Raw genomic sequence first — 144,179 nt, 5'->3', positions numbered from 1 at the left:
GTCCACTTTGGATGTACAAGGCCTTGGGGGAGGTGGTGGAGCCCAGATCCATCCCGCTGCCTGCTGCTGCAGACAAAGTACTTGTCTCGACCGCCCCTGTGCACGGGACACTGCTGTCGCCCTTGGATTTTTTCACGCAAACGTTTTCAGTCCTACCTAGGAGTAAGGGTAATGTAACAGCGTCAATAATCCATTTGGCGTTGTGTCAGTAATTAATGATATAGATTAGGAGGGTGGACTCAGGCCAACTTCGTATGTACAAGTCATCACCAGTATGCAGCTCGGTGTATAATACGTTTTTCAGATGCAGATCCGTTCATATGAGAAAGCAAGAGTTTTTTTGCAGAATGTGTGCAAGTGTTTTATTTGTTCAGCCGAATAGGGCTTTAAAGGCTCGGCAATGTACTGGACACACATAATGTATCCTTGAGTGAGAGGGATGGATCCAGAATGACGTGGAGACAGAAACTGCACTCATTTCTGGACTTGTTACCAGTTAATTTCAATGTTATTCTTCTCTTAATGCAAGATATAGGAAACAAATACACATTATCTGAACCGCTTGTCCCATACGGGGTCGCGGGGAGCCAGAGCCTAACCCGGCAACTCAGGGCGTAAGGCTGGATGGAGGGAGGGGACACACCCAGGACGGGACACCAGTCCGCCGCAAGGCACCCCAAGCGGGACTCGAACCCCAGACCCACCGGAGAGCAGGACCCGGGGAAACAAATAGACATGGAGAATTATTTTAAAGTATACATCAAGAGCTTGTGATGCATTTAATTTCTACAGATTAAATGAAATTAATTGAAATGGTAAAATCTATTAAATTAAAATGCACAATTGAAACGTAATAAGCACTTTAAGGAAAAAAGCAACGATGGATCGGGCAAATAGCAGTAAACTAAAAATATATATTTTCTGTAATGCCATTTATGAATGTGACTATGCTCATTCATGGAGGCTGTGAGGAAATTTAAACTAATTTATAGAAAATGCAAGGAGGTCCACATTTCGAAGAAATTACAGGAGGTTAAAAATAAAGCATCAAGAAAATGCTCAGAAGAGTTTAAAAACTAAATTAAATTTATCTAAGACAGGCAGGAATTGTCAGGCAGATCAAATGTTAATGTCCTTGTAATGTTCAGATATGATGAATAACACAGGTTTGCTTATTCATGTACCATGTAACATGTACTGGAGCATGGTTTTTTTTACTATGAAGGAAGAGTTACAGTATTTCTGATAAAATTCTTATACAGAAATTCAGTTATGTCTCCTTCAGCTTCTGCTTTGAGGGTTGCAACGCATTAAACAATGTATTTTTAAATTTTGAGTAATTACATCTTGTAATCATATTTTGACACTATTAACATATTAACAATCCAGCCAAGAGTCGCTTCAAATTTCTACATATAAGGGAAGAGACATTGTTTCGTATTTTAACATACCTCTTGAAGGGTCTGCAAAAAGCACAGAAAAAAAAGGTTTATCTTCAACTGACAAAGTCAATATAAACTTTCGTGCTTTACAGAATATGTTTCTAACCAGGGGCACAAACTTAAAGGGAAAAAAGTCGCAGACAATTCGGCGGCGCACGAAAATTACACACTGGCTGCTCCTAATTCGTCGACAAGACAGCCCGTCCCTTCACCGAGCACTTTGTGCATTTACGGTGTGAAGAAGACGTCTCTGTGTCCTCTGAAGACACAGTTCGGCGAGCAGCAAGGCGAAAAAGGAACTCATCAAGGAGCCTTGCTTAACTAGAGGTGCACGCTGCAAATTAAGCCGAAGAGTGGCCTAACACTGAATTTTGGTGGGGACACGGATAAGGACTTTTTTTTTTAACCCCTTGGGAGAAACAGATGAATATTAGATGAAATTTAATGAAACTTGTGATGAAACTTGTTCTTGACAATGACAGGTAGGTGCTAATTAAGGCTTTCAAATCACATAACACCACGTTCATAACTGCTCTTATTCCCAAATGAATATTGTGCTTCTCAGAGCTGGTCATTTTGTGCTAGTGCTTGTGTTTCACTGATGTATGGATGAGTGACCCAGAGTAAGGAGATTGTCTAGCAGTGTAAGTCTTTGGGTGCTCTGGTTTCCTCCCACAGTCCAAAGACATACTGTTCAAGTTCCCCATAGTGTGTGAGTGACAGAGTGTGTGTGTTCCACTGATGTATGGATGAGTGACCCAGTGTAAGTAGTGTATCTAGCAGTGCAAGTCACCATGGTATATAAGGTGTGAGGGTTGATAACACTTCACAGAGTTCATTAGAAGTCACTTTGGAGAAAAGTGTCTGCTAAATAAGTGTAAATGTAAATGGAGGAAAATCTCTCATTGACAAAGTAGAGGTGTTCAAGAGGATGGTTTTCACATTTATTTCACCTGTTTGTGACAAGGATGAACATAATATTCAGATCATAATGTTCAAGATCTTCCTATGGATACATTTATATTGGGAATGTGGCAATAAATGTATCAAAGCGCTTGGAATGGCTTTTGCTTTAAAACTCATCTGAGGTGTCCCCGGAAATGTCCTGCAAAAGACACACTGGATTGCGGCAGAGTGTGTGTATGAGCTTCAAGTTTCGTTCCTGGATGCTGAGGAAGGTGCAGGCAGGGAAGACTTTAGCACAAATGACCATTCATCATCACCAGAAGACAACTCAAGGTCCTGTTCCCACATATCCCTCAATGCATCATAAGAACCAGTACCAATTCTTTACGTCATCTTGAAATAATGTATTGATTTCACCCAGACTCCAATCTGCTTTTTTTACTGTCAGGCGGCACGGTGGCACAGCACAGCTTCTATATCGATCGAAAGACACTCAATGGACGCTGGTCAAAGTGGACACAGCTAACATTCCATGAGGTTTGATGCTCCCAGATGAGCTGTGCTGCCTCGCTGGTCCTGGGAACTGAGTTTGGATGTGGGTTCAAATGCATCTCGGTCTAGGATAAGTGTGCATGTTCTCCTCGTGTTCATGTGGATTCCCTATAGGTGCTCTGGTTTCCTCCCACAGTCCAAAGACGTGTTTCAGCTGAACTGGTGACTCTAAGTTGCCTTTGGGTCTGGGTTTAAGGGAATGGGGTTACATCCACTGTGACACTGCATTGGAGAAGTCCTTCTTAATAATAAGTGGATGGATTCTTATTCTCCGCTTAGTATCTCAATGTTTGATTTATTTGGTAATTACAAAAAAACTGCTCAGGATCTATAGTAAATATACTAAAATTGTTCTACATATTCTGGCAGTTCCACAATCAGCTGAGCTCTTATCCTTTTTCCGTGGTTCTTTTACCTCTGATTTTCATAGGTAGTGCTTTTATTCTCATCATTATCGCAGAGCTTTGGCAGCCTTCTTCCTACAGCCCAGTAGAAGCCGTGACACGAAAACACGTCTCATAGAGACTCTGATCATGTTCAGGCGAAAGTGAAGGCAGATGATGTGTCCCAGCTAGATCACTTAACTCTGCCGAGTGTTTCCGGAAGGGGGTCCTTTGGAAGCTGCTGAAGCTGCCAGGTTCTTGAGATACGGTGTTTTGCTCTGATAAACAAGTCCTTTCAGAGCTCACCCGCTGGTTCGTCTTTACAACATGCTTCTATACTGATAGGCAGATGCTCAGCGGACGCAGGTCAGAGTGGACACGGCTAAGCCAGGAATTAGGTGGACTGACGTGAGACTGGTACAGTTAATTCAACACACCATGAGGTTTGATGCTCCCAAATGAGCAGGTGGGAGAGTTGGCGAGGGCCTCCATCCATCTTCCTCACAGCATGGGCCAGCAAGAGAAATTTCACATATATGCTCCCCGTCGCGGCTCCACTTTAAATCTGCCTCGTCGTCTGTGAAAGATTTTTAATGAGCAAGAGAACGCCACATTTTCCCATCACAGATTTATTTATTTATCTTCTTCCAAGTGGGTTTGACATTAAGCTGACACCTATTTCTCTTCATCACCACAAGGCTGGAGGGTGAGCTCAATAAATTCTGCTGTGGGGACTGCAAGACGGAGTATTACCTCATCAAAAGCACAGTGGCAGGTTGTCTGGGCACAAATCTCACAGTCCTATTTCAACAAATAACATGTTGTGATCTATAATCTCCAAGTCTTATTTAAGCAAATCAGTACTGTATGGGCTGCATGATCTGCTGCTGCTCTGAGTCAGTTGAAATGAAACTTTCTGGACTGCATGGCTCCCCAGCTTTGATTATGCCTCAAATAAACACAGTGTAAATATATGGATCTACTCTAAGGCCAGTGCTTTTCATTTGTTCTGACCGGTGCCTGTGCTTAATATACCCTTGTTCATCACTAATGAATGTGCATTGGGGCTTCATAAATACTGAATGGTTAATAATCAAGATGAAGGAAAAAAATAATGTTGGTCTTGGAAGAGATCAGGAGAAGCGCTCAGAAGACCTGGCCTTTTGGACACCTGTCCAGGAATGAGGGAGGTCTAATAAGGCAAAAAACTCCACCATGGTCGGTCCCAAGCCCAGCTGAGAAAGGAGGAGGGTTGGGTGTAGGGATAGCTACTCCACAGCGTAAAAACCTTGCCAGCTACAGAAACGCCAACAAGGAAACTTCATGACATCTCAGCTCTTAGGGATGCCTGGAGAATCCTTGTTGATGGCCTATGCCCCAGGAGGGGTGGAAGACATAAGAAGAAAAAGAAGGCAAAAGTCTTTATTGAACTTTAAGGTGAAGAATCACATTTAATATGTAATCAATATTTATTCATTGGTTCATTGAGTAATTGCCACTATTTTATCTCCATCTCTGTTTCGTTTGGGAATTAAATTTATTTTATTTAAAAATACAATATTTACAATATTCTCTTAAACAGTGAGTGCAACAACATAAATGCATGATGCACACGGGTAGAATCTGTCGTCCTTGCAATTAAATCTGAGACTAGAGCAGAATCCCACAATACTAATGTGCTCGGGCTTCGCTCCACCTGCCTTTGCGCAGCAGGTGTTTCAACAGCCCTGCGATGCTCGGGTTGACAGTAGTGGATATTTACATTTACATTTATTCATTTAGCAGACGCTTTCCTCCAAAGCGACGTACATCTCAGCAAAAATACAACGTGTGCATTTACATTAAGAGAAAGAGACACGGCTGCAGACATGTGACTCTTAAGCAAACTAGTTTGTTACCTTCCACTTTATGCGCCGATGTTCATCGCTCAAGTAGGTGCATAAAACACAGGATGGATGAATCCTGATAACCTCCTGTCATTTTTTTTTTAATAAGATACACTAACAATCACGTACAATGCCAGAATAGCGGCTGTATAAAGGCTTATCTGGGGATGCTCATGAAGCTACGGTGCATGAACATTTACACCGTACGTGAGCTGGAGAGATCTTGGGTGAAATGGGTCGGGAAATGGTGAGTTTTCAGACCCTTCTTGAATGTAGACAGAGTTTCCGCAGTTCTGAGTGAATATAGTGGATATAGCGTGTAAGTGACAGTGAGGGTGTGTTCCGCTGATGTATGGATGAGTGACCCAGTGTAAGTAGTATATCTAGCAGTGTAAGCCTTTGGGTGCTCTGGTTTCCTCTCACAGTCCAAAGACATGCTGTTCAGGTTCACCCATAGTGTGTGAGTGATACAGAGAGAGTGTATTTTACTGATGTATGGATGAGTGACCCAGTGTAAATAGTGTATCTAGCCGGGTAAGTCACCTCGGTGAATAAGGTGTGTGGGCTCATAACACTAGATAGAGTTCACCGGAAGTTGCTTTGGAGAAAAGCGTCTGCTAAATAAATACACGTAAATGTGAATGTACTTGCGCTGTAATCAGAATACACAAACAGTCAAGTGAGGAAATTAATAAGTGCATAAACTGATACTTCTAAATGGCATGAATGCACTTTATGAGGTAATGAGGTTGCAGGAGCTGGCGTATTAATCCTCTTGTTCCTTAGTGGAGGAAGGTGGCACAGCACAGATGGCAGATATATGCCATGCTTGAGTCATGGATGACTTAAGAGTAATTCAGACTGAAAGCTCCACTTGCCTGTATGCCTGTGATTCATTTGGTTTAGAGACCTTGATATATTAAGCTGTTAGCAAGGTGTCTTATATTGGTTTCTGCACGTGCCATGACATAGCAGAGCCTGCAATGCACTCAAACATCATATGTTCACACCAATATGTGAAAGACTCAGAGCGCGAAACTGTGAAATAAACACAATTTCATCAAAATACAAGAAATAAAAGGCAATCGACCGACATAAATAGGGAGATGAAATAGAAAACACAGGAGGTGACCGCCGCTGACAATATTTTGTGAACAGCGCTCGGCCCAGCGTAAGTAAGGGTCTGGCGCAAATGCCATCTGGGTGACTGTGCCTCTAAAGCTGTGTACTGCTTTTTTTTTTTTTTTTCCCCCTCTCCTAACAATGATGGAAGCAGGATATCTAAAAATAGCCCCCTGCCTCCTTAAAGAAACTGAATTTGTGTGGCTAGACGCTTGGACCAGGACACATCAGACAACAATCAATCTCGATGGATGTCAAAACTGTACTTTAATGCAAACACGGCAATATTCAATAAGCAGGAACGAAATATTGCAGCAATTACGCTCCAGTGTTTGGGTTTCCAACCCCGCTTCTCAACCAATGACTACCTCGGTAAGGATAGGGATATTTCTGGCTTTGACTTGAGCTATTTTATTGAATTACCTTATTCTAAATTCACTCTTGTTTTTTCTTTCTTAATAATTTAAATTCCATACAAGGTTATTCACACACACATTGGCTAAAGCCACTTGTTCCCTATGGGGTCGTGGTAAGCCGGAGCCTAACCCCGCAACACAAGGCGTAAGGCTGCAGGCAAAGGGGACACAGCCAGGATGGGACGCCAGTCCATCACAAGGCACCCCGAGCAAGACTTGAACCCCAGACCCACCAGAAAGCAGGCACAGGCCAAACCTGCTGCGCCACCGTGCCCCCCGCAAGGTTGTTCAGAATGTTGCAACTTTTAAATAGCTACGCGCGGTAGAGAGACCAGCAAAACAGCAGCTCCGCATGGGAGCGCAAAAGGCCGTATCCTAAGCTTATGAAAAAGGCAGCAATAACGATCACATTCCGGACAGGTTGAGCGGCTAATTGATATAGTGCAGACGGACGGATGTGCACACAGCGTGGATGTTGAAAATAAGAGTAACCTTTAAGGAGAGCGCGTTAATCAATACTTTCTCTGAAAGCCTCCTCGAGGTATGATAATAAGGCACGCTTCACTGAGATCCACCTGTAATTACCTGTAGACCAATGGCTATACCTGCGCACTGACAGGCACCGAGTGTCAACGGCACTGTTTGCTCAACGAACTTTTAATTAGACATCCACTGCAGTCATGCACCGAAAGCCACCAGTCCCTTAGCTGCACCGTCGGCTCAGCGAAATACATCTATTTTGCGATATTAATAATCGCAGACTGCATATTTTGTCTTTTGATCTTACCGAGCAGAACACCACCTCCACCTCACATGGAGTCCACAGTCACGCAGCAGGCATGGTGCAGGAGTGCGGTAAATACTGCCATTAGCTATGATGTCACCTAAAGATCGGTGCCAGAGGCCTGTGGACCCCTGATCAGTCATTACGATGCATTCCTTCGATCCTGGACAACGTGTCTAACTAAATAATTTGCTTAAGCATCATTAATGAAATCCTGATCCCCTGGAAACAGGAGGCCACTGTGGACTGGAACTGGAAGAGGAAATCAAGACAGTCTGCTAGGCGAGTCATTTACTCCCAACTCAGACTGATTTATTACATACTGTATGAGAGTGTATTACTACTTCCTGTAGCTCCAGAAAAACAAAGATTATACATGTCACACTATTAGGTTATCATTTTAGAACAAATCACTGCACTGCTACTTTTTGTGCCTGAGGGGAATTTAACGAGGGGGCGTGGTGGCGCAGCGGGTTCGGCCAGGTCGTGCTGTGTGGTGAAGCTGGGGTTCGAGCCCTGCTCGAGCTGCCTTGCGGCGGCTAGGCATCCTGTCTAGAGTGCGTCCCCTGTACCACTGGAATAGGCTCTGGGTCACCATGACCCTGCTCGGGACAAGCAGTTACAGACTGTGTGTGTGAGATGATGGCTTTGTGTGCATCTCTGCTTCCTCACAAACACCTTTTGCGATGCATCTAACAGGAGTTTGTACTGGCTGACAGTACGCACACTTACTCCAACTGAAATCATTAGTTCCGAACGCTGTACTGGTCACACGAGTTCCTCATTATCGAAAACGGACGTCTTGCACAAGCTGCGCAAATGAAGCAGCATACACAATAGAAAAGTTAAATAAATAAATAAATAAATGAAATGTGTATTTGCTTTTACTTACGAGGCATTTCTTTACGTTTAAGAGGGCAGAACTTGGATTTTGCACACCTCCTGACAGCTGAAAGGCGCCAGGCATTTATATTTCTTAATTATGCTCATGCTTTTCTCCAGTGAGTTACGCTGATTATTAACTAGCGCTCAGCCGACACCTTTATTCAAAGTGACCTACAGTGTTAGATAAACTGCACTAAACCCCCTGCAATTATTCACATCTCTCTACAGCAGAGCAACACACACACACACACACACACTAAGGGTCATTAAAGTCACCAGCCTTCTGGGAACAATTCCTTAGGATGTGGAAGGAAACCCACATGAACATGGGGGGACCGTGGAGGGATTTATTCACAGGGGGCATTAACATGTACAGTGGCTCCCTTTCTTACAAGCTCAGTTTGGACAGCAAGGATCCTGAAAGGTGTAACTGCATATTATCAGCTTTTAAACTGAGGTGGAATTTAAAGTGAGCCCATGTCAGCCATGAGATGGGAATTTTCCTGTAAACCAGGTCTGGTGTGACATTTACTCGTAATAGTAGTGTGTCAGTACTGCTAGTAAGAGTGTGTTAATATGTGTGGCATCATGCCATGTTTACACATCATTGAACCCGTGACCATCATGTGGTTCTCCAGAATGTGTCTGGAAGCAAAAAAGAAAGAAGAAAAGATTTTCTGAGGTATGCAGAGCTGAACATTGTGGACTTTGAGAGGATTGTGAGTGGATATTTTGCTTGCTCAAGTTCCAGAACATGAAGGGCCAGTAAAGGCATCAGGGAGGATGCAAGTTTCGGAAAGGAGAAAGTCAGTTTCCTGCCGCCGTGACAACGAAAATGCTCCGTATCGGACACGACGAATCAATGACACTTCGATTTTACATATTTCAACAACTTAAGTGTGCTTCTTGTAAAACAGTACTGACCATCGACGTATCATTGAGGGCAATGGAACCGCTAGAGAAACAGACAAATTTCATTGCTCTTGATCCGAATTTACGAAAGAGTAAAAGCCTCCCTGTAACAGGGCTCTTTATTAACCACTAACAATAATAGACACAAAAACTTCCAGAAGAAACTGAATTGGGAGTTGCGTTGCTGTGTCATTCAGAATGCAGTACTGTTGACTGAATACTGAATACTGAATACTAAATAGTGAATACTGAATACTGAATAGTGAACACCATACTTACAGTAAGAAGGTTCTTCTGTCGTTTGATGAAGGTCGGAGGGATAAGGCACTCTAAAGTCAAGCCAGTCTCGAAATGCAGGAGGGCCTTTTTCATTTATTCCTTCCGATCCGATAAAATAAGTTAATGCGACTGGGAAATGTAGAAAGCTTGAGGGAGAAACTCAATATCTTCGAGGCATATTGCTGCGAATGCGTCTCTGTTCCCTGGAAACGTGCTGTTGGAGTCCATCAACGGTGCTCTGGAAACTTCTCCCTGCTGCACTTCATGTCCTGTCTCTCAGAACACTTGTTAGCTCTGCAGCCCATCGAGCAGATAACACTGACCGAGTGAAACGAACGTGATGATGCGTGACAGCTAGTGTCTTTGTACTGTTCATTCCAAAGGCAATCGGAATGGCGCTTGGTGCTTCGTCATCACCCTCATATCTTGTGTCCAAAGGTCCGAAGCTCTTGCCCGCGGTCTCCGTGGATGCACATAGCATCAAGTTCACGCAAGAGTTCAGCCACCAGCTCCAGCAGATGGCCGCAGCAGACTGCTGAGCTGGAGAGGGCCGCGATGTTTCAAAGTTATGAAAAGCTCTTGGACCAACTATGCATTGATGGACCAAATGCGATGATGACATCCTTGGAGATTCAGTTCTAACAGCAAGGTAACATGATATGTTGACCCATATTACCCAAGTCACTGCTGTAAATATTTCATTACCGTAAACTAGTGATATATAATATCTTTATGCTGGGAAGAAATTTATCAGTATACAATAACAATATTTTTAAAGGTAGTACAAAAACCCATCCAAACTGCTTTTCTGTGCAGATGGACATGGTGTAACCTTAGTCCCACATCTTAGATAAAAAGTCAATGACTTTTAATGAAGCATTTCATAACATTTCCACTAAGTAACTTAATCAGGTTGCATATTGTCCTTGCTTTCTATTAACGGCAATGTGTGCAGAATTAATTCTTCCTTGAAAAATATTGTAAGTGATGCAGTACAATAATTAGGGAATTTAATTAAATTTTCTTTCATCATTAGCATGTGCCAGACACCAGGTACTATCACAGCTGAAGCTGCAGTAAGAAAAAAGATATAATTAATGCTTTGAGACTGATCTGCATTTAATTCTGCGCATGCAAAACTACCAGTGACCATTCTTGTTAAATGTCCCTTAATTTTTCTTCTTCATGTTTAACTGGGTTTAAGCCTTTTCAAAATGTTTTCATTTGTTTTCCAACATTTTGAAAGAGAAATGACAAACATTCTTAAGCTATTTGAAAATCAGCACATTACATGTGTTATAATGTTGGGTACAAATTAAATTCCAAAATCTGAATCTACCTACCAGCACTCCTAATTAAATAAAACAAAAAAGGAATTATTTCATTTTTCAATATTTTCAATATTAATCTTTAACCAGCAAATTCCTTAACAATAAAATTATAAAAGAAAACAAAATACAATAAAATAAAAATAATGGCTGAGGTGAATTAGAGTAAAGCAAAATCCTCTACTGAAATAGATTGTGGTTCAGCTGTGGAAACTGTATCCATAAATATGAACAAATCAGGGATGGAAGAAACATGTTCATTTTCCATTGCTACACCTGAACACGTAAAAATAACAATGTATATTGCAATGCCATTTAAATGTGCGCAGTTGCGTTTGTGATCACAGTGCAGCACATATTTCCTCTGACTCACATCCATTTTTCTCAGCTTCTGAAACAAAGAAAAGAAATGATGCACAAACTCCTCGCCTAGCAACTCACCAAGTAAAATATCAGTGAAAACAGAATGATAAAATCAGTTGCCACTTTAAGCCTTAGTAAAACTTTAAACATATTTTTCATCACAGCTACACCAGATTTCCCCCAAAATATCAACGGACTGAAGCAATGTTATTATAAGGAGTGGGCCAAAATTCCTCAGAAATGTGGTGAGAGACTGATAAAGTCAGAGAGAAAACAATTATTGCTGCGATTATAATTATTGCTGCTAAAGGTGGATCTCCAAGCATCTTGGATCACAGGGTGACCTTCACGCATTGCTTCTGCATGTTGGCTTATTTATCACTCTATAAATAATGACATAGTGGAAATTGCTGCATGTTGGTTAGAGTGACCTAATTTTAGGACCTGGTAAGAACCAGATCATATTTTTATTATGTCTTGATGTGTAAAACCATAAAACAGAAAGAGGGTGTACTTTCTTTTTCACACGACTGTATAACACACCACACTGGGGCCACCAGAAAAAAAAAAAAAAAAAAAAAAAAAACTGTGCTATACACATTTGCTTAAACTTTACCCTCCTATGCTACAAATGAATTCATTACATTTTATTTTGAATTGTTTTTGCACCATCTGAATGGTTGCTAAATTTTCAATAGAGAGAGGTGATGAATTCAACAGAAGCAGAATCCAGCTCATAGTGGCGATAACGGCAGTAATGCGAAAAAGTGGCTGTCCATTTTTCACACATTACTCTTTCATTAAATTACCCAGGTAATGTGTGTTCCAGCTGACCAGGTTAATACGGACACAAAGCGCGGCTGTATTGCTGTGTTGGTGTTCCCTCAGAAACACAATACATTTGTCTCACAGCTGAAACCAATTATTAAAAGCCATTGTTATAAATTTAAGGATTAAGTAATATCGAGAAAAAGCTGAAAGCTTCTTGTCATGTGTGAAATAATGAAAACCTCAATTACATTCTGTCTAATTTGTTTTCTCAGTGCGATACTGTTTTATGCATAAGCAAAGCTGTAACATTATTCTTCTGGCATTTCACAATTCTAAGTCTCAAAAAGGACATTATCCTTGACCGATGCAGCCTCTTTAAATTGGGGAGTGTGACAATGTGATTGAATAACAAGAGAAAAATTAACAATCCTGATACTCCCAGCTTTGCAACTTCAAGAATCCTTTTTCTGCCGGTTCGGTTTGCCATTTCTCATGTCCTTTGGGCAATTTAGATGAAATTTGCTTTAAAACCAGTGGGTGAAAAAAACATAATAATTTTGATCATCATTGGTATTGAGGCTCTGTTCCACTACGTTGAGGCAGTGTGATGTTCTGCTCTACTTGGCAATCAGGGGAACATTGCTGGCCTTGAAGTGGATCCAGCTTCTGATTGTGAATAACTGCTGAAGAACAATTTCACCAATCCCTAGAGGACCTGGTCTGATGAATTTAGGAAAGTCTTTGCTTTGACATTCTTCCTCCTTCTGATTCTAGTTTTCAGTGACTATAGGATACCATTCAAACAAGTGGCGATTTGAATTCCTCAGAAGTATTTATCAGTTAATTCTCAGCTTCATGTATGGAAAAGTAAGAAAAATCAAATCCAAACACACTGGAAAGCATGCTGGGTGTTCTTTCTTGGAGATAAATGGCTGTGAATAGCAGTGAGATTTTGAGATGTAGACACATAATATCCTGCCAAGAATCCTCTGGTCCCTCCTAGTTATGAAGTTCCAGTATCGACAGTTGTGGATTTCAAGCAAGAGGCAGGCCGTTAATTCGACAGGTGGTTTGGTGTACTGAAAAACTTGAGCATCAGAAGTAGCCAAGGTGAAGTTACCTCTCAGGAGTCTAGAGGAGTTTCAGGAGACAAGGGCGACACTGAAGCTCGAGTGATTCTACTGTCCCTGGAGCAGACATAGATGAAGACAAGTAGGAAACAGAGTGCCAGGGTTGCAGTTGGGCTGGCAGAGTCATGGCTCCAGCTAAGTATGATGGCGGACACAACGGCATCTGGAACGGCTGGTCTGGGCAGTGTTCCACCACGACGATACGACAATGTCCAGGGAGAGGAGACACACAAGCTGATTCAGGGCAAGGTGCATACAGCATTACAAGCATGGATGACTACGATGCTGGAGATGTGCCATCAGGGAGCAAGGATGAGATGAGAACAAGTGATGGAGTGCAAGGTATCTTGTGCAGCACTTAGAACAGCAGAGCATTAGTGTAGCAACTTCTTCGTCCAGGCAGTCTATGACAGCTTTTACCGAGGCTCCGGTGAAGCATCTGAATGGCTGTGGACCAGGACAGGCGAGCCATGGGTTCAACGTAGCACAACCTGTATGTAGGCTGGGGTTTGGTCAACCCTGGTTGGGTCACCTGGGTGAGGATGTCTGACGCCGAAAGACCCAAAACTCCCAGAGAACCTCAGGGTATGTCATTGATGATGTGTCCAGGTGCATTACGAGACGTATGGTACAAACAAAAAATGACATGTCACATTTTGCTGCAATTCAGAGAGAGCAAGAGCCTTTAATCTAAGTGAAATTGTACTGGAATTAACATACGTGACTATGAGAGAAGAGCCAGTGTAAGTAATCATAAACACATGAAAAGTGGGTCACATTTCCCTGTGAGCTGCACTTTAATGAAATTTTACGGACCCCCGATAACACTAGATCAATAGGATGAGGCAATTCTAAATAGGCTCAACATGCAGAAGTGGAAATACGCCCTGGCACCGAGACAATTTATGTGAATTATTTTGGATAACACTTTATCGAGCCACTTTCAAACATTTCCAAAGAACTAGGATTCAAAATGTAACATTTCCAAATATGGATACTGTAGCCCAAATGTCTCTCTTTGACAACAAAATATGAGACTTTTAACTTACTGTTAACTCACTGTGAATAACATTTAATCCAAATGTAACCACATTATTTCCAGTTTATTTAAAAAAAAAAAAAAAAAAAAAAGCAATAGTATGATGAACTGGTAAGAGAAAATTAAAAAACTAATTTCTTAACCCCAAAGGGAGGTTTTTTAAAACAATCAGCAAAAGGGAAGCTGTTGAAATTAATTATCTCTGAAAATAAATAAATGGGTTTCATTTACTTGCATTCAAAACAATTTATTCTAATTATGGCATAATAGAACCTTGTCGTTTTATAAATCGAGGCATGGCACAATCTCAGTACTTGCAGGTTAAACAGTGACAAAACCTGATTTTATTTCAGCTATTTTCAAGGGATTTCCTACATGTTTGTTAGCACTTTCATTTATTTGGCAACTGCACTGCCTCAGAGAAAAAAAACAAGAGCAACAAGAGCATCAACAACAAAAAGAGCAACACAAATGATACATAAATAAATAAAGAGTAAGAGACAGCCTCTGGCTAAGATGGGACTGGCAGGAGGAAAACACTTGTGATGAAAATCCGAGAGGTCACTCCAGCACACTCATCTGTAATTTCTAAGAGTGCGGCAGGAGACCAAATCACTAGAAAGTTCTTGTACTGCATTCCTAATCAGCCACCACATTAAAAAAAAAAAACAGAACAAAAAGTCACAAACTTACAAACCAATGATCCGAAAATTATATTTAAAGCAGTTTTTTTCATTCATATGCACGAGATGACATTTCTGACATCATACTGAGTATGTTAAAATGAACGCAACAATACCATAAATACACATGAATTTGCTGCTTGTGCAAGTAAAATAATGGATGCAGCCAGCTGGTGCTCTTTAAATCTTTACGATAAACAAATGCACAGTTAAGAGGTCTCAACTTGTTCCGAACAAGTTCACACAAAATACACAAAAACATAGAACCTGGTGTTTTCTCTGTACATATCAACAATATGCAATCATACCCTTTACTCTAAGCATAAATGGGATCATAACGATGGGTCAAAATCAATGCTGGAGAAAAATCCAACACATTACGACACTAATTTTGACTATGTAACTATATTTATGAACAGCAGAACCAGGATCCTTGTTGTGAAGACAAAAAAAAGGAACATTACAGCATCTTCAACTCATACAGAGGTATCATCTGAACAGGACGTTCTGCTCCTGAACGGAACAATGAGCTAGAAAGTAAAGACCGGGTTTGTATCCATAGCTGTTCACGACATATAACAAAACCTGATGCGAAATAACGTATGACCCTTGTTTTTCTACATCATTTTTAGAGCAGGTGATTCTTTTTCCAGCCAAGAACCTAAACCTAAACTAAGAGTTTACCCTTCAATTTTATGGGTGAAGAATAATAATAGGAACTTGCTGGAGCTTTGGACAATTAAATTAATTATGGATCCAGACTTAAAAGGAGGCAATGTAACTGCGTGGCACTCGCTCCTTGTTCGACCTCTGCTTCTCGCCAACTTCATGCGGTCGCAAATAACAGTAAACAAACATCTTAAAAGCACGGTGGGCTACAGAAACTATTACAGTACCCTTGCCCTGAAACGGAAGGTTATCTTCTGTGTGTGGGAGACAATACTAGAAGAATATTGCTGCGCAAACAGGAGTATGTAAAGCGATGCATGTTTCCGTTGGCCACCGCATGTTCATAACCTCGCCTTGATTAAAAATCCTGGTAACAGCAGTGAAAAGTATAGTGCTGTAATTACCTGACACAGTCAACGCACTAAAACGCAACCTCCTTGTACAATTAATTACTCTCTTTACATTAAATGTATTGAAAGTTCACAAGAAGTACATCCAATGTGTTGAGCCTGTGGGTGACAGTGGTTTGGCAAGGGGCCGGGCTGTCTTTACATGACACATATAAGCAGAGAAGATTATTTTTAAGGCCTGCTGTTGTGTCGTGGCGATTTCTCTCTCTCACGTTCAGACACACACACACACACACACACACACACACACACACACCATAGAAATGGCTGGTGTTGGAGGTACTAGAGCACAGTACTGACTGTGTCAAAGTCCTTGGTGATCTGTGAGGTACTGGGTAAGGACTTGAGGTACTCCAGGTGCCTCCTGGCATCCTCCTGGTTGTGCCTCACGTAGTAGATGACGTAAGCTATGACCATGGTGAACCAGCCAAACATGGTGATGAACATGGCCACGTCAGTGGTCTTGTGGTGGAAGTTGCAGAAGTTGATGCCAGAGTCCAGTACCTGGATGACTGGCCGACCGGCGTACTCCTCCCGCACAGCAGTGTGGCAGCTCACCTCGTTGATGGTCTCAGGGTCCAGCTGAAGCTCACGCAGCACCTCCTGAAGGGCGCACTCGCAGTGCCACGGGTTGTTGGACAGGCGGATCTTTGCCGTGAGCCGTGCAAACGCCTCCTTGGGAACGGCACGGATGTGGTTGTGGGAAAGGTCCAGCATCCGAAGGCCTTCGGAAATGCCCCGGAAGGCTCCGGCATCCACCACTTCTATGGCGTTGCGAGACAGGTCCAGCTCCTGCAGCCGGGGCAGCCCCTTGAAGGCCTGACTCGGAATCTTGGTGATACGGTTTGATGCTAGCAGTAGGGCCACGGTGTCTTCCGGCAGGTCCGACGGGATGCTTTCCAGGTCACGGGAGGCACACTGCACAACCGTGAGGCCATTCTTTTCGCTACAGTGGCAGCTCTTAGGGCAGCCTAATATGAGCGTGGTCATGAACGCCACCAAAAGATAAAAGACCCCGAGAAGAGAAGGGCTAGGTGTAACTAGGGGGCCTCTTTGCATGGGATGCATGAGTTTCCGCATATCCAGCTTCCGTCTCTCACTAGCCCTACAGCTTCAGAACAGTCATTGTCAAACAGGGTTGACGACGAGTCTTTCTGCATCAAAAACGCCCATTTCAGACTGCAAAACCCTTACATTTATAGTGCACACTCTTTTTTTTAGCTGATCACACTCCAGATATCTGTATGCATGTTCAAGCTGTATGTAGTGTAAGCAGAGACGAAACAAGGCATAATAAGAAAGCAAATGGAAAGACTTCATGCTATGTTTAGAAGCTTCATCTTCAGAAGGAGAAGACAATTTTGAAAGATTAAAGTTGTAGCGATGCTGAAACGGCCTCAGTGTTACATTCAGACGTCAGTCCAGTTGCAGTCTGAAAGAGAAAAAAAGCAGCGTGACCGAGTGTGACAGGCATGGAAATATTTACCACAAGCAGCAGCTGTGCTCTGCAACAGTGACAAAAGATCAACCTTATTCCTGGTATTTGCGTCCAGATGAATTTAAGAGGTTTTGATTTTGCATTGCAAATGCTTTCTACACACAGGCAATTTTCCTGAATGCAAATGAACCCTTTCCCATAAATTATGTATATTTCATTCAATAGGACCATTGTCTCCACCCCTATGTTTTGGATATCTAAATTAATCAATGTCAGGGATTCTCAGCATAAAACTGTAAAAAAAATGACCACTTTGATGTTTGCAAATTGAAATAAACCTCTATTTGGATAAATGCAAAAATAAAATAAAACAAGCTTTGCTCCAGCGGCTTTGCACCCATTTATTATAACTATATTTAAAATAAAAAAATAAATAAACATAAGGGGAGGAATACTTATGTGTCACATAATGAGAGCATTTTCTGCCTCGCTCACATCAAGGGAAAGATGCATGAGGACAATTACAATGGAAACAGCCGTGAGTCCCTCTCATGGACTTCACTGACCGTATCTCAATCCCACAAGTGAATCCTATCAGCCACCCGCCTGCCACCACCACATGTTATTGTGTCATTTCACGCCTGATTACGTTAAGAGCCAGCAATCGAAAGTTTGCCACTTTAATATTCCACAAACACAGCGTTTATTTTGCAGTTTATTATGAGCAGTGGGTGGTGGAGGCACATTTTAACATGAAAAGGAAAAAAAAAAAAAAAAATATCCATATGATGTGCAATACAGGTTTCATACTTTAAATGGTCATAGGGCACATTCACAGGTTTTACACTCTTCTTGCAATAATGTGGTCAGAATGAAATCTTACAGTTATTAAAGAAAGACAAACTGTTCTACAACATGTCATAATGGATTTAGACACAGCTTAGGTGAAACACAGTATTGCTGGTAAGTGAATTTCACTGTCAATCCAAGTGTCGCCTTATTTTAAGAGTTTTATTAGGCACAAAGTTTGCTTAATTTTAACTTTTTTTTTTTTTTTTTTTTTTTTTTTTACCTGAGAGGATGACCTTAATCCCTGCATTCACATTTTGCTGAGATCTTCACTGAATTGTGCCCGAGTGCTTACTGAGATGCCGGTGTGATGTGACAGCGAGACTCTCAGCATCATCGGAACACAAGCGCGATGCTTCAATTTTAAAGGACACAGCCGTCTGAGTGGAAGAGGAACAAGACAACGAGAGCATTTTTTTTGGAGAAAAACAGAAAGCCTATGCAATGCATAGGCTGCACACACAACTGAGTGTACACAGTTCAGCAGGTTCATCCATCCATCCATCCAGCCCCTCCTTGAGTGAGAAAACTGACACACACACACCTCTTTCATTATTTCTTCTTTTTTTCTCATTTATGCGATTAATTTAATGTGTCCTTTTGCTGTTGTGTCGCAGCAGTTTTGAACAAACGACTGTAGAGTGACTACGAGGAAACGCGGAGCGGGTAGGTCAGTGGAACCAGGTCCTCTGCTTCGAGCTCCTTTTTTTTTCCACTTAAAGTCAAAAGTGACTGAAAGTACCACTACTCTTCTTCTGCCCTGTCCGTGCGCACTGCTGCCAGTTTCATTTACAGCTTTACCGGCGGCAGCAAAAGACAAACTTTTCTCTTACCGTTTTTTTTTTTTAACGTGTCGAAACTAGTAAATGAAAAACAATAAAATTACGCAACACATTGATTCCATCACTTAAGACTCGTTGAAAAAAAGGAAAAACAGCGCATGTTTAAATGCATAAATTAATGCAACGTTAACTCCCCCACAAAGCGCCAACAGCAGGTCGAAAATACCTTTGGACAATATAGAGACGCTCTTACCTGGAGGAAGCACCTCGTCCGTTCGCGAACTGCACACGCGCACTCTCACCTGTTGCCGGTGCCGTGTGTGCGCTGTCTGTCTTAGCAGACCCGCCCACTCATTTCATGAGCCAATCCGCGCTGTCGGGGCTCGAGTTGCCTTCGCTGATTGGTCCGCTTCACCGTGAGCGGTCCGTGTAGGTCGAGCGTGGAGAGTGGGCGCATCTTGTGCGAAAGACCGTCCAGCGCAATAATAATAATAATAATAATAATAATAATCGAAGATAAACTGTCGGACTTACTAATTATAGTATATTTTTTGTTTAATCAGTTTAATGGTTTCTTCTCCAGCGTGTCACTGGAAATACATACTTCTCCGTACACTTCAGGCCATACAATGAACATGCCACGTCTTGTAGAAATGATAGAACTCAGTCTTTCACATCTTGGTGCGAATGAGGTTCTTAAATCTAACTTTCTTTGGTTACGGGGAGGATGTGAAATATGACGTTACCGCGGGTCCTCCACGCGCGATGTGAAACCTATTAGAGCGGGAAACAAAGCAAGGCGCCGCCCCGACAGGAGCGTTAACTACTTTTGCCCCCGCAGGCGGGCCGTTAATAGCGTACATGTGTTGGCAGTTGACCGATTCAATTAGCATACAGAATTTCACGCACACAGCCCCGCACCCCACGTGTTACAGCAGAGAGCAACAAATGATTCAGCTCTTCAGTAACATTCAAAAAATTGTAATAGGGTTTTGCTCAGTTCATGATTAGCAGTATTAATGTTGGTGGTTTTGGGTGCTGCCGTCCTTGGTGTGTGATGCTGATGGAGGTGTTGCTGGAATTCCCTGCTGGTGCTCCTCATGTGCTCACTGTTGGTCTTGTTCATGTTTAATGTTGCTGTTGGTGATGAGGTTTAATGTTAGTCTTGATAGCAGTGCCCAGGTTCAACCCCCCCCAGCTGCGGTGCTCTTGATCAAGGTACTTACCCTTAAGCAGTACAGTAAAAATGACTCAGTTGTATAGATGGGTACACACACACACACACACACACACACACACATTGACTGAAACTACTTGCCCTGAGCAGGGTCATGGTGAGCTGGAGCCTAACCCGGCAACACAGGGCGCAAGGCTGGAGGGGGAGGGGACACACCCAGGACAGGACACGACACCAGTCCCTCACAGGGCACCCCAAGCAGGACCTGAACCCCAGCCCCACTAGAGAGCAGGCGCAGGCCAAACCAGCTGCACCACCACAAGAAAGCTCTTATAGATGGGTAAATCATTGTAACTACCTTAATGCAACATGTAAGTCGCTTTATTGTCAGATACATGAATAAATGTAAATGTAAATTGCTTTGGAGAAAATCAACAAGAATAAATGTAAATGTAGTGGTAAATGTGTTGGTGGGTGTTCTTGTTTACTGTTCTTGTTGTTCTTGGTGGTGGTGTTGATGATGTTATACAATAACTGGGCTTCTGCATCCTATCCTTTAATTCTTTTTACTCTTTTTTTTTTTTTTTACCCTGTATGTTATCATTAATTATCATAGTAAAATGACGTACATACTGAATTCAGCACGAAAAAATGCAATTCAGACTTATTTTATGCAAGTCTAGATTTTACACAACAGTAGATAATACTGCTATATCATCGCCTTTTGCTGAAAGCAGCAACACTCTCATTACTGACTCATCCAAGTGTGTGTCATTTATTTAGATTTAGGTTCTCAGTCTGTTCATGTGACTGAAAGCCAAGCCATGCACTTACTGCTTGAATTGCCTGCATTTTGTAGGCTCCAAATATAACTGAAACAAACAAAAATAAATGCTGACGATCTTAAAGTACAGTAGATGTGTCTAATACAGTAGTAAAAATGCAAGAATGTGGGGAAATAATAACAACTCCATTCTCTGCTTATTATTCAGCTATGGAGAAATTAATACACTTTCAGGACAACTCCTTTTTTAAAATAATTGTTAAAATTATTATTTTTCCCGGGGGGCGCGGTGGCGCAGTGGGTTGGACTGCAGTCCTGCTCTCCGGTGGGTCTGGGGTTTGAGTCCTGCTTGGGGTGCCTTGCGATGGACTGGCGTCCCGTCCTGGGTGTGTCCCCTCCCTCTCCGGCCTTACGCCCTGTGTTGCCGGGTAGGCTCCGGTTCCCCGTGACCCTGTATGGGACAAGCGGTTCTGAAAATGTGTGTGTGTGTGTGTGTGTGTGTGTGTGTGTGTGTGTGTGTGTGTGTATTATTTTTCCCACCTGTTAAGTATTAAAGCAGCACAGCAAAAAGTTATTACTGGGCTAAAAAATATTCACAGTGTTCGTAAATCATTTTAAAATTTCGCAAAAGTGAAAAACTGTGCACTTCTGGGTGTAAATTCCAAATGTCCAGGTCTTTCTGAGAGTAAATAGCTATCATGGCATGTTTGAAAATGACTGGCAGCTAGCCATGCAAATAGTGTTCCAATTTAATAAATTGTTCAGGTGAAAGGCAGAATGAAATTTCATGCCTACTAAATGTTTTGGAATTTTGTATTTGCCATTACACTCAAAAAGCTCAAAATATTCGATATTACAGATAATGCTGTGCCTTCACGTTCCCATCAAATGCCATGGCTGAGAGCTTCGAAAGGTTTCTTGGAGAGCTCTGCGAAGGTGCTCAAAGAGCAGGCGTCCGATGATGAATTCCAACAGGCTTCCTTTAATCCCACATTGCAAGCGATAGATTCGCGGAGACGAAGAGATGAACGAATCAGAAGGAATCTTGCAGACACTCTGCTCGCCAGCATCAGATGACCTCTGAGGACTACTTGTGAAAACTGCTTGTGCCCCCAGCCGCTGAAGTCCTAGGGCCTGATGAGAAACCGTGGCAAATATGTCAATGAAGTGCTACACAATCCTGAAACGCGACTCTCTTCTCATCACCTAGAGCCTTACAAAGAGAGAGCGAAAACCTCAGGGTTTAAAGAAAATATTGATAACCATTTAGCAGTACAATCATGACACTTGATTGAGTCTTCATAGATTTGTTACTTATTCGAACTGAACTGAGTCCTGTCTTTCGTCTATTACCGTAATACTAAAGCTCTGACTTTGGGTACTGAGTTCAATGCCCATAGTTGGTTCAAAAAGTCAGTAATGTAGTCATCATGTAGAGTATGGTATTATTGTGACGTTTGTGGATAGAACTTTTTTGGGATGTACAGGGAAAGGGTTTAGGCCATTTAACGGAAAATAAATGCACCAAGGGAAATAAAGCATCAGTTCCTGTAGACCTGCTCCTCAGTTTTTAATTCAGAAAATACAAACGTTAGCCAAGTATTTGTTTTTGTAGAGAATGATATTTATCGAGAAATTTATTGCAATTCAGGAAAGGGGAAACGTTAAAGCCATACAGCTTCAATGTTCACAGATGAATGTAAAGGAAAAATTTCTGTCTCCTAAACAAATTTTTTCGCAGAACTGCCTTCTTCTCGCAGAATTCCAGGCTGATTAGATCCAGTCAGTCACTGGTGTGTCACTCCTGTCACGGTGCATTTTCGTACCTGGATCAGTACTCTCACCTGCTACAGTGGCTGTGAATTCCATCACTCTCTTGTGCTTTTTATGTAACAGGTGAGGATATGCAAAAACTCAGAGTATTTAACATTGTTACCGATAGACCATAAATTGCTGCCTAATCTTCATACAACGTAGAAGCATTAACAGTAAGCGAAGGACAACTTTAAATTGAATTGTTTTTGAAAAGTCTTGTGATGCACTGATGCTGTAGACAAAGACCCTTTCATTCATTCATTCATTCATTCATTCATTCATTCATTCATTCATTTATGTTGACTTTAGTTGTATGCAGTATGCATACAAAGCTCCTGTAAGTAAAAATTCATCCATTACTGTGTTTAATTTCAATATAAAGTAACTTATTTACTACTGTAGAGAAGTTGTAAGTTTCCTCTTACACAATAAGACAAGATGACATTCATAACTGAATATGCTCTGGAGGGACAGATGAATGCAACAATATAATTCATGTTCTACACAGCTCATGAGCCAGACGATATATTGCCTGGACTTCTGCAGCACTCTCCTAGCTGTGTGCCACAGTGGTCTGGAGCTGAGATCAGTTATGGACAATTGTCAAGGTGGTCTGGTCTTCAGAACAAAGGCATTCATTGATGTAATGCACTCATTGTTTTTTTGTTGTACTCTGAGATGTACGTTGCTTTGGAGAAAAGTGCCTGCTAAATGAATATATGTAAATGTAAATGTAATTCCCAAAAGTAAGGCTCAAAGGCAGTGAAGAGTTTTGGGAATGTGGCCATGTGTCCACTATTCAGCCCCCAACATCGGTTTTACTAGCACATGTAAAAATAGTCACACTTTTCCTCGAGGTCTTTCTTTCCTATAGAGGTATATAGAGGGAGATTCTAAGTAGAATTAAATAAGAGTGTAAAATGGAATCGGCGACGGCACCTTTAGGAAGAAAGATATCACGTAACTTTTTTGCCATCTAATGTGGGTGGTGCTGTAGGTTCCAGCAGTAACGGACTAGTTCATACACTCTCTACAAATGAGATAAAGACTGAGACAAAGTGGAGGATGAATAATAATAATAATAATAATAATAATAATAATAATAATAATAATACACACACTTGTTCCAAGTGGGGTCGCGGCAAACCGGAGCCTAACCTAGCAGCACAGGGGACAAGGCTGGAGGAGGAGGGGACACACCCGGGGCGGGATGCCAGTCCATTGCAAGGCACCCCAAGCAGGACTTGAACCCCAGACCCACCACAGAGCAGGCCGCAGCCAAACCCGCTGCGCCACCACACCCCCCATTATTATTATTATTATTATTATTATTATTATTATTATTATTATTATTATTATTATTATCGTCATAATCATCATTGTTGTTGTCTACTTTGTAATGAACTGGCATTGCATCCAGGGTGTACCCCATTCAACCTTGTGCCCAATGCTCCCTTCATGGGCTCCAGATCACTGTGACCCTGCTCAAGACAAAGTGGTTATTGACATTGGATTCATCATCATCATCATCATCATCATCATCATCATCCAATATACCTGTTCCATTGCAATGAAACGGTCTAGTCGGTCCCATTTTATTACCACGAGAAAGATTCAAAAACGAAAGCACGTAATAGTCGCAATTTATTTATATTATATTGAGTTTGGCACTTGTCTGACAAATCTCCGTCCATAATTGCCCAGGGGATGTTTTCTGCAAGCCACAAATTCAAAGCCCACGTCAACTCCCGCAGCCAGTGGTGCAGAACGATGCGGTTTGTTGAGCACAGACGCGCGAGACCAGGGACCAAAGGGTCCGCGCATATGGTCATTATCCAATAGCAAACTCTCCCTAACTGTTTATTAAGGGGCTTCATTATTGTTTCAGCACACCGGTACTTAATTAATTCCCCACGTTCCCAGTCCTTAATAGACAAATTACATGTGTCAACTGGCAGGGCTAAATTCTGCCTCTGTAGCCAATTTGCTCATTCCATGATAATCCATCTCTGTTGATGGCTGAGCTCCTGATTATGAAAGGCCTTTTGTCCACGCAGATTCATCTCCATTATCATAACTTTGAGTCTTGGCAGAGATAAAAAGGAGGGCGCTTAAGGGCTCTGGTCACCAGGTTCTGAACAGGGTGGGGGTCACACTCAGAGAGACCCCCCAGGGACAGAGCGAGGGACACCGACACTCACGTGGTCGCGTAACCCAGTATCTTTTGAGATCATTCATATTGAGTTCTGTGCTGTTGTCCCATGTCATTGGTGTGTTTGGGGGGCGGGGATTTGAAGGGTAGGTTGACTTAGTTTTGATTTATTGTTACAGTAAGATCTCTTGCAGTGAAAACAGAAGGCACCTAGGTGGAGGTTTGGCCCTGCAGGACGGTCCGCATCAATCAGAAGAAAACCATCGTCCCATCATAAATCAAATCTTTGTGTTTTACGTTTTAAAACAAGAAAGGGAGGTGAAATTCTGTTGTTATCAGACCTCATTGTGTGACTATTACTCCTGAAGGTGCTGGCGAGGCCCGAGCGAGGTTTACCAGGAAGCAGAAGAAACACCGCGGTCTCCATCCATTATTTTGGGCACCGTCACTGAGGCAGCTACAGAGAAATTGTTCTTGCAACTGGAGCGTGAGAAATTGGAATAGTGCTCTTTTCCACGTGGAAGATGTACAAGCGTATTACAGCTTCATCGTTCCGCTCGCACATGGAACCACTGGGGGGCTGATGTTTGCTTTTCTTCTTAGCGGTAATTCCAAACTCATCACTGTCAGCTCCTCCAAAATTCTTCATCGCAATCAGGGCTTCTGCTCCCCCCCCCCCCCCCCAATTTGAACGGAGGGGTTGAACTGACGTTGATCGTGAATCGGTTGAAATCTGAACTGGTGTGGAATTTCAGCCTCACACCCTGTATATAACGCTGACTAAGAATGTTAAACTGAAAAAGCGGTCGAGGGCACGTTATGACCTGATCTATCCCAGGTGGTCTTGGGGCAGGGATGACACACACTCAGACACATGGTGACCTTGAAGCACCACCACCGGCACCATCATTCAGCTCTAGGGCCTTAATAAAAACTGAGAGTGACTGGAGGTACCAGGTGTAGTATGATGTGACTCCTGATGCAAAACATTTGTCGATGGTTAAACCCACACACTGTGGTGTCAGACCATTGGGATGAGGTCTTCCGCTTCTGGATTTCTAAGGTAAAGTGGCAATGTGGATGTTGCAGTTTGGACATGGGTTCAAAATCCACTTCAGTCCATGTGGAGTTTCCATGTTCTCCCCTATGTTTGCGTGGATTTCCTCCAGGTGCTCTGGTTTCCTTCCACTGTCCAAAGATCTTAGGTGCATTGATGATTCTGAACTTGTCACACCCACACCTGAACTGCAAGCACCTGGCCGTAATCAACGCAGCTGGGTATAAAAGGCACCAATCCACTGCTCACTGGTTGCAGAATCTCATGGAGACAACCGTCTCCTTTGTGCTCCTAAACAATTAGCTCGCCTTACCTGACCAGCTCCTTGCGTCTCCCTTCGCCCGTATCCTCGTTCCTGCATCCTAATTCCCACAGCCACAACCATCGCTTGTCCCTTCAATCACATCTCTGGATCATCCTTGGAACAACATTCACCCCTAGAGTTTGAACCTTTGCCTGCCCCAACCATGAGATTTGCTTCGCCCCTTCAACATTCGAGTGCACGATCCCACATCTGGGTTCAATCTCCTGTACCTTGATGCACCGCTGTCACAAAACTCCTCTCCGTGTGTGTGAGTATGTGTGTTTCGTTGCCCTGTAATGGATTAGCAAACTGTCCAGAGTGTATCCTGCCTCACACCCTATGCCTAGACCCTGCAATGAACAAGTGGCAATTAACAGTAGATAGATGGATAAACAAGGTAATTATTAATGAAGATATTTTCAAAACAAACACTAAAATTAGACGGAATTATTTGAAATTATTTTAAATCTTAGAACTCTTTTTTTTTTTTAGAAAAATCTTGTGTTTAAATAAATTTTCTGATCTATTATTCTGATCTATTCTGAGTTATTCATTGGGTGAATATAAATTTTACCAGCCAGCATCCGCCGCTCCCCAAAATTTCAGCCGAGGCTGGCAAGCTGTCCGTGGGGATTAATGGCTCAGGTGTAACCTTAGCCTTGTCATTAAGTCAACTCACATCTAAGACAGCAGCTGGAGGACAGAGACACAGCCTGCTAATGGGTCTCTGCCTCCGGTTCTCCTGCGCTGAAACTCATCGCTTTGACTCATGTCCATTGCAAAGCAACTGATTTGCAGTAATGCCCTTGTAGGAGTTGCTTATTTGTCCCAAAGGCTGTGTGTTTTCCAAAAAAAGAAAAAAAAAAAGGATGCAAGTTTCATTTTTTCCAGGGTCTGGGGTGCAATTTTCCCTGGCAGGAACCTGGCATCAGGTTGGCGACTTTGTGGCTCAGTGCACCGTCTAGTGGTTGAAGCTGGGAAGGACACGGTAAAAAGTCCTCCAGGCCTGCTGTGGAATACAGTACATTATTACTGCTGTTATTCATTCATTGACACTTCAATCCAAAGGGTGCTATAACCTCTGAACCATGTTTTACTGGGACAGTACTGAGTCAGTACCCTGCTGAAGGGTACTACAGCAGGAGCGCAGTGTTGCACTTGCATTATAAGCCGTCTAAACTGGGTTACCTGCATATCCATGGGAAAACTATTAAAAGAAGGAAATAATGATGAAATGTAAAATCATGTCCTCAAAATGACTGCATGGATTAAGCTTAAGATACTGTCTTTTCCATCTTCAAGCAACATCATGTCTTTATAAAAATGCAGCTAAATTATTGACAAAGAATATAAATGTTAATATATGCAATATATAGATATATATAATATATACAGTACAATAGATATTATATTCTACATATTATATAATATATAGAATATAAAATCCAGCTGTTAGTGCTGTGGGTAGCGCTGCTGCATTTGAACGAGAAGTTCAATCGACTTTAATCGAAAGGTTGCAGGTTTGAGTCTCACCTCTAGCTGTAGTACCCTGGAGCAAGGTACTTACTGTAAATTGCTCCAATAAAAAAAATGCTTTGCTGTATAAATGGGTAAATATCAGCGAGTACCTTAACATTTTAAGTCACACTGCAGAAAAGCATCAGGTAAATATGTGCAAATATTTAAAACTGTATATATTTTGAATTAAAAACAAAACAGGAGCTTATCAAGGGAAAAAAAAAAACTATTTATTGTTTTTTTTTCCGTTTTACAAAACATTTCAAAGGTAACCTAATCTCAGTATTCAGTAAATCTAATATAGATCTGCAAGCAGCGACTTATTCAACTGAAAATACAAACCATACTTGGTTACACTGTAAAACAGCAGAATTTACATAAGCACAGACCAAAATAAGGCTCTGTTTTCTTTGCTGCTCTAGTACAGGAGAGAGTAAGAAACCAAAAATACAAGAAAATTAAAAAAAAGAAAGTGCATAAATTTGAGGGGGGTGGGGGGTGACTTTTGGATTTATCACCCACACATAATCATTAACTATTTTCTAATTTTGTCCGTTTTTACACAGTATTGAAACATGGTTTTCAGCAAACATTATTTTTTCCCTAAAAATATTTTTTTTTTCTCTATAAATGAACACAAATATGAAATGTAATACCATGCTTTCTTAAAATACTTTTGTACAGTGTTTCTTACATTACCCCAAATCCACAGTACTTTTCCAGCTGCTTCTGGCTTATTGCATTATCAAAGGCAGACAATGTCACAAACAAGCTAGTAATATGAAAATGAACGATGTACAGCACGTAACATATGTAATTGCATAATAATAACATCATTGTCATCATCAACAGCAACAACTACAAGAACACCAATAATAATAATAATACTAATAATAATAATAATAATATGTATTAAATGCAGTATTAACTAAGATTTAAAAGAACTTAATAACCATGGGGGAATTTTTTGCTATTAAGAATCCTTTAAAAAGTTTCAGTCACACCCACTTTTTGTCGTTGTGTCTACATGTATAGAGCACTCACTGGTGTTCCAATAACATCATTGTCCGAGAACACATGATTATAGCAATAAAACATTCCAGACAAGTTTAATCCAAATTAAACTTGTTACTTAATTACAATCTAAATTAATGTTCCAAAAGCAACAATAAAAACATGGAAACCTTTCAAAGTAGATTTTCAATTGCAAAGAAATGCAAAAAAGATGACCTTTAAGAATCATTGCAAACAAAAGGGAGTCGTATGATCGGAACAAAGTCCTACAATAAGAGTGTGAATGGTGTGGGTTATTTATGTTTCCATCCTCATTAGCTCATGTATAATATTGTGAAAAGCTGTATCGATCAGCTGTAGTCAAAAAATGCGAAGCATGCAGTGAAACGACGGCGAGAAGAAACCTCAAAGAATGAACGGTGCTGTACTTGGGACGACACCTGTACGACGAATGCAGATTTATCACGAGTACAAGCGACGCCGTGGTCATGCAGTGCCTTCATTTTGGATTCGGCCGGGAACGTTTTACGCGTGACGAAAATGCAGAGGGTCGTCGGCGTGTTTTAGCGCATCGCTGCGAAAGCGCTCGCCGGATTGCAAAGATTTCAAAAGTCATTTGAGGAGGTCTCCTGGAAATGTGCAGGTGTGTCGCAGCCTTTTGTGTTCACAGTGTTACATTCCACTTAGGCGTCAGTACCAACGGTATCAAGTTCGGGTGAGGCCAAGGGGTTCGGCTTGTAAGCGGGGGTCAGTGCGGGTTTGTCCAGCAGGAGCAGGGGCTGGGACGCCTGTCCTCCTTGAGGAAACGTCAAACTGATTCCACGCCGCAGTCCACAAGGCATAGCACAGGATAGTGCAAACCAAAAACGCAACCAGAAATAGGACAGATCGAAACCCACAAAATCTAGATACGGCCAACGCAAGGGGGTGGGAGTCGAACCGGAGGGTGAGATGGCAAGAAAAGCTAAGGATAAACTGGACTTCTGTGATCGCGAGCTATATTCCAGAGCTGTCGCAGAGTGACGTTTACTATTGCATGAGCGAGCTACACATTCCGAAATGTTGCAGTGATAACGCGGATTTTCGCAGGGGTGCAAATGAAACTTGGGGAAGTGGGGCGGGGGGGGCAGGGGGGTCGTTTGACAGAATCACTGACGGCGAGTCGGAAGTACATTCCCAGATTTTGTGTGCAAAACCCCGAGTCCTGTACGTCAACTCCAGCTTATCGACGGTACCCGGTGGCTGTCGGCAGTCAGCGATTAACGTGACGTGTTGCTCAACACGATAAAAACCGAAAGAGCCGAACATGTAACCTGGTGAAAATGCGCTCATTTCTAAAAGAACGCGTTTAGGGACGTGAGAGTGCGCCTGACCACGAGCGTCACGAGAACGGAAAGGAAGAAACAATCGTATTTGACGTGGTGGTAGATTGATGCCAAGCGTCCGCCCCCTGCTGCCCGCGATTCCAACCCTTTCGCGTTCCGTTGCCCTGCGAAAGGCCCGGATCGGCCGTGTCGCCGAATCCGTGCGATTAATTCCTGACGCGCTACGCCGTGTCTGAGGTGCCGTGAAGGGCTGCAGTACCGCTATTGCGGAAGTGGGGTGTTGACGGCCAAGCGTGTGCCATGAACGGGAAGCAATCAACTGAAATACATACACACATATGCGGACCTCAGTGACTTCAAGCCTTTGAGCAATACAACCAGTGAACCTCTACAAGGGGAATTTTAAAAACGGGGACTATTTTCAGTATTACATTGAAAGAAGTAGTTTTCCATGAAGCGTTCAAAGAGCAAACTGAGAGAACAGAAGAGCAAACTGGGGGAGACGCCATTGTGAGCATATTAGTGCTCACTGTCAAGGGAAAGCAGCATATTTAGAGTATTGGGGAAATCCCTTTAGGGTTCTCTGGAAAATTTAAAAGCACGTAATAATTGAGCAATTTCTTTGATTTCACTGAAAAGCCATTATGTCGGCAATGCAAGAATATTGAGTTCGCTTGCTGCAGGCAAGTCCTTAAATCATGGATAATTTTACAGTTATGTTCGTAAAACACTGAAGGAACACAAAGATGTGACAGTGTACGTTACTCTGTAATTCCCCATGCCAACCCTCTCACAATTCCAGAAACGGACTAAACAAAACAGTTGCTCTGACGAGGTATTTGAAACCCATCAGGTTTTTTTTTTTTTTTCTTTTGTTTTTTTTTTTTTTTTTTAAATTTTCTGAGTAGTCGTGTGTGAGGTGCACTGGCATAAGGTACCTGGGTGAATCAAGTATGGCCTGTGTTTTACAATACTTTTCAGCAACCATTAAAATATTCCCGAAAGGTCTGATTCACAATCATGCAATTCCATCTGCGTACACCTCTTAAAAGCAGGATCTTGAGTGCCTAAATGCACAACACAGAGAAATATTTAGAGATTAATAACAACAAGAAAGAAAAGTCACAGAGAAGTTTATGCTGCGTGCCATTTAGTGACATTTACGGTACTAGAGTGTCAAAAAGTACAGGGTCCTCTGAAACAACAGGGAGGCTGGTGTGGCGCAACAAGTCGGTAACAAAGGATAAATGAGGAATGAAAGGAAGGAATACGCAACTGGAATATTTAAATATGCTTACATTATAAAGTAGAAATAAATTATCATTTAAAATTCAGGACAGCCAAAAAACAGTAAGAGAAAAGAAACTAGGAGCAATGCCATTGGCTCAAGGGGGTCATGTGATGCAGTGAAGGATGGCGGGTAGAAATTACAGTGTGCCCATTCCAGTGACCTCAGACGTCAGCCTAGAACAGTTGGGGGAAGAGGGAAAGGGGAAAGGGGTAAAAAAGAGATAGAAGAAGTACAGAAAATAAAACAATCCTGAAAGCACGTGAAGCACATGTACACTGAACACTGAAAGCTCTACAGTCAGCTCTCCATGTCTGAGTGCTCGGGTTCAGCTATGCATCCAGGATTGTGCAGTTGGGCCTTCGAGCCAAAAATACACAAATTCCAAGATATATATATGTACAGTATATATATTTTAGCCCAAGAAACACAATTTATAAGCCGATTTCTCCAAAGATCCAAATCCCACTCCAGATCGCTAAGAGAAAACCACATGCGGTAGTTACGCAAAAAGCATTAACTATAATGAAAGTAGCTAATTGGAACCTTGGTTTATGTGTTAATTCCCGTAAGCAAAGAGTTTCTTCCTTCTTTTTCTCAGGATTAAAGTACTGCCTTCACTAGCATATGTATTCAGGTGCATCGCATCACATCACACCAGATCCCTAGCCAACAGCATTGCCGAGTAGCAATTAGATGCAGTTACATTTTTTACTTTTTTTTTTTTTAAAACATTTTTTCTTTGTTTTCCTGACATGGTACCTGAAATACGAGTTATTACAAGAAAACATAAGATAGAAGGAACACAGCTGAATCCTAATCATCTGGCATGCTGGAAAACTGTACCAAAACACTATAAGAACAAAAACAGGCTAAATAGTGTGTCCTTTTTTTTTTTAGGAATAGCCTCATACATGTCGAGGCACTGCTTGAGGTCGAGGGTCAGATAGCAACTGGGGCCTAGTTCTGTCTAAGGGATGCACATCAGGGTAACAGGGAGATGGCTGCTGTAAGCTTCAGATATTGGGGCTGTCTTAGAGCTTCAGGATGTAGACATGGATGAAGGGTCATTCCACATGGCTGCAACGTCTCTGAACCTGCCAGTGGAACCACGGGAAAGCGACATCCATTAGTTTTTCTCGAGGGGCTACTCCCAGGTTCCTGACTTGAAAAGAAAATGTTTTTAAAGGCTTCCTTAGAAGAACAGACAAAATTCTAGGCATGTTTATACTACCTGGATTAATTATTTCTTCCGCTTCCATAGCTATTGGGGTGCTGCCCCTAGTGGCTGATCTACTAATGCATCGACGTACACATGACTACTGCTGACACTGCAAGCAACAGCAGTGGAGAAATGGTAATTCGGCCTATGGCTAGAAGACGGCTCTCGTATCTTCGAGCGCTTTACTTAACCCTAACTCGTTGCTTTAGTAAATAATCTGATTTGTGTGTGGGAATAAAGACGTAGAGAGAAGACCTTGTCAATGGCCCTTAGAAAAACAGGGAAACAAGGTAAAGTGGAGCAGAAGATGTTTCTTTGGGGGTTGAGACATGACAATTTCACCACCAGTGCTGGACAAGAACCCATTATGTATGAGTACCGGGGGTTTTCAGAGGTCAATTGTCAATTTACACCTGATCATCTTAGTGCAGGTGGCTTTGACAAATCACAGTGGGGAGGAGTAAAGTGGATTTGCTGTCATTTGACTGTATGAGTAGTCGTGACACATATGTCAGAAGAAAGAAGACATAAAATTTAACAATTTCTTTCTGCCACTGTCTCTCGTGTATTCTTGAAAGTCCCGTCGGGAAAGATCAGCAGGCAAAGTGCAAAGCTTATCAGGAGTCTACAATGTTGATGATGTGGGGGCTGATGGGTTACCTTGCGTTGATCAGGTACTGGGCAAGGCTGATGTTGGCGGGGGTCCCTGTGATGGTGATCTGGCGCTCCGATGATCCTTCCATGGCATTAGCGATTTTGATCTGTGCTCCAGACATCTGCCTGATCTCGTTGATTTTGGTTCCCTGGCGCCCGATTATACAGCCTATTAGCTGAGAAGAAATTGCACAGGCTCTTAAAGGGAAACGCTTGCATCGAAAGCACAACTTTGTCTCACATGGGACGCCAATTCTCTGAGTGATGACTGTGACACGAGTCTCAGTTTTATGTGTATAAATAGATTTTTGCAAAGTGTTCATTATCATTTGGTTCAAAGCTGACCGCAGTAATTTAGGATGTCCCACTATGCTTTGGTCCTGTTCTTTAAACTGGTTATACTGTGCAAAAGAAAATACACCAGTGTTAAAAATTCCGGAAATGTGTTTAACTTTTATCATTTCCATCAATTAGCTCTTTATCAATTCAGTCTGTTTCTTGAACAATAGGCTAAATCCTAGTTAAAATTAGAAATGGTCATTGTTCGCACTGGAAGTCCATATAATATAGAACCAGTAAGAACTGACTGACAATTTTATTCAATATTTCAGGAAAATCACAACCGATTTATAATATAAGACTTAGTGAATACAGAGCATGAGAGCATAGGTGGGAAAATTTTATTCTCATATGAGTGTTTAATTTTCTCTGTTGATTTCGGTGGAATGTGCTGCTCAGTCATAATCATACTAAGCTAAAGAGATTAGGTGAGAAACAGCTGCATTTTTAGCTGTTAAATTCAGTTATTTCTAATTGAGGAATGCTGTAACTACAGAGAATCCAGAAAAAAGATTCATTTTTAATTTCACACTTAACAAAAATAACAAATTATTTAAAAATATGACCTTGCCTTTGTAGTAACTGAAAAAATTAAATACTAAATGTGAAGTAAATCAAAATTCGATGCTGATTATTTACAAATACAGCTGTCACAATATCTGTAAAATGAATTCATTGTGGTTGAATAAAAATAATGTATTCAGCTTAAAGAATGCTGTGCCTTCAGCTGTGACAATTTTCATTTTTGAAGACCTGATGGTAACTTCTTTTTTATTTATTAAACAATACACTGTGCTTTTGAAATAAATGTAAAAATAGAAAAAATATAGGCACAATCACAAAACCAGCAACACTCTGAAATAGTTTTTAACAAGTCTTAAAGTTACTTTTGATACATGTCATAGGATCATATGTCAAAAAAACGCCAAGGAATTCAAAGTGTTTCTTTGGTCTATAAATACATCCTTCATGGAGCACCCATAAAATAATGCATGTGCATAAGCATTGAAGGATGCTTCCAGGTGTGCATAAATATGTACTTTGTACTGTATGCTGCTTTGGAGCAGCACCTACTCCAAAACGGTACTGTTAAGACCTCAGCTTATTAAGTACAGGCATCCCTCCATTTGCAAACTCTCCGCATCCGAAATTTCGGTTTAACGACTCTTTGCTTTTGATAGCCGATTTTCGATTTACGGGACAAAAAATCGGTATAACTAAATTCATCCAAAGAGTGTTAAAAAATCCATAAAGGAAATTGAAATCTGTGCACTATGCAAGTGGAAGTGCACTAAAGTGCTGTCGCCGGCATACACGTCTGCACCCAGACCTTTCCATCTCTTAGTGTGATAGGAGTGTGAGTGTTGCTAAGAGAGTGTGGCATTACGGGAAGTGTATGAAATTGCATAGGGGTGTATGCTGGCAATACTGGCTGTGTCATTTAATTGACTGATTGTGGAGACAGCAGAGCAATTAGCAGGAAAAGCTGGTTTTTAGGTTATGCGTGAGCATTTTGGAAGCACTACACTGAAATTTTGATGTCCTCACCTTTCTCGGGGATGGAATATTTGCATAAATCGAAGGTTGACTGTTCTGTAGAGGCCTGACATTTTATAGATGGTAGGAAATATTCGTTTGCTTTTTGCTAGATGCTTTTTCTGACATTCTTAATGGAAGGTCATGACCTAGGATCTTTGTTTTAACTGACCCATACTCACATCATTGGGAATGGTGAGTTCATGAGTACTGGCCGGGGGACTGGCATCCAAACCTGGGTCACGGAGCAGGGAGGAGAGAGAGGACAGCATAAATAGCATAAATAGCATAAATAGCAAAGGTGCGGTCTGTGCGGGTGAGGCGAAGTGCCATCACGGCCCCTCAGCTTTGAGGAAACGTGTCCTCCTGTTCACGTGATGATGGGCCACAACCATCACTGGTCACAGGGCCTGGGCACTGCTGTGGAGAACAGGAAGTTAGTGTCCCTTCTGAAACCCCTGGAGAGAGAGGGAAGTCCGTTCTCACATATTTCCAATATGAAGTATACGATGAGCACGGGCCCGTTAGGTGCTTCGTGTAATTCCGTGCAATAATTATAAACAGGTACCTCGAGTTGACAAAAAATTTTTTTTAAATATTTAAAATTCGCTCGTGAAATACGAGGCTAATTGTTACAATTTAAGATATTAAGAACAGATATTCTATTTATGTATTTTAAGTTTGGGAATTGTGTAATAGGTTTGTCTTTATGCTTCTGTCTCTGCTATCTTTTGTATATTACTATCCCACATTTTTGTATAAACCAAAGACTCTTTTCTAAATAGTTTAAGGCTTGAAGTTGGTTTCATCAGTCATTCTGTCACAATAAAACGGCAACGTCCTTGCAATATTGCGGTAAAGCGCAAACAGAGCTAGTCATTTTTATTCATGAGACCTCGGTAGAGTATTTCGTGGACACCTTTTTAAATTTCATTGTGCAGTTGTACTAGACTGATGGGAGTTCAGCACTTGAATAAAACTGTTTGAATTAAGCTGGAATATAAGACAGCAATGCAAATTGGCCGCCTGCTTTGCGTTACTGTGGAGGAGCACTGGAGTGTGGCAGGTTTGGACCTGTACGATGTGGTCCCCTGCAAGAGAAAGCAAGACTTCATCTCAAAAGCATAGCTCACGTGTGACGCTGGCCTACTCTCGTCTCCACGACCGTAAAATTTCTCCCCCCCCCCCGATCATTCAGGGGGTGAAGGAAAAAAACGCAGAGCCCCATGAAGGAGCACAGCATGAATCGAAATATTTAAAAAGAAAAAAAAAAAAGAAAAACAAAGCGAAAGAGGAGAAACACTGTGTCAGCATGGAGAGCAACCACCAGGGCCATGTTGTGAAGCGTACCACAGAGTGGGAGAGTGATAGAGACAGAGAGAGAGTTTCTAGAGGTACAAAGAGAAGGAAATCTGAAAAGGGCTTGTGGGTACGTACCAGGGAAAGCAGGGGTGGTCTGTCCAAGGGGAGTAAAAGGGGTTTGCTGCATAGCCAACTGGTGGAGCTTGGTCAACTGCTGAAGGGGACGGGAGGGACAGTAGAACTAAGAGGTTATTGTTATCACACAGGTCACACCAAGAAATCAAGAACTGAACAAAGAGACATCAAGGAGTAGCCATGACACGTCATGGTGGAAGAGGAGAAAGAGAGAGAGAGGAGACTTGAGTAGGACTTGGCCTGATGTTGTCCATGAGTGCGGAGCGCCGTGCTCATTCCATCGCTCAAAGTGCCGTATATTCACCTAGACATTTTTTTTTGTTAAATGGTTGTTTATGGTCACAGGGATGTCACGAGTGTACTTTTGTGTTTTAGGCTTTCAGCAATCAGCTGATGACGAACTCATCCATATTTTAAAATCTACACGTATCTACAGATGCGAAGGTAAGAGCTGATCTGTGTTGTTCTGTTACCCAAAGGTGGCCCAGCTTGTGAAATGCAGCATACAAGTACATTTTATTCATTTATTAAGCAGGACATGAAGCATATTTTCTCAAACCCCTGAAAGTTCTCAGCTGAGGTGGGCTGTAAAGAGTTACTTACTGCATTACTTGAAATACTAAAGTACTGAAATAAACTTGTGCGGAAAATGTACTTTTTAGAGCACTGTTAGGTTGGACTCTTCTTACTTTTACACAAGTAAATAAAAGAATGAACCTTTACTCTGTAGCGGTTCTCTACCCTTATTTTCGTCACTTTTGAATTTTTGCTTGTAATGTATTCATCTTTCTCTGCTGAAGACTAAGCAATCGTCATCTGTGGATGACTTTGGCAGTCAGCCATCAGTCAATCAGTTCCACGGCGAACCAGGAACTACGCCTCCTTACTGCCAGCTGTCTGTTTTCGGGATTCTTTTTTACCTTTTTCCCCTGAAATGAAAATTTTAGAGAAGTTTCTGAGCAGCTCAATGTAGGATGAACATCCATGGTCACAAATTCATTCTGCGTTTATTAAAAAACAAATGCTTATATATTATGTATACTTTTTATAGCCTCTCTGTACAGATAGGGATTTAAACTGGAGCAGTTAAGGATAAATGCATTGCTCAAAGTGCATCATGCTACATTTACTTACACTTTGGAATATGGGAAATAAGCTCTGAGGGCTTCTGAGTTTAAATATCTTTAGTAATTAGCTTTCCAGTGTTGCGAGACTTATTTTTTAACAGTAATTGAGCAGTATATGTGACGAGTTACTGTATTAAGTAAATGGCCTGTGTCTACACCAACCAAAATGACATTCTAAATGTTCATAACGTGTAAAAAATAATTTAAATGTTTCAGATAACTATATAAACAATTATACAGCTTGGAACAATAGCTCGTTTTCCGTAAATGAACTCAAAGAATTTTTTCTCTTCAGTGCTTCAGTGTGCTTATAAGTGCTATTGAGTTATAGCTACATGACGCAGCAGGGAGTGCTGGTGTTATACAGCTCCTGGGCTTTGTGTTCTGTCATAGTTCTAATCTCACTGAGTCTATGCAGTTTCCACATTTTTCACACGGCTTATCTCCCACAGTTCAACATTTGGTACCAGTTGAACTGGTGACTCCAAATTGTTTATTTTATGTATATTTGTGACTGAATAAGTGTGTGTGACTGCCTAGTGGTGCAATGCCATTCTGCCAATTGTGTACCCTACCTACCTCACCATCTGCGCTTCAGGATGGGCTCTGGACCACAGCAACTCGGCATTGGACAAGTGAATACTGATGACGGACATATATAACCGCTCCAGGAGAGTTGAGAGTGAGCAAAATGAGTAGTACGATGGTGAAAGCCATTGCCTTGCATTCAAAGGATATGAGTTTGTATCCCATCCCTTCTCCAGCTGTAGTAATTTGATCAAGGTACTTACCCTGAAATGCCCCAGTAAAAACTATGAAGCTGCATACATGAGCAAATAATTGTAAACAGCTTATAGTATACAAACCTGACATTGTCAATTGCCTTTGACAAACAGATCGGCTAAAAATGGTTAGTAATAATACCATGGTGGTCTTAGATAAGTCTAATTGAAAAGATATATAGCTATATTTTTCTGTGATTTCAAAATGTGTTTTTTTTAAACTTCTCAGGTAGAGTTGTGGATGAGAGCTTTTATGTTCACTTGAGTATTTACTGACTTAAATACTCTACCCATCTCTGCCCTTCTGCAATTCTTTATAATTCCCATCAGTAATTTACTCTATGTACTCCTCCCTTGTTTACTGTATGTCCTGTGCTGTTCAAATTATTTATTATACAACCTCTTCACAGTTTATTTCTCAGCAAATCTTTACTGAGTACCTACTATTTGTTATCCTGAACCCATCACCTACTGTATATCCCTCAACGATCTTCACAGTGTACCCCTCACAAATTATTTAATGAAATTGTTATTCACTCTTTGTGATTGTTTACAGTGTAGCCTTCAGTAGTTCTTTCTTGTATACTTGTATACCTCACCAGGGGGTGAGGTGGTGCAGCGGGTTTGACCGGGCCCTGCTCTCTGGTGGGTCTGGGGTTCGCGATCCGCTTGGGGTGCCTTGTGAAGGACTGGCGTCCCGTCCTGGGTGTATCCCCTCCCCCTCCAGCCTTGTGCCCTGTGTTGCTCCGGCTTGCCATGACCCCGCTTGGAACAAGCGGTTTCAGACAATGTGTGTGTGATGACCTCAACCATTCTTTACTGGGGAGTCTTCATATGTTTCTACATTCTTTACTATACAAAATCATCATCTTTTTTTTACCCTTACCTCAATTTATATTCTTATGAAATCTTGGAAAATAAAGACAGGATGACCAGCTTGTAGAAAGAATACAATAACAAAGATTATTACACCCTTAGCAGTTGACGCTGTTCTCATATGAACAATTTTCACTTGTGGTGAGTTGACTGATTGTAACTGCTCTTTCCAAATGCCTTCCCCAGATGCAGGTGTGCACACTCCCTGGATTCTTTTCACCAAAGTGACTGCTGAGTTTAAATTATTGATGAAAACGGCTTTTTAAGACTCTTCCATGCCAAACAACGCAAAGATTTAATCTGGGCCACTATCGTTCGTTTTCGCACGACGTGAAATTGATGCAGTCACACAAGACTTTCATAGAGTGCTCCTCAAAACGGTACAAAGTTGGATTATGACAAAACTTCCATTGGCCAAGTCCTAAAAGGTTTTTGGAAGGCTAAGGTCAAGTGCAATTTCAGATTGTAATGTGCCACAGATTACACATCAGAAATGTGGTATTAATATTACTAGTTAATATTAATATGGGTCAGTGTTCAGAAAGAGGCATGCAGAAAGCTGAGCACAACAGGGGAGTGGGGGAGAGCGCTGTCTGAGAACTCACATCTGGGTGTGGAATGGCATATTGTCCCTGAATGGTGTAGGCCTGTGGGAGAGAAAGACAAAACCTTAATTGGAATTACGAATAGTGTCTATATCTAAATTCACCATTAAGAGCTAAAGAATTCCATTAACTTTAACTCAAACATTTTAAAATATTCTCAATGGTTACTGGACACTTCAGGCCAATCAGGAGAAAAGAAGAATTTCAAAAACTATCACACACATTGATATCATGCAAAATTGAATTTATTAACTATAATAAAGGCATGAAAAGAATAACATCCCTCCATGAATGCATCCAAATTACCCAGTCAAACAGTCGATGATGAACGGTATTTTGTACATTTTCTACAGCATATTAAAACTTGTTCCAGGATTTAAACAATGTCAGCGATCATTTCAGGGGCATTGAATTGTGAGAAGACAGCGGCTTTGCAGCTGACAGTCTTTTTTTGTTGCCAATCCCCGATTTTTATTCGATGCTTTGTGAAGTCACATAAGTGGAACAGAGGACCAGTTGAATGCTGGACTACTCAGAGATTTGGCTGGGAAAAGTGGATGCTTCCATTTCTCACCAAACTGAAGGGAGAAACGTTAACACGGTGAAATATTTCAACCACTCCAAATAACACAGGAATGACACACATGGAAAAACTTAATAAAACATCCTTTTAATATTCCGGTTAATATTTAACATGCTTATCATTTGTTCCAGGAGCATGTATCGAACGAAATGGGATTTATTCCAGGGCAAAAAGATGGTTGCATCGAAATGCATTTAGTGCAAAGTAATAACGTAACTACGTTATTTAGGTATGGCTGTTCAGAATACTAGCAAACTTATGAGAGCTGTCTGGTATATTAAAAGGATACGTGCTGTTTCTTAGGGAGAAGGGAGCGAGAGGACTGGTGAGAGCTTGCGCCACAGGACGACGATATAATGAAAAATTCATCGCACAAATTAGGCAGCGCTGTGCAAACGCCACGGACTGCAGATCTTACAAGCGCGACAATAGGAGGCACTATTCAGACAAGGCGGCTCCATAAATAGCTCGTGCCCACTGCTGAAATGAGGCATTTCCAACCGCATGTACAGTAATGTACAAGAGGGCACTGTCCCTTCTGTGTATAAGTGTCCTTTTTTTAGAAAGGTGCCTCTTCAGCTTGCAGAGGCGTCCGACTCAGCGCAAGATCCAGTGCCCCCTTCCCCCCTCAAACTGTCGCCCGGCTGTCCGGGGCAGTGGCATGCACACGAGGCGGTGAGAAAACCTGAAAGGACTAACAGGCAGTGGCTGGTGCTGCAGTAAAAGGCTGAGGTTGGCTGCGGACGCCGCCAGCGGGTCGGCTCTTACCTGGCCACCTGAAAAAATGACGGGGGTGGAGGCGGGCTTTGGGCGGTAGGGAATGGTGGCACCTTTCGGTGGGGACTAGGAAAGGGGAAGAGGGAGAGGCAAAGACAGAGTTAGAAGACAGAGAGAAAGAGAAAGACAGAAATAGAGAGAGAAAGAGAGAAAAAAGGGAATGAGTGAGACTGGAGATACAGAGCCCGAATCTGGCCCAGCGCTGAGATCTGTTATAGCGACGGAAAAGTATCACTGACATTCCACTTCAAAGCACGTGCGCCTAAGCTGTTCTTCAGGCTAAAACCCACAGCAAACCACCTTTCCACATTGTAACTCCAGAGAGAATGCAGACAGGCGGTATTCTTAGGTAATTCCCTAGTGTTCCTTTCATTTAATAACTGGCGACAGGGATGGTTCTTTGGGGAGCACATGTCGAGCATCAGAAGGTGTGTTCTTGTGGTAGCTCTGCCGTCACCATGTTCCATATGTGCATGAAATTTACTGAACGCCTCTTTCAATAAGAGAAGTCTACAATACGACGACAGGCCTGCAACAAGCATAGATATACAGTACAATATATAACATACATATATATAAATGTGTGTGTACAAGTAAACTCTTTTACTGAACTGTATATAAAATTATATCTCAGTTCCACTGATGAGGTCAATACTCTGATGTTTAAGACTCATGAAACATTCTCAGCTACAAATACAGTTCTGTTTTCTAAAACCATTGGAAACTGTGACCCAAACACAAATGCGTTCTTCAAAAGGGATTGTGTCTTATGTCCTACGTCAACACTTCTAGGCTTGGGTGTGTTCTCCCTGATCTCTGTGCCAAGTTTTACTGTGACTCCAGCAAGCCTCCTGCTGTAAAGTACCTCCAGCATGACTACACATATCTGTTTGACACATTGGATGATGGCTTCTGGGGTCCCCGAGATTGTCACGGCACGCTCTGTGGAGTTGGGCAACATGTCCCCGGCCACCTGCACCTGGGCCCCTGTGGACTGGAGACAAGCATGGTACAATGAGGTAATGTCATGCCAGTTGGTAGCCCATGTGTACAAATCGAAGGCACGTCATCGGCAGGGTGAAACAACTCTTGTTCGGTTTTGTTGGCAGCCGACGATTTAGGGTTTGCAACTGCCTTTTTCTGCACGTCTTTAGACTGTGCAATATACGAACACACGGAGAACATGCAAACTCCACAGAGGCAGCAACAGCTCCACACATTACACCACCATGCTTCTTAACCTTTAACACCAACACAAACGTGACAAAGTCACTACATTGTTTGGTTGATGTACTGCCCAGTTGCTCCTTACCTCTCTCATCTCCTTGATCTTGGAGCCTCCCTTCCCAATGAGGGAACCACACTGGCTGGCTGGCACCACCAGGCGCAGGGTCACAGGGGGTTTGCTGGTGGCTGGGCTGTTGCTCATGGAGTTGATTATATCCTGGAAGGTCATTGCACTTCATCACAGACTCCTCTTGACACACAGTGTGCAGACAAGTACAATCTCCCCAACCAAAGGCACTGGATACACAATTTTACCGGCACAAATCATGCTTATAAATAAGAAAAGAAACAACGGTTCAGCTGAGTCCCTTCTGCACAGTTAAGGTGAACAGTACCTCCTCGAACTTGTAGGCAATCATGGCAAAGGCCTTGAATATGGCATCTGTGGGGCCTGTGATGGTAACTATCCTCTCTGGACAGTTTCCCTCTGAGATGTTGATGCGAGCACCACTCTGCAGGCCATGTAAGCAAATCAGCACAGAGCACAGGCACAGACCTACACAATCACACTATCAGATATTAATAAACCACAAAGCAGACATACCTCTTCACGCATTTTCTTTACTGTTTCCCCTTTCTGGAAATGACATACGCAGACAAACTGAAAAGGCTACATTTCTTTTTTTAAGTGAAAATCTGGCGGTAGATGGATTAAGAGTATTATATGTGTAACCAGTAGGTGTGAGACTGATATACCTAGAGCATGCTGATGTTGAACCCTCGAGAATTAATTTAAGCAGTATTTAAGCTGGCATGTGTATAACTGTTACGGATAGATAACATGGTAAAAAATAAATAATAAAGTACAAACCTTGCCAATGATGCTCCCAACCTCCTGTAATTAAAAAAAAGTATTAATTGCCAGGTCTACCATATACAGTATATATAAATATGAACATTATATAGATATAAATAAATATTTGTATTTATTTTCTTCTATTGTTAACTTTGTATGACATTTACAAAGAAAATCAACTGCGGTAGAACCTGAGAAAGAAAAAAAAAAAAAACATACACAAGCAGTAGCCTGTTTGTTGCAGCACAGGCTGAATATGTAAGAAGATTACAAGCATGGGGTCGGCATGGCTGAAAGAACAAAGGCCCATTGTCCTTGAATCCTCCTGAACCAATGAGCACTTAGTCAGAAGGTTGCAGGCAGACAGGCCCTAAAAGGCATCTGAGTCACTGCAGCCAGCCTTTGGTTTCCTGTCCCCAATGTCCAACCCCCACCCAAACCCCCCCTCCTTCATCCCCACAGCTCTCTCTGCGCCTCCTCACTTTGCCGTGCATGAGGAGCCGGATGGTGAGGGTGACATTCAGGCCTCCTTCTGACTGGATCTTGGTGGGTTCCATGCTGGGAGTGGAGGTGAGACAGGACTGTGGTCACGTGAGAGGAGTCCCCCGAGGACAGGAAGAGTGTGATGGTACTGCAGCCAACCAGTCACCTGTGAGGAAGCACAGGTACTGCGGTCACAGAGTGTCATTATTAGTGCGTCAGCAGCATGGTGGAATTACACTGCTGAATTTGTTGTTTTAGGTGTCATATTTGATTGACGTTATTGGCTGTAATTCATTGAGATTGTCAAAATAATAAGACGTAGGAAATAGCTCTCCCATGTGGCCAGGTGTACATAGTTAATAATGCATTGCTGTGCACTTTTTTAGTGTTGAGTGTTTATTTCAAATTTACTTTGTTACTGTTGCGTTGAACGACTGCTCTGAACCGGTAACCAGGGACTTTGTTGTCAGGAATTAACTCTATGCATATGGTTGATCTGTCAGTTGTGTCTATGTCAAGACTGCATGGAGAGTTTGTATGGAAGTAAAATTATCACCCAATGGGCAAAAATGCTGTTGTACCGAATAAAAAAGCTGTTATGTGAAACAGTGGTGTATTGTCAAGCCGTTGTAGTGATTTTTCATTGTACGGGAACTCATTACAGTGAGTATATCAACATTTATTTATGCCTGGCTGCAACACAAGAGGGAGCACTTTTCTAAATGTTCAGTTAAGGTTCTGAGTAAAAATAATGAGCAAAAAACGGCGACTGACCCTCAGTGACACGCACACTGTGAACACTGCTAAAGTTCTGCAACCGTCTCCTTCCACTTTCTTTGTGCAGCGGGTTTTTTTCCGAGTGAGCTTGCACCATTTGTTTGGTATTTTTTGCAACGTCAAACACAGAAATCGCTTTCAAAGGGTTTTCTTGCTCAGAATATGAAAAAGCCCAGAAACCGGTACAAGAAAGTGAAGTAAAGCCACAATAAAGAAATGAGCTCAGCACCTCCAGGATGTCATAATCATATTTCACCCGATATTGCATCGCAGCTCTGATAGCTTTGCGACAGCAAATGCTTTGTAGCCACACTTGAGTTAATAATTCCGGTATCTTACAGAGGGACCACTACAGAGGAAATAACTCAGAGACATCAAAACCGGGACAACCCCAAGACTTCCACAGTGTTCCACTTATTCCAGATGATCATCCTTTATTTCTGTTTCAAGTAAAGGTGAAGTTTAAGAAAATGCACTTAGTTTATGTTATATTATCCCCATGGGATTTTGCACTGTATTAATTAGTCTTCTCTCATAGCATTTGAGTATAAATAAAGAATAACAAACAAAAGAGATTTGTTACTTTCGCCAGAGCTGGTATACAATGAATATTTACTCCAGCTGTGGATCATTCAACAATACAGTCAGGAGTCCCAGTATCAGAGACTGAAAGATTGAAATAGAAAGTTAAAAGGTGTTTGTATTGACAGGGGTTAAAGGGGATAATTGAACAACTGGGACATAGTGCAGGAGATGAAAAAGGGAGGGGGCGAAGATGGAAAGTGGTGAGCAGAGTACTGAGATGCAGAGAAAGACAGCTGGAGAGGAGGAAGAGGGAGAGAATTCAAGCACTGGGTTTTGGTGGGGGCTGGGGGCTGAAGGGATAAGATTTACAGCCAGCTGTCCTCTCCCAGCAGAGCCCTGATTGCATAAAAAACCCTAATCCTGTGTTAACCCCATCCAGAGGTTCTGATGGACAAAGCCCATGGACAGAAACAAAATCCCCAAACATCACACATATATACAGTACTGTACATGGGCACCACAAGCAGAGGTCCCCTGTTTTAAAGAACCTCTGATAAAATAAGCGATGTCCCTACAGCACACAAACATCACAGGTATGGCCGTCAAAATTTTCCGTGCGTGAATTTAAACTGGCGAATCATAATCTATATTGAACTGGGGCTGTGATTCACATAGCCTGTTTGGATTTTTCTGCTCAGTATTCCTTACAGCGTCATCTCAATTAATAAATACAATTAAAAAAAAAAAAACTCTTTACTTAATTTCTTTTTGTGACTATTTAGTGGAGATGAACCCTAACATAAATAAATAAATAATTAAATAAATAATAGCAACTCCTACATCTGTTGGTTGGTTTTCTGTGTCACCTGCAGAAACAGGCCAGCATCACAACTGAAAAAATATTACCCTAAAAGGCATGTCTGCATAAAATTTTTGCTTTTGTCAGAAGTCTGAAACAGCAGAGATTTAAGTGTTGCGACTCATGCAACTCACGAGCAATGTGAACATATTAATTTGCTAATGAATTCGCACATGAGCCACTCTCTACGTATTTGTATTGACATACATGTTAATTTTATGTTAATTTGGCTGAAAAATGCCCAGTTGTTATTAAGAGCGGTATTCCTCTTGACATCTGATGTAGAAAGTGGGTCAGGCCTTCCGCTAAAGAGCTTCTGGCCCCTTCCTCTATGGCAGCTATTGAATTAATCACGCTTTACGCTTGGCCGAGCCACATTCCCAAAATGGTCCCTTTTCCTCACTCACTTTCTATTTCCCTTTGCTTTGTGTTTTGTACAGAAATAGCTTGCATTTCATGTACAAAAACGTAGCATTCTTCTATACAGTCATTGTCTGACGGTTTTTTTTCCCCATCTCTTAATGCATCTTTTCTGAAAGTGCATTGGACGGTAAATCCAAGAAAGAAAAGGAAAGAATGAGATTGATATGTATCATTTTGAAAAGTTGGAATCTCAATTAGGCCTTTTGGAAGAAAAACTGTGTGAGTATAAAGTGATTAATTTTGGGAAAACGTGGCTTAAATGAATCTCACTATTGCTTCCCTTAAGACGTGCCTGTCAACATTAATCATCCTGGAAAAGTCAGCAATGTCAGTGACTTTATTGGATGCAACCATTATGGTTTTTAACTTAGCCCAGATATGATGCTTGAAGACAAGGGAAGGTCTGTCTGTTGTGAACCTCACTTTTTCAGCAATCTAAGCTGGGGTTTCATATCGATGTCAAAATTTCAGAGTAGTCAGTTGTCAACAGTTTCAAAAGATACCCTGATGTAGGGTCAAGTGTTCGTCAGTTTCTTCAGTTCGTCAGTTTCGGTAATACCTGGCTTGGTGTTGTTCATATGCCTCATTGCAGTTTTTCTCTCTGTTTTTCTCCAAACCATCAGCGTTTTTAAATAACTGCTTGACTTAGGGGGCTTGATACCTGATATGCAGTAACCATACTCTTTCTATTATCTTCTCATTAGACAGGGGGAGGGAGAGAGAGAGAGAGAGAGAGAGAGAGAGAGAGAGAGAGAGAATGGTGTGTGTATATATATCATTCTGAAGTTATAGGTTCAGAAAGCATTCAACGGTTTTCAGATCATGTTATACTTTTCTCCACATATGCACAATTATGAAGTCATTTTCCATTCCATTGCAATTTTACTAGCCTTACAGTCAAGCTACATGACCTTTAAAGCAATACATATTATTTGGAGGAATACAAAGAAATCATGAGCACAGGTCAGAAAGCTAAACCGATCATTTTTAGCTGGGTCAGCCTTAGCCCCAGCACCACAACAAGGTAATCTGGACCGCCTCTTCATAGTTTAGGGGTTAACTTTGCTGATGTTAATGCGTTTGTGTTGACACAGTTTTAGAACCATCTGGAACAAATGAGACGTAAGAATTAATATAGAAGGTTGTCATAGACTGTTACCGTCATTTACAGTATAATGTAGCATACTGGGGAGCACTCACTTTTGTTAGTCACTTAACCCGCTCAGGGTCTCAGTGGTCTAGACCCTATCCCTGACACACAAGGCTTAGGGGCCACGCCCCAGACAGAATGCCAAGGCATTGCAGAGTATTGCCACACAAATTCACAGACCATGTATCTGGATTACCTACGAGTGTAGACGGAAATCAAAGCACCCAGAGGAAACCCACCCAAAGTGGACAGCTGGTAGCATAGTGGTTAGTGTTACTGCCTTTGGGCCCAAAGGTTGCTTCTTTGATTTGCACTTCTGGCTGTTGTACCTTTCAGCAAAGTACTTACTGAGCTGTATACATGGGTAAATAATCTAACATTGTAATTGCTCTGGAGAAAAGTGTCAGATAAATGTAGACTTCCCATAGAGCTGCAATCAAATTACTGCAAGGTATAGCACTGACTGCTGTGTTCCTAGTAAGGAACAGCTAAACAAAACTGCTCAGCTATTTTTGAATGTTACGGGTCTTTGGATTAAATAAAACACTGCAAGTGTTGAGATTTATCACAGAAACTGATTTATCTTAACAATTAATTTGATCTGCACTGGAGACGGGACTGTGATGATCAATCTGGCTGTCCTCAAGTAGGCTTCTAGGCTCTCACATTTATTTATTTGTGTTTAGTCACCAAAGCCACTATATGCTTCAGTGTGTTGACATCATTCACATCCACCGTAAAAATATCAAATGTAAGCAAGGCACCATTCAGACATGATCCTTACTAATTGTCAGCTTGAAAGACCTGGGTAAAAAGAGAAGACGCCTTCAAAGTGAAGCTCTCCCCAGTTTGAGATGTAGGAGACGTGGCAGACGGACCAGTGTAGGACGAGTGCAATGATTTTATCGTATTAAGCAGATCAGTAGTCTTGTCATTGGATCAAGGGCGCGTGGATAACAAGGAGTGACAGTGTTTATTAGTGAAACGGTGGCTCGTACTAAATTTCGGGGCAAATTGGAGCCTGGAGGCATTGCCTTTGCCCTCCTCCTTCACCAACTTTGCACCATAACCCAACACAAAACTTGCAAAGCATTGTGATGCAAAATAACAATAGGAAGAAGGACGGTACTGCTGAATCAGGCCGTGTTTCGGCTAGCGGTGACAGGGTGTTGGCGGGTCTGTGCTGTCCTCGCTCCCGCTTCAGGGGAAAAGAGGCAGGCCAAGGTGCAGAATGCTAAACTGTTCACTTTCCTCTAAGAGGCCTTCACCTGGAGGTGACTTCCTGTCAGGTAAAATCCGAGGGAGTGAGCACTGCCGGCTGAGTGATCGTGTACAGTGCCGTCCCCACACCGCCCCGCGCTCCATGAACCAGCGCACCAATGACCCACTCTCATTTAATTACATAGGAAATGGGTTTCAAAAAGCATTGCGTACCAACAAATATCCAGGTTGTGTGAAGGCTTTTGAAGAATTAATTGTTCTCTTTAATTACTGGTTACTGACTATTCTAAATTGCTTAATCACATGAATTTGAAAAATTCCTATATTTATCCTAAAATAAAAGCAAGTAGCACCAACATCAAGCATGAGACATTTAAAAAAAAAGTGGAAGACTGAATGTCCAAGCAACCCAATGGAAAGAAGAGGTTTGATTGCAGACGAAATTAGAAATTTGGGAAAAGAGCAGAAGTTGGGTCATCCTACAGAGGTGTGCAAGCCCCTGGACAGCTGCAAACAGGGCTGCCCTGACCATTTGGCCTTCCCATAACCTGACCCTGCCTGTCTCCTCCATGACTTTCAAGACCTGCGTCCAGTCATGTATGAGGATGGTAGGAGGCCTCAGGGGAAAGACATTTCTCAATCCATCCCTGGTTATGCAATCAGTTTTGTGAGAAAGGCTGCTCCTCAGCGTTGAGCTCATGTGCATGGATATCTAGGGAACTCTTCCTGCTCCTTACATTCACGTATTCAGGGTACATTCTATTCATATTACACATTCAAATTATGCAGAAGTTCTTCCTTCCTAATCGCAGTGTGAATTACTTGAATTGTTGTGGAAACAACTGGGGGTGCGGTGGCGCAGTGGGTTGGACCGCAGTCCTGCTCTCCGGTGGGTCTGGGGTTTGAGTCCCGCTTGGGGTGCCTTGCGACGGACTGGCGTCCCGTCCTGGGTGTGTCCCCTCCCCCTCCGGCCTTACGCCCTGTGTTACCGGGTAGGCTCCGGTTCCCCGTGACCCTGTATGGGACAAGCGGTTCTGAAAATGTGTGTGTGTGTGTGTGTTGTGGAAACGTTCACTGACTGCAGACAGAGGATACCTTTAGTAGCTTTAGAAGTGACAGAGAGCCGTTCTCACATATTACGTTAGTTCTCCAAATATAAACAGAGAAATTTAATATCTTAGCAGATGATTGCTGTGGCAAACGTTAGAGTGATGGTGACACATCTTAATTTAGCTGAAGTTAAGTGACAAAATTAGCTAAGTACTAATCTGTGTTACTGTCCATAATGAAAGCCATCCAAAGGATATGAACATGACAGAGATTCAGAAAAGCAGCTGATCGTACCATTTAAGTACAATTTTAATCTCAGACGACTCATGATGTTACAGTTCTAGGCAAAACTACACCCGTTAATCAGTTACTAGTAAAGACAGGAACATGACAAGTAATCAGTGGATATTCTGCCTATAAACTGCCATATTTTGCCGTTTTGGGGAAAAAAAAAAAGAAAAAAACCTGGCACTCCAAATATAGAAATAGATGGGGAAAAAAACTCAGTATAATCTGACTCCATCCCCTGTCATCTGCTCTGTCCTAATCCTCCCAGACACAGGCATGTTATTCCTACATTTTAATATCAGCCGTCCATAAAGAGGCATCCACGTCGAACCACAGCAAGATGAAACAGCTCATGAGTCGGAATGCCTCAGAGAGCACGGTCTTGTTATCCAGTGACAGTACCATCTAAACAGCAGCTCTCGGCTCTTCGTATATAGCCCACGTGTTACCAGGCAAAAAAAGTAAAAAGTTAAACAAAACCGACCGAAATCCAGTTGCCTCTGAGATGCAAAGGGGGGGAGAGGAGTGGTACTGATTTATTTTGTGTTTCTCTGGAAGACATCAGCATTGGCAGTAACCCAGGGGAGAGATTTACGAAACCCACATCTATTAACTCACTGCCATTAGTTCTTCCTCCTTGAAAACAATGTATAAACCGCAGGGAAAGTAAAAACTTATATTTACACGGGCTTCACGGATCTGTTAAATGAGATTCCTTTATAGGTTATAATGAGCAGATGATAATGAGGCAAGGAAATAAATGGCATGGAAAGTAACCCTAGTGTTGAAGGCTGCTGTCATGGCAGCAGGTAATTATAGTCACACAGTTGAAAAGCAAGCAAATCAACAATAGATGGAAATGATCTGTATAGCAAAATGAGACATCAGTTCTCCAAAGTGCAATGTTAGTGCATGTGTGTTTTGTGGTATTGCAGAGGGTAGTATTCAACATTACGTAATCCAGTTCCATGTTCTTCCATGATCTTCTTATGATTGTAGAGTTAACATAAGAAGCATTTTCAAAAATATTCAAATAACTCTACATTACCAATATGTTTTGGATATTGGACAGAGGGGACAAATATATAAATGTGATAATGAGCAATGTATGTACTCCGTTTACAATATCATTGATTACGATAGAGACTCATGATTTTAACATGCACAGAACATCTTGGTTTGTAGAGATAGAAAGACTCCTGGTTTGTGTCAAATGCAGCTTTTTTTCCTATTGTAATATCTTCTGGGCATGTCAGAGAAAGAATATCATAGCTCTGTGTATCAACAACAAGCATCAGGAAACAGAACAAGAAGAGACAAGTCTGTATCTTCAAGCCACACTAAAAATTTCTTTTAGTTTCAATACGCTAACAATGAAGCATGCTTTGTGAGGGATTCTGGTATGCATGTCCAACACAACATAGGGTAAGCAGTGTGCTTTAGCCTGAAAGTGCAGCTTCGGTTCTTGTGATGTCAAGAGGCAATGTGGCAACAGGAGAGGCAATGTGGAGAGGAGAGCTGGCAAAAATCACTGCAAATCATCTTTTCCATCTCCAAGATTTTGAACTGCACTCATGGTACTGCTGCAGTACTGATTCTAAGTTTTATAAAAAATTTGTTTATTTTTTTTTAAAAAAAATACAGGACTGTAAGTGCTTCTAATTGTGTTCCGAACCGCTACGGGAATGCATTTTACACAGGTCCCTACTCCAGAGAAGCTAAGACTAAACTGGAGCATGAACATGAGATATTAAGAGCTGTATCGGATAAGGCTTTCTGGTTGCACTGATGAGCTTTAAAATGACCCTTTAAACATCCAGTGCATGTTGTCATTGGTTTTAAAATTTCATAATTCTCGTGATTCTTTAACCACCTAGCTACAGTCTATTAAAGCACTCAGCCATGCCAAATTTGGGGAGAGAAATGTAACTGCAATGACAGACTTTCATGACAGCAAAGCTTTCAATGTTCTCCGCCTTTTTTTGCCAACAGTTCGTCAGCGAAAAAGCTCTGTGAATTTAGTGCTGATCCTCCTTGGTAATAATCGATTTGGATGCTGAATCATAGCTAGCAAGGCACAAGTACCAGCTTGAAGTTGCAGATTTGCAGGCCCGGTGATGAATGGACCGCTCCTCACATTCCATCGTCACTGCGTCCGTGACTCTTCAGCCATGCTCTAGTTTATTGCTACAGCCGTGACAAGATTAAGGATTGTGTTAGTGAGGCGTTACCTGACCTCTCTCAGTGAGCCAAAGAGAAGTGTCACAGGCAGGTAAGCCCAGGCCTTCAGCAAGGGAGGGGGAAGGTGTCTTTTGAAGACCTACATGGAAAGCATATGATATGAAATAAAAGCGAAGAGCAAGATACATATGTTCCAATGACTTCCATCAAATTTAGGGATTTACAATGTTTCTATGCACATTTTCTTGGAGGGTATTCCGCATGGCCTTGCAGGACAATTTGGAAGCCACTGGGAAGCTTTGGCTGTGGGACGTGAGGGGCACGGGGAGCACGGGGGCCACGCGGGCGTCCCCCAGAGCTGTGCAGACGCTCGCATGTGAACAGCTCCCGAGGACCCTTTGGTTGCGGTGCGCATGTCTGTGGAGCAGCCAGCCTACACGGCCTGACAGCAGGCTCTAAAACTGTCAGCCCCAATCAGTCGCCCGGGCTGGGATCTCAGCCCACATTACAGTCAAGAGCGGGCCGCAGAATGCACTGCGCATCCGCCTGGCGGAGCAGGGTTACCGATCGGCCGCGTGGGCACTACCACCGTTCCCGCCACACATCTTGCCCTCATCCATACTGCGTGATTGGAGCGATGTCCCTGTAAACAAGCGCGGAGGAAGAGGTTGCCGATGGCATGATGGTGGAACAGAACAAAGGCTCCGTCTTTGTACGTTACCCCGATATATACCGTACCGCATTTTCCCGCGTTCAAAGATGAAGCCACGCTGTACTGCAGCCATCCCAATAAGGCTGCGTACACATAGGCATTGTTCTGCGCACACAAGGTATTCTGCCCCGTTAAGAGGCACAGAAATATGTTCGCAATATATGACGCCTACGATTGACGGCTTGCTACCACATCAAAGACACATTTTATCAGGAAATGAAGTTATAGACAAAACACTGAACAAAAAATACCGGAAAGCTCACCATAAGAAACGTTTCATGTTTTTTTTCTTAAAGATTAACATTAAAATGATTCATACATACCATGATTTAGAAATATTTACAAATATTTATTTATTTATTTTTTTATCTAGCACCTATTTAGAATGCGTTTAGTTTATGATATTTTAAACATGGTTCTGGTAATTGAAAGACAACTATATATAAAGTACATTTAGGAGCTGATATGTGTTAATCTCTTTGCTTAACATTTGATGTTAATAAGTAAAAACTGTTTTATCGATCCATATAAAGTGAAACGGAATTCAGAGAGACAAAAACATGAAATAATGATGGTAATTGGAATAACGATGGCAAATATGTGCATGTCTTGGGTGCTGCGGTAATTTCTAGAGATAACGGCTTCCTCATTTTGCAAATACCTATGTTCAGAACTACAGAAGGCACATGACTGATGAAAGAGACAGTTCTGCCTGTCACAGAGGTATCACAATTGCATCTAAACAAAAATCACTATAAAAGATGTATAATTTCATAATGGAGAACAGAAATCTAAGCTTGTTCTCAAGAGTGTGATACTGTACAGAATAGTGACAGTACACAGGATTTTTCCTCATTTTTGAACAAATTCAAAGTACTGAACGCATTCAAATTTTTAGATTCGACATGGAAATAATTATGGAAATAATAATAAAAATAATCTACATTAAAAGCAAGAGTTACCAAAAACATTATACATTCATGCTGTATATAGAACAACTAAAAAAACTCCTAGCTTTTAATGTTTTCACCATTTATAACACCCATTCCAAATCACAGACTGGAATTCCACATACTCATACAGTGTTCACCACTGGGAAGTTTCCTTCAGGAGACTATAGCGATACCGTATTGAATCCTCTATTCTATATGTTTGCTCTTACAGGTAGCATATCAAGAAAGATATGCTAAAAAAAATTTAAACTGACGAGCTTCCCACGGTTGTGCCGTGGTACTCAGTTATTCACCATACACAGAAATTTGATATACTCAACAAGCAAACATATCTGATTGACTTAATAAAAGGCTTTACCTTTGTTCGCCGTCAAACAGATGGTCACCACGTTCGACGTTTGCAAAAGATTAAAAAAAAGCACTGTAGGAAATGATTTTTTCCCTCTCCTTTCGCTCAGTCCAGGCAGAATACTGTTACACGATTGGCCCTAGACATGGTCATGTGGGCAAGGCATCATAACACGTGACCTCTCATGGAACAAAAAGGAGAAAAATCCCCTAGATCCAAATGTTTTTGCGGTGGGCTGCCTCAACGCCGGCACTTTCGTCATTGTTTAAAAGCATACCATATAACCGAAGGTACAGGAGGTTCCGGTGCACAAATCGAGGGGCCCCTTGGGGCAGACGGGCAGCCCAATGATGCTTGCTGGCATCCTGGCACATCCAGAGAACAACACATCGATGCAGCCATCTCTGGTCATCTCGCACTCCCCAGTTCTGTGTGGTCTGTTAAAAGGCACGTATCCACGTCCACAGTTGCTGTGTTACGGACATCGAACAAATTATACTTTTTGATATGACACGGAGACATGTCCAAACAAGCCCCTCCCACCACAGCTCCACTGCAAAGTGGGACACACAAGACATGTGGAAAGTGTTTGAGGGGTCGATGTGACAGCCTTCATTCACAGCAAAGGTTTGGTATGTCCGGTGGGTCAGGAAGGTACCCCTTGGAAGTACTACATGTTGTAGTTTGGGCTCTGCCCAGTGGAATGATCCCCCACCCTTTTAATCAAGGAGTGTACGGAATTACCAGGAGCCGCTCCGACAATCCTATCAGGATTATCAACCCCCAAGAGCAAATCCAGTGCTATGTCAGATGGGCAGCTGGGTGGGGAATTGAATAAAAGCCATTGTGGCACAACCCTTGCACGGTTGAGCAATAAATCCAAAGAGTTATTCTGTTTATTCTAATTGCTCGGCCTGAGATGTTTTTTTTTTTTTTGAAGGATTTTCTCCGAAACATAGCATCTCTTAAATCATATCTTAATTTTACTAAATATGTAAATGTCTCTTTTGGTTTCACAGTAAATTAATTTATTCAACCTTCCTACTGCTAGTTTACCCCAGAATTCCGGGTGATGAACATCACTCCTAAGTATAAGTTGCCTGTGGGAAAATATAACAAATAGAGCATTAAATTTGCACCACATTAAATCATAAAAGCAGCGCCTGAATGTGTGAGGCAAATACAAAAATAGTCATAGGCCATCTACTTTAAACACAAACAAACATTCTGAACTACCTTCAGAAATACTATAGCCAGAAAAAGCAGACTGTAACTATGCAAGAAACCTTCGAGGGACTAAGCACTCCTCTTTAACCCAAGGCGACTACAGGCTTCAATCAAATACACCCACACATACAAACACACACACAAATGTGCAGCCACCACAAAACAAACTCCAATTGCATTTGCATCACTCAGAGCAAATAGGAGAACACACTAATTTTAAATTTCAGGGATAAAAACCAAATCATGCTGCAGAATGACCATCAGAAAAAAGGTTGGACATTGGTGATGATTCAGGGTTTTCCTACCATTAAGAAGGTAGCTTTAAAAAAAATCAGTGTATATGACTCTGACTGCCATGTATAAATTAACACTAAAGTCCATCTGCATGTTAGAAGTCATCGCACGAGTCAGTCCTACCGGTTAGCGGGAAAGTTCCGGAGGTAGAGGCAGGATCACAGAGAGATGAAAGACTATGGGCACACTGGGGACAGAGAGGGCAGTCAGCCCTATAAGTAAACTGTCCAGTTGCCCCCAGCAAGGTGACCAGGCTCTCAGCTGCGATGGGATGGCAGGGATGAAACATTACTGTTTGCGTCCTCATCATCGTCAGAACTTAAATTGGTCCAGAAGGGCGTGAAGGAGAGAATGGGGAGAGAGAAGTCGAAAATTTTGATTCAGGACAACAGATGAGGGCAAACATTTGGTGGTTGGGGCCCCTGTGTAACAGCAAGTTAGGGACTAGGGGTCACACTAATAAGGGAGGAGCTACAGGAGGGTTCTGTTGTGCTGCTGTGCATTTTCACTGTTTATTGTTTCTGAACAAGTAACTCTAACTTTGCCGGTCACCCTCAGCTTCAAACTGCACTCAAGAGATCAACATGAGGTAGTTAAAAGTCTCACAGTCAGTCGCACAGCTGGGGTGGAGGCTGGATAAACCTAAATATGTTTCAGGCTACAGCAAATGTGTGTAAATGACATGGGTTTGGTTAATTGTGTTCATAAATCTGAAACGTTCAGAAAGTGTTTCATTTCAGTTTCGGAGTCGTTCGTTTCACCGGAGGGCAGTCCCTCTGTCTGTCGGATGGAAGTTCTGGTTCTGTCCTGGACTCTGAGTGAACCAAGCGCAGACTGTATGAAAAAGGAACAGCCGTAAACCCATCACACTCCCTAGGCTGTGGGAATTTCAAGTGCAGATATATCCTTCGGTTGTAGTCCCGAGTCGGAACTCAAGTAGTCAATTTCATAGCTTATGGGGTGGAAACGCATTCTTTGTAGAAGAAAAGGTCTCTTAGACTTCTTTCTGCCCTCGGAGAGCTAATGGAAAATTTCCCTCGCTAATGGAAAATTTTGCCTGACCCTCTTTTTCAGTCACAGTCAATGCTTTCAATAATGAGTCTCCCTTGCAGCAGAAACCAATAATTAATGGCATCTGTTTGAAAGTGGACTTTTAATGTGGCTCTGCCACCTCTCCAGCTGCAGTTCCATGTGCTTGTCTCCGGACAGGCAACAGAAAAAAGTAGGACTCATGTCAATGTGACAGCCTTCATTCAGAGCAAAGGTTGGGTATGGAGGGTACTTGTGGTACTCTATGAGATGGAACGATTTTCCATGTCGTCTCATATTGCTTCTTTACTGCTGTCCTCACACTATGGGGCCTTGTCGCTCATGACAATATTTGTGCTCATCAGTGAAACTTATAGCAGTGCTCTCAGGAGAAAACTCCATCTATTAGGGTCACCTATGGTGGGAAGGTTAACACTGAGATGTCAGACTAAACCTAACAACACTGGAGAAGGAGTTACATTCTTATCCATCTATACTGGGCAGCAACGTTGCAGCAAATGGCAGCACATGATCGCTTTCAGTGATTGTAAGAACACAAACAGAAACACAAACCAAAGAAGGCAGTGGTAAACCATTTTAGTACTCTCTGAAGAAACTCACAGAAATAGACAAACAAGAATGTTCATTAAACAATGCTGGAGGAGAGGATTCTCATGTTGGAAGACACTCAAGATCAAAGATCATTCCAACTACTCCTCTTGTTGCATTGCAAGGAAAGAAAATCTAGAACAAGTAGTTCTGGAACATGGAGCCACATGGAGTCACGTGAAGTCACAGAAATGATGCTTATTTGGCACTGCATTATAACATGGAAAAAATTAGATCTTTATTTACATTGCAATGCCTGGGAAAGGGTTAAATAAATGTATTGCAGGGATAGTTTTTTATTGCTTACGAACATTTATTCTGTGAAATATGTCTCATCCATTAATCCTATCTAAGTAGCACAGAGCAGAGATGTGATTTTATTTCTGCTTTGTCATAGTTGATAAAAAGTAGCTTCCTGAAATCCCTGACTCTCGGACATCGTTCTCTTCTGGGCTTCCTTTTCTGGTCTATTACACCTGCATCCTTGAGATATTGCACTTCAAGACACGCAGAGTACACTCATCCCTGACATAACAGGGTCTCGCGCAACTAAAACCCACTGCAACAGCATCCTCTAAATTAGCCTGGAAACAATGACTTCTCGTGTGTGAGTAGGGTTCCAGTGGTGGTGGCTGGACTGGGGGCTGTTTTTCTAACACAGGAATTGAACGGAGACAGATGTTCCTTCAAGCAGTTTGTTAACACGGTCACACTTCACCCATAAAAAAACAGCTATGCAATTCTCTGTCACACTGAAAGTCTCAAGCAATCACAACCATCAATTAAGGTCAATATAAGTCACAGTTGAAACAGCAGTTTCAGTGCTATTATTATCCCTAAAGCGACTTAAAATGTTAAGCTGCTTACAGTGATTTACCCATTTATGCAGTTGAGCATTTTTTTACTGTAGCAATTCAGAGTGAGTCTCTCGCTCAAGTGTTCTGGCAGATTTGAACCTGGGTTCACTGAATGCAAGGCAGAAGGCCTGTTAAACCACCTGCTGCCCATTAATACAAATTTTTAGATATAAACAAAAAACACGTAACTTAACTCAATTATTTAAACAATATAAACAGCTTATATAACATGAATACCCTTACACTACCATAAATAAAGCCTTAGTCTTGCAATCAAATGGTCAACTGAAGTAAAATATTTCTTATTAATGCTACACAGCCTCAAACAGCATGAGAACCACATCCTTTGCTGAGTGAAACAAAAACAGGCCACAAACTTGTGGACTTTTTATTTTTTTAGAAATATTCATGAGCGAAATTATCAAAACGGCTCCATCCAGACCGTGGCTCCAACCCTATGCTTCTAACATGGATTCCAGACCACCGTGACTACATAACAATGAATGAAAGTATAGTAAAATACAAGCCAAAACTGATCTTTTTTTTTTTTTAATGTTACAAAATTTGCTCATGTTATTATCAAGTAAAAAATATGTTTTACTAATAATTTTAATTTTAATTTTAGATTACCTTCAGATTATTTTTCATCTGGAAATCCATACATTTTTGTTCCATACAAAAATTACGGCAATTTGTCTAATGGTGTCATTCCATGGAATGAATTAACCCTTTTATTTGAGAGACAGGTGTACAAACAGTGCTTGGGTGGCTTCTACCCTGTTTGACAATTTGATGAATAAACAGTTCACTGCACCAATTGATTCACAACAGGCTGACTTGACCAAGATACAAAAACATAGCAAAATTAAGGACGTTCACTGTACTGTTTGTTTTTTGTTTTTTATCTTCGTACTTGCACTTAATCAAGCCATGTGTATGCATGTTTTCATTAACTATATACATTTAAAATATGTATCTCAGCAAAAAACCATGAAAACTCTTGAACAAATTCTCTGCACAAAATGTGATTATGAAACGGTTTTGTTCTCATTATTGAAAATTGAATATGTAAAATATTATAAATTTTGTGCACTAGTATTTTATTACTCATTTGCTCAAATTTCAGTTCAATCACAGGTTTTTTCTACTTTGGTATTTTGTGCTCGATAACGGAGCTGAAATATTATTTTTAGGAACTAGACCCTGTTTACAGTATAACTTCAGGTTACCTAAAGCAGAACAGTAACTACTTGGTAGGTTCACTGATATTTATGGTCTTTTTACAGACTATCATGAGGTATATACCACTGGTCAAGAACCCCTTTTGCATTGTCAAAATGCCTTATGTGCTTTGATACCGGGGAGATCAGTTTGATTTCTGTGACAAAAAGAATGTCATTGGGGTACATGGAGTACCGCATCGGATGCGTGACAGGGTGTGAAATCTCAGTGATTTTTTTTTCTTCTATTTCAGCAATAAATGAACAAAATTTGAGAAGTGCATTTCCCTAACAGTCGTACTAATATAGACTCTGGACAAGATCAAAGGTCAAAAATGCCAGCAAGACTAGAGGACAGCACTGTGCCCTGCATCCCTGACGTGTCAGTGTGGATCTTTCTGAGGCCTTCCCCTTCCTGAACTGGCTGGGCAGCTTGGTTTCAAAAACTTGGGGCAAGGCTGGACATGCCTTCTAAATATGGGCAGAAGCATTAATCTGCTTTGGAAACAAGGTGACCGCTTGTGCTTCAAGGGGAAAGGGTTACACATTGAATCTGGGGAGAGGTAAAGGCAAGAAATGCCCGTGAATTTTATGTTCACAATGCTGTATATTAGTCATGAAACCATGGCAAAAATCATCAACATATGTATCCCTAAAACTTATGACTGAATAGATTTTTAAGGTAGTGGTACTGAACAGACTCTCAGGACAGTGATCATCTCTTAAACCCCAAAACACACATTTAGCAAATAATTGCCTTGTCCCAAGTACCTACTGTTTAATGTTGATTTTCCTTCTTGCTGCTATGCCTGAAATCTGGGGATAATTTTCCACGTCGTCTCATATTCCTTCTTTACTGCTGTCCTCACACTATGGGGCCTTGTCGCTCATGACAATATTTGTGCTCATCAGTGAAACTTATAGCAGTGCTCTCAGGAGAAAACTCCATCTATTAGGGTCACCTATGGTGGGAAGGTTAACACTGAGATGTCAGACTAAACCTAACAACACTGGAGAAGGAGTTACATTCTTATCCATCTATACTGGGCAGCAACGTTGCAGCAAATGGCAGCACATGATCGCTTTCAGTGATTGTAAGAACACAAACAGAAACACAAACCAAAGAAGGCAGTGGTAAACCATTTTAGTACTCTCTGAAGAAACTCACAGAAATAGACAAACAAGAATGTTCATTAAACAATGCTGGAGGAGAGGATTCTCATGTTGGAAGATGCTCAAGATCAAAGATCGTTCCAACTACTCCTCTTGTTGCATTGCAAGGAAAGAAAATCTTAAACTCTTTTGCAATTTCACAATCGTAACATGGAATGTTTGAAGTATGAAGTAAGGTAAGCCTTCATCATCCAAAAGGATATTTTCAACACAGTGGCTGTATACAAAGCAGTGAACCACCAATATACATTGATTTTGCTCCGTGGACAACCTTTCAGTAAAACTGTTGCATAACCAACATGACTAAGGTCTATTACTGATGAGGAAGAGGCTAAAAGACTTCACAAACAAGCAAAAATGGACAGATCTTGTGAGCAAGAAGCACTTCTGGTAACTGGAATTTCAAACACACACACACACACACACACACACACAGTCTAAAACAGCTTGTTCTAAGTGGGGTCATGGCAAACCGGAGCCTAACCTGGCAACGCAGGGTGTAGGGCTGGAGGAGGAGGGGACGCCATTCCATCACAGGGCACCCTAAGCAGGACTTGAACCCCAGACCCACCAGAGAGCAGGACCCAGCCAAGCCTGCTGCACCACCGCGCCCCCAAGGAATAGATAGGAAAAGAAAAAAGTTGGGCCTCTTGGATTTGGCGACAGGAATGAAACAGAAGAAACACAAAGAAACCTAGTGCAAACCCAGATTTGTTTCCAACATGCTGCTTAACCAACCAAAATGCCATTAGAATACCTATACATTATCGGATGGAGCACCTAGAAACTCGACTTTAACAGCAAACACATGGAGTTTTGTACAACTGATCAACTATTGTGCAAGGTACAAACCAAAGTGAAAAAGAATAGAAAAGCCAACCAACTTGCAAAATAAGATCTGGAAAATTAGTCCCTGAGTCTTATTGCTACAGAACTAGACAACCTTTGGATGAAAGAAGACTATCAAAAATGAATGTGAATAGTGATTATGAAGGTAAAGGGTATGATGGTGTAGCAGGTAGTGCTGATGTTGAGCTTCCATGTTCTCCACATGTTTGCATGGGTTTCCTTAGATTTCTGTAGTTTCCTTTCACTGCCCAAAGACATGCTTGTCAGGTAATTTGGTGGCTCTAAATTGCCCTTAGTGTGTGTATGTGCGACTGAATGAGTGTGTGTTTGCCTTGAGATGGACTCTGTTCCCATCCAGACTGTACCCTGTCACATTCCCTACTCTTCCTAAGGTAGACTCCAGACCATCATGACCCTGCATTGGTTGACTATAAATGAATGGATGAAGGTGAAAAGACAAAAGAAACCTAAATGGGTAAAACCAAACAGCAGAATTCATCAAGAAGAGAAGCTGAAACCTGGTAGAAAAATTATCTTATAAAAGACTTTAAGTGAATTTCAAAGAGCTACCAGAAGAATAAGGAGCAGTTCTGTAACAACATCTGCAAAGAAAGTCCCGACTTCAACGTGGAGTTCTCAAAGATCCAAAAAGACAGATTGTAAAAAAATGCAGAAAAGAGAAAGCACAGATGAAAAGAACATAGTAAAAGTCTGCACCCAAGAGACATTAGAAGACATTAGCGATATACAAGATCCCTCGATAATGAAAGATGAACTAAGATTGACATCAAAGTCATTGCCAAGCAGAACGGCCACTGAAACAGATGGGACTGTCAAGGATGCTTTTTGAGCAATAGCAGAAAAATCAGTTAAGGTGCTAAACAATTTATGGCAGAAAATCTGGAAAACCTCAATGGCGAACAGACTGGAAAAGGTCAGTTTACATTTCAGTGCCGAAGAAAGGAGACAAGAGAGAGCGAGCAAACTACTGCACAATTTGCCTCCTTTAACACACCAGCAAGGTTATGCTCAAGGTCACACAACACAGACTGCAATCATACATGGAAAGAGACATTCCTAATGTAAAAGCCAGTTTCAGAAAAGGATGGGGAGCAAGAGAATGTTGCCGTTCTGTGAGAGCAAAGTAAAAAGTCAGAGTATAGGTCAAGAAGGTCTGTAAGAATTTTATTGACTAGAGTAAAGCCATTTGTTGGGCTCACTACTTTAAAATGTGGAATCTAGTAAGAAAAGTGCAAACACCAGAAAATTAGATGATCCTGATGAAGAATTTGTACGCTTGAGAGGTTGACCACAGAGTGGAAACAGAATATGGTGAAAGAGAATGGTTTGCAAGTGGCAATGAAGAAAGGCAAAAGTGCTTGCTGTCTTTATAAATTATACGTCAATCTCATTTTGACAGAAGTTCAATTGGAAGAAGAGAAATATGGATTCAAAACTGAGAGGCACATAAATAATTTTTGCTATTTGATGATACCATGCTCATGACAAAGAATGAAGAATCCTTCAAAATCCTTTCGAAAAGTCAAAACAGAGAACAAAAATGGGTCAACAATTAAATCTGGACAAAACTAAAATTATGACAACTGGAACAGCAAGAAACTTCAGTGCTGGTAGCAAAGACATAGAAGACAACATTTGCCTCTTGGAATCAATTATCAGCAGCAAAGGATTTATCAGCAAAGAGATACAGTGAATACTAACACTTGGTACAGCTGCAATGAAGATTTGGAAAAGATCACGAAATGCCCCAAAATTACAATCTCCACAAGAACAATTATATTTTTTGACAATTCTGTGACAGTGAAGAAGCAGGACAGACAGAATATAGACCCCCTTGAACTGTGGTAGCAAAGGAAACCTAAAGAACACCATGGGTGGGTAAGGGAACAAGAATGGATCTTGGATCAAATCAAGGCAGAAATTTTATTGGAAGTACAACTGATGAGGCTAGTCAGTATACTTTGGACATGTTCTGTGAATATTCTCTGAAGATACTGGTAATGTTTAGGAAAGTTGGAGGAAATATAAGAAGAGGCTGGCAGCATACAAATAGACAGACCCAAGTACAGGCACTACAGATGCACTTCTTTCCAGCCTAAGGACGTAAGTGAAGGCATTTTAGTCATGGGGTCATCAAAAGTGGACATCAACTTGAGGGTTTTTAACCACAAAAACAATACAGTGGGTGGTGTAGCAAGTGGTGCAGTGTGCATCTGGGTGTGTGTTCAGATCAGTTCAGTCTGTGTGAAGTGTCAACGCTCATCCCACGTTAGTGTGGCTTTCCTCCTGGTGCTCTGCCAAAAGACGTGAAGTTCAGGTGAATTTGGGGAAAAAAAACTGCATGTAATATGTTCGTGGATAAGTGAGAGAGTGTGTTATATTGCTCCGCTGAATAGATGTGTGAAGGAATGCAGGGAGTTTAGTGCAATGTATCAAACAATTTAAGTCACCTTGGACAAAGGAGTCTACTAAATATTAGTTAATCGTTGTATCACATCTTGGAGAAAAATGTCCGCTGCATGAATAAATATTACTGCAAATTAAATTCATAATTGCACAAGAAAAAATCTCCAAGCCTGCTGTTAATGATTAAGAAGAATCACCCCGCATGTATAAATCCTTCCCAGTAGTCATTAGTCAGCGTTAGTTTGGAATGAACAGCTAAAGTATTCATTGAAACATTAACAATGCATATTTTACAATAGGCAACTTATTAATTAGCACTTTATAAATTCATATGCATCAATAATATTTTAATAATGCATTTCAGTCATAGGTGAGATATAGGCAAGGAGTAATGGAGTTCCCCATGGGCAATGTGCTGCTACCAGGCTGCGCTTCTCACTACTTGCTGCACAACACATGCAGTTGCAGCGTACAGAAGAAATGAGATTCGGGTTAATGCATCGGCCCACTATATGCCCACCAGCATCGATACTGGGGCACGTCACGTTTGGAAAATTTAGTTTCCACAAAGTAAACTCTGAAAGTACATCTTGTGTGATGAAGATTTACCCACTTAGGCAGTTGGACAGCTCACCCATAAGTGAAAACAGTGTAACCCATCACACCGAATTGTTACGCTGTTTTCTCACTGGTCCGGTGACCAGGGGTAGGGATGTATTTTGCAGGATGGGAATTTGGGTCAAATATGTGACTCACATAAGCCAAGTCTAAATGGCACACAGCACAAAGGAACACACTCGCAACCTGGCCAGATGCTTGCGGCATGTCTCAGTCTGAAAGCGCTATTGGAGCCATGTCTTTTTATTCCACAAAATCCAGCAGTGTACGAGGCAGCGCCTGTCTTTGGAATTTCAAACACGCAGAACCTTGCTTAATTTGGTTATCATAAAATGACTGTGCATAAAGTATTTTCAACTGAATATGCAGCGTAATGAATCCGCAATAAGACAAATAATAAATGGAGTGGTACAGCCACCCTTTGATTTCTTAACCATAATAAATTTGAAATGATATGCCAGTGGTGCCTTTGACTTAAGTGATGCTCTGCGTGAGCTGGTAAGAGATTTAAAAAAAACAGAAAGAAAAGAAACTGTTGATTGAGTTACGTTGATTCACTCAAAGGAGAGACCAGGGTAAGGGGTGTTATAGTCGTACTTGGTGTCTGTCCATTTCTTCTCCAGGACTACCATGTCCACTACTGGGGCGCCAAGAACTCTGCTCTGTTCTGCCTCCTCGCCGCTTCCATAATTTCCGCAAAAAGCACGGCTCAGGAATGGTCGCACGCATTCACCATAGAAAGCGAAACCGCTTTCGGCGTTAACATCACTTGCTTTTTGTGAGCTTGACAGGCTGGATGGTGCTTTGTAGTGCACAATGGGGAAGAGATACATGGGGCGTTGCTGTACGGGATTTGTGGTTCATCGGTCCTGTGTGCATCTGCGCCTTTATTTTTGTTTACTTCACACAGACAAAAGCAATGTTCACTGCCCTGACCGAGAGTAAGTCAGACCGAATCAGGTTCAAGTGGATCATTAGTTAGGCGGGAAGTGCTCCGAAGCTCCTTAACCAATGAACATCTTGCAGCAGGCAGACAAACGCCTCCTTATTAACTGGCAGATTTACCCTAAAAGTACCATTATATCCTGGCATCCACAAACCATTGCAGGGCAGAATTGTTTTGCTTACATGTCAGTAAGACAAAGATACCTTCATTTTATTTTCTGTCTGAGGTTTTAAAATAACGATTCTCAAACTGCATAAAATGTGTTTCATAATGACAGTTACCTCCACCTATTCAGTTTGAAAATGTTTTGGTTTCACCTTAATGAAATGGTTTCTTTTAGTCTTTGCTTGTTATTCTAAGGAAAGTTTTCAGTCTCTTAAAAAAAAAAAATACATACATACACATATATATATATATATATATATATATATATATCTCACTGTGTGGCTCAAGATTGAGCAACATTTCGCTCTATTACACATAGGGTCGCCAAGAGTTGTAAATGACTCAAAGGCAACTAACTAATATATCACTGATAATGGCTACAATGTAAATCAAAATGAGAACAAATTCATTTGACAATCTATTAGTAGCTAGAGTAACGATTTTAAGATGCATGATGAGTTGTTATTACATGACTTGTTTGTTCACATGGACACTCATCTAACACACATTAACACAGCTATTCTGACAGAGAAGCCGAAAGAAAATAAATATTTATATATACACACAGCTTTAGCGGGGGGTGCGATGATGCAGCGGCTTTGGCCTGTGCCTGCTCTGTGGTGGGTCTGGGGTTCGAGTCCCACTTGGGGTGCCCTGCAATGGCCTGGCATCCTGTCCTGGGTGTGTCCCCTCCCCCTCCAGCCTTGCACCCTGTGTTGCCGGGTTAGGCTCCGGCTCACTGCGACCCCACTTAGGACAAGCGGTTTCAGCCAGTGTGTGTATATAGAGCTTGATACAAAAGTTTGGGAACCCCTGCGAAATTACTTCTGTAAGTGAAAAGTAGTAAAAAACTGCTGCAGGAAACAGTTTGTTAAAAAAAAAAAAAGTGAAATATTTGCAATTGTTAATACATAGTTACTATTTATTTCATGAACAGGAGCAAAGACAATAGTAATTGTAGCATGTGCAAAAGTTTGAACATCCTAGTAAGACTGTATTTAGTAACACCCGCCTTGGCACATATCACAGCTTGTAAAAGCCTTTTGTATCCAACTAAGAGTCTTTCGATTCTTGTTGCAGGGATTTTTGCCCACCCTTTCTTGCAAATAACTTCTAATTCCAGAATATTCTTGGGCTATCTTGCACCCACAGCATGTTTAAGATCTACCCACAGATTTTCAGTGATGTTTAAATCAGGGAACTGTGAGCACCATTCCAAAATCTCCATCTTGCTTTTCTCCAAGTAGCTCATGGTGGCCTTTCAGGTATGTTTGGGACGATTGTCTTGCTGAAGCTGAAAAGGGGTTGACTTCTACGACTTCTTGGCTGACTGTTTAACACTGGCATCCAGAATTTGCTGATATTTAGTGGAATCCATTCTTCCCTTTCCCTGTACAATGTTTCCTGTGCCACTGGCTGCCACACAACCCGTGGGGTTTTCTTCATCAAATGCTGCTCCTTCTTTTCTCCAAACAAACCTTTGTTGATTGTGGTCAGATAGTTAAATTTTTACTTCATCAGTCTACAGCACTTGTTTCCAAAAGGCCTGTGGCTTGTCTAGATAGTGTTTTGCATACTTCGGACTTTGACTTTTGCAGTGAGGTCGCAGTTAAGACTTCCTCCTGATGACTTTTCCATGCAGATCATGTTTGTGCATATAACACTGCACGTGGAACAGTACACCACCACTGCTGTGTCAGCCAAACCTTCATGTAGGTCTATTGCACTCATATGAAGGTTTGCCTTTGCCTTTCTGGCCAGCATACAAGCAGTCCTCTCAGAAAGTTTTCTTAGTCTTCCAGGTTTTGCCTCGACTTCCACAGTTCCCCTTAACTGTGATTTCTCAACCACATTACGGACAGTGGAAATTACGAACTGGAAGCGTTTTGCAATATTTTTACAGCTTTCACCTGCTTCATAGACAGCAATTAGCTGCATTTTCAGATCGTCACTCAGTTGCTTAGAGAAGCCAGTGGTTGTTGACTCACCGCCCAAAGTTGTATTAAGCTCTGCAAATGTTAAACTGGTGGCAACTCCTAACGGCTATTAAGGCCTAAAAAGGATATTAGGGTCAGTGACCTTGCAAAAAAAGTCTTTATCACTGGACAGGTGAAAAGGTGCCCAAACTTTTGCACATGCCACAATTACTATTTTCTTTTTTTTTATGATTTAAGTTCAAGACATAAAAAGTAATTGTGCCATAACATTTGCAAATATGTTGTTTTTAACACACTGTTTCCTGCAGGAGCTATTTACTACTTTCCATTTGTAAAATTAACTAAATACATAATTTGGCCAGGGGCACTCAAACTTTTGCATAAAAATGTATGTATTTATAGCTTGAAAGTATGTGAACCCTGTAAAGATTGTCATTATTCTTGTGTAACATAATAAAATAAACATAAAATCTAAATTTTAATTATAAAATGAATAAATGACAATGATTTAGATGCCTGATTCTACTTACCTACTTGGTTAAACCAGTACAACTTGTGGTTCATTTGCACTACTTTCACATTTCTACTACACACACAATTTCCTCTCAGGCAACATATGGAACTGACCATTACACACCTATCATGTCAGATGGGAAAGACCGCCTCTCATTAAATCACCATTTCATGGTGAAACTATTGGACAAATAGTTTAATGCTACCTTGGTAGCATTAAATTGATCAGAAACAATAGCCAAAACATTGACAACGTCATAACATTATTTTTATTTCATATAATTCTTCAATGTATCAAACTTTAGGTTCATCAAAGAATCCTCCATTGCGTCAGCCGGTTCACCAAAGATCTTTCACCTTACAGAACCAAAATAGGCCCATAGCATTACACTTCCTCCACCATGTTTGACTGAAGGAATCAAGCACTCCTCCAGCATCCTCTCATTTGTTTTGTGTCTCACCTATGTTCCTCTCCTTGATCCAAACACCCCAGACTTAGACTCATCATCCATCATACTGTTTTCCAGTCATCCACCAATGTCTTGTGATCTTTTGCTCATTTTACCCTTTTATATTAATTTGTCAGTTTCAGATATGGCATTTCTTTGAAACTCTGCTTCTAAGGCCAGCATCCCAGAGTCATATTTTCCCTGTTGCAGATGACACTGGTATTTGGAATGTACTGTTTAAGGAAGCACCCAACTGAGGATCTGTACGGCGTCTGTTTCTCAAATTTTAGATTCTGATGCACTTGATGATCCTCTTGTGCAGATATGCATCTGAGCTTTCCACTTCGTTTTTTTGTCCTGGTTAGATCTGGTTTGCTTTCTTCTCTGAAGATAGTAGTGGACACCTTGTATTAAATGTTCAGATCCTTGGAAATCTGACACATTAAGTAATAATAATCATTTGTAATGTTAGTAATGATCTGGTTATAGTTGTAAATTTATTTAGAAGTACCTGACCTGATTTAAAATTTCCATTCTTTCAAAAAAATGATTCCATACTTTCGAATGCCGATATAGGTGTGTGTGCGTATGTGTGCGTGCATACACACAGGGACAGCTGGTAGTGTAGTGGTTAGTGCTATTACCTTTTGTAGCCAAAGAATGTAGGTTCAAATTCCACCCCTAGCTGTAGTACCACATTTACCACAACCACTAAAATTACTTAGCTGTATAAATGAGTAAATAATTGTAAGTACCTTAACACTGTAAGTTGCTTTGGAAAAAAGCATCAGCTCAATGAGTAAATATATATATATATGTATATATACTGTAAATATACATGCATATGTAAATTTCTCAGTTTTTGTGTATCTGTGTTATTCTGAGCAATTCCAGGCGACTCCCCTAATGAAATGACCGCAAGAGAAAGCCCAACAGGAAAGATGGCTGTCCGCTGCCACTTAGCATCACTTGAGTCAGCAGGGACTGAAGGGCAGATGGGAGAGCAATGGCCACATGGGGACACTGATAGGAGTATTCTCATGTGGCTCTCCGCCCTAGTGCACACAACCTTTAGGTGTCAATCAGTTGAATAACAGCATCATGGGGTCTTGGACAGAGTATAGAGTCATAAAAGCAGAAATCCCAGGCTTGGCCTCAGCAGAGACTTCCTGAAGTATCAGGGATTTTCCAAATTGTCTACTTTTGTCAGACAAACCTTGCAAACATCAGAAAAACACATGGATCCCTGCTGATATGTATCGATGAGCGCCGACCACTCTAGTCATTATATCAGAACCGCTAGTCCTTACAGAACTCCTGCTGACTGCATCGGATTGGGACCAGAGAGACTCACACACCAGCAGCCATCTCTGGTTACTCATTCTTAACTGTCACACAAGCACATCCCACGCAAAGGAGGTATTTACAACCATGTCTTTACAAATTCTTCCCAGAAGACGTTTCCAGTTTTCATTAAACTGGCTGCAGCAAAAGACCTTCCTTCTGCAATACCTAGAGAAAGGCTACAGTGTAAGAGCCAACATTGTCAGAGCAGAGCTCTGAAACAACAAGTTCATTTAGTCATCTCTCCTTTCAGGAATCTGATGGATTTTTTCATAATTATCATTATGACCATGTGGACATCTGTGGCACAGATACAGCTCAGCAAAGAAAAAGAGAATCTGGATACAGACACAACTCAACAGCAATCCAAATGTGTCTGAATGTCCATGTCCGCCAAGTTGCACCTCTCCATAACTGCACAACTACAGTGTGGACAACACGGAAGTGCAGGAGGTAGTGCTGGTGCCTCACAGCTCCTGGATCATGTGCTCATAGCCAGCACACTCTGTGTATAGTTTCCATGTTCTCAAGTTTTTGTATTGTTTCCTCTAGGCGCTCTGGTTTCCTCTGACACCCCAAATACGCACTTCAACTGAAATGATGACTTCATGTTGCCCTTTTAGTGTGTTTACCTTCTGCATATGTTAAGTTGCTCTAGTGTATAGATGTTCAAATGATTGTAGGGAGTTTAGTGCAGCGTATCTACGATTAAAAGTCACCTTGGATAGAGAGTGCCAGCAAAATACTAGTTAATAATCACTGCACTTCGCACCGAGAAAAGGGTGTGTTAAACGAATTAATGTCATGTGTGCGAAGCTTTACTCCCGAGGAAAAAAAATATACCCAAAGCAATTAATTGCTTCAAAACGTGTGTAATAACCAGTGATTCAAACTGACGATTTGATAAGTGCTGAAAAAGAAATGAGGACCCACTGCAGGGAGAGATCAGATCCACAGAGTTGTGCTCCGGACCAGAATGTAAGAGCCTGAAGGTGTAGACTTACCAGATCTGCGTTGGGTTGCTGAGCTCAGGACATAAATGGAGGCAGAGACCGCGGGGACGAGCACAGCTGCGTCACCTTGGAAATCAGTTCATCAGCCTTTAGACTTCTTTCCAGGTTGATAGCCGGCCCATTCTACATTGGAAGCAGAAGGAAGAGAATGCGACATATTTTCACCTCTGACAATGACCTTCAGTCAACCGTGAACCACTGTACATTGCACCAAACCCGCGTCAGGGCCTGAGCAAAGCCAACTGCGGTTTGCCCCACAACGGAGACGTACACTCACACACCATATGTGCCCTCATTTGCCCATCATACGCTTTACTGAGCTCCGAGGTTAGCAGAACCACAAAGAAACAGAAGCCGGTCTTACAATTTATGTTTAAAGCTATTCGGTCTCAGCTCAGAGCACTGTCAAGTCAGCGCTGCGAGAATGTGTGTTTCTGATTTTTCTCATTTTGTTCTGACCAAAGAGGGATCCCAGAAGTTTCTTGGGTTTTCTCTTCCAGGTCATGTGACCTAACAGTGTCACACTCCTCGAGGACTGTAGAGATCTCAGTCTATCCAGCGTGGTCCCACCTGGGAAGGAGCAGAAGCACATCTTCAAGTCGTTAAAATACTCTATCATCTGAATATTTAAATGGCTCAAAAGCAAAAACAAGGTTGACAAGTAGTATTTCAGTCTGAATTACCTCAACAGTTTGATGTCACGGACCAACTCCTGCTGTTTTCTAATCTTCTGTGCTGACTTAAAGATTAACTGCATGAAACGAAACACAAGCTAGTGTGTTTTGAAGTCTGTTTTGTTACCTTTGTTAAGCAAATCTGGAACATGTTAGAATAATAGCGTACTCTGAGAAAAAAGAAAAACACAAAGCACATTTACAGAAGGATGAAACAAGATCCGAAATGAGTTTTTGCTCGAGATTTCCCAGTCGTATGCTAACGGTATTACGCTGACAACAGAAATTAATATACCTAGAACAGAGAAAACATACACACATTATAGACTGTGAGATCGTGCATCCTGCTTGTTATTACAAGACACTGCACGTCATGCATTTCGTCCTTACATTATGTTCGGCAGAGATATTTGGTCTTCTGTGCAGAAGCTACTTGAACGGGAATCCTGCAAAAGAGGAGAAAGCACATCGATTCAATAATTTCATAAAACAAGTTTGGACTGTTTTATGAGAAACTGCACAGGCTTCCCTCATATAACAAAGGCTCCTTTATTCTCTTGAAAGGCAATATCATTATGAAGGACTGTTATTTGGTTTGCTGCTCTTTTATTGTAAATGATACTTTACAAATAGCTCCGAAGAGAGTAGTAACAAGTATCTTAACTGATTACAGTAACAGGTACAAATGCTTGGGTTGGTAGTGTTTTGAATAATAACAATATACAAAACAGAAAATAATAATGGTAACATAAGTCATAAAGCCTTTAAAGGGAAAGAGGAGAGGTGATCATGCAAATGTACAGGCAATTTTGAACACATGGGTCTTAATCATGACTTTTTTGTGGTTCGGGGCCTCATTAATTATCTTTTCCACTTAAATCAGTGGTACTGAAGAGCTGTTTTTAAGAGAATTCCCTTCATATCTTAAGGAAGGACGTACACGTGTTTTGGAGGGAAGCCTGTGCCGCACGATTTGAATGCCTATGATAACAGCGCCCTCTGGTGACACCCACGTGGTGTTTGGAACCCCAGAGGAGCTGTGCCTTTGCACTGAGGATCTAACCTTGAGGTCAGTAATTGCAGGGTCCCTCTGGTGTATTACTTGATCCCTCCCTTGTCCCTTTAGGCCAGCTGTACAGTGAGAAGCTGCTGCAACATGCAGAAAATTTCACAGCAAGTTAAGTCATTCAGAGTAATTTCCAGTGAGGTCCTTGTCCAGATTATTTGAAAAAAAGAAGAAAAACAGCTCTGCACGTGAAGGAAAACAAGAAGGTAATGTACATGATGGGGAATGGCGCAGTCTGTAACTGAATTCGGCTTTCTTCCTTTAAAAAGCACTACCTTCCCAACAGAAACAAAAAAAAAGACAAACACGGAAGGCAACATAGCGGTGCCCACACGCGGTGATGTCGCGAAGGAGGCGAGAATCGGAGCTCTCTTTCAGCTGGACCCGAGTGTCTCAGGGGTGAAATCATATTACAGCACAGCATTAAATTCAGTGTGGAGTCAACAGATGAATCAGACTGTATTAATGTTTAATGATTTCCCTGAGCTAACAAGCTCAATACAGTCCTTGCCCTCTTCAACCCCCCCACACACAGACACACACACACACACACACACACACACACACACAGGCATGTTCTCACCTTCATGGATCATTGGATGACCCAGACCCACGGACTAGCCAGCTAAAGCCCAGGAATTAAGTAAGGCTGTCGAGGTGGAGCTGCAGAAGTGGTGGGATTTAAAACTGATCCACGGTACACAGCAGTCCCACCCGGACTGGGGGAGGGGGGCAGTGGAATACCACTCCTCATCCCCTGGCCTGGCGTGTGTTCAGAAAAAAAGTGGACCTAGTGAGCACATATATCAGCTCCGCGTGTGACCAGTTCCATCAGTGGAACCCAATGAAGGATCAGGATAAAGTCCATTTTTCAAACGACGCCGTGGCGTGACGGTCAGAAGAAGGCCAGGACAGCACACATGCTGAGACTAATTGACCGCTCACGACAGGGTGCCATTTTTTAATCCATCATTATCCTGTGGTCCAAAATTCCAAATTTACACTTTCCTTAAACGGCAGTCGCTCCAGCGTTTAGGCATAGATGTTATAAAATATTTACAAGAACAAAGCTATTTATATTGTGAGTATCAATAATGGATTGCTTTTCTGGGAGGCTCTTTAGCTGTGTCCTTCGAAACATAAGATAAAACGTTGAAGAATGAAATGATCCCTCCCTGATTTCGCTTTGCCCAAGGCATGAGAATAAGGAAAACTTCTATTTCTCAATTACATCTTTGAAGGGGGCGCAAAAACAACATCTAACATAAATATGAACAACAATAATGACAAACTGGGCATCTCCAGAAAATAGTCCATTTACAGCAGAATTTAAAATGTTACAATGAGCTTTGCAAGACAAAAAAAATAATACATACTAATTAAATCGCACAGCGATTCGTCCGCTTGCTTCACAAAACTAAAAACTTGTAATGTACCAGTGTAAAATTTTTGAAAATGCAGCTGCTGTCCGGATTGTAATTTTTCAGAGGAAGGTCCCGTGTGCTCGATGATTCACTTCCAGCTGTGATATACTCAGTATGAAAAGCAAAAACATCTGGACCAGCCGATGCTTTGAAATAGGCTTTCTCAACAGGAACCTTAAAATGAAGGTAGTGAGCACTTTTTATTCAAGGATTTTTAAGCATCCCGTTTTTAACGTTTCCAAAATGGAGCTGCAGCTTCAGCATCTTGCGCATCACACCGGAACTGGGATCACAGCACAAAGAGTAAAACTGGAGCTGCAGAAACCTTTGAACCAACTGCGTATGACTGGTAATTAAGCGTGATAAATTTTTTGTGGGCACGAGTAAGGACTGCACTCGTTTACCAGGTTTACGACATTCTCGCCACTGGTTCTTGTCACCGCGTCTGAGTTTTTCACAGTTTCAGCGAGGGTGGCGCAGTGCTGCAGTGGGTAGCGCTGGTGCCTCACAGCTCCTGGGCTGTAGGTTTGCATCCAGTTCTGGTCATGTGGAGCTTGCATGTTTTTTGGGTTCCCCCCCACAGTCTAAAGATGTGTGTCAGGTTAAATATTGACTCTAAATTACCCTTTGTTTGTGTATGTGTGTGTGTGTGTGTGTGTCTGTGATTAGACTGGCCCCCCATCCAGAATGTACCCCAGTTCACGCCCTGTGCTTTCAGGATAGGCTCTGCAACACCGTGACCCTCCACTGGACCAGACACTCTTTAAGATCTCCTGCTATTATTCAAATTTTCTACTGAAAGGATTAAACTTAAAAGAAAATCAAACTATTTTTTTTTTCAAACTTTGACCTCTGACACCATTCACTGATTCAGGGTCCGGCTCCTAATCTCAGTTGATAAGGCTGATCAGCCATCGCGTGAGACCAGCTTCTTCACTTTACCACCCATGTGGTCACAAAAACACCCCTCATTTCAGCCGTGTCATTTGATCATTGCAGCACCGCACTGCGGTCCCAGGGCGGCGCCGCATGAAACCCTTCTCCGGTTTGCGTTTGCTTCTAACCAGGCGTCACCGTAGGGCTGCCCATGTTTCTGCGTGAGTAGGCAGTCCGTATGCCAGCGCATCTCCCTGCCCTACACACATCAGGCTCCCGGATCACGCAAGGGGTAAACAGGCACCCCGGCACAACCCGCGTCGACCACCCAGCCGACCACCCAGCAGACGTCATCCAAGGCAGCTTCGTAGAACAGTCGTCGAGAATCAGCGCTGAACGCACGACCCCGCAGTCACGGCGTCAGCAGCCCTGGGAGCTGTGGGAGGCCATTGGAATGAGCCGCTACGTCCTGGATGGGGGACGTTCAGAATGTCATATTCAGCGCTCCAAGAGAAACACAATTAGCATGTCCCATAATGCTCCTCGAGCGGTGAAGCAGCAGCGCATGGAGATAAAGAAACTATTAGTTGCATACGGCTAAAGGGGAAATCATAGCCTTCTCACTGAGTACGAAAAGGGATGAAGGCTGCCCATGTGAACAGCATTAGCACTGCTACTTATTTATTTTCCTGACACTCTTCTCTAAAGTCATGTACAATAATATACCCATTTTGGGTTTACAGTTGGGTGATTTTTACTGTATCAAGTCAGGGTAAGTGTTTTGATCAAGGATACTACAGCAGGAGGTGGGATTCGAACCTACGTTCCTTTGAGCTTATGGTGGCAGCTCAAACCGTTACGCCCCCTTCAGCCCCGTATGCAGTTTACGTTGTCGAGGTTAACATGAGACCGTTGGAGACCGTTACCACAGATGTGATACACGTTGCAAAACATTTCATACTTGCATTCAGCCCCACCCCCACATTATTTTTTTCTCAGATCTTTCATATGTATTAACAGTTTCAGATTTCCGTCAGTTAGTTCAGCTTTAATGCGTTTGTGGGTCTAAAGTGCACTTGTCTGCGGTCTGTAACTGTGTGCTCGGGCATTACAATGCAGCCCGCTCCGCTCAAAAGTGCGTGCTGTGCGTCTATGTGTGCGAGGTGGTGCCGCACACACGGTGGCTTTCCAGGCACGCTCATTTCAGACATGCTGCCGAATGCACAGTTTAGAACGCCGTGTTGCTGCCTTTGAAATAAACGCTGGGAATGAGATGCGCTCTCCTCGCTCCGCACCTCTTCTGACACGCCGACTTGAGGAAGGGAAGAGCTTCTCCTCCTTATTAAGCAGTGACATTAAAACACTTTGATCGCTCACACTCTTTAAAGTCTTAATCCCACAAAAGGCCTTTTAGAAATTTCAAAGGCGCACACTAGATATGAATATCGCTCCCATACTCCTGCTCACCTCACTGCTTAGGCCTCCAAACAATGAATGAGGTGACGTGATTTTCATAAACGCTCAAGGAGAAAATCCTACCCAGGCAGATGATGAACTTCTCAGGGGAACGTATCAGATGTCAACACGGAATGTGCCTCCGAAATGTCAGTGTAACGTCACTTGTTAATTGCAGATTGTTAGATTTTGCTGAGGTCTTTTCTTGCATTGTGCTCTAAAAGTGGTCTTAAATGTCTCGATTTCAAAATGCTAATTGTGACCCACGTCTAAAGATGCTTTTCCATATTTCTAAATATCACATTGCAGCATGTAACAATATTTGAAAACAGCTGATATTGTCAACGCTCTGTGGTGATGTTCTCTAACGGAACCGAACATGAGACGGGGCAGCAGGTGGCGTGGTGGCTACTGACGTTGCGTTTCCGCGTGGAGGCTGCAGGTCTGGATACCAATTCCTACTGTAGAACCCTTGAGAAAGGTACTGAAGCAAAATTACCCAGCTGTAAAAGTGGGTAAATAATTGTACTTGTGAGTTAACATCATAATTTATTGTGGAGCAAAGTGTCAAAGTGACAAATAAATAAATGTCAACTGGAATGGGGACTTGCAGCCCTACCTTAACACGTTTACCTTTGTAAACATTTAATGATGTTATTCAACATGTTTAGTGTAGTAGAGGGAGTGCAAAATAAATCACATGGATATCAAAATAATATTAATACAGTCAGTTAATTTTCAGTTACAGTGCTGTGCTCTGATTTGCTGATCTAGATAGAAGGGCTGTCCACCAAACGTCCTTCCCTGCCAGTCCTCGCAAACGTGGCACTTCCTGTAAACGCTTTGGACATGTGAATGTAGAAAGCACGTAAAGTGATTCTACCATGATAAATGATCATCTAAGCCATTCTTTGAAAACACGGTACGGCACCATCCAGAACTGTGATTGCACCGAAGCCTCAAAGAGCAGTTTGCAGAAACAACTGGGACACGGTCTTCCATCTTTGGACAGACAAAGGTAAACTGGGCCTCTTGCACAGCAGACCTGTACATTTTCTCCCCTCACGGTTCCTGTGGAGGACAATCTGCTTATCAATGGCGGCACACAGCAGCAGTTTCTAAAGCTCTGGCAACATATCCAAAGACAAGCAGAAGGAAAGAGAAAATGGGTCAGACCTACCCCTCCAAAACGTGAAAAAGAAAGCACTAGATGTTCATTGGTACACAGCTCCATGTGCTTCCATTGCGTCAGGTAACAGAAGTAGCCCATTGATGGACCGATGTACACTCCCATGGTTGAAAGGTTCAAACACACACATTATGAGACCAATGACACATTTATATGTATTCGTTTAGCCAACAGTTCTATCCAAAGCAACTTACAATTATTTACTCATTTATACATACTGGGGCAATTTAGGGTATGTACCTTGCTCAAGGGTACTACAGCTAGAGATGGGATTGAAATCTGCAGCCTTTGGGTCTAAAGGCAGTCGATGTAACCACTATGCTACCGGCTGCCCCATTTATCTGATGCTTCTCTCTAAAGTGATTTACAGTGTTAAGTGACTTACAGTTATTTATCCATTTACACAACTGGGTACTTGACTGGAGCATTTACAATTGCATTTACATTTATTCATTTAACAGACACTTTTGTCCAAAGCGATGTACATCTCAGCAAAACTACAATTTATGCATTACATTAAGAGAGGGGGCAATTTAGGGTAGGTACCTTGCTCAAAGGTATGATAGCCAGACTGGGATTTGAACCTGTAGGTCCAAAGGCAGCACTTCTAACCACTACACTACCAGGTGCTCCACTCTTCCTCGTCACAGAGAGGCTGAGGCTCTCAATATGGTACCCTCACCAGAGCACATGAAGTGATGGCACTTGGCGGATTATGTCTAAATAAAGCTTTCTCACTCACTGTGAATCACGGTGCCACGCATCCAAAAGCAGAGAGACAACAGGTGGCCTGTCTCTCTCGTGTCTGGGAGCTACCTCTGTTATCCTACACTTTCTCTTTCCGAGTTATGGCAAAGACAGGGAGCGTGAGCGCACCAGTGTGTGTGTGTGTGTGTGTGTGTGTGTGCGCGCCTGCGCTCGTGTTGCCAGAACCTTAGCTTTCCCTAAGAGGCTTGAATAATCAGTAGTTAAGCTGTCAGCCCAGCCCAAGCACTTACCGAGGGAAATGTACTCCGGTACGCCTTTAATCAACGGCAAAAGCTTAGATCCAGCATGAGCCCTAGTGCTGCCTTGTGGGAAAGGTACAGGACAGCCCTCTGTGCTCGTACGACGGCCACAAACAGAACACACACATACGGGGAAGCGATTCTGCCTTCGATCTTCAGAGCTGAAGACTTCATCACAAAACCTAGTGAGTCACCACAGACCAACTGCATCTGAGCGCACGGGTCTAAGTTAACTGTCGACCTGCTGTTGCGATTAGGTAGAGACTCATCTGTGTGTTGCGTGGAATCCGGTGGCCGCCCCATGGCCCTTCCATCTGAGTGCAACAACAGGAAATGAGGTCTTGGCCAACAAAACATTTGCACTTCATCCATGAAATCACTGGATGGTTACCACAGGTTACACAAACACACGTGTTCCTGAGCAAAATGCTGCTCAGAATACATTCTAGCACTTTGGTGCCCGCTGTGTGGTGGGTCTGGGGTTCGAGTCCTGCTTGGGGTGCCTTCCCACGGACTGGCGTCCCGTCCTGGGTGTGTGTCCCCTTCCCCTTCGGTCTTGCACCCTGTGTTGCCAGGTGAAGTTCCAGCTTGTGGCGACCCTGCTCGGGACAAGTGGTTGTTGACGATGGATGGATGGACTTTCAAAAAGGAGCTTCTGAAATTGTCCTCCTCTTTCTAGCGGTCACAAAACCGTAACACCAACAGTCGCGCAAAGCCATCGGAAACAGATGCCCCCCAGACTAGTCCTGCAGTCCTCTGGATTGTGAGCGGTACTCCCCCGCCCCCGCCCAATCAGCAGGTTAAATTACAGCCCCACAGAGAGGTTTGCAAAGACAGAGCCCTCCAGAATGGGCTGTAGACCGTAATTTCCCCCAACTGTAACGTCTTTGAAAGAGGTGAGGCATTCGATTTCAGCCTTCCTGGATCGCTTTACATCCTCTTATGAGTTATGACATGTGAACAGGCTTTTAAGCTGCAACATTTCTGCAGAGGAGACTGGCTTTCCAATCAGGCCCAGATGGAGGTTGAGAATATACTGCACAATCTTCTGGTCAATAACTGGCCCTGCAGTGCAGGCAGCATGAGCTAAGTGCTCTAAGATGCTCGCCGGAGGAGCCTTCTGATGCTGGGAGAAGAAGTTGAGATAGGTGTAGGTCTATCCAACACAGAGGACGGGAAGACATTACCCTCCTCAAAAAACCCTCCAAATAAATGGCGAGTAAGAGGAAATGTAGTCCAACTCATCTGGTAAGTAATAGCTTTTCCTCAAGACTTTGTGCATCTGTTTCGGGGCTGATGAAAATATAAAGGCAGAGGGGAAAAAAAATCCACCATATTAATCTGTGGAAGTTCTACAGACTTAAGTCTCTCGGGTTGACATTTCCAATTTATCAACGCTATTTTTGCACACATGCACTTAAGACCCTGCCTACAATATATAATGTGCTCAATTTGTATGATAAATCCATTTTACAACTTTTTTGCATTGCTGACATGAAGTAACTCTGCTTTATTCAAGGGCTCATTATTTTGCACTACCCATCAAAGACAGAGATCAGCACCTTTCCGGAGAGCCACAGGGGGAAACCTTCAGGATAAGGTCTCAGAACTGCCAAATATATTCATCTAATGAGAGAAAGTTGGGAAACAGAATCCAAGCGCTACAACTATTTAGGGAAATATTACAAAAAACTCACCACTGTGTTACGAGTTAATCTTTTATGAAAGATTTCAAGTTCTGCAAAGCCTGAAGTTTTGCAAAAAAAATAAATAAATAAATAAATAGCTATTATAATTTATTGTTCCAAATAGGCACAAGGGACCCTCATGCAGGACCTCAAGAAGCTGTCCATCCTGGCTTCCCGGGACGAATCTGCCACGTTCGTCTTACACGTAGATGGAACTCTTCTACTACCAGTCAGTTCACCTTGGACACATTGGTCCATCGCCAACTAGGTGGCAGCTGATTAAAAGACAAGGTATGTTCCACTATTCTCACTGCTGGATCTTCCCTGATGAACACTGCAAATTAGGTGTAAGCATCTTTTCTTGTATGTTTGGACTCAATGACTAATCCCTTTGTGTTTCCAATTAAATTATATAGAATCTTGATTGTTCTTCGATTGATATGTACTGGTTGCATGATTGCATATGAAAAAGCCGTAAGAGGGACATTGTTATCCCTATTAATTTTTTCCATTGCTTTCCATTTTTCCATGTTTTTACTTCCTTCACAAAAACAATTCTTTCTCTGCAAACAAAGTGACTTGTGTTTTGCTTACATAGGTTGACGCTCGCAACGTGAAATGAATGGTCACATTCAAAACTCTCAACAGATTTTGAAAAAGCTGCTTTGCAAGTTGACCTTCCTAAAGCGGCTGTAGGTCTCAGTTTGCTATAGTCCCCGAATCACGTTTACAGTATCCACTGCCACTAAAGGTGCTCTCCAGGATTAGCTCCTCCAATGGCAAAAATGGAATTAGAGGAATTCTCAGATCACCGCTGAGAAAAGGAAAGAGTCAGGTCTCACTCAGCAGGAGGTAAAGAGAAATACATATCACCTTGCTAATGATTCCACTGACACAGTGCATGATGTGGACCTGCTCGCATGGTGCTTGAAAGAAGTCCTCACAAGGCATGATAGTTTATTAAACGCATTAATAATGATTAAATAATGATTGGATTTGGGCAATTCAGGCAACAGCTCCAGTGTATGCTAATTAACACCTTATAAATAGGAAATAAAGAGCAGGGTAACAACTGAAAGCATATATTGATCCAGTTTGTACTCCTGCTCTTAATTCGTGGCTTTAAGAGTCGGTTCTTCATCAAAAGAAATGCTTTAATCGAAATATTCTTTCCAAATGGATTTAGCATATTTGGAGTGCAGTCAGATTGTCTCCTTTGGGAAATTGGTGTTAATTAAAATCTTCAGATGGACTATTACTCCAAATAAGTATTTATTTTGAATTTACCCACACCTCGTAAGCCTGTTAGCTGCACCGTTTACACATCACACACACACACACTGGCAGAAGCCTCTTGTCCTGAGCGGGGCCGCGGCGAACCGGGGCCACGGCGAACCAGAGCCTAACCTGGCAACACAGGGCGCAGGCTGGAGGGGGAGGGGACACACCCAGGACGGGACACCAGTCCATCGCAAGGCACCCCAACCAGGACTTGAATCCCAGACCCACCAGAAAGCAGGACCCGGTCAAACCCGCTGTGCCACCACACCCCCCTGTTTACATGTATGCGACACAAAACATCGATTGCATTTAACGTACTTTGCACATCCATGTTTACATTCCGGCCCCAGAGCCCTTTTGAGCCGCATTTCTGCGGAAACACAGATAGCAGGACTTGCGTTATTTCAAAAGAACTGTCTCCAGCATGATGATCTATGTGGCGGGGAATCCGGGGAACATCTGAGGTCCTAAGAGCAATATATTCCCCAGAAAAGAAGGGAAGCCTGTGTTACCTCCGTACCCCAAAGCTCAGTTCTGTGCTGTGAACTCCAAGATGTCCAAACAAGCACCAAGGGGTCTGTGATTCCTTAGGATGTGACCATGTAAAGACCATGTGGATATTTTTGATGACCTAATGAAACCCTTTCCTTGATTTGATGGGGTTAGTTGTAAAGGTGAAGCCATTACTCCTTCAACAATGTCATGCCCCTGCTTTTACCTCGCTTCTTCTTCTGCGTTTGAGAGAACTCAGCAAAACTCATGAGAAAAGCACAGCCGAATCGCATTCGTACTGCGTCTTGCTATTCGAAATTAGTTGAGGACACAAAGTTAGAGGACCGTGTGGATTGCGAAGAGAAAGTGAATGCGAGCTTGCGGAAGAAAAAGGTGATTTCCCCCGGCTATAAATCCCCTTTTCCCATTAAGCCGGAGAGGATCCGCTGGAGCGAGGACTTGAAAGGGAGAGAGGGGGCAATGGGGGGGGGGGGGGGGGGGGGGTAATGTGAGAGCAAAGAGAAAAAGAGAAAGACCTGGCTTTCCTACAGTGAGGCAGCCAGGTTTGTGAAAGAGGATCTTACCTGCTCAGCTGACAGGGTGGGATGGAGAAGTGAGGAGAGTCAAAAGGGCTGTGGGCAGCGGGTTCAGGGAGGTCCGGTCCAGTTAAAGATGGGTGGTCCAGGAGGGAGGAAGGATGGAAGGAAGGAGTGACAGGGAGCAAGGAGAATGGGAAGCCAAAGGGGGAAGATGAGATGCTGTTCCCGTCTCTCTCTCTCTGTGCAGGTCTCTCTCTCTCTCTCTCTCTCTCTCTCGCTCTCTCGCCCACTCTCTCTCCTTTACACTCTCTCTCTCATAGGCAGAAAGCAATACCTGCAGTCACTCAAATGATGGCAGAGAAAGAGCCCTCACTCACGCTCCAGCGGGAGGAGGAAAGGCCACAGTCTCCGCCCACTGACTTTCCCGGGCCAATCGCACGCAGCCAAACTGAGCCCCGGCCAACGAATCGGAGGCCAGGCTGCCGACGCCACGCCCCAGCCAATAAGTGCAATTGCTCATATCCAATCGGAATAATTACAGAGGAAGCTGCGCGGCGGTGCTTCCTGCTGAAGGACAGATGGACCACTGCACTTAGCCGGTAGCGGTGATTTAAGGCTGCAGTCCACATTAGAGTAATTAGATTGTGAAGCACTTAACCCAGCACAGTAACAGGGCATGTTCCACTGCACAACTGGTGAAGTCAGAGCTCACAAATGTGTTTGACCCCCCCCCCGTAACTGTATAATAATAATAACAATAACAATAGTAACAAACACTAATACTAATACTAAAATAAACAATAACAATAAAAAAACTATTAAAATCATTATAAGGGCTTCTGCGTGTGTATATACATATATACATGTATGTATATATGTCTGTACACACAGAGAAGCCCTTATATATGTATATAAATATATATAATATATACTGTATATGTGTATGTATGTATGTATGTGCATGTGTGCGTTTGTACATATGTGCATACAGCACCCATATTTACATATGACCAAACCATAATACAATGCAGTTCTATGACAGAATTAGCAAAGAAGGCATAAAGAATTTTTTTTTCAGCTCAAAAGTCCAGAAAACACCAGAGCTTGATAAATGGTCTCTGAAAAGTTGTCCGAATGAAAACTAATCAGGACAATAAAAACACTTACCTGTCATTCAGCTGTGTGCGTAATCTCGATTTATTTTTATATTGCTTTTCATTTATTAGTTTGTATTAGTTTTTATTTACATAGCTGACACTTTTCTCCAAAAAAGATTAGAATTACTCAGCCATTTATACAGCTGAGTGATTTTTACTATATGAATTGAGGGTTAGTGCCATGCTAAAGGGTGCTGTGGCAGGAGGCAAGACTTGAACCCTGGTCTTTTGTGTGCAAGCTCTTGATGGCATGCCAAGGCACTGATATTTTTCAGGAAGACTTTGCCATCTTTCAGCTGCAGTTTTTTTTCATTTTTTTTTTTTTAAAGTTTCCCAGAAGACAGAAGTTCCAGACTTTTCTGTTGAGTACCCCAATGCTGAACGCTCCGGTGCTCCTGCACAGCAGCCTGAAATCAATCAAGCGTCAATATGAATTATGTGGCTCACTATGCAAGGCAAGCACAGAGCCAGCGGAAGCGCTGCAATGGAGTTCATCTTTTTTCTGAAGCGTAGGACATCATAAAGTCAGAAAATCAGTTTTGACCACAACAAGACATCAAGGGTACCATCATGCTGCTGAGATCAAATATGAAATGTTTTACAGAACTTCAAAAACAGAGTCATGCAAATAAAAAAAGGAATATGCAACAAAGCTTCACCTTCTTGGGTCATAAGAGTGATGTTTGGAAAATAACAGAATTTTCACAGCATTTAAGAGTATGTCTTCAAAATGTAAACTCAACGTGCAGCGTGTCCTTTTTCTAAGCCGGAAGGGAAGGATCTATAAAAAATTCATGGCGATGGGGGGCAATGTCAGATCAGATATGTATCCTGCCAAAGAGCAAGTGAAGCGTGGAGAGCAGTGAATGTGCAAGGTAACCACAAGCCTGAAACAAAGGCAGAACACAGGGGAAGAGACAATGGGACGCAAACGGTTCTTTTGCATGTGTACCTGTGGAGACACGCAACAGGTGTGTGCAGCCGGTAAGCGTGGGTGTTAGATTGTACAGGTATAGGAGTCCCTATAAGCCGCATGTGTAGCCAAGCGCCTGCAAGTGTTCATGTGACTTTCAGATTTACTTAGTCATTTGGACAACATTTGGCATGTCCCCTACAGCTGCGGAACACCGTATTGTGACGTTAATGTTTATTCTGCTCTGTCCTGAAGAAATCCAACTGCTCTAATTACCTAATCAAAGCCATACCCACTGCTGGGCTGGAAAGCATCTACTGCCAGCCTCCAATGCCCACTCCAGGAGCACCGGTGTGGGAGAAATGGAGTGTGTGTGCATGGACTCACTGGGATGTTTGACGGAAGGAGGGAGAGCCACTAAAGATGGACCCATTCTCATTAAATATTTAACCTAAGACTATGATTTAAATGTCATAGTGGGATTCCTCGATATGAAGGCTGGGGCAGGGATAGATTTCACAAGCAGAAATTGGATTGAGCAGAATACTCGCTCAGAACAGCATGTTGATATATACCAGCGATGTCCACCTCCAGTCGTTCTTCCTCGGCGCTTAATTGCTTTACTGAAGGGATTATGTGGGTACAAACCGATTCAGCAAACAGCGCTGTGCTCAGTGAAATGCATTTCCAAAAAATGAGCAGAAATGCAGCTGTAGTAGGCCAGGGCTGACCAATGCTGCCACTGATCAAAAGGTGAAACAACAGTAAAACACACACACACACATTTTCAGAACCGCTTGTCCCATACGGGGTCACGGGGAACCGGAGCCTAACCCGGCAACTCAGGGCGGAAGGCCGGAGGGGGAGGGGACACACCCAGGACGGGACGCCAGTCCATCGCAAGGCACCCCAAGCAGGACTCGAACCCCAGACCCACCGAAAAGCAGGACTGTGGTCCAACCCACTGCGCCACTGCACCCCCTTCAACAGTAAAACATATACATAGAATAAACAATGATGAAAGGACTTAATTTTTCATGTAGAAATTATTGCTGCTGTTACGGGGTGCATGGTGGTGCGGCTGGTTTGACCAGTGCCGGTTGTGCTGTAAGTCTGGGCTTCGAGTCCTGCTTGGAGTGCCTTGTGGTGGACTGGTGTCCCATCCAGGGTGTGTTCCCTCCCTCCTTGCCATTGGGGTTAGGCTCAGGACAAGCAGCTGTTAACATCGGCTGGCTGCTGCTGTCATACCTATATGTACTCTCATGTGTCACGGTGAACCGGGACAGAAGGACCCAAGAGCAGGGTCGTTCATCTCGATTCAGAGGATCAGGCAAGTTCTCGATGTCAGGGACAGGCGGGTGGTCGGTTGATTGGCGTTCAGGGTCAGAACGAAGATCCATGGAAGTGGTCGAGAAACAAAGCGAAGGGTCAACAACCGGAGAACGTGAACTGAGAACTGGAGATGAGCGAGGAGCCACAAGGAAAGGGCAGTTGTCTCTGATGAGATTCTGCAAAGGTATGGGAGCTGAGGAGGGTCTTTTAAAGGGTGAGCGGTTAATCTGGTGCTGGAGCAGAGTCAGGTGTTGTCGTTTGAGGTGTGGGCGTGGATGTGACATCATGGTCTTCAATGTATTTGAATTTTACTGTAATCAAATGTTGTATCGGGGAACAGAAATTACATACTGTAAGTTCTATGAAACTTAATTTTGCATGTGTGTATGTACTCATTATATATATATGCATTTAAATAAATATAAATTTGTACTGTCCGTACAAAAACAGCTAATACCGTAAGCCACCTTCGATAAAGACCTCTGTATAAAGAAATAAATAAAAAATAATTCCATGCACCATTCTTATGTTTGCTTAGTGTCAGCTGCTATGCTGAGTTGCACATATTGTAGTGGGTATAACTTCTCTCTGCTGAGGTGCCAAGAACTGGTTCATATCCCACTCTAACAACAATGTAGTGACTCCACAGGCGGTAGCCTGTATCAGTTTATTATAATATCGTAAATATACATGTGGAGGGGCAGAAACCAGTCCTGAAGAATACTACCAGCACCGTTAATCACCCAAAGCAGTTTAAATGCCACTAAATCAAAGGCTTTGCATTTGGCCTGTCTCCATTTCTCGGGTCTCATGTATAGTGAAACGCTCATCACGCAATGTCACCGTAAAACATTGCAGAGGTGATCATAAGCCATCCTGTGCTGTGTGTTAGTTGAAACTCTATGTAAGCAGTTGGTCTGTGATGCTGGGACCGGGTGAGTAACTCCAGAGCTGAAGGATCATGCATCAGGACATTTTTATCTAAGATCAGATAACGAACATCAACATTATGTACTGAATATTAAACATACAAACATTATTGACAAACATACCCTTCCCCCATTATACAGACAACTGTGACATGAGAATTCATCAATCTGGACTATAAGAGCATGGATCACTCACCCTGGTATGAAGGGTCTGTGATGCTGTGGCTCTGTTCAGTAATTAGTCCAAAGGTACAAACCCGCAAGCAGCTGTGCATACAAGCTGATGCTGCTAGGAATATCAAGCTTATCTGGCAAATACACACACACACACATCTTCTGAACCACTTGTCCCATAGGGGGTCGCGGGGAACAGGAGCCTACCCAGCAACACAGGGCGTAAGGCCGGAGGGGGGGACACACAACCAGGACGGGATGCCAGTCCGTCACAAGGCACCCCAAGCGGGACTCGAACCCCAGACCCACTGGAGAGCAGGACCCGGTCCAACCCACTGCGCCACTGCGCCACTGCACCCCCTCTGGCAAATATTACAAAGAAAAAATTAAGAGAACCTCTCATATTTTCATAATAAAATTGGATGTGTTGAAGTGTATTGATAGGAGTGTGAGAAACCAGCGCTGTAAAAAATAACTATCATCCTCCAAACAAAATTCATGTTTACTTACTTTCTAATGTATTATATTAAAGCCAAAAGTAATCAGTCCAGGTACTGAACTAAAATAAACTAAGTGAAATATTCTTCTGGTGCAGTTTGTTGCATTTCTGTTTTCCACTATGCCATTCCATTGAAATGTTAAAATTCGCCGCTTTTCCATGTAATTGTTTAACTGAAAACTGTGGTGGAAGCTGCGCTCTGCTGCAGGAATATAAAGAACAAACCCACACCAAACTCAAGAATTCATGATGCGAAAAGCAAAAGCATTAATCTTATTGCATCAAAAAAATGGTTATTTGCATGACTGCTAAGGTTTCAGTTGCTTTCACTGGTACAATTTTGATTTATAAATATTAATAACATACATGGACAGGGTCCTTTTTCTATGTGCTTTCCTATTGTATTTGGATGTTTTAACTCCCTGTAATGTAATTAATTAAAATATTCAATAATATGGCTAATTGAATCTAAATTCATTATTTTACCCCAGCTTCACAAACTGAAGAATTTGGGCAATTACCAACATCCAAAACTCTCTCTCCTTTGAGGGTGATACAATGTCCCTGCAACCACTTGCAATTTCTCTGTTATTGCTGGAGTGCAGAGGAGTGCTGCTCCTCAGATGATCCAGGTAATGTTATCAGTCCAGGGGCTGAAATGTAAAGAACTGGCCCTGAAACAAGATTATATATAATTTAAAACTAAATCCCATTTAAAATGACTGAACACAGAAACAGCTCATCAACAAAAGCTTATATGCAGTACCAGTAGCTGACCAGTTCATGACACAAGCATATAGTATATAATCATCTTCTGCAACTTTCAACTTTCTTTACGATCAACACAGTCAATAAAAGCTTAATAAAAGCTGTCACTTGATTTATTTCCTAGTTTGGTTGTGTAAGAAACTTGGGTATAGGAATAATAAATAAAAATAATTTGCAAGCTATTTCAGCATTTTTGTTGTCTTTGACGTACAGAAAACAGGCAGAATCTTAAAAAAAAACTTGTCAATAAATTTTTATTCGATGTTGATTGTTGACAGATTTATTCCATAAGCATTTGCCACGTTCATCATCTAATTACCGGCAAACACAAAAATCACACACCAGTTGCACTACGTGTTGAACAGAATTACTCTGGGTATTTTTGGGTGCTATTTAGCAACTAACGGCCGAGCACAGAAACACAGTTCAAATTCACTCCGCAGAACAAAGGAATTTTACAAAATGTAATGGCGAAAAAAATGGGGGAAAAAAAATAAAAATCAACTGCTAACAGTTTATTAACATTTCTGAAAATTCATAACTTGAAAGTTCGTAACATGAGCAGCCTTTCAGTGTAGCGAAGCCACAATTTCACCCTAAAGATTACAAAGAGAAAACGTAATGTGAAAAAATAATTTACAATAGTTCTTCACACATATATTGCCTTTTCCAAAAGGAAAAAAAAATAAGGGTTTTCCTTTGTCTTGATCTCCTGTATGAGACCTGTGTATTTGGCAGGAGCAATTCCCTTGCTCAGATGTACTGCAATCGTGTTGAAGTTTGACTTCAGCTGGATGCCAGCAGGTTAACAATCTCAGTCTTTAACCGCTATGCGCCCTCCTGCCCTATCTGTCTCAGGAAAGGGGGAATCACAGCGCATGTAACAACTGTATTCTTGAGAACTCTCAGAAGAAAAGGCAGTGCCTGATGTGCTCAGCAAAACAGGAGAAGCTCTGGAAAATTGTATATTATTTAAATTGAGCACTCAGATGGAGGAGCTGCAAGTAACAGTCCTGGGGCCCATCTAGGTTCAGAAAGTCTACTGCTGCGGGTTAAAGGTACCACTTAATTTGAATAAAGCAACCTGCATTAATTCAAAGACAATTCAAATAGTAAGCAATAAAATAATAATAATAATAATAATAATAAAAAAAAATAAGACCAAATGGATGGATAATCATGTTTACATTGGGAATCACACCTTCTTCCCCTCACAGCACAAGCATTTGTGCTCAACCTATTAAGGTACATTTTATTTAGTTGTTAATTTGCACTGATTTATTTAGCTGACACTTCTCTCCAAAGCAAATTACAATTTATTTACCTTTTGATATAGCAGGGCAAGTTTACCAGCAATGTAGGATAAGTACCTTGCTTGCTCAAGTGTACTACAGCTAGAGGTGGGATTCAAACCTGCAACCTTGGTTGTAGAGCCAGCAGCGCGAACCACCGTGTTACCAGCTGATTTATCATCTACTTTCCTTTCTTCAGTATTTGCACCAATGAGTAAACACAAGCTATTTATTTACTGAAATGTTCCTCCATTGTTAGGCCACCAACTTGATTGAAGGTACAGACTCCTCATTGTTTCACTCATTGCACTGAAACTTGACTACCTTTGACTAGTTATGTTACATATAGTAATAGCACAGTAACGTTTTCGTTTTGTTTTAATTTTTATTTAGTGAGACTTCAGTCGCATAAAAGCTTTACAGTCAACCTAAAGAACCCGGAAACTAGACGGAGCTCCAGATTTGGACGGGGGATCCTGAAGAGCCAATCGCTGCGTTCCAAAGTGCATGACGGTTCTTGTAGTTTTTAGCTCCTCCTTTAAGACACGGCGAGAGCGTAAATAAAACTACACTTCTCAGAATTCTTCCTGAGAGCTCAGCCATTCAGGAGTAAATAACCGAAGAGACAAGAGTGAGAAAACAAAGAATAAAGGTAAACGGCGATAATTTGTTTGTGTATTAAGGTGTATCGTAGTCCTGTACTATCGCTCCCTTACTGTTGAATGAGAATGAGTTTTATTTGGCAAAGGCAAGGCAAGTGAAGTGAAGTGACACTGACTGACGACGTGACAGTACTGAAGCACGCAGCATCAGAACATTATGTTCTTCACTGAAGAACATCGTGTTCTTGATGCTTCTATTTTACAACAACACGTTTCACTTCACTTGCCTTGACCAATTATATATATAATTATAAAACTCACTCTCATTCAGCGATATATAGCAAAATTCATAGCAAAAAAAGGAATTTCGTTGCGGTTGATGCTTCCTGCCTGGCTACAGATTACGCTGTCAATCCGACCGAGAGCAAAGAAAAAACAACAACGACAGTATGAGTATGTTATTCGCTTCGCTTAGTCACGCTTCTACTCAACAAATCCATGTTGTTATTCTAACTCTAATAACATCCTGCTCTTCCTTCCTTCTTTGTCACTCTTCTCCTTTTCCCGCGCTTCATTCTTGATGACTGTGCGCGCGAGCACGACTCACTTCTTCTTAATTAATCTTTGCTCCCTCCCTGCGACCATCATCTCCTGCTGCTTTCTTTCATAAGCCTTTCGTAATAAATAGGGTTGAGGAAATTAGAGGATCACCTAACAATGTATTAAAATAAAGGATCCACTGTTAGTCTTCAGCTCTCATACTGAATTCTGTGTATTACGCCTACACCACTCATGTATTTTCATTCATTTAGCTGATCCTTTTCTCCAAAGTGTAGTCTAACTACAGTTATTTACCCATTTATACAGCTGGGTAATTTTACTGGAGCGGTTTATGGTAAGTACCTTGTTCATGGGTACTGCAGCTGGAGGAGGGGATTGAACATGTGATCTTTGGGTCCAAAGGCAGCAGCTCTAACCACTCCACTACCAGCGCTACTGTTCTTCAAGAAGAAAGGCCTCCAGCTTTTTTGAGGGAAGAAGGCGGTGGAAATCCATATGAGATTGAAACATTTGTCTTTATTAATTTAAAATGGGGACATTTTTCAGGTGAACATTCAGGCTGAACAGGCTGCACTGTGGTGGAATGATCTCCCCCTGTCACTCAGAACTGCTGAAACTCTGTCTGCATTCCAGAAGGGTCTGAAGACTCACCTTTTCAGGACTTACTTTGCCTATGATTTCTCAAGTTTATGTATGGTGTAAATGTTCATACACCATAACTTTATGATCATGCCCAGATAAACCTTTACACAGCTGCTAATCCTGTATTGTATGTAAATGTTTGTGCACCTTTTTTTTTTTTAAAGGAAAAAAAAATTGTAGGAAGGTGAGCAGGATTAGTCTATCCTGAGTTTTGTGCACCTACTCATGTGATGAACATCGGTGCATAAAGCGGAAAGAAACAAACTAGGTTTACTTAAGAATCACATGTCTGCATCTGTGTCTCTCTTCCTCCTAATGTAATGAACACATTGTATTTTCTGTGAGATGTACATCACTTTGGAGAAAAGCATCTGCTAAATGAATAAATGTAAATGAACAAAGGCGCACTGTCTCATTAGAAAGTTGGATAAGGGTAAAGCTTACATTGAAGTCCTCAACCATATTCTAGTCATATTTGACAGTTATTGCATCAGGTTCAAGTTCAAAGACCTGCCTGCTCAAAGCAGAGTTTATGTTTACCTGCCGAAAATAATACCTGCTTCTGTGCTGTTCATGTTTCTGAACTTTTATGAACATGGAATCCAGGTTCCTGAGAGCTGCTGGTGGGCACGGATTCAGTCCTGCAGGACAGTTCAGGGAAACATGGTGGAAGCAGTCGAAGCAGATGACACCGAGGAGACCCAGAAGGAGCTCAACAGCGAACCGTGCCACATGGACGACACAGAGACGGCTCCCCCAGCTCTGCCAGCAGGTGTCACACGGGCACCTCGAATGCACAGGTGGTCTGTCGCCTTCCTGTGCTTCTACGGCTTCATAGTGCACCTGAGGCCTGGGGAGGCATTCATCACTCCACTGCTGCTCAGCGCCGAGAAGAACTTTACGAGGGAACAGGTCAGGTGGTACACGTCAACTTAAAAGGTCCTTTTGTGGTGCAGACAGCGAGGACTGTTAAAAAAAAAAAAAAAAACACTGTTTTACACACACTATATGTGAAAATACCTTCTAGCGCACAGTGTAGAACGTCTTTTGAACATGAAATGGAACATGAATGGCAGCCTGTTACATCCCTTCGGTATCCTCTTGTACCAATAAATGTGGCTGTTCTCAAAGAGAAGAAGAAGAAGACAATTCGTTTCACCTTTAATGAGCGTTCGCCTTCTGTTCTGTTCACCATGTTAATTTTTTATCAGTCGTTGAGTTTCGCAGAATTACCGAACCTGCTGGAGAATTATTATGTTATTATATGACCATCTTCAACCAGGTGCCTTGATGACATTTTGCCAATGTGGGGTCAATCTTCTCATGAAGCCTGCCTACCTGTATGGGCAGAGCGCCTGAAACACTGTTTTCGTGGCACTTGAAAGACGTGTCCCCCTCCATGTTCTCATGGGTTTCCTCCGAGTTCTCTGGTTTCCTCCTGCAGTCCAAACACATGTGTTTCAGGAGAATTCACTCTAGATTGCCCGTGTGTGTGTGTGTGTGTGTGTGATTTCCCTGTGTTGGGGGTGTGTACTCTGTCACATGCCCTATGCTTCTGGGACAGACTCCAGACCACTGTGACCCTGTAGTAGGACAAGCCATTACTGACTGCGGGTCGATGCTTTATTATATAATGAATAAATGGAATTTACACTCATGGATGCACAGCACTAGCACTTAGAATTAAGTGCACACAGTGTAGCTTTACACCGTCAGTGTATTAGTGTACATAGTGTACGTTCACTGTCGCTGTTGAAATAAATAAAACCAGGGAGTACAGTAAACACAGTACTGCACACATTGTTCTTTCACAATGTTCACATTTTGTTTCTCGTTAGTGTTTGTCTCGGGGAAACCTCCGGTTGTCACGGCTGTTTAACAGATTCCTGCTGCTCCCGGAGTGGGCGACTGCTGCGAGGCATTCAGTGGGGTTGAAGTTCACATTCCCCTGAAGTGGGTCAGGTGTAGACCTTGTTGTTGAACTTTTTCGCTCTCGAGAAAAGAAGCTTACACTTTCCCTGTGCTCCATGCCATTCGTGTGGGTTTAAAGCAGAAATAGAATGAAACGGTATTAATAACTGTTTGAAATTTTCATACATATACTTTGAATTTATATATGTTACAGTTTGAGATGTCAGAATGGCTGATTTCCCACCGATTACACTGTTAAATACACTGCCTTCGGAGAATATTCGCCTCTCTCGAAAGTCTTGAGGGTAGAGGTGGTCCAGAGCCTATGTTGGAAGCACAGGGCTCATCATCTGCAACATTTTTGCCCCCTGAAAAGTTCAATCTGAAGTTCCACAGGCACTTCGTGGGCCTTCGTGACAATATTTTGTATCTGATCTCACCAGCTGTTTCCCGTGTGCAATTTCGCAGTCGTATTCATTTTTCATGCATCCAGCTGAACATGGCAGGGTTCCTCACAAGCACCGCTGGGTCTCGTTTACATTTTAGTGCGTGTGCCTCAATACTTGTCTGGCAAAATGAAATAACTGTCAAGTTTTTTGTTTCTAATATGATTCCAAAAATGTCTTCGTATCTCATTTTAATGTGAAATTGTGGAAATGACATTGATGGAAATAACACTGCACCACACTAGAACAGGAAGCTATCAGTGGCTGTATAAACGTTCAGAAGGCACGGGGTTACTTTTTAGGGAAGGATGCCTTGATAGAACCAGCTGTATGAATCTAAAGAGTGTGTGTCGGGCTTCTTCTGCTCTATCTTGCCTTGTAGGTGACGAACGAAATCAGCCCGATGCTACCCTACTCCTACATGGCAGTGCTGGTGCCCGTCTTCCTGCTCACAGACTACCTGCGCTATAAGCCCTTTCTAGTGCTGCAGAGCCTCAGCCATGTGTCTGTCTGGCTCTTACTTCTCCTGGGCACCACGTTGCTTCAGATGCAGTGGATGGAGGTCTTCTATGGCATCACGATGGCGACGCGTATCGCCTACTCCTCCTACATCTTTTCCCTGGTGACGCCAGCACTCTACCAGCGTGTGGCCGGCTACTCGCGCTCCGCTGTGCTGCTGGGCGTCTTCCTCAGCTCGGTGCTCGGCCAGCTGTGCATGTCATTCGGAGGGGTTTCCTACGCGACGCTCAGCACTGTCTCGCTGGGCTTTGTTTCCTTTGGACTGCTGCTCTCCATCTTCCTGCCCTGGCCCAAACGCAGCCTGTTCTTCAACCGGGAGTGGCGGGAGGAGGGCGCTGCCCACTTTGAGCTGGACAAAATGAAGTGCAGCGAGACCACTGGTCAGACTGATCAATCTCCAGCTTCGTCCTGGAAGAGTTCACTGTTTGTTCAAATGCTGAAAGAGCTGCGGAATGTGGTTAGGGTCCCCTGCCTTCGGCTCTGGAGCCTCTGGATGGTCTTCAGCTCTGCCGGGTACTACCTAGTGCTCTTATACGTGCATCTTCTTTGGAACAAGGTCTATCCTGCTGCTGAAAACAAGCACGTCTACAACGGGGGTGTGGAGGCAGCCTCTACTCTGCTAGGTAGGTGCTTTAAATAAGAACTCAGTGTCTCCAAAGGGTGGTTTAAATGCAGACCAATGTGACACAGCATCGTGTGTAATGTGTGAACATTCCTCGTACAAAAGATACTTATAAATTTTCATGCCGTATTTTCAGAAAAATCCGTCCTAATGTTAATATTTGAAGCTTAATTTAGTTTCCAAGAAAATTGTTTTAAGTCACATGGATTTTGAGCTGAATCATAAGCTAGGGATCACGACCGGCAGGTTTGGGTGGTGGTTAAAGATGCTGCTTATGGACCCGTAGTTTACGGGTTCAAATCCCACTTACTGCTGTGATACCGTTGATCTCGGAACTTGGCCTGAGTTACTCCATTAAAAATGACCCTATGGTAGACCATTGTAAGCTGCTTTGGAGAAAAGCATCGGCAGAATGAATGAAGCAAATGTGTTTTATCCAATAGCTGAAATGTGGCCTTTGTCCATGGTGTAACAAGTGTGTTTGTAAGTGCTGTCAGTTTTACCATGCTTCAGGTGATAACTGTCTTATTTTGTCCCTGGTTTTTGAGAAAGTGTGTCCTGGCTGTGCCCAGGTGCTGTCACCGCCTTTTCAGCGGGCTTTGTGAAGATCCGCTGGAACCTCTGGTCAGAGCTGGTGATTGGGATTATCACTGCCCTGCAAGCCGGCCTGCTGCTCCTCATGGGCACGACCAGCAGCATCTGGGTCTGCTATGTGTCCTATGTCCTTTTCAAGGGCTTCTACCAGTTTCTGGTGCCTCTTGCCAAGTGAGTTCCATAAGTCTTTTTCAGCATGGGGGGAAAGCAGCCGAGGGGGCCATGCAGCTCACCTTACTGCTTGTTTCTTTTTATCCTGTTAGTGATAATACACGGTCCTTTATTTTCACACCGGTACGGAGTGATAAGTAAAGGAGATGGACTTTCTTGACATAGAGATGGACACATGATTTTAATACGCTTCATGTTAACTTAGATACGTAGTAAACAGAGAGTGCTGATGGCTCTTTTCCCTGGAAGGATTGTTTTCATGAGCTGAGCCATGGTTTGCGTATTTAAAAAAAAAAAAAAAAAAAAAAAGGGAAAAATCTGCAAGATTCAAAACCTGATGCATTCCTGGCTCTGGTTATTTTAGCTGCAGTTTGTTTGAAATATACGCGCACCCTTCTGTGTCCAGTTTCCAGATTGCCTCGTCTCTTACGAAAGAGCTGTGCGCCTTGGTGTTCGGAGTCAATACGTTCCTCGGGACCATTCTGAAGTCCATCATCACCATCGTCGTGGCGGACAAGAGGGGTCTGGCGCTGTCTGTTCACTCCCAGGTGGGCTGATCCTTCTCACATCCATCCAAGTAAACATCATCAGCCGAGCTCTACAATGTCTTCCAGAATAATCTGCTTGCTGACTAATGTTCAAGTAAAGAATATCCTGAACGCATTCATTTGTCAGTGTTTTCAGAACCATACAATACCTGGTAATGCTCCTGTTCCAAGTCACTTTCTTCCTAGATGCTCAAGTGAAAGTTTATAGGAAGCTGTACATTTGTAATGTTACATCACAATAGAAATGATCACTTTCATTCTAATTTGATGCTGCGGTTGAATTCAAGCAACATTTCCCTTGTTTGCAGTTCTCAGTTTACTTCTGCTACTTTATGCTGCTGACCATCATCTTCCTGGGCTCTGCGGCCGTGGTCCTTATCCGGCACTACCGCACCCACAGGAGGGACGATCTGGCCAAAGACCCCTCGTGTAAGGAACTCGCTCCACTGGAGGGGGGTGACACCAAGTCAAAGCCGATGGACAGTGGGGCCTCAGTGAAGGTTTGACATGGAATACAATGGGTACATTTTTCAGGTTGACAGTACACGCCGTTCCCATTCAGGTTTTTTTTTTTTTTTTTACATTTTTCATTTTGTATTGAATATAACATTCTCATGACAGAAGCAAACTGCAGTTCCCATGTAGTGTTCTCTTCTGTAACCTAGAATTAGGAATAAAAACATAATATACATGTGGACACTTTAGAGGGACGATTATTTTAGGTGAGGACGTACTTATTAAGCAAACTTACTATGCAAACTTTTAAAAGGAAAGAACAATAGTGAAGCTGTAAAGTACATTAAACAGCACAACTTGCGAACACCGTGATGGTCAAAAACTTGTGGGAAACATTTGAAGATCTATTATACATTCATTTTTTATTTTGGGGGACCAGAATTATAGGAGGCAGATGGAAATTAAATCTAAATGTTTAATGGATTAAAGTGATTCAGTGGGGAGTAACACTCATGCAGTTGATGGAGATGGCAGTGTTACTGGTGGAACTTGTTTGGAATTGCGCAATATTGGGAACTGTACTTTGCTCAGCTCTGAGCACATGGGACGGATGTACGGCTGAGCTCTTCTAAGGGCTGATTCTTATGCTTCTCTTTTTTTTAAAAAAAATTCTGTAGTGTTTACCACTGCCGTTTGGTGCATAGGTAATTACCATTTTGAGCTTCTAATTGTGGGGACAGCATCGTTTGAATCATGCTAAAATAATCTGAAAAACATTCAGTTTGTAAAGGTTGTCATTTTTATTAATTGTGGAATCCCTATGAAAGGTGAAAAAGGTTAACGGGTTTCTATTTAATTTGTGCCAGAACAAACTGAACAAATAATTTGCAAATACAATCATTACGTGCAACATGCTCAGTTTTTTTGGTGTAATATTTTGTCATGTACTTGCTCTTTGTATGCTGCTAAAACAAAGGAAATAATCATCTGAATGTATTTTCTACATACTTTCTAAATTGTACGGACCTCTTTTATCCGTTTTGGAAAACACCTGATTACTTATATTTCATGGTATTAAATGGAGTCTTTTTTTTTTTTTTTTTTTAGAAAAATCAAAGCATTTAAACACAATTTAGTAGCACAGTCTGAACTAAACTTTCATAGAGACTATACAGCATTTATATTGGATTTATAGCTTTATGGATATTTTGCATGCAATTTTTTTAAATATAATTAAATAGCCTCTGAGAAGAAAGGTGTTTTTAGTCTACAGAAAGTTTAATGGCTGTAACATTATTTAACAGTATCTGTTTCTAGCTTGCTGATGGAAGAGTCCGAAGATAAATAAAACAATAAAGTAAAACTAGGAAGGTAGGTAGGTTGCTGTCAATTTACCTGTTGTGTAACTGACCTGTCGCCTAATGTTAGTTTCATATGAAAACTGGCTAATAGGAATTTTTTACACTATTCCACTCTATGACACTGGGAAAAAATGTGTGCATTTGACCATATACAGTACTGTGCAAAAGTCTTAGGCACTTAGATGTTTCACAAAAGTATTTGTTTTAGACTGTTATTTAATGTCTTGTGCAGTAGTGTCAATGGGAAAGAGCATATTTTAGATTTCCAGGCATTCCTTTTGCAAAAAGTTACAGTATTACAGTAAGGGTTTTGTATGCCATTAAAGAAAGAAAGTACACATGCACACACACAGTCTGAAGCCGCTTGTCCCAAGCGGGGTCGTAGCAAGCCGGAGCCTAACCCGGCAACACAGGGGACAGGGTTGGGGGTGGGGGCACACCCAGGACGGGGTGCCAGTCCATTGCATGGCACCCCAAGCGGGACTCAAACCCCAGACCCACCAGAGAGCGGGACCCAGCCAAACCCGCCGCAACCCCACTTGGGACAAGTGGTTGTTGATGATGGATGGTTACTAAGCTTTGTAGGAAGTTTACTAAGAGCTTTATTTTTGGAGGCGTTTTCACTTTACAGCTTTATTCCCCAACCAAGTGCTTAAAACTTTTGCACAGTACTTTCGTACAGTACCTGACTAATAAATTGAATGGGTAATCTGTAGTCCAGTTTTGCCAGATAAATGTTGCTGAAGTATTTAGATAATTTTTCATACATACACATTATAAAAGGCTTATTGTGTCAGCAGTCACATAGATTTTGATGACAGTAAGAGCCAATGAATTCATTTGAAATCAACTGAATACATTTTTAAAAGGTTCAAATCACAGATAAGTTACCTTGAGAAAGCCTGAAGTATTTACAAAAATGGTTCAAGACTTCATTTTAGAAGCTATTGAATGTGTATTAAACTGTTATTGGAAGTAACATATTTTATGAAGACATTATAGTGGTATTTCAACACACCAGAAGGCAGCTTTATTGCTGCTATGTCTTCCTTTTCAGGAGCTCTGCACTGTATGGTATCAGATGGGGAAAAAAAACTACTTTTTTAAAATAATTTTTCAGCCCAAATATGACATCTTAGAAGCTGATTATGAAATATCTCACTGCTGTGAATTGTTCCTTTTAGAAAATTTGATATTTTTTTAGCTCAATTAATGTTTGATTTACAAATAAAAATATTTTGTGCAATACATATCTTTTACTGGTTCTTATTCTTATATTTTCTTAAATATATGTTTTGCTGGTGAAAACTTGTAAAAATGGATAAAAGTGTATTTTCATGGAAACGTGTTTTGCTCATGCTTGTTCTCACTGGTAAGAAAAGCTAATATAGGTAAAAATATTTTAACTGATGCAAAGGCACATGTAATTTACGCAACTTTTAGGGCGTATGGTAAACAAAAGAGCCGCAGGGAGCATGGTGGTTGCAGCTGCTGCCTGGCACTACAAAGCTCTCTGGTACAAATCCATTCTTGCTTTAGTACCCTCGAGCAAGGTGTCTCCCCTAAATTGCTCCAGTAAGAACACCCTGCTCTATAATTGGGTAAATTATTGTGGAGTGGTTTATCTAACATTGTATTTTGCCATGAACAAAGGAATAATGTGAAAAAACAGTGCTATGTAAAGTGTCTTTAAAGACAAAATTAATTTATTCAGTGCCTCAGAGAAATACAGCACATACTGGTTACAAAACGCATGGAAATCCGCAGGTTGGTACTAGTCCTGCCTGGATGCATCAGTAGCATTACAGCAGTCGATCCCAGACAAGCGCATGTAATGAGGAGACGCCACAAAATGTCTTGTCTGCATTGGTATGCCTCTGGCTGTCCAAACACAACTTAATGGCAATGGTTCCTTTAAACGTAGCACCAAATGAAGCTTAACCTTTAGAAACCAAGTGGGCAAAATGTTCTCGATGTGCTGCAGCACACGCAACTATCCTACACTTCTGTTACCAAACTCCGTGCAACGTGTCTATTGTGTGGGAATAAGATGAGAAACTCCAGAATCAAATGGTACGTTCTACGTCCTGTGGGTATTTACCACTGTGGGGAATGGTAAGCACAAAAAAGGACAAATGCACATTCAATATGAAATTTAAAATGAAAAAAAATCATAATATCACATTTTTACATGTCAGTGGTCCTGTATATACAGTTATAACAATGTTCCTTTGTGAAATGTTTTGCTGATGTTTTTTTTTAACAGAATTCCGATTTGGAAAGAAAAGGAAAAAAAACTTTGTGGAAGCATGTTATGTTTCAAAATCTGCTTTCTCTAATACATTTCCCAAAATACTGTTCTTTGTCCAACACTACCACCGAGGACAATTTTACAAAGACTCTGAGGAAAAAGTGCCTCCATTTTTTTTTTCTAAATAGTTTGTTGTTTTGTCACATTTTAATTTCAAAATAAATACCTATCTTTTCTTTTGTCCTACAATATTCTTTCGCTTTGCTCAACAACCACAAATCCTCAAAAAAAAAAAAGAACTGGAACAAAAATAAAAGTGTTACACAACAGAAATGTAGCTAAGACTGGTTAAATATACCAATTATATCTTTAACAATTACATTAAAGAGTAGCATCATTAACAAAAAACAACTCCAACACTTATTATACAACGTTTCAAATGGATACGATTGAAAACTGCGGCAAGGCAAGGTTAGACTTTAGTTTCTGTGGTTCGACCCCTAAGGCAATATGTGCCAGTGCCCCCAGGAGAGAGTGTGTGTCTTGTCAGACTCATCTCTTTGGCATAACTGAGGCACATCAACAGTGGGCATCTTCTTTGTCAAACAGGGTCTCCAGACCAAGGTGAAACAGAGTATGTGTGTTGTTCTGGAGGGAAAGGGACGGGGGCGGGGAGGTGGTGAGGAGAGGGCCATCAGGAATCGGTCTCCTCTGATGAAGAAGAAGCTGGCTTTACTTTTTGGACGGTGCAATGTAGCTGTTCTCGATGCACAGCACGATGTAAGATCTGGAGCAGCTGCTGGTGGTCTGCTGCAGGAGCTGCCCGGTCTGCAGAGAGGACGCCAGGCCTGTCACGGCCTGGTCTCCCATCCGCCAAGTCTCACAGTAGTTGTCGGTCTGACGGTGACCCCTGGTACTTGAGCCATGCCACACCATCTTTTCAGGCCTTCAAAACGACATGTGAGGACGATGATTATTATTATTATTATTATTATTATTATTATTACCACACCTGACAGCTTTATATAAAGACAGATACAACCTCTCTGTTACAGTAAAATAAAATTTCGAGGAAAGGAAAATAACGCTTTTGAGAAAAGCGTCTGCTGAATAAATAAATGTAAAATATTACGAACCATACAACTGAAGCTAAAAAAGTGTCCTAAATTATAAAGTATAAACAGAGTACACATTCCTCATAAACCCTAAGATATAAACAATAAAAACATCCAGGAGTTTTTCATGAATGTGATTATGTGTCTACAGTACTAATGTTACAAATACATTATGAAATGCTGCATACAGATGTTTAATATCATATATATATATATACACACACATATCACCCATGTGGATCAAGGGAAAAATAAATAAATAACCTATGGGCCAATATAACCTTCACATACACTACGAGATCAATTTATATATGTAGGACATTACAAGTCTTAGAACTGCACTTAAAGAGACTGTGTAGCATCTTTTTGAAAGTCAACGTGAACAAATGTGAACATAAACTTAAAAAATTGTTTACAGATGTTATATATGAACAGCATTCATGTCATTTCTGAATCTTAAATCAGAGCCATGAAACTCCCTTTGTGATAAAAACGAACACACAAAAACGTGAAACATCACGTGTCTCTTTCATGCATCTCTTATCTAAAGAACTTGTGTGAATCCTGTATTTTAATTTTCCCCTCTGAAACTAATTCAGGCCATGATTTATCTTCTGAGTGGGAGCATATTACACTGGTATGCAGAGGTAAGGGTACATTTACTAACCATGCACTATCCCTGAGGACATCCCTCCCATCAAAGGAGTAGATGGGTACATTCTCCTTCATCCTCCCCTCTGAGTCTCTGAAGAGAGACTCCCAGCTGCTGAACAACACCTGGTCCTGAAGAATGGGAAGCAACCACAACAAGGATCTCAATAAAGTGATATCTGAAGAGCCGATTCATGCGTTTGTCTTGAAAATTAATTATATACAAATGTTATTAATATTGGTGTCAGAAATGGGATCCTGGCATTACCTTGAGATTTAAGATGGGCAGACTGTCTCTGTCAGACTTGCGGACAATACTGTAGATATCCTGCAGCTTGGAAGACAGGAATGCACGGAAGGTACCGCTCAGTCCAACTGCTCGGGCCTGTTGGAAGCACAGGAAGTCTGCTCCCCGGATGCCACGCATGTTTCCCACTTGTGGCGCATTTAAGGCAATCAGGTGCAGCTGGCGATAAGGTAAAGAAAAATCCAAATGACATATAAAAACAGACTTTAACTGTTAAAAATTACAGTAAAAATGACTCTACACAAAATATTTACCCCTGGTCCAAATGTGTGCACATGGCCAGCTGGCTGGGGTTCCGGAACACTAGGTCTGCGGTAGGGAGTGTTGTGGTACCTATTGTCTGTTTGTACAGGACTGTACCTGTTGTCTGGTTGTGGGGGGTATCTGGAGTCAGGATAGGAGGGATATCTATGGTCAGGCGGGGAGGTGTATCTGGGATCTGTTTTTGGGGGGTATCTGCTATCAGGCTGAACAGGGTTGCGTTGCTCTGGCTCCGTTCTTGAGACTTCAACAGGGTGGCGAGGTGGAGGCTCTATAGGCCGGGTGGCGGTACCAATGTGTGACAAGTGCTCCGCCCCACTGTTGGCAGAGTGGTCCTGTGAGTAATGCACGACTGGAGGTGGCTTGACTGCTGCCACTTCATTGTCCTGTAGATTGAAACACAGCAGCAGTGATACCAGATATATCTATTTAACCCTTTCAGGGCTAAATTAATACCAGCATTAGAAAAAAATCTGTACCAGCTGATGCCAATTTGCAACATCTGCCTGGAGAGGGTTAAGTCAGCATGTATTTGAAGAATACACATTCATACTCAGAGTTAATAGGTTCTTTGGTTTTTTAGGTAATTAGGTTTACTTAAGAATGACATGTCTGCAGCCATGTCTACTTCTCTTAATGTAATGCACAAATTGTATTTTTGCTGAGATGTACGTCGCTTTGGAGAAAAGCGTCTGCTAAATGAATACTGTAAATGTAAATATTTTTCATTTATATTTGACTTACCAGATCTCTGGCGTACGGTTTGTACTCTCCAAGCTGGAAAAAATTTAAAAAAAAAAAAAAAAAAGAAAAAATCAAGATCATGTGTGCATACAAATATTATTGTGCATCATTACAATGCCATGCTTTCAGTAGAGAACAGTACCGTCACTTGACGGAATCCTTCCCGAACTCGAATGTAGAGGTCCCCGTTGTCTTCAATGAAAATGAGTGTGCCCTCAGCCTGTCGTCTTGCCGTGGAAATCATGGTGTCATATGATCTCAAAACAGTGACCTGTAAGTCCACCAAAATATAATTCATTTATGAAATGTTTTACATGACTGCACAAGTCAACTGTAAAGCCAGTAAAGCCGTGACAAAAATGCAAAAATGCAAAATTATTTTTTAAGCTTCAGAAGAGGAATCAATCAATCGGATAAATTTAATTTCTGCATATCAGTTCTCATTCAATAGATCACGGCGCACACTATTTCCTACTAAACACAGCAGACGGTGCCACTTTACCCCAGAAGACAGTCCAGGAATTCCAGGAGGACCAGGAGGACCAGGGGGACCAGGGATATTGATTGCTAAAACAGGACAATTAATTCATCATCTTTCAACCAGTCTCAAAGTATTAGCCTTAACAAAAAAGTTTAGATTTACTGTTCATTAAAAAATGTTGAAATTTAGTTAAATATTATTTTGTTAACAGGGGGCGCGGTGGGTTGGACCAGGTCCTGCTCTCTGGTGGGTCTGGGGTTCGAGTCCCGCTTGGGGTGCCTTGCGGCGGACTGGCGTCCTGTCCTGGTTGTGTCCCCTCCCCCTCCAGCCTTACGCCCTGAGTTGCCGGGTTAGGCTCTGGTTCCCCGTGACCCCGTATGGGACAAGCGGTTCTGAAAATGTGTGTGTGTGTATTATTTTGTTAAGTTTAGCTCATGCTCCTCCCCCCATTTTTAATGATTTATACAGCCACGTAATTTTTACTGGTACAATTCAGGATAAGTACCTTGCTCAAGGGCACTATAGCAGGAATGGGGATTCAAACCTGTGTCCTTCAATGCAGGACAGCTGTTCTAACCACTATGCCACCTGCTGCCGCAGAGCTGTCTACCACTCCTCTATGTACTCACTGTGTGTAGGTCTGTATGCCCCAGGCAATGAGGGTGAGCCTGGAGGACCAGGGGGGCCCGGAGGGCCCGGAGGGCCAGGGCTTCCCGGTCGACCATCATAACCAATCCCTGTGGATCCTGGTGGCCCCTGGGGACCAGGGGGACCTCTGATAGAATCTCCTTTCGGACCCTGCAGATACAACAGGTGACAGTGAAGACAAGGAAAGCGTTTGCATGAAGGATCTTATTTCAATCTGTAGCCAGCATTTCTTACCGGTAGCCCTGGGATTCCTGGAGGTCCAGGCGGACCCTGTGCTCCTCCATAGCGGGGGTCATAGTACCCCCCACCTGGCTCTCCTTTCTCCCCTTTGGTACCAGTTTCTCCCCGCTCTCCCTTCAGCTCATTCTGTGCAAATAAACATCTCACTGATCTGTTTTGCATCGCATTCAGACAAATGTCACTCACGGAAACACAGGAAATGTCTAAAACCCTACCTTTAGTGTGTAGAAGTCAAAATTTGAAGCAACACCTACATTGAAAACAATGTAGTCATTATTTTGACATTTTATAATGCAGCAATGACTATAATAATGATGGGGCTTAAAAAGTAACTGAAATTATTGAAAATACGTGGATATTTTGTGCAGTTTTACCAGGTGTCCCAGGAATGCCAGGAGCTCCACGATCACCTTTCTCACCCTTCGTAGCTGGAAAAAAGCAAAACAATGTAAATGAAACAGCAGAACGCTGACTCCAACTATGAATTAATACTCTCACTTCTACTAGTTATTATTTATCAGTTGTTGATGCATGAAAGTTGTAGTTAGAACTGATTAGAGGACACTGACAATCTATGGCAATATTTTATTAACTGTAAATACTAGATAAGTTCAAAATAACTGAACATGTTGCATGATTTACACAGGTGAAGGGTGTTTTTCATTTTGCCTTTAAAATCCAAGACAAAGCCTATGCATGAACTTCCTTAAAAGCGGTTTGGAAGCTTAAAACATTTTCAGCAAACTGAACTTTTATTTAGTGCATTATAATTGTTTAAATTTTACATATCTAAATGATACCTGTAATTAATGTACAATAAAAAGCTAAAAATAATTTAAATTTCCAATATTTATTAAGCCACATTTGGCAGATTTCGACCGACCTGGATAAAGTCTTGAGACATCATCATACCGCTGAAATGAAAAAATAACAAACGCATAAATTAGAAGGAAAAAAGGTAAGTAAATAAAACATTAGTAAATAATGGATTTATTCTGAATATGCTGATCTTGAACAAAGTTTCTCAGTTCCGTTCCCTCTCCTTGGAACCCCTAAATATTCTACATGTTGTGTTCCAAGTGGCAGTAAGCAAAACTAAGGGCTTCATGGTAACTTCAACAGCTTGAATCAGGAAAAATTGGGTGGAAAAATTGAACAAATACATGAAATGGCTAGAAGTGTAGAGGAGATTTAAGAACCAGTGCTTTGTCTGAGAAGAAACTTCATGCAAAAGTAATTTAATGATTACGGTGGTTCTGACATGTCTATATGAAACCTACTCTTATGAAACTTTCTTAATTAAACTCTTAATGGGAAGTGTTTTGTCTACTCACTAAAAACCTGTCCAATGCTACTGGGGATCCAGGAGGTCCCGGTGGTCCCGGTGGTCCAGGAGGACCCTGAGAGGCATAAAACAGATTTATTCACACCACTGCATCCACATATGTTCAACTGAGATTTCTGCACAATCAGTTCCAAATTTTGCTCTTACAGGATAGCCATATCCTGATCCAGATCCTGGCTCCCCTTTTCCTCCTTTGTACCCGTTCACACCAGGGCGACCCTGAAATTAACGAGAAATGAAACAGACAGCATAAGCGTACATTTAGACTAACAGTACAGTTTTTTATTTAACAGACCCTTTTCTCCAAAGCAGAGTACAACATATGTATAAAACACGGGCCAGTCGCTGCACTGATGTGATTTTCTATCTGTGTAACACTGAGGCACTTACTGGTCGGCCTGGCATTCCAATTTCACCCTTAACTCCAGGAGGACCATACTGACCCTGGAAAAATGCAATGAGCGGTAAATTAGTTATACCAACCAAACTCAAGTTGCATATTATTTGTAGTGGCTGTCTTTTCATTTATAGACCGCTGAAACAGATCTATTTTTAACAGGACTGGTTTGGGGACAGTCACAAAAAGGACTTCAGTCTAATTGCTCCCGTGATTTAGCGCCACTTTATGGAAACAGATTTTAAATCATTACTCACAGATGGTCCAACTAGCCCAGGGGGTCCCCTGTCTCCCTGTGAAATTTTGGGTCACAAAAAAGTCCAGATGAAACCACACATCAAACTTAAACAAGAGGAAAGACTCAGTTGTGTGACATTCTTACCTTCTCTCCCTTCAGACTTCCCTGAAAGAAGGGACTGCCATCAGGTCCAATGATCAGCCCTGGTTCTCCTTTCTCGCCCTTAGTAAGGGATACAGAAAGCAAGAAAAACTAAAAGTGCTTCACAGAACTTTAATTTTAAAAGCTAAATGTGTAAAACCACAAAAGGGACATTTAGACTAAATTCTTCAGACCTTAACTCCATAGCCTGGATGACCTGGATCCCCTCGTTCACCCTTTGGTCCAGCTGGGCCCTTTTACAAAAAATATATATGCAATAAAACTGAGAAACCTGACATTGAGTGCCTTAGAGACCTGAAATCATGCGTTCAAATTTATAAATTACAGACACATCTTTGGGAATGTATATTGTCTCGAGGATGATAACACTTACAGGGAAACCTGGTTGTCCAGGAATACCAGCTCCACCCTGACAAGGTATACAGAATCAAGAGTGAAAAGATCACCTCATGGAAATGTGCTTAATTTAATGTTTATTGGAGTGTTTAGATTAGACGTAAAATAGTCACGGTCATGGATTAGATGTTAAGGGTCTAACCTGAAGTCCTTGTCTTCCAATGATTCCATCCAACTTAATTGAAAAGAAAACAAAAAGAAATCATATGTGAATGAATGATGAGCAAGATGAAGAATAAGTAAAATGAAGGTGGTACAAAGAACTACGTTTGCAGACTTACAGAGTCTGAGGACTTGAAGATGACCTGACCTGGGGGGCCAGGAGGCCCTGGAGGTCCAGGAATTGACGCTCCATCTCGACCAGGTTCCCCCTAAAAAAGACACACAAGCACATACTCTATAAAATACCCCTTATTGTTATACCTGTCATTCAGATCTAATAAATAAATTAAAAATATGAAATATGTATGGAAAAACTTACTCTGTCACCTTTGTCTCCTCTATCACCCTTTGGTCCCTATGAATGAAAAGGTTGAGAACAAAATACAGCCATTCATCCCTGAGATCATAATACCATGTGGTACAGGCAGAATGACATAGACTCTTAATCAGCAGTGGACAAACTCCCCCATTGCTATTTATTCAACACTTACCTACGAATGAAAAACTAGTTGACAACTCATAATCTCGCCCTTTACATAAATATTAAAGTAGCGAATGTAAAACTCATTAATATGGCTGTATGATGTCATTACAAGTGAAAGAAAAACTTCCTCCTCTGTAGTAGATGTTCAAACAGACAAAGACAGAGTGAAAGAGAGAGAGTTTAAGCCTCACCTGAGGTCCTGGGAAGCCCTTCAGTCCTGGTTTGCCATCCTGTCCCTGGGGCCCTTCACTTCCCTTCTCACCAGGCAGCCCAGGCAACCCCGGATTGCCCTATGAAGTGACACAACATATTAACTTTTACTTGCCCAACCAGCCTTGCAGGACATTTTTACTGCTAGCATTCCTAATTTTTTCACACTTTGCATCTAAAACCACCAGATCTATACTCACTGGCAGGCCTGGAATTCCAGGAGGACCCTTAAGTGAAAAACAAAGTGAAACGATGTGTCACCTTGACGGAAATAAATTTGCATGGCCTTCAGCAAGACATGAAGGGATTACAGAGAGCTACCTGGATTCCTTCCGGTCCTCTCACTCCAGTAAGCCCTGTGAACATTCCCACTCCAGAACCTTCCATGTCCATATCATCCTTTAAACACAAGATTCTGGTCAGTAAGTCAAAGAAAATCCTAGTATGTGATCTAGTATGACTAATATGAAAAGAACCATTTTGTTTTGCTCTCCAAAATGCACCAACAATGTGGAAAAGTATATAGTTCACAGAAAGGTTGATCCATGGTTGATTGAAGAAAACCCTAACCCTAAACCTGATAGTTGGTGTTACTCACAAAGCCAACACGGTAGCCTGGTCCTGGTGGTCCTGGTGGCCCAGGTGGCCCAACAGGCCCCATTGGTCCAGGAAGTCCAGCAAGCCCAGTTTCTCCTGGACGACCTGATACCCCAGGTGCACCCTGAGAGCCCTAGGAAACATCAGACAGAAGGAACAAACAAGAGCTTCAACTTCGAAAACAAAAAAATACCACACTCTCCTCCGGATGAGGAAACACAGCTCAACACCAAACTGAGATGATTAAGACACAGTCTTCTGGAGACACAACTCAGGGGTAGACCTGGTAAAACAAAATGACAGAGTTTCACATTCAAACTCCAACTTCTTGATACATCCTCTAAGCGATCACATCGATTTTCCGATAAATAATTAAGGAACATGTGCCCATGCCAGGAAATGCAAAAAAAAAAAAAAAAATAGAAATTTGTAATGCAATAATATGTTAGAAAACAGTTTAAAGACAGTTGCTAGTTATTTTCCACTAACAGCTGAAGTGTGTTATTGCTTTCCATTCGTGCATCGCTTTCAAGCCTTAATGCTAAACACAGCAACTGTTTTATCATGCAGGTCACCTGGTACCTGCAACCCAGCTGATCCCGAAGAAGAGGAGGTATAGTGAGACAGCAAGTCTAAGAGATAGGTGGGTGCAAGGAAGTAGGAGCCTTGCTGAGATGAGAAGAACACAAAGAGGAATCCTGAAAACTCGTGGGGAAGAACGAGCTCTGTTCATGGCCGACACAACACTTCATTCCGTTTTCAGCAACGCTGTTCAACTGCTGCTCTTTGGTAGCAAACACTTAAGAAAAGGTACAGCTTTGGTGAAATCTGCCACTGCTTCTGGGACCACGTCGAGCATGAGCCCATGAGCCAGCAGTTCTCTAACGTTGCTGTAGGAGCACAAACTAAAAAGCAAAACTTGGTTGATTTTGTCTTCATCTGTATATTAACATAAATGCACTTTTATCTTTGAAGATTCACCACCCAGGATCTAATTGTTGACTTGATTTATGAAACAAGGACAAAAGGCTCAAGGCTGAGAAGCGGCGACATAGAGGACGGGAGTGTGTGGGCTCCACCTCTCACCTTCTCCCCCAGTGGTCCAGGAAGACCCAGCTCACCTGGATCACCCTGCAAGAGAGAACAGATTTTAACCTCAGGGCACCAGGAATGATTAATGCTCCCGAGATAACAAGATTCTTTAAGCAAGGAGCCTTGGAATTTAAGGGGCGTTTTTGCTATGAAATGCTTTGTGGTTCCTTACTTTTTCTCCTTTTGTTCCAGGTAGGCCTGGAAGCCCATCTTTACCTGATGGGCCAGGGGGTCCCTAAACAATACAGAAATATAAGAGCAGTGCGAAATTATACTGTAATGTTCACAGTCTAACTGTAGTAACGAGAGGTCCATATTACAGCGGCAGAACTGTGTTTGAGCATCGCCTGCAATCCCACGAGCCCCTACCTGTTTGCCAGGGGCCCCATCCTTTCCCGGAGGTCCGGTTGCTCCAGACGACCCTGCAGTGCTGACTGACCCTGGGGGACCTGGAGGCCCAGGTGGTCCAGGAGGACCTGGCAAACCCTATCATAAGCGACAGAACAACATTCCGCATTTTATCTGGCTGATTCAAATGATGAGACCGACTTGTGTTCTGTACTGCTGTTTGGTCCATGAGTTCAACGCACTGAGTGCAAATTTAAAAAATGTTAGTCAAAATGTATTCAGAGCTCTGCTTGACTTCATATGAATGGTAATAAATGGATATGAAGTTTCTTTTTCTGATACATGAAATTCACAATCTGTTGGAGTTCATTTATTCCAAAAGGAGTAAAAAAATGTATAGAAAATGTGAAATCTGGGAAGTCTAATTTACCACTGAAATCATACACCCACGTGTGTAAGAAGTCATGTAAAATTGACTATAACAAGCAGGCTCGAAAAGTGTGTGTGCTCTTATACTGGAAACAGATAATGACCCGAATGAAATGTATTCAAACCTACCCGTAAACTTTCCAAATCTAGTAAACCGGATCCCTCCATGTCCACAAAGGTCTTAAAATGAAGAATAGGGACAGTGAGACACTTACTAGCAATATGTGTGGATGACATCGTAACAAGTGTGGATGGCATCATGCATGAACACATCATTCAAAGTATCCGTACGTCTTAAAAATACACGTAATCGGACACAAAGCTCTACTAAACATGACGTTGATGGCCTTCGGGAGAAACTCTGGATGTAGATTCACCTGCTTGTCTGATCGGAATGAGCCTGGGGGGCCAGGGGGCCCTGGTGGTCCCCTGGGGCCAGGTTGTCCCTCTCCAGGGTCACCCTAAAAGTGAAGGACACAAACGAAAAGCCCCATGGGCGAAGAATGCCATGACACGTTGAAATTGCAGGAAACACACGGCTCTGTGAAGAACGCCTTGATCGTGATGATGCTTCTACATCAATCCTTACCTTCTCGCCTTTGGCTCCAGGTTCTCCTGAGGTGCCTGGAAAACCCGGGGGTCCAACAGGACCCTGTTGATAGAACAGAGAAATGTGTAACAGCGAAGACCCCCGCAAGATGTAAAACATTGCTATTTTACAGGCTGCCATGAGTAAAAGCGAGGTAATCGACTTACTGCAGTGCCATCTTCACCAGGATCACCCTACGAACGAGAACGCGGACCACAGAACATACTGTTTATATGATCTCGTACTTTCAGCTCTAACACGATGCTGCATTTTCACAAGAATCACAGTAAATTCACTGGATTTTCATGACACGTGACCCCATTCTTTTAAGCAACGTGAAACAGAGTCACAAAAACTCGTGAGACATCTTTTAAGAAATCAATACTGCTCAACAGATGGAGGGATTCTCCATCAACATTTAGTCATCACTCTGTCCCCTTAAAGTATATCGGTAAATCGATGCTGACTGTGTTTCACGTATTTATTTACAGATGTATTCTTTTTTAAATCTAACATATATATGTTGTGGTTTTGGTCAGTTATTTGTTTGCAGTTTGTCATTTGCTTATTGTGTAAGATTGTGAAAGTGCTCTGATTCGGTCTTCAGGCTCGAGCTCTATATAAGAATAAGTTATACTGTGTTGCGCCACATTGTATAGTATTTTAGGCATAAAATAACCTTTAATATTCCATGCTATTTATATATTTTTTTTTTCTATATCAAGTAAACAACAAATGGACCATTTCAGCTGAGAAATGCATCTCAATAGGTAGATGTGCAATGTAAACGATGAATACGATGATGGCCAAGATGAAGATCCTATGAGACAAATTTGTCACTTACCGGTTCTCCATCGGCTCCCGGGGGTCCAAGAGGGCCGGGTGGCCCAGCAGGACCCGGTGGTCCCCTTGGTCCCGTCACCTGCTGCACCACCGAGCCGTCCCCACGCTTCAAAACCTCAGTTCCAGAACCCGGGGGCCCAGGTGGACCCGGGAGCCCGGGTGGCCCGGGTGGCCCACGGTCACCTTTGGCACCAGGATATCCAAAACCAGCATTTCCCTGTGGATGAGAGCAACAGCAGCGTTCTAAGAATAGCGCCCCTAGCTGGATGCTACAGCTAATTTGGTACATAAAAAAATTCTGAGATCACTTTGTGTCGTGATTTTAGCCCAGTTTAGTCGTCCCCGGTTTTAGAAATGAGGCTGGACAGCCTGTCGGTATAGAGACGGCAGCAGAGGTGTGTTCCTCCAGTTCGCATCCCTCTCGATGCACCATCTTATTCATACTGTATGTCACATCATGTCATTTTGGAGCAGTACAGTAAGGACCAAGTGGAGGAAGAGGACAGCTCTTAACCACCCTCCCAGCAAGCAATTCAAAGGTAGCAGACAGATTATTGTGAGACAGCAGAAGACTGCAGCCAACAAAGAGATAATCTCATATTTTTTGCTCCCTCACCATTTTTATTTTTTTTTTTACATTCCAGATAGATTTCCAGTTTAAATAAGCAAATAGCACGATTCAAATTTAAATCACAGTCATTCTGTAAGCAGGCAGAGTCTATCTCTGGGGATGCCCATTAATGAAATTTTTCTATTTTTAGCAGGTATCAAAGAGAGATTTTGAGAAAATTTGGTGTTCACAAAGATTTTTCATTATTGACGACATGAGTCTATGACCAAGTACCTGCAAAGAAATAATAAGATGTTTATTTACATAATTCAATCTGTAACGTTCTTGCTTTTTTCTTCACTACAGACATCTTATAAAATGCTAAAAAAAAATTTTTGGATTTTTAAAAATTAACCATAACACTGTCAGAATTAATGAAGATGACCAGTCACACGTAAAGTGAAAAGTTAAAACTATTTTAAACATTAAGCTACAACAAAAAGCATCTTAAAAATGTTTCTGAGAACCATTTAACCATTTTCACTATTTTAAATCAATGACTGGAATGTATAAAATATTAAAAATTACAGTAATTCAGCATATTGTGTCAACTGTTGATTAATAATAATATGTACCTTCATTCCTTTCTCTCCAGGGTCACCCTGAAAAACATGCTACAAGTTATAATCCACGTCATTCTTCATTCTCTAAGAACTTTGTCACACATAACTGGTTTTCCTACGCAGAGACAAAAGAAAAATTTTCGGGAAATTCCTCAACATTCTCTAATATCACTTTCCACACTGTATAGCTCTCGTTAAAAACAGCTCCACCTGTCTGCAAAGCATCATTATTCTTAATCATCATCAATAAATCATAAATGCATGCACCATAGGTGTGCTACTTCTAACTGAAATGCAGGTTTAATTTACAACCAAAGTGATTTCCTTGCACAATAAGTTGAGTAGAGGTCCATGTGGAGGACGGCACGTGCCGTACATGTCGTAGGTATGTCCTTGCATACAGGTGGCAAACAAACTTCTTACCTTTTCTCCGTGGGGTACACCTTGCAACCCAAGGCCGGCGCCCACGTTCGGCCCTGAATCTCCCTTTGCTCCTGCAGGACCCCTGTCCCCTTTAGTGCCCTTCTCCCCTTGGTCCCCCTTCTCTCCTTTGGAGACAGTGGGCCCTGGAAAAGAGAGCAAAGTAGAGGTTTCCATACTGCCCCACAATGATCATTCACCTTAGCTGACATCATAACCCTTCCGCACTTCATTCCACTCCAGCTTGTGCTGAGAAATGTTTCCAGGGCTTTCTTAGTGGGCTGGGGTGGCTCCCGGTCACAGGGTACTGACACCCAAACGCACCCACATAACCCGGCTACCCTTGCCCCTCACCTTCATCCTGCACAGGCTCATCCCGTGGTCAGCTGTCCCACACAGGTCACCTACTGCAACACTCGGATGGGGGGCTCAGAAAGCAACACCTACAGCCACAAACCCCGTCGTGTCCCCTGGAGACCAACCTTGCGGACCTTGCGCTCCGGGCCTGGACTCCACAGACTCCAAGCGAGTTTCTTCAACTAAAGCAAAGGAAACTAGAACTCTAATCTCTGCTAAACATAGTCAATATTTTTTATCTACATGGGTAATTTTTCATAATGTCTGTGCACATAAACAGTTCTGAGTAAAAGCAGATACATTTCATTGCACTGCGAAATTTTACAGTGCTTGATCTCAGTGCAAACAGTAAATGACAAAAGGCCACTGATAACACAATAACACATCTGATTAATGCAGCATGTAATATAATAATATGTTAATATTAATATATAGTATGTTAATATATTAATGTATTTCATAATACAATAATATGTTAATAAAATTAAATTAAAATGTTTGTGTGCCTTCACAAAAAAAAAAAAAAAATTGTAGGAAGCTGATCAGGATTTGTCTATCCTGAGTTTTATGCACCTACTAGAGCGATGAACATTGGTGCATTTGATGGAAAGTAACAAACTGGGTTTACTTAAGAAACAAATAGTCTGCAACTATGTCTCTTTCTCGTAATGTTATGCACAAATTGTATTTCTCTGAGATGTACGTAGCTTTGGAGAAAAGCCTCTGCTAAATGAATAAATGTAAATATAAATATAATAATTGTTGTAAACTGTGACATGGAAATACTACTTCTGTCCAACAGAGGGAGCTGTCTCTCAAGTAATAATACATACTCATTTATTTATAATTGGATATTAGATATACATATATGTTGCTAAGCTATAGAGCTGTTTCAAACAGCCCTGTAGCAAACAGCAATAACCATATATACAAATGATACATAAATTATATATTATATGAGCATATATAGCTGAGCTATAGCCATGTGTATATATTGCTGAGTTATAGAGCTGTCTCACAAGCAACAATAACATATACAAATTACATTTATAGGTATATACACACATTTAAGACACACACACATATACAGGTATAATGTATAAAAAAATTGATATAATTTCAATGTTTCAATATTTCATGTGCCCTTCAGTGTCATGTTAAAATTTAAAAAAATAAGTAAATGATAAACTCCCATTGCAATATTTGATTGCATGGGACCTCACAAACTCAACAAACCCGATGCACTGAACCCGCTCAACACCCTAAACCCACTCAACGCGCTCAATGTACTCAACGCACTAACCTGCCGGTCGCTCTGCTGCCACAGTGGAGAAAGGCTTGGAGGTCACGGGAGGCTGCTGAATGGGACGTAGCGATGGAGGCTTTGCCTGTAGAGACACACAGACAGGAGGCCCAGAGTTCCCAATTGTGCAGCTGGGAGAAAAACCATCAGTCCAGAGCCTTTAACCACAAATGTAAAACACACACTATAGGGAGGAAGAATATGATACGCATAGTTCCAAATATCTTGAGGTCTCATGATCTAAAAGATTACACAACTTGTTTCGCTCTTTTATTTGCATGGTAATTTACTATGTACTTCTACCACCCACTGAGACTTTTACGAAAAATTTTTTGTTGACAGCAGGTATTTGTCACAGTTAAGAAGAGCAGGGCCAGGGTTGTAGGCTATACAATTCTCCATATGGACCTTTTGATGTTACCGAATGGAGAAACACCTTGATGGAAATATCTCATACGCAAATTTAGTAAAACATGTCAAAAACGGTACTAAAAAAATCCTGTGTGTGCAGAGTACTGTATGAGATGAAGTGTGTGCACTCTGCAGAGGCATCGCTGGGCTCCCCAGTAATGGTGTGAAGCATGTCTTCGCAATCTCTAATGCATTCGTGTGTCTCCTCGCCGTGGGAGGAATGTGGATGAAACACACACACACACACACACACATAGGCACAGACATACACAAACTCATGTACTGAACATGGCTTTAAAGATCTCAACGAAACCTGCAGACCTGCTCGCTAGAGCTAAAGCGATGTCACTGTCACCATCACAGTTGGACACATGAAATGCAAGAGTTCCCGTATTTGAACGGAAAACGGTTTCCCGGAGCTGCCCACCGTACTCGGATACTGCAACTTTCACTGTTCCTCAGGTGAAAACCATGACTTGAAGCAGGACTTTGCAGAAATGAGAAGGTAAAACAGCGATTTTGTAGTATGTTTATTCCACTGTGCCATAGCCCTCAAGTTCATTTTTACATTAAGTCCTTGAACGGCTCACAAAACTAAAGTAAAAACCTCTCTCTAAACACTCAGCTGTGCCGGGATGTCTGCAAGCTGTCTCGAACATTTAGTCCAAATATTGTCTTAAGAATAAAACCACTTGAGGACAGAAAAAGTCTTTTAATCTTTTCCACCACAAAATTATGGATTTAAATCTGAATATGTCAAAAGCCTAAATTATCCTTTGTATTACTATACCATAGTAAGCATGAACCCAACATTGAAAAATGGCACAAATGGTTGTTTCACCTCTGAAATCGCTGTGATATTGATGTTAAGTTGCGACATGTAGTGATAAATATAGATAATTTGTAGCTAAAAGGATCCTCCCAGAGTATGAGCGCAAGCCAGGTTTTTAGAAAGCAGGATTTATTTGGGGTACACACTAAATGCATTACAGGAGATGACAAGGAGCGTGAAACTCCAAAGGGAAGCAGTCGTTACTGAGAGTTTTGTCATGTCGGGCCTTAACCCTAATGGAAAAATGGCTAAACACAGTAAATGACCCTGAAAGTCAGAAGCTTCAGATCATGTGGTCGACTCCTCCACTGCAAACGGGGCGAGCTGGGCAGCCATGTGTAGGTGTGTGGTGGGCCTCTCTATATCGTTGTAGGATCTGTCGAGAGTCTGATGGACTTCCTGGAGTCCCATGTGGCCCACCTGAGGGTTCGACAAGTATCGGGCTGCCACGTTCGATGAAGTGAGACAGCGTTCAGGTATGGTGTGTAAAACTCAACAGGAGGACTTCTAACGAAGAGGGACGATACCGTTACAGTGCGACGTCTGTCCTCTCCCTGGCCGCTGTCTTCATAGCCACTTCCGTAATCTCCAGAGGCCTGAGGGAGAGGAGATATGAAGCTGAGCGCTGTGGTCATGTCTGCTTAAAAAAAAACCAAGCACATGTGATCATTTGGGGAGGGATGCACAAAACCTCGTATTTTTCATAACCTCGTATATCAAAATGTAAAATACAGAAGAAGTGAATGACACCATTCATTTGTACACCTTGGATAGGGCACCAGTCCATCCAACGCAAAACAACATTCTCACTCGCTCACTTTCGGCAACTGCTTGTTTTGAACTTCATATCCTGTTTAATAATGAGTATGCATTACAGAAAAATCTGTATTTTGATTTTTTGATGTTACAAAACTGAGTCAAACGTTACATACCATCTGAAAAAATACTGGAATACAGATGTATTTCATTTACAGACTTTTTATTGGACATTTATGAAGCACATGGTATTACTGGGAATGCGATCTGAGGAATCTAAATAACACAATGTTAACTTCAACCGAGAAAGGTTGAAAACGGCAAAAAAAATGAGAGGCGGTCAACAGGCATATTTAGGCAATAACTGGTAGAATGCAAACTCTCCAGTGAACTTTGGAAAAACCCCACAGAGGCAATTTACTACTCTTCTGTGGAAGGCCAGGTACTCACTGGTTAAAGTGCAGTAACATCAAACTGACCGACCCAACAGAAGTTAGTGATTAAGTGTTTTCCGCTCAGCTCAGCATGTAGAGGATCAGTGATGAAACATTAACTCTGTCGCATCATATGCCATCTGCAGCGTATACACAATTACACATCGCCTGAACCGCTTGTCCCATACGGGGTCGCGGGGAACCGGAGCCTAACCCGGCAACTCAGGGCGTAAGGCTGGAGGGGGAGGGGACACACCCAGGACAGGACACCAGTCCATTGCAAGGCACCCCAAGCGGGACTCGAACCCCAGACCCACACAAGCAGGACCCAGTCCAACACACTGTGCCACCACGCTCCCCCATACACAACTATGTTTTATAAAAATTCAAGAGAAAAGAATGAGCACCATGAGTAATTCACACGATCATGGGCACAACAGCAGGAGCATGGATATGAAAAATGGACCATGAGATTGCAAAGGGAACAGGCCTAACCACTGTAGTACCTACTGTCACAATCAAATGCGTGTATTGACCGCTTTTCACCGCTTTCGTCCCCTTTCATGGTGGGGACCACTGCGAAACTGACCTTTGGAAGTGTTAACCCTGGGCCTCGTGTGCCAGATGGACCACCTCTGTCACAACACTAAGGATGACTGGTGTGGGGATAATGAGTGCGGTAACCCAGTGATGATGCAGTGTACCTTATGAACACAGGAAACGACCGGTTAGGTTGAACGAATGTCACTCACTGCGTCCGAGTCATCTTCTTCCTCCTCACAGTAGCGCTCAGCCGCTCGGGAGTCGCCCACCACCTTCAGGTCTCCAATGACACCCTGAGACACACATATGATAACACATGCAAATTTGGATGACAGTTTTAACCCATTCTGATGAATTATGTTAGTAAACATTAGAACTGATATCCTCAGTAATTACCAGGACCAATAAGTGCCACCTCTAATCCCCTGTCAATTAATTGCAAATTTTCAGCAAAGGCTTTTTAATGGCTTCATTGAGAGACACTACCTCACATCCCAGAGAGTCAAGGCATGACAACCCTACACACAGCAGATGCTTTATTTTCTCTATGAATGGACAGCCCCTAGGAGAGATGGGGCACCGGTGAGCCCCGCAACCCTGATCAGAGGCGATACGGCCTGTCACTCACGTGGCCACCAAAATCTAGCAACACTTATAACCCCATGACGACCACCGCTGACTCACTTTGAATCCTGTTTCTCACTGAAGAATTTTAATTCATATTAATTCATGCAATCACTCTAATGTCTACGGGTATTGTAATGGTTGCTGAGGATTTCTGAAAACAGCACATAAAGGCATAAGAATGTGTGGCACAGCACGGAGAATGTCCTCAGAGTTCAAAACACAAGTCAGTAAAAATGGTCAAAAACTGTGTCCAGCCAAACAATAAATTGTCCTTTTCTGGACCATTATGTTTAGCTCATTGTGAAATAACTCATCTGAAAAATCACTGCTTTTGTCCTTGCAAAGACCACTATGGTAAATCAAACTTGAACATTTTTAAAGATGCACTCTATACAAGTACCTAAATTTAAAGTAGGTTATTTTTTTATGTCCCCCTGATAACAACACCATTTACCACTCTGTATTGTACATATTTTTCGGTGGTAGTAATGAAGTCCACAAAGGAAACATCAGTGCCCAGTGCAGCAGTTTCCCTTCTTATGTGAGTGACAGGTACTAGAGCATTCCACAGTTACAGTGTCTGCAAACACCTTTCAGTCGTTTCAACTTCCTTGAAGAGCGGGCTGGGGGGAGAGAAAAAAACACTGCCGTGTTGTGACAACACAGCTCAAAGGGACGTCTGACCTCTCAGGTGGTCAGACCCTACAACCCCAAGACCTCAAGACTAGTTCTTGAGGCCTTGACTCAGAAAAAAATCTGAAGGCTTAGTGAAGGACATGCACTGTTCATTTAGGGAGAAGTAGAGAGCAGGTAAAACACTGCATGGTGACACAATGTGTGTCCGAACAGGGTTCTCGAAACATACCTGAAAGCGACGGCAGTTTCGCATGCAATGCAATACACATTTTAGCCCAATACTTCGCTTTTAGTGCCTCTTGCACCCAAACAATGTTCAAGTATAATGGAGCAGCGATCCTAAACTAACGTTCCCCCATCAGTAAAATCACCTGCTTTACTCCTCCACCCATTCTATCCTGAACCTTTGTTTAGTTATCTCAGTCGCTCAAAGTCAGACTTCATTTAAAAATCAGAGGGGAGCCTAAACAAATCAGCCGACAAACACAGGAGAGATGGTCAGCGGGAGATAATTTTCTCCGACTGGTTATCCTCAGCAATTAATTCTCATGCCCCCATAGAGGGGAAGATGTCTGCTTTCAGTGCCTATGTGTGTTTTGATTTACGGCAGGCCAATTTAATGAATCAAATCACAGGCAAATTATCCAACCAAAGCCTCATATGTTTCACTTTCGCTCCTTAAAGCATGACATTCATTTGAGCCCATGGTTGCATCAAGACTCGTCCTCAATGTCCAGTGTATTTCTAAACAGTGATATAAACAGCGGCATAAAAATATCTGCCATGTCTGAAATCCAAAATGTATGGATGAGTGACCCAGTGTAAATAGTGTATCTAGCAGTGTAAGTCACCACGGTGAATAAGGTGTGTGGGCTGGAAACACTACATAGTATCCATTGTAAGTTGCTTTGGAGAAGAACGTCTGCTAAGTAAATGAATGTAAATGTAAAACATATGCATTTATCTACAATTAGCATGCTACTCGGTAAGGGTGTCATTGACATGCACGTACACCTACTCATATTGATTATACTCAATTTCTACCAGCATTAAAATGTCTTTTGTGATTGAACCTCCTGTTATGTTCACAGGGATACATCAATGCTTTCATGATGCATTTCCGTATCAACATTCTGCTTCATTCATAAAGTAATAAAGCATAACAAACATCACAGCTACATCTGGCATCTTTTGGACATTTTGATCAAATAGGCTTGTTATGTATTTTAAGCAGCATATCTCATTACGAACAGCACATTAAACGTGGACTCAAGACCAACGTGAAACCTGTATAAAACTAGCAGTTTAGACCCCGCAAACATCATTAAAACCACAGAGCTATGCGACTAGCTGGGTACGTTCTGAATATCTACATGGGCGCTAATTTATTTTAAACATCTCCACATAACATTAACTCAACTATATTCTTCATATTAACAATTCTTGGCTTACATTTGCAGTTACATATTCCCCAAAGTGAAGTACAACTCAAACATTGTGCACTTCACCGACAGACGAGGGACCCAGGTGCGTGGTTTTGTTTGTGTTGATATGGCTGCTATAGGTATGTGCTGGAAACCATTTTTAAGCACACAAATCAAGCACGTTCAGCAAACTGATGGAACGGATTCATACCAGAAACTTGTCTGGGTCTGCCCCTCCAGCCTGGCCCACGAACAAGCCTGTTCCGGCCTCAAGGTCCATGTTGTCGGGTGAACGCTCAAAGCGCATCACCTGAGGCTCCCCATCGCAATTCATGTAAAAAGTGACCTGGTCCTCAAACACAGCGATGGAAAAGCGAGTCCAGACGTTGACCAAGGAAGACACACTGAAACTGGCTGCTTCGTAGGAGGTGTCTGAATCTGGCTCCGTGTAGTAGAAGATGACCTTCTGTTTTCCGCCTTGCACGGCTGACAGCTTGACAGCAACATACATGACCTTCTGGTTTGGATCGGTAATAGAGAATATAACGCCAGCCTTGGGAGATGTTGGCTGCAGGTGGAAGAGGAGAGAAAAGTGGCGGAAAAAGGGGCTGCGGAAGTGGGCACGTGCCAGTTGGCCCGTGTTGGCATCCGGGCCGAACACATAGCCAGGGCTGTTGTCCGGGCTGTAGACCTGGGTGATCTCATCTGGCGGTGGGTCTCCAATCATTTGCAGGAGGGACACAACATTATCATCTGTATAAGGAAGACAGAAAGACATTATTACTCGGGGCACACATTCTAGATGCAACATCAGCTTTAGAGTCAGCAGAGCAACATCAGCTTAGGACGCACCTTCTACTAGTCAGCTTCTCCTATTACCCATCCAGTTGGAATTAAAACATCTAAATGGGTGAGGAAGAGAGTCCGTGTACGTTGTGATCATTCGTTTTTTGATTTGAAATTGAAAAACAAAATGCAAATTACGATACCTTTGTTCATTTTGGGTTTTAAAAACGAAAAATAAATTATGTTATTAAACTATTAACTACGTTGAAAAACCATTTTTTTGGTCAAAATGTAAAATATTTAAATTATGCCTCATTTATGTTTCTTCCCATATTATCTTTTGACTGAGTTATTTTGTTTTGTGGTATTCTTACAACCTGGATGTAAATTAATTGAAACTGCTCATAATCCATCAGTGGTTTCATCAAACATGCTGCCTTCGCTCCGAGTTGTTCATGGGTTATTATGGATCACTACATGCTTTTCGAAAGCAGCAAGACAGTGACAGTAAGGGAGGATGACATGTCCACCGAGAAAATCGGCAGGATTTTTCAGGCGCTACTTCTTAAGAATCTTATTACTGATTAATCAAAGGTGTTAAAAGCACCCTGATGTTCTGGTTCCAGTTCTAGGTTAGGCTACTTGTTAACTGGAAATATTGTGCACTTAGGGCATTCATCATATTTGGTATTGTGGGATTTTGATTTCTACAATTTGTATGATTACACAAAAAGAGAAAATTAATAAACAAGTCCTTTTCTTTTTTTGTGTGTGTGCTCAGAAAGAATTAAAAGTGTTTTTTTCTCATTTTTCTGCTTTCAATATTAAATCAAAAAACGAATGAAGGCATCTTAATTTGTATTTAGTTCAAATCAAGAAACGAATGAACGCAACATACACGGACCAAAGAGATTATGTTAAGTGGCGTGATATGAACAAATTAAAAAGTCATGGCTGCCTTTGGAATGCATCTCAGGATGTAGTATTCTGAACATATCACCTGCTCCACAGTGATCTACTGAAAAACTCAACTGTAAGGTATCTCCAGGATCACAAAATGATAAGTAAACTATATAAAAATAAAAGCTATGTTTAAAAATCAATTACTGTCCAGTTATGGCAGGTCTTTGGACAACAAATGTAAAAAGAAATAAAATGGAGAATTTACCACCATCTGCCAGTAAGATGAAACTAGATTCCTTTATCATTCATTGATTCAGTCGTTCTTTCATTCATTCATTCATTCATTCATTCATTATCACTACCTACTTGCCTACTGCAAGGTTGTGGTAGATCCTATCCCAGATGCACAGAACATGAGACAGGGTATGCCCTAATTGGGTTGCTAGTCCATCAGAGGGCAATCACACACACTCATTCCCTCATACATGCACATACTAAAGGGCATTTTAGGGTGACCAGTTCAAGTGAAACATGTATTTGAATTGCAGGAGGAAACGAGAGAACCTGAGGGAAACCCACATGAACACTATCAAGTCTGTCTTAAAAACCTCTGGCCAAACTCAGAAAACGAGACCTTCACTGTGCCAATACCCTCACCCTCACTGCACTTTACCAGTTCCTGTGCTACAGTTCCTCTGTTGGGAGTCTCAAGACTTGAAATATAATTTGATGGAGCACCCTGTTTTTGTCCAAAGCACGAGAGCTGTAGCCAAAACCAAAAACACTTCAGAAACACCTTCTTTCAGAGTGGCCATTTAAAGTGTATATTCAACAAGACTGTAGTCTTTGAAGGATCCTTGAGAGACTTGTACTGAAATTCTTGTGCCGACACGCTCACTATTTCCGAAATAACGTTCAAAGATGCTGCTGTGGTCTTTATACATCATCGCACTCTCCATGGGGGGTTCGACAGTCAAAACACACGAGACGCCCCACTGAACACAAGGTCTTCAGTCTCTTCCCCAGCCACCTCAGAGCATGTGATGAACAGGGAGAGCATGTGATGCCAAGACATGCACGGGGCTCTTTTTTGAGTCAAGCCTTCTGCATTTCAATCATACACATACTCCACCACAAAATCTCAACATTGCGCAAATGATTACTTCATTTTCAGGTTCCTGATCTACGTATATGTCCCACGATATGATATGATACATGATAAATGTACAGAAACAAAGGAATGGAAATCAGTGCCTTGACGCTTGCTTGAAAAAACTGCAAAGTGATTAAGTATTGCCTTTTTTGATTGATTGTGCTACATACATTTTCTCTGTTAAACGCTCTGCGGCAACGTTTTGGGAAAGGGTGCTATACAAAAGAAATGCAGCAAAAAAGATAGAAAAGCATTCCTAAAAAAAGTAGGGCATTATAGTCATTGTTTCATATGAGCCTACGGTTTAGCAGCTTCTGGAGTCTCAGTCTTCGGACTGGTGCTTCCTTGACAACATGTAATTAATCTCTCATGTGCAATACTTACATCTGTTTGGATAATATGTGACTAGGATATCCTCAGGCAGCATGGGTCTGTTTTTGTGAAAGGCCAGTGGTATCAGAAAGACACTCTCTCCCCTGCATTATCTGGAGCTCAGGAGCTTGTAAACAAAGACTTAATCATTCCATTTGGTTTGATTTTTCGTCAGCAGTTTGAACAGATTTTTTTAATAATCGGCTATAAGTCTGCATGTATTTGTCAATAAACAACACTTCCATTAATTCCCTAACAAATTAGACCTGATCCTGGACAGTGGGTGAAAATGTGGGACAGATCTGTCAGTCCCACACATTAACCTGCTTTTGATACATTTACATTTTTTCATAGCTGAAACTTTCCTAATGAACTGTCCCAAACGACTTACAATGTAAAGCTACTTACAGTTATTTGCCCATTTACATATTACCCACTTACAGTTATTTACCACCCAGCCTTTAGATTTACAAAACACTGCTTGTACCCTGGCATTATGTACAGCCTCTTTGCACATCCCATGCCTTCGAGCACAAGTGCTCTTCAGTGCAAAGTCAACCTCTTATGTGTTCCAGATGGTGACCCTCTCCTCTGCTCCCTGCCAAGGAAGCTGGAAGCAGCTGTACCCTCCACCATGCCTCAGCCGGGCCGCTCAAATAGCTGCCACCTGCAGGCATCCTCACTATGCAGGAGAGAAGCATGGCCCTGCAGAGCAAAACGACCCTTCCTATAATTATCTGCAACAGCAATGTCATTTAAGTCACCTTGAGAACAGACAATGGGGGTGTAGGGGCATGGTGGCACAGCAGGTTTGGCTGGGTCCTGCTCTCTGGTGGGTCTGGGGTTCGAGTCCTGCTTGGGGTGCCTTGTGATGGACTGGCGTCCCGTCCTGGGTGTGTTCCCTCCCCCTTGCGCCCTGTGTTGCTGGGTTAGGCTCTGGTTTGCCGCAACCCCACTTGGGACAAGCAGTTGTAGCCATTGTGTGTGTGTGTGTGTGTGTGTGTGAGAACATACAGTCCAAGGGCGTGCAGGACCCCAGCAACACTGTAACCATGGACAGAGTGAAATCCTTTTGAGGATAACAAATGGATAGCTTTTGGTTCCTAGACAAGAAGAAGGAATCGTACTTTCATACTGCAATGGTTCAACCCTTAACACCACTGCAATCACTCACTGACTTTATAATACAAATGTCTTTGTCGCTTTGGGGCAAATCGGCTGAGTGGACGAAAGGATCACCTTGAATGCACCAAAGGAAAGGTTTGCAGAAGGGCGGCATGTCAGTGTCTTTAATAATTAAAGACTGCCCAGACGGGACTGAGCGGTTAAATTGGAATATCTGTTCATGCAATGAGGCTCATTACATATTAACCTCTGACAGCAGCACAAGAGATCCAGCTCAGTCAAACCCGACACCATCTCTGAGTGCCTGGACAGAGTTTGCCATACTGGTCCTTTCAGTTGCCTCACTTTGTTCTTACAGCCACAAAAAGTCCTTTGAGTCCTTTTGTGTAAGCAGCCAAGGGAATAAGAGTCAGAACAAAAATGTGGAAATAGTTAAATACGCTTCAGGATACCGTGTACGTGAGAAAATGTCTTTTTTTCTTATTTTACACAGTGTACATTAAGTCAAATCCACCAAGGCTCAGAAGCCTCTGTCGTTAAAAATTATTTTTAAAAAAATGCCAGCTGAGGACTTTCCCCATAGCTACAGTGGGAAACAAAGTAAAACATGGGACTCCTGGTAATTGCCACAATTTATACTCTCATACTGCAAGTAAGTAGTCAGGAATTTGGTTTTTAGAACAAGCAGTAAAAAATTAAAGGAAAACAGCAATACATGGATGTTTCCATTTTTGGCAGACTAGCAGAATATCCTTTCAGCGTATAACTGAGCGCATGCAAAACACACATCACTTTCTCCTAACCTCTAATATCAGGAGGGCCAAGAACATGACTGCAATTTTCAGACCTTTAGGCAGAAAAAGCTAAAAGCCAAAACTTTTGTTGCCCATAATATAGTACAGAGGAGCAGTAGGTAGCATAGAAGTTGAAGTTGCCATCTGTCAAATCCCACCTCTTGTTATACTCAACTCTTTTACATAGCACTTGCCCATAGATGTTCAAGTTAAAAAAAAAATAAACAGTACCCTCCTGTATGAATGTAAGTACCATAAGATTAACTGTAAGTAGAATAAGGTTACAAGTTAGGAGAAAAGCATCAGCTAATTGTAAACGTGTTAAAAAACCTGAACATGTACATCTCCGACGTTTCTTTGTTTTTTTTGGAAACATTGGGTTAACAATTAACAACATTATATGAAACTGTTACAAAGCAGGTCAGACATGGTAAATCTTTCCAGCAATTCTTTATTCCTGTCCTTTTATTCCCCGCACCTTGCAATAAATCTTTACTTGGCATAGTGCGGGGAGTTTTGCTGTAGCTCAATGCAAAGTCCGGTGTGACGACACACACTCAACGACCATGAAAGTTTTAGAAAGAAGCTCATGGACATCATGGCCACTCTCTTGAGATGTGACAGTGTGCTCAACGCGCTGCAAGGACACAGCTGTAATGAACACCCGGCAACGTGTGTGTGTGTGTGTGTGCCTGAGGACTGCTTTCAGATGAATCCTCCAAAGGCTGGGCCAAAGCAGTGCTACAGGGCTGCAAACCCAGAAGCTCCCAGAATATCTTTTCTCACCTGCAACGGACGGAGTGCAGCTGTACCAGCTGTGAATCCTCCCACACACACTACATGAATCCATCTGTGAACACTTCCAAATATTCTGTGATTTCAATAGGGGCAGCACGGTTGCGGCGTGTAAGGTCGTGTATAAGAACTGTGGAGGGGGGGACGGTAAAATCATTCTGTTTAAAAAAGCTTTCTGAAAGCTTGTATTAATGCCATTGCACTTGTCCACCAGCCCATGTCTTGGTATCTTCTCTGGATCTGTGTCTATCCACTCCCTTTATAGGTACAACAAAGCATTGGTCCAAGGCTAGAATATTTCATTACTCATACTTGTTATTGGACTGGCTGCCCTGCGATATAACTGATCCAAGACAGCAACACGTTTTTGGCAAAGGCACATTCTGCCCATAATTGGAAGGCCCTTAAAGTGTGTTTCCACTGGGAAACTGGTATATAGCAGTGCCAGCGGTACAGCTGTTTGCCTACACTACGTATCATCATTTAACCCCTCGAGAGATTTTGGGAAGCACTGCGAGTCACACAACAGATGGCGCAATGGATCTGAATTGAGACTCTCGTTGCAAAGAAAACATTTATTTTAATTAATTCAGCGGACACTTTTCTCCAAAGCAACACACACACACACACACGCACACACTGTCTGAGACCGCTTGTCCCACGTGGGGGTGCAGGGAGCCGGAGCCTAGCCCGGCACCACGGGAAGTAGGGCCGGAGGGGGATGGGACACACCCAGGACGGGATGCCAGTCTGTTGCAAGGCATCCCAAGCGGGACTTGAACCCCAGACCCACCAGAAAGCAAGACCCAGGCAAACCCAGTGTGCCACCACACCCCCCCTCCAAAGCAACATACAATGATTATTAACTAGTATTTAGGGGACACCTTTATCCATGGTGACTTACAGTACTGAATAGACTACACTAAACATCTCACACTCTTTGACCCAAGTGCAATGTAACACACACACACACACACACACACACACACACACACACACACACACACACACACACACACATTTTCAGAACCGCTCGTCCCATACGGGGTCGCGGGGAACCGGAGCCTACCCGGCAACACAGGGCGTAAGGCCGGAGGGGGAGGGGACACACCCAGGACGGGATGCTAGTCCGTCACAAGGCACCCCAAGTGGGACTTGAACCCCAGACCCACTACAGAGCAGGACTGTGGTCCAACCCACTGCGCCACCGCACCCCCGTAATACACACAATATGAGTAATTTTAGCATCGCCATTTCACCTAAACATTTATCCTTTTCACGACTTACAGTGTTAAGCTACCTGTAATGACCACAGGTGTGCAACTTTTTTCTTTACTGAAGCAATTTCAGGGTAGGTGCCTTACTCAGGGGTACTACAGCAGGGGGGGTCCAAAGTCTGCAGTGGTACCCTTTACATCACCTGCTGTCCCGTACCATATTTTTGGACTCTGGGAGGAAAAAGCAGCACCCGGAGGAAACCCACACAAGCATGGGGAGAACATGCAAAGTCCATACACACTGACGGGGGGGGGGGGGGGGTCAAAACTCTGTCAAGACGTACCATCCAGGTGCTGTGAAGCCCAAGCAGTGCTCACTGCACCTTCCACCCACCCACTGTAAGAGCTTCAAGACCAAGATCCACATAAAGTACAGCTGTGACTCTATTCAGCATCCATGAGACCTGTCATGTGGTTACACAACAGTATCTTTCACAAGCAGTTCTTCCTCCCGCTGTGACCCACATGACTAATTTTCAGCAGTCTGAAAGAAAGGGCAGTCGCACCCGCAGACATGTAAGGAAGCTGCGTGCCCTCGCCCCCTGACTCTGACCTGGGGCTGCTCTGTTCTCCTCCAGCGTGGAGTCACTCGAAAGCAGACTTGTTGTCGAGATCGCGCACATTAGCGGACTCTCGACCTCTCTTCCCACGCTGATGGACTCCGGTCGTGCCTTTTCCCATCACAGAAGGCCGGGCACCATGCCTCATCCTCATTGTTCATGGATGCTGTTATTAGGGCTGATGACAGATTCCCTCCTATGGGTAATGGCTGATACCAACCCATGGCAGATAAGGAACAACTTCAAGTGTTGGGGGAAATTTTCCATTCGCACACACATACTTCCACTGGAGTTGATGTTAGCTGTGTGCTTTGCTGCACATTTTCGAGTGTCCAGAGCTACTCAGGATTTAGGGATAAAGAGGCATGGCAAACAGAGACTATCTGCATCAAGAGCACCAGAACCTCTGGAAAATCACAACAGGTTCGAGCGTTACAGTTCAGCTGATACACTTATTGAATTAAGAGACGCAGGCTTGAGCTATATTGCAACCGAACTGCACTTAACAGCAGTGTTTGCTAAGGTGCAGAAACACCTTAGTTACTGGATTTTTACGGAATTTATGAAGGAGAGCTCGTTGCCGTGTTTTCCGAGACCACTTCTCAGATGTGCCGCACCCAGGGGGTTAAATCTTCAACAATGCCGGCTACGATCGCTTTGGACCCATCTCTCCGTGCCAAACAGCCGGGTACGTGACCTGTCACGTGACCCCAGTGCAGAGACGGCACAGAGTCGCCGTGGTTTCTGTCCACATTCACAGGACTGCTGCACTTGCCTGTGCATCATCACACTCACCACCCTTGGTGACATCGGGACTAGGAATTCACTGCAGACTGTCAGCACGATGACCGGCCCGAGCGATACAAGGTCTTAAAATAAACTTTCTTTGAAGCATGAAGACACGACACTGCAGAGAACAGAAGCTCTAGAGTCGATAAGCTGCGTCTGGATAACAGCGTCAGAAAGAATTGCACAGAAACAGCAGATCTGCATCAAATTCCATGCAAACTCCATCAATGAATTCTTCCACAATTCCCTTAATATCCATCTACACTAAAATACAGCCATGGATTGGCAACTTGGACTAATACTATGTGCAGCATCTCTGTTACATGAAAGAGAATGACTATATCTGATTTAGCACTAAAACAATACAAAGAAAAAATCTGCTGTTCTGCAGTTTTACCAAGTGAAAGTTATAACTCACAGTTATTACTTTTCTCAACATTCCCATGAGAATAATATTATCACAAAATAAAATTTTTCATTTATTAAAATGTGTTTCTTTCCTAAAGTACAGTGATATAGTGAGTAATATGCACTACGAGATGCATACAGAACAAGTCCTAATGCAATGCATTAATTTCAATATTTACTGTATAATGGAAAGAACTAATGTCCCAGAAGAACACTTAATATTCATCTCGAAGTGGCATGCAGGAAACTACTTGACTAAATTAGCTTCAGTCTGGATAGCTTCAGATTTCTCGTGATACATCCAAAAACTTTCTTTTTTTTGTGAGAATCTTGTATTTCTGGAAACTTGATACAAAGTACAAGTAGTATATTTTGAAAAAATATGGGGATGTGTGCTCTCCCCACTGCTCTTCTCCCTGTACAACAACGACTGCACCGCTAAAGACCCCTCTGTCAAGCTCCTGAAGTTCGCAGATGACACCACACTCATCGGCCTCATCCGGGATGGTGACGAGTCTGCTTACAGACAGGAGGTCCAAGAGCTGACTGTCTGGTGCAGTCATAACAACCTGGAGCTGAACACGCTCAAAACAGTGGAGATGATCGTAGACTTTAGGAGAAACACCTCAGCATTATCCCCACTCACCATCATGAACAGCACTGTGGCAACAGTGGAGTCATTCAGGTTCCTGGGTACCACCATCTCACAGGACCTGAAGTGGGAGCCCCACATAGACTCTATTGTGAAAAAGGCCTTGGCAGAGGTTGTACTTCCTTCGCCAGCTGAGGAAGTTCAACCTGCCACAGGAGCTACTGATGCAATTCTACTCCGCAGTCATTGAGTCCGTCCTCTGCACCTCTATAACTGTCTGGTTCGGCTCAGCTACGAAGTCAGACATCAGAAGACTGCAGCGGATAGTTCGGACTGCTGGAAGAATCATCGGCACATCCCGCCCAGCTCTCCAAGAACTGCACTCGTCCAGAGTCAGTAAAAGGGCTAGCAAAATCATTCTAGACCCCTCACATCCAGGCCACTTCCTCTTCGAACCCTTGCCATCTGGCCGGCGCTACAGAGCACTGAGCACCAGGACAGCCAGGCATAAGAAAAGTTTCTTTCCCCAAGCCATCTACCTCATGAACAGCTAAATCTCTCCCCTAGAGAGTTAACCAGTGCAATACATAATGCTATTTATATTTATAACTTTTTATCACATCATATCTCTTCTCACACTCCCTTGCATTTGTAACTAGTGACTATTTTTGTATATAATATTGGGTACTGTATATTTTTATATATTTTTCATCCCTTATTCACATACTCTATCTTCTCATCTATCTTGCCACTGTCATTCTATCTGTGCTGTGGAAGTTTCTGTCACCAAGACAAATTCCTTGTATGTGTGAACATACTTGGCAATAAAGCTCGTTCTGATTCTAAAAAAATCAGTATCTTCACTTTTGTCAGTGTTTGTACTGTAAACCATGCATTCATTTATTCATTATCAATAACTGTCAGTCTGCTCTCAATTCTAGAAGCACAGACTATGAGATAACCTGGGATGGGACCATTGGGTCCATTACTGCGGAACTGTAAAACAATATTTACATCAGGATTTTGAAATGTTATTAATGTTGTGGTCAGAGGCCCTGCATTTGGACTCAAGTGACTTGAAGGACCAGAAAAATCCAAGTTCAGATCCCACCTCTGGCTGTAGTAATCTTGAGCAAGGTACTTACTGTAAATAGCTCAGCTCTACAAACGTGTAAATGATTGCAAAAAGCTTCACACTAAGTTGCTTTGAAGAAAAGCATCCACAACAGCTCTAGTCTCTTAATTCTATACAGGACCTCAACCCTGACACCATACTGGTAACAACTTAACTAAAAACTGCCTTAAACTCCTTCAGGGCACTACAAAAAAGAAAAAAAAAAAAAACATTAGGTGTCAAAATGGAAAGCAACAGTAGTTACTTCACATTCTTCTGTTTCCTTTCCAAATTAGTTGCAAAAAAAAAGAAAAAAAAACTGTGTAACCTAAATCCTATTAAAATTTTTAATAAGTGTATTGCATATTTTAAATGACACTTAAGTGTAGAATTTTGATCATGCGTTCATATAATTTTTTGACAACGTCTAAAAGAACACTTGACATAATACAAGACAATGGATTATACACAACAAAAGGATGTGGCCATTAACGCTCCTCGTGCACACGGAGAGGACACTGGAGCCCAAACAGGGAAACAAGGCTTTGCATGCGTGCTCAAAATTCATGCCCACGTCTCTGAGCTCGTGCAGAGCAGTTACCCAGAAGTCAGTGCGTGACAATGGAAGAACGCTGTGATTAGGGCCAAAGTGGTCCCACACCACAATTTTTAACACCAACATGTGCTCCAGCCATAGCAAGCAAACTGTGCCATTGGGGTGAAATTTAGTAGTACATGTGCCCTCATTTCGAAAGCTGGGCGACAGACAGACAGTCGGGTTCAGAATGCGTACCAAAAGGCACTCATTCTAACTCGCATTTACCTTTCTGGTTACTAATTGACAAGCACTGATACCCACTGTCCTCCTCCTCAGGGAGAGTGTGGCAGGGTACTGGGAAGTGGCCTTCCTGCAGAAGCCCCCAGCAGCTGTCTCGCAGGAGCTCGCAGGAGCTACGGCAGGGCAGTTCTGGTGCCAGGCCTGGCAACCCACAGCGTGGCACCAGCAGCAGGCAGAGAAACCAATCCAAACTATGGTGGCAGCGTGACCTCAGGAGCCACTCCCACTCATCCAGGACCACCTGGACCTCCTCTACGCTGCTGTGGTTGAAGAAATTGGGCACCGCAAAGCTTTTCATGCCCTTCTGTGAGCAAAATGGCAAATTTGAGTCTAAGAGCAGACAACGGGGGGTCCCCAGATTGGGAGCATTGCTATTTACAAAAAACTGATCAGCTTCTTGAGGGATTAGTAAATCCCCTGAGACAGGTCTGTGAGTGCGTCCCATAACCTCATCATTAGTTTCATACATTTTATATTCGGTACTAAAGCTACCAGTCGAACTACTGTTGCTAAAAGTTATCTCCTCAGAGTTAAGAGAGACATTAAAGCTTTGGATCAACTGGTTGTCGGCTTGATTACCCATGAGGCCAGTACCATTCCCCCCAGCTGTCCTTAGGTCTTCTTTTGCCATTTCCAGCTTCACCATCTGTTTCCCAGCTTTTATGTTACTATTAGTCACAGCCTCTGTTGTAATGATGGAGATGAACATGCCCTCTTGAGTATCCCCCATGGAGGATCTAGATCCAGACCCATTCTCCTCCTCTGGAGATCTCCCTTTTTCAGATGTAGATACTCTAATCTGGTGTATTGATGTGCTGTTTTCTTGCACATCTCCTTTGGTTCTCATCTCCAACAGCCTGGAAGTGCCATTTCTGCTGTTGTTCATCAGATGCTCAGCCTTATTTGAAGATGAAGTTGGTGCTGCAGTAGTGAGGTTGGGTGCTTCCGTTTCTGGATCCCGGTCCCATGTTTCCACAATCTTTTGAATCTCACTGGTCACAGTTATGATTTCTTCTCCTACCCCAGCAACATTCTCATCCGGTGTTACTTCTGTAGGAACAGATGTTCCGGACTTTCCCCTGTTTACAGACGGTGTCTCCTTGGCAGGCAAGCTCCAGGACCAGAGCCAAGTATCCACTTGCCCAAAAGAAAGTGCCAGCAGGAAGAATAGGCCCAGCCAGTGTCCCATCTTAGGTATAGTGCTCACTGGTGATCATTCAGCAGTGTATTAGAGACCCCAAGCACTCACTGGCATCCCTGCTGCCACAGCTCTGTATGCGTTTCCTCTTCCAGATCCCTGCAGAAGCCCCTCACAACCGGCAAGCAAGACAGTAAAAGCTTAAAGGAGTGGCTTTCTCAGGGTGAAACCGGGGGAGGTAATAAAACTTCTCCCTCCACACTCTTGGCCCCTCCCAGTCTTCCTCCCACAGACCCTCCTCTAGTGCGTATCTTACAAATTTTAGAAGTACTGCTGCTGATAAATCCTCTACATGTAAGTGCAGGTTCCTTTAACGATTTCACGTCACCAAGATTTATAATGGACTTGCAGCATTTATACTGGCGTGTTTCACTCATATACTGTAGAATTGATGTCACAGTGCTGTAAAACCTATGGATGTGTGAGAAGAGAGAAACAGAACATAAAGCAAGTCATTGCTTTAATTTCTCTCTCCCTCTGTGTAATTTCACCCCAAAACACTATTAGACATTCAATATTACAAGCAAATTACAGAATACCTTCTCTGCCTTGAGCATGTTTCATTTTTCCAGCATTTTTCCAGTGACTATAAATCATCATCTTCAGAAGTACTTTGCAATTAGCTTTCTTGTGGCCCCACCCTCACACTCTGCCTTCCTGTTATGTGACAATAAAGCTCCTCACTTTCAGGCACACACTGGTTCAGAACAACAGAGAGGGAGACTGATGGCTTCCAAACTGCAAAAAAAGTAATCAGGACAGGAGAAGACTATGAATAAACACACTTTGAAATAAATGACTTGTGGGTGAATGTAGAGGGGGTGCGGTGGCACAGCAGGTTTGGCCAGAGCCTGCTTTGTGGTGGGTCTGGGGTTCAAGTCCTGCTTGGGGTGCCCTGTAGCAGAGTGGCGTCCCCTCCAGGGTGTATACGTTGCATCTTGTGTTGTTGCGATAGGCTCTGGCTTGCCGTGACCCCACTCGGGACAAGCAGTTGTGGACATTGTGCATGCCTGAATGTCCAAACAAGGGGTGTGCATGCACCAAAACTTTAGAGAATAAGATGCCCAAAGCGGTGAGCGGATCCCTTGTTTTAAAAAGTCTTTTCAACAATAAAGTCCAGGAAGACCCCTTCTCTACAGCATTACTGTAAACCCAGGCATGTTGAAACCCTGCACTGCAGTACAGGGGATCTGCACTACAAGGCCCACAAAGCATTTGTGGAGAAGGGTAGAACAAGAAGTGGGGTAGGTGTCTCTGATGGGCTATTCCAGCATCAGTCTTTCAAGGAACTGCAGGCTTATCATGTGTCTTGAATAGTACAAAACAAGCCTGTAATGTCATTTAGACTCTCACACACACACATTTTCTGAACTGCTTGTCCCATACAGGGTTGTGGGGAACCGGAGCCTAACCCAGCAACTCAGGGCATAAGGCTGGAGGGGGAGGGGACACACCCAGATCAGGACGCCAGTCCGTCGCAAGGCGACCCAAGCAGGACTCGAACCGCAGACCCACTGGAGAGCAGGACCCCGTCCAACCCAGTGCACCACCGCACCCCCTGTCATTTAGGCTCATCGAACAGAATTTTTTTGTAGATACTTGTAGATGGGCCAAAAACTTGTGTTGGCAGTCTTTGTAATTTTTAAATTTTGTTCGGCTTGTAAAGGGGTAAGGCACACAAGAACTGACAAAAACGGGTAAATTAATTAGAAATTCCTTCTGATCCCTGATATTCAGAACACCTTTTCTAATAGAATAAAAATAAACAGACACTTTGAGTTTAGGAGCTGATTTTTATCCTATCCTGAAAGAGCATCCAGCTGGAACACAACCGGAACACAAAGAGTGGTGATTAATGTGGAAGTCGTCCCCTGGGGGCACGTGTGTGCAACACGCCCCTTCTAGGTAACACTGTAAATTGGCATCCGCTCGCTGGCCTTTGTGAAATCACAGTTGTTATGCAGCATATGATATCCAGTCAACGCAGACATAACAATTGCACTGGCTCATTTGCAGGAATCTCAAGCAATGGCATTGACTGGAAATAAATCAGTCAAGTATGGAAAAACTTATATCGCTTGTAGACATGACATGCTTGACATGACCAGTCCCGTACTACTCATGACATGATGAGAAATTCTCATTAGAACTGCAATTTGCTGTTCTCAGATGCAAAACGCCAGATAATTCACGGTATGGCGGCACAGCGGGTAGCACTGGTACCTCACAGCTCCTGGACTGTGGGTTCAAACGTGAATTTAAATTCAACTCTCTGTGTGGAGTTTGGACATTCACCTCAGGTGGGCTTCCTCTGAGGGCTCTGGTTTCCTTCCACAGTCTAAAGATATATGTTTGTTAAATTGCTTTGATTTATGGACAGGTGAATAATTTGGGGGGGGGGGGGGGGGGGGGGGTTGGTGCAGTACATCCAAGAAATAGTCTTTCTATCTGCCTCAGTCTGCACAGTGAGGATGACTGCAAACAGGGTTCACCTGGTACTTGCATTCCATTTTTCCCTCTCCCATATGTTTCACACTTACTTACTATAACTGCTATAACCTGTGAGCAGCAGGAGCCACATTTCCTGAGCATTAATGCTGGTATGAAGACTTTAAAAAAGCAAGGTTTAAATGCATAGCCATCATGAAGCTGTTAATTATAGGTAGGGAATGCAGAAGTAAATACTATATAAACACAGCAGAAAGGATTTCAAACCCTAGCATTTGAGAGCAATGAAAGTGACCAGTTTAACACACACACACACACACACTTTCTGAACTGCTTGTCCCATACGGGGTCGCGGGGAACCGGAGCTGAACCCGGCAACACAGGGTGTAAGGCTGGAGGGGGAGGGGACACACCCAGGCAGGACGCCAGTCCATTGCAAGGCACCCCAAGTGGGACTCGAACCCCAGACCCACCAGAGAGCAGTACCCGGTCCAACCCACTGCGCCCACCGGTTTAATAATATGGTGTAATATTAAACATCATGGCATTCAATTTTTAAATCATATTTTGCGTGCTCCAAGTCTTGCAGCATTTATCTCATAGTGTTTTTCCAGATATGATCCAGTTATGGCGATGAAGTTTCAAGTGCAGTTCAGGCAGTAAGTAAACCACTAGAGTGTAAAACAAGGTATGCGCTGTCACTTTTCTTCTTATTGTTTTTTTTTTGGAAACAGAACTTAGAGGACTATTTGCACAACTTTTTTTGTTTGTTTTTTGTTGTTATAGGCACAAGACAAAAAACTATAATTTGCGCTTCTTTTCATTTCATCTACAGTTTCATTGTTCCATTCATACAAATTCTTTATTCCTCCAGCTTCTGCGAGTTTTAAGGGCCAATAGCCAAAAGAGAATTTTTAAAAACATTTCTCCTAGAAGAAAAAACAAGCGCAGCTGAAGACCCCAGATGTTTCCAGCCATTTCCTATATTTAATGTGATCAGCTACTAAAATATACCAGTTTAACGTTTCTTTGCCACTGTAAGTGCAATCATACATGTATTATATACGATCTTTACCTTTATTCATTCGACTGGTGTGATTTATTTATTTCTCTCATGATTAAAAGCTATTTCCTGGTTCGTTGCCCGTAAGCACAATCCCCCAGATATTCCTTACAGCGCAACAAAAAGACTGAATGTCTCAACCCACACATTTTTTGCAGAATATGCAGTACTAGTGTATGACCAAATTAATTAAACATTAATTACAGCACAGCAATTTTCACAAAAGCAGTGCAGTTCAAAACGGACGGAGCTTTCTGATTCTATTCTGCAGGGGTAGTTGCATAAAATTTCTAACTTTAGTTTACTGTTATGCACAGCAGGAGGTCATGCGGGTAAAACAACCGTTCAGGAGACTCCTCTCCACGAAAGACTGGTGTTATGAATGTAGCATTTCAGCATGTTCACTACACCACTAACTCTGTGTGTGGGACTCTGAGGGGTAAAAAAAAAAAAAAAAAAAAAAAGGGAACATCTGCTCACAGTAGGGAGAGGGAACAGAGTTTGATGGATTTCATGCTTCCGGTCCTCCCCGCATTGTGTCTCCCTGGTGGTGAAAAGCCCGTTCATCACGCAACGCTCTGCGTTCTAGAGGCTTGGCCCACACACTAGTGACCGTATCCCTCGTGTCCCCAGTACCAGTGTTTCCCATGTGCCATTCCCAGCCCTCCTTTGCCCCGAGCAGCTGTCTGTAGATTTCTGGCACCTTAGATATTAAAACCCTCTCCATCCTTTCTCTCCGCTTCGCCCTCCGTCCTACTCTGGCTCCCTGGAGACAGCTGTGCAGGCAGGCCTGTGGGGCAGCTGGGAAAACAGTTGGACAAGGCAGCTGCACAGTCAGAGATCGACCCGCTCTGGGTTGCGTGCTGACATTTCGCTGTCCCGCCATCCCATCGTTTCATCGTTCCAACGTTGCACCATCTCAACATCCAACCGTATCAGAGTCCCACCATCCCACCCTTCCCACCCCCATCAATTTGTCAAAACCTTGCTGATGGTTGTTGAGAGTCTGACCTTTTCCCCATTTCCACCATCGCGCAGATGTTATTTTAATTGAATTATTGTAATACAACAGAAGCAGTAGAGACGCGAAAGAAGGGAAGCACACAGTTCCACAGGATGCGCACACATTGAAGCTCAGCTGGTCCAGGAAAACACAGCTTTCTCAGCAGGACATCTTTCTGTGCCTTTAATGTTCATCGTTCAGCACCTTCCAGCGTAAGCGGATTAAAGAGGAGAAACAAATTCCATTCTGCCACTATATCTGTTTAAGACAAGCCTCAGCACCCAGTTACAAACATTAGTCCAATTTGTAGCTGAAATCTTCCTACTGCTAATTGCTTGTCCTCAAAACATAAGATGCTTGACCAATTTGGACACCCTAACTCAGATGAAAGTCCATTACTGCATAATCCCCCCCTCACTCATACACACCTTATGGTGAAGTTAGAGTGACAAGTTCACCTGAAACAGGTCTTTGGACCAGAGCATCTACATTTGTTTATTTAGTAGACACTTTGTCCAAAGCAACTTCCAATGAACTCTGTGTAGTGTTATGAGCCCACACACCTTATTCACCACGGTGACTTACACTGCTAGATAACACTACTTACACTGGGTCACTCATCCATACATCACTGGAACACACTCTCTCTGTCACTCCCACACTATGGGGAACCTGCACATCATGTCTTTAGAGTGTGGGAGGAAACCAGAGCACCCAAAGACTTACACTGGGTCACTCACCCATATACATCAGTGGAACACACACACTCTCTCTCTGTCACTCACACGCTATGGGGAACCTGAACAGCATGTCTTTGGACTGTGGGAGGAAACCCACACAGCCACAGGGAGAACATGAAAACTCCACAGACTGAGCAGGGACCGAACCCATGACCTCTCGCACCACCCAGGCACTGTGAGACAGCAGTACTACCTGCTGTGCCACCATGCTGCCCATTTAGAGGCAACTGCTACAAACACGGGGCAAACATGCACCGAACAGGGTTCGAACTTAATACGAAAGGTGAAACCTCATGCATGAAACAAGACAGGTGAAATGAAAAATATTTTAAGGAGCTGCAGAAGCCCCCAGCATTGCTAAGGCAACACCATCATGAGAAACACAAGAGAATGGGTGAAGGAAAAGGTGCCAGTCTCCAGACATGAGCCCACTCTCAAAAAAATGTTTCCCAAGAGCCGGGTGCAAATAGTCTGAGAGTGAGGTAAGGTCCTGAAAGATTTAGGTCCTCGGCAGTACTAATTCTCAGCAGCTGCCTCTGTGGACGTGTGCCAGAGCACCCTCGGTCCCGTAGTTAAAGTTCCGGAACAGCAACGTGAGGGAATGACTGAGGACTCTAACCAGCTGTAACCAACTGCTTGAACACACACCAGCTAACAGCCTGTGTGTCACTGACACCACACTCTAATACAGTCATACAATTAAACTGGAACTGCCCTGTATTTACAGTTCTTTTATATGATGATTTTATTTATTTGTGACTTGGCATGATTTAGTTTTTGATTTGCCTTTTATTTATTAAACATTGTGTCCATTTATGCGTAACACAAGTAATCACGCATTACGTTTCACGTAAATAATTTATTTAATGTTTTCTTGTTTTTAAACAACCCCTTCAAAACGCAGTTTTCAAGGAACGAGCCCAGTATCAGGAATGTCATCACATGAAGCAAGTACGACAGCCTGGATTGCGCAGGCGGGGAAGCACTTTGCTGAACATGGTATCACGTTGTCAGACACCAGATATGAAAAAAAACTGAAAAAACTTTTAGTGGCAGCAATAAAAAGAGAAAAACTGTGATTTTGCTTTGCCATCTGAGGACAATACAGTAAGATGAACCATTCTGAATTTACCATCATCACGTCAGGCAGTTCTCTCGTGAGCTGTAGGAAAGCAGTAACGAACGCATGCGTGTACTGTCTGTAGGGCAGCTGGTTGTGTGGTGCTTAGAGCTGCTGCCTTTGGACCCAAAGGTCACAGGTTTGCATCCCACCTCCAGCACTAGTACCCTTGAGCAAGGTACTTACCCTGAACTGCTCCAGTACAATTACCCAGCTTTATAGATGGGTAAATAAGTGTAAGTTGTTCTGGAGAAACAGCTGTAAGGAGTGCGACCTCCGAGGTGAGGTCCCAGGTTCCCCGCAATGAGCGCAATGTCGGCGGGGGGTGCTCCACATTCCTGAGCTTGATGTGCCTCAGCAAAGCACAGCTGAAGGGAGGGGTGCTCTGAGATCCATTTTTCAGACCTTTCACGGGCCCTTCCTTCTAAGATAAATGCCCTGCAGCGTCCAAACACACACGGGGTCTCGGAGTGTTGCCCAGACAGGAGGACCTCCCCCAGCGTTACCCAAAACAAAAAAAATTCCTCAAGTTGGGGAGCGACGATCAAAGCCGAGACGGATCCCTGACGTTTGAGACTTTCCCTCATAAATTATGAGTTGTTTCAACCCACAGATTTATCAGTGACCTGTATGCAAGAATTACAAATCCACAGGCGGCTCGTCAGACAGGGCCTCGCCACGTTACGCTGCCCTCGGAACAATAGCGCCATTGATGCCAAAGTTTCCCTTTCACCGAGCGGGTGTTTACCTTCGAAAAGCATCTTCATCAAACGTGATTTTAAAGAATCGTATAAGAATAGAAACACCGACACATAACAGCAGTCTGATTTAAACAGAGCTCCATTGTTCTGTGTTTGGGAAAACACACTTGCATTACGGTTCGAATCTGTATCAAACAAGTGTGTTCCACTTAGCAAGCGGTCCACACACACACTCCAAATGCCCCACCGCTGCTTCGCCCCCGCCTTTGACATTGCTCTCGTAACGCTGCCTCGCTGATTTATACATTTAATTAAATGGGAAGGAAAGCACCCTTTCCGCCATACACGGATGAAAAAAATACTTTTTTTTTTTTTATTAAAGTGGTGCCTTCTTGTGGCTTGTGAAGAGTGGAAAAATGTTTTCAAATGCAAGCAAAGTCGTCTGTCAGAGGTAGCAGACCGAAAAACAGGGTCATGCGCAGGTTACCTTGAGTCCTGGGGTTGAGAAAAAGAGCACCAAAAATGTACATTAATTCCAAGGCTAATAAGGATATTTAGGCCACAGGGAGCCACAGGACAGGTACTGTCCTCATGTAGGGCGGCATGGTGGCACAGTGCCTGGGTGGTGTGAAAGAACGTGGGTTTGAGTCCCACTCAGTCTGTGTAGAGTTTGTGTGGGTTTCCTCTGGGTGCTCTGGTTTTCTCCCACAATCCAAAGACATGCTGTTCAGGTTTCCCTATAGTGTGTGAATGACAGAGAGTGTGTTCCACTCATGTATGGATGAGTGACCCAGTGTAAATAGTGTAGCAGTGTAAGTCTTTGGGTGCTCTGGTTTCCTCCCACAGTCAAAAAACATGCTGTTCAGGTTCCCCCATAGTGTGTGAGTGACAGAGAGCGTGTGTTCCACTGATGTACAGACGAGTGACCCATTGTAAGTAGTGTATCTAGCAGTGTAAGTCACCGCGGTGAATAAGGTGTGTGGGCTGGTAACACTACATAGAGTTAATTGAGAGTCACTTTGGAGAGAAGTGTCTGCTAAATAAATAAATGTAAATGTCCCACTTCAGCAGGGGGCGCGGTGGCGCAGTGGGTTGGACCGGGTCCTGCTCTCCAGTGGGTCTGGGGTTTGAGTCCCGCCTGGGGTGCCTTGCGGCGGACTGGCGTCCTGTCCTGGGTGTGTCCCCTCCCCCTCCGGCCTTACGCGCTGTGTTGCCGGGTAGGCTCCGGTTCCCCGCGACCCTGTATGGGACAAGCGGTTCAGAAAGTGTGTGTGTGTGTGTGTGTGTGTGTGTGTGTGTGTGTGTGTGTGTGTGTGTGTGTCCGTCCCACTTCAGTTCTCGTGATAACCTTGACTTTTTTACTACTACCACCCTCTGCTGTTGGCCCATGATACTGCATGTCCACAAGTGCACCAGCGTAGGGAGCAAAAAGACTTACGTTTACAGCACATCTATTAATCTAGCAGACACTTTTCTCCAAAGCGAAATACATCTTAGAGAAAAAAAATACAAACATGCATAACATCATAAGGAGGAGAGATTTGGATGCACACACGTGATTCCGGAGTGCAGTGCATTTGTCACATAACTCCATATGAACCAGCATACGTTACACGAGGAGTAGCTGCACATAGGCGTTTTCATTATAAAACAATTTATTCAGAATTATGAAACATACCAAACATGTACACATTCATGACACCCATGCGAGATAAGGAGAAACCTGAGTCTGAAAGAGTTTTGAGACCATTCTTAAATGCAAAGATTCAGTAACTCTGAGTGAAGGGCGAGGGTGACGACGACTTGCTTTTCAATGTCAAAAAAACCTGAATGTACATTTACTTATATGTATCCAGATCATCTGAAACCCTTGAATCACTGTGCAAAGAGTGGGTAAAAAACTGTGGATATGCCTTGTGACAACCACAACTCCGAAGCAAAATGTATCACTCGAATCTTAGGGTGCCACTTCAAGCCTTGAACAAGTGACATGAAGTTCCTTTAAAAATATCCTGCAGAATAAATAGATCATACTGTTTACAGCTTTGCACAACTGTTTCAGCAAAGTAATAATAATACATTTACATTTATTCACTTAGCAGATGCTTTTCTCCAAAGCGACTTACAATGAACACTATGTTGTGTTTTTAGCCCACACACCTTATTCACCAGGGTAACTTACACTGCTAGATACACTACTTACACTGGGTCACTCATCCATACATCAGTGGAACACGCACACTCTCTCTCTGTCACTCACACACTATGGGGGAACCTGAACAGCATGTCTTTGGACTGTGAGAGGAAACCAGAGCACCCAGAGGAAACCCACGCAGACACGAGGAGAACATGCAAACTCCACACAGACTGAGCGGGGAGCAAACCCACATTCCCTTGTGCCACTCAGCTTTTGTGAAACAGCAACACTACTCGCTGTGCCACCAATAATAATAATCATAATAACAACAACCTGCAGGAGTGCTACACATGTTAGAAGTATTAAAGAGCAGAGAAGGACCAGTGAAAATTCACAGTCATAACAGAGCTGAAACTAGAAGAGTCCGAATCCAAACTGAAAAAAATAATTCCTACTATTTCTAAAGAAGAGGTGCGAACTGAAATCTGAAAATTTCCAACAATAATCATCTCTTCTCTCTGGGTCATTTCATCAGCAGGCAATGATTCACTGCTAAGCCGATACTCCCTACGATGACTCTTAACTGAGCAGCGGTAACTCATCACTGCCGCTGCTGATCTGAAATGCACAGGCATAATGAAAGATGACAATCAATCCTCCACTCGGATTTGTCTTCCTATCTCATGGACCACTGAAGAGGAACGAGGGCGATTGTCCCGCGGGGGAAATTTTGCCGCCGTCCCAACAAAGGGGCACCTGTCCAAACAAAGGTCTGCGCTAACAGAGAGTGTTAAAAAGGTACGTCAGTGGACGCACTCCGTGTTCCATTCCCCAGAAAGAACGCGCAGTTACACAGCTGTAGGATGGAAGCGGCGCATCGGCGACCAGGTGGCCGAGCAGGCTGGGCGGGGCGGCACTTTCCCAGCTCCAGTCGTCATCAGCCCCTATGCTGCAGACAAATAATTTTAAGTGAAATTACAAAAAAGCACAGTCACGGCATTATCACAGTGATTTATATCTTCTGTTCTACCGACGGTGGAAATA

The 144,179-nt window shown here is 42.4% G+C and overlaps 4 protein-coding genes and 1 long non-coding RNA gene across 13 annotated transcripts; 1 reads left to right on the top strand and 4 right to left on the bottom strand.

Moving 5' to 3' along the window:
* Window positions 1–16,242: 16,242 nt before the first annotated feature.
* LOC108924254 (leucine-rich repeat-containing protein 3-like) lies at window positions 16,243–19,272 on the bottom strand. Its single transcript, XM_018735504.2, has 3 exons — window positions 19,256–19,272; window positions 18,471–18,627; window positions 16,243–17,392 (listed from the first exon to the last, which is right to left on the bottom strand). The coding sequence occupies exon 3, from the start codon at window positions 17,038–17,040 to the stop codon at window positions 16,243–16,245; it is 798 nt and encodes a 265-aa protein (XP_018591020.2). The 5' UTR covers window positions 17,041–17,392; window positions 18,471–18,627; window positions 19,256–19,272.
* An 11,866-nt stretch (window positions 19,273–31,138) lies between these two features.
* Window positions 31,139–71,876, bottom strand: LOC108924249 (poly(rC)-binding protein 3). Of its 8 annotated transcripts, none has more exons than XM_018735488.1 (15): window positions 71,809–71,876; window positions 71,585–71,695; window positions 71,117–71,248; window positions 43,967–44,133; window positions 43,500–43,523; window positions 43,233–43,265; window positions 43,024–43,140; window positions 42,714–42,845; window positions 42,267–42,395; window positions 41,324–41,467; window positions 40,042–40,083; window positions 36,652–36,730; window positions 35,397–35,449; window positions 33,346–33,515; window positions 31,139–31,639 (listed from the first exon to the last, which is right to left on the bottom strand). In XM_018735488.1, the coding sequence occupies exons 4-15, from the start codon at window positions 44,039–44,041 to the stop codon at window positions 31,603–31,605; spliced, it is 1,035 nt and encodes a 344-aa protein (XP_018591004.1). In that variant the 5' UTR covers window positions 44,042–44,133; window positions 71,117–71,248; window positions 71,585–71,695; window positions 71,809–71,876; the 3' UTR covers window positions 31,139–31,602. The 8 variants fall into 8 exon arrangements, with proteins under 8 accessions (XP_018591004.1, XP_018591009.1, XP_018591007.1 ...); XM_018735493.1 differs by having other exon boundaries at window positions 36,652–36,727; XM_018735491.1 differs by having other exon boundaries at window positions 41,393–41,467.
* Window positions 71,877–72,198: 322 nt separating this feature from the next.
* LOC108924257 (uncharacterized) lies at window positions 72,199–83,147 on the bottom strand. Its single transcript, XR_001965285.2, has 3 exons — window positions 82,862–83,147; window positions 72,863–72,948; window positions 72,199–72,245 (listed from the first exon to the last, which is right to left on the bottom strand). It is a non-coding gene; the product is annotated as an uncharacterized LOC108924257 (long non-coding RNA).
* Window positions 83,148–90,352: 7,205 nt separating this feature from the next.
* Window positions 90,353–97,290, top strand: LOC108924248 (folate transporter 1-like). Of its 2 annotated transcripts, none has more exons than XM_018735483.2 (6): window positions 90,353–90,532; window positions 92,292–92,597; window positions 94,425–95,184; window positions 95,732–95,948; window positions 96,355–96,496; window positions 96,805–97,290. In XM_018735483.2, exons 2-6 carry the CDS (start codon window positions 92,349–92,351, stop codon window positions 97,000–97,002), a joined length of 1,566 nt encoding a protein of 521 aa, XP_018590999.1. In that variant the 5' UTR covers window positions 90,353–90,532; window positions 92,292–92,348; the 3' UTR covers window positions 97,003–97,290. The 2 variants fall into 2 exon arrangements, with proteins under 2 accessions (XP_018590999.1, XP_018591000.1); XM_018735484.2 differs by having other exon boundaries at window positions 90,354–90,532; window positions 95,756–95,948.
* A 3,591-nt stretch (window positions 97,291–100,881) lies between these two features.
* On the bottom strand, window positions 100,882–133,914 carry LOC108924245 (collagen alpha-1(XVIII) chain-like). Its single transcript, XM_018735479.2, has 42 exons — window positions 133,305–133,914; window positions 121,431–121,972; window positions 118,742–118,825; window positions 117,327–117,395; window positions 115,557–115,641; window positions 114,379–114,435; window positions 113,900–114,042; window positions 113,489–113,515; window positions 112,305–112,520; window positions 111,628–111,654; window positions 111,461–111,523; window positions 111,249–111,332; window positions 111,001–111,051; window positions 110,464–110,580; window positions 110,267–110,329; window positions 110,089–110,133; window positions 109,004–109,135; window positions 108,727–108,804; window positions 108,606–108,632; window positions 108,387–108,485; window positions 108,031–108,066; window positions 107,831–107,920; window positions 107,692–107,724; window positions 107,527–107,562; window positions 107,327–107,386; window positions 107,136–107,213; window positions 107,011–107,046; window positions 106,747–106,800; window positions 106,504–106,575; window positions 106,346–106,411; window positions 105,895–105,925; window positions 105,386–105,439; window positions 105,227–105,261; window positions 105,006–105,137; window positions 104,753–104,921; window positions 104,145–104,209; window positions 103,785–103,913; window positions 103,643–103,675; window positions 102,892–103,284; window positions 102,599–102,796; window positions 102,347–102,462; window positions 100,882–101,510 (listed from the first exon to the last, which is right to left on the bottom strand). The coding sequence occupies exons 1-42, from the start codon at window positions 133,912–133,914 to the stop codon at window positions 101,297–101,299; spliced, it is 4,749 nt and encodes a 1,582-aa protein (XP_018590995.2). The 3' UTR covers window positions 100,882–101,296.
* Window positions 133,915–144,179: the final 10,265 nt, after the last annotated feature.

This window comes from Scleropages formosus, chromosome 21, assembly GCF_900964775.1.
Source record: "Scleropages formosus chromosome 21, fSclFor1.1, whole genome shotgun sequence".
Lineage (NCBI taxonomy): Eukaryota > Metazoa > Chordata > Actinopteri > Osteoglossiformes > Osteoglossidae > Scleropages > Scleropages formosus.
Note: the sequence above shows the minus strand (reverse complement) of the source record. Positions and strands in the feature narration are given on the sequence as shown.

Bases quoted from the DNA above. Each gene is read 5' to 3' on its own strand.
- LOC108924245 (XM_018735479.2), bottom strand. From the start codon at position 133,914: ATGGGACACTGGCTGGGCCTATTCTTCCTGCTGGCACTTTCTTTTGGG. The intron at 108,486-108,605 runs GTGAGTATAGAT...GTCACTTCATAG, and splicing joins CTGGAATTCCAGGCCTGCCA to GGCAATCCGGGGTTGCCTGG. The intron at 104,210-104,752 runs GTGAGTACATAG...GTCCTGTTTTAG, and splicing joins GGCATACAGACCTACACACA to CAATCAATATCCCTGGTCCC.
- LOC108924248 (XM_018735483.2), top strand. From the start codon at position 92,349: ATGGTGGAAGCAGTCGAAGCAGATGACACCGAGGAGACCCAGAAGGAG. The intron at 92,598-94,424 runs GTCAGGTGGTAC...CTTGCCTTGTAG, and splicing joins AGAACTTTACGAGGGAACAG to GTGACGAACGAAATCAGCCC. The intron at 96,497-96,804 runs GTGGGCTGATCC...CCTTGTTTGCAG, and splicing joins CGCTGTCTGTTCACTCCCAG to TTCTCAGTTTACTTCTGCTA.
- LOC108924254 (XM_018735504.2), bottom strand. From the start codon at position 17,040: ATGCGGAAACTCATGCATCCCATGCAAAGAGGCCCCCTAGTTACACCT.
- LOC108924249 (XM_018735485.1), bottom strand. From the start codon at position 44,041: ATGGAACCCACCAAGATCCAGTCAGAAGGAGGCCTGAATGTCACCCTC. The intron at 42,846-43,023 runs GTACTGTTCACC...ATGACCTTCCAG, and splicing joins TTGCCTACAAGTTCGAGGAG to GATATAATCAACTCCATGAG. The intron at 32,561-33,345 runs GTAACCCATCAG...TTCCACTGGCAG, and splicing joins CAGTACCTGATCAACGCAAG to GTTCAGAGACGTTGCAGCCA.